Source organism: Phyllostomus discolor, chromosome 6, assembly GCF_004126475.2.
Source record: "Phyllostomus discolor isolate MPI-MPIP mPhyDis1 chromosome 6, mPhyDis1.pri.v3, whole genome shotgun sequence".
NCBI lineage: Eukaryota > Metazoa > Chordata > Mammalia > Chiroptera > Phyllostomidae > Phyllostomus > Phyllostomus discolor.
Genome location: NC_040908.2, coordinates 16,008,625 through 16,151,071, shown reverse-complemented (window position 1 = coordinate 16,151,071; position 142,447 = coordinate 16,008,625). Strand labels below are relative to the sequence as shown.

General features: G+C 52.9%; 1 protein-coding gene across 1 annotated transcript; it reads left to right on the top strand.

The window, feature by feature from the left end:
* The first annotated feature begins 34,610 nt into the window (after positions 1–34,610).
* On the top strand, positions 34,611–137,626 carry ALK (ALK receptor tyrosine kinase). Its single transcript, XM_036029953.1, has 23 exons — positions 34,611–34,741; positions 37,033–37,133; positions 53,485–53,654; positions 68,210–68,304; positions 68,472–68,600; positions 92,762–92,924; positions 102,462–102,612; positions 106,901–107,037; positions 107,644–107,858; positions 110,359–111,114; positions 111,790–111,888; positions 112,374–112,526; positions 113,516–113,620; positions 115,459–115,645; positions 116,343–116,433; positions 116,542–116,606; positions 117,947–118,076; positions 123,011–123,108; positions 126,685–126,777; positions 128,967–129,068; positions 132,434–132,568; positions 133,307–133,397; positions 135,688–137,626. Exons 1-23 carry the CDS (start codon positions 34,687–34,689, stop codon positions 136,378–136,380), a joined length of 4,014 nt encoding a protein of 1,337 aa, XP_035885846.1. The 5' UTR covers positions 34,611–34,686; the 3' UTR covers positions 136,381–137,626.
* Positions 137,627–142,447: the final 4,821 nt, after the last annotated feature.

Below are 142,447 nucleotides of genomic sequence, written 5' to 3'. Positions count from 1 at the left end.
CCCGCCCAGGGCTTGGCCAGTTGGCCGGGGGACTCTGCAACAAGTCAGTGGCCAGGGCAGATGCCAGGCCCCAGCACTGAGAACGCCAAGAAAGCAACTCTTTATGTCCTCCAAGGGGGTGTGAGAGCGTCACCCCTCTGGTCCTCTCTGTGAGGGATCGTTAACGCCTCTGGGTTTTCCCTTTTCTCTCTAAAATCGGGATTGTAAGGAGAAAGGCCGAAGAAGCAGATGAAGAGTTAGCACAGCGCTGCACGCACGGCTCCTGCTTCCACTGGGGCGCTGCTCTGTGCTGCTCTCTCCGGCCCAGCCGCCTCGGCCCCAGACCCGCCCCAGGGCCTGCAGCCGAGCCCTCCCCGACAACCAGCACTGCCTCAGTTTCAGCTCTGAAGACAGACATCTGATGGGCCCGTGTAGGCTTTTGAGCAAGGCCACGTAAATCCTGGGGCTTGGCCAGCCTGCGGAAGGACTGTTGTTCCACCATGGCCAGGGAGGGGTCACACAGCCTGGAGAGGACCGGCCACATAACGTGGGGCAGACTTCCTTAGACACCAGTGCAGGGAGCGGGCCACACTCGGCCTCTGAATCTCCTGCTTCCTGACACTGCTTTCTCGTCTTCTCATGGCCCTGCTCTCTCAGAAGTAAACTCTGAAAACTTGTGGCAGCCCATGAGACCACCCTGAAGGTCACACGGAAGGGGCAGGTGGCAGTGGGGGCGGGGGCAGGTGGGGTGTTGGAGCTGTGGGTGGAAGAGCTGCCTCAGTCTCCGAGCAAACGCCGTCCTCTGAACAGGCCCTGAGGGCCGTCCTCCGGCGAATGCTGCAGCATTCCCCAGTTCTCCCCCCACCTCCGAGTCTCATTCACCTGAGCAGGCAAAAAGAAGAAATTCTTGGTGGAGCTTTTGTGAAAAATTCAGTAGTGTTGGTATGTATTAGGTTGAATCATATGATGTAACTGCATCCACGAGTCCAAAAGGGCCACTTCCTAGCAGGAAGTGGTCAGCCCGTCACCCTACCAGGACCTCCTCCACCAGAAAATGCTACAGCCTCAACCCGCCACCCTCCGGTCACTCACAGCTCCACACTAGTGTGTCGTGGACAACACGCCTCTTCCTGGTGTGCAGACAGGAGCGGGGTTAACTCAGCACTTTGCAAATCCCCGGCCCTCTGCCCTCAAGACACGCAGCTTGCTGTTGGAGGAGCCAGACCGCCAGACCGAGACTTAGCAATGCAACAAAACCTCCACGTTCTCAGGTTGGAAAATTCCAGAGATCACTCTTCTGTTCAATTATGCATTTGTTTGGTTTTTTCTCTACCCTTGAAATTGGGGCAATGGCAAATATAATTACACAAAAAGTGAAACATGGGTGGTTGGTTGACAGGGATGAACATGTGTGTTCACACGTGTTGTGTGGTGCAGAGGTGGGCAGTGAAGGCAGCAGGATGGTATGTCCAGCACAGACACGTCACTCGTGCTCTGGCCTTTGCCTGGGGTGCCTTCCCTTCTGTCCTTGTCCAGTGGTCACTGCTGAAGTTCATGGCCCAACGCAGGCAGTACCTCCTTTGTGCAGCCTTCAGTGAGAATGAGTCAGCCCTCCCTTTAAACTTCCGTAAATCCCTCCCCAGTGTTCCCGTGAGTCTTAACCTCCACAGGAACATAAGATCCCCCCTAGGAACATGAGAATTAAAGTGTTTTTGACCTATCTTTAATAATTCTGCATATTAATTTTTTTAAAAGCTGTGATATAACTCAGCATTTCCCAATACCGTGGGGGTGAAAAAGTGCCCCCATCTTCAAATACATGTAATGAATGTTGGGTTTTCCAGTGTTGCCCAAATTTCTCTAGTGCAGGAAATGTAGTGCTGATGGCGCTAATGTGCAGTATAAATCTCCGAGAGGCAACTAGAATAAAACACATAGCCTTCCTATACTTATTGCCATGAAGTTACCTTTTTAATGAAGCACCAAAAACAGCCTCCGAACCAGTGTTTTCTGCCAAAAACAGTTCAGGGGACACCAATGTAGCAGAAGCTGCCTCAAGTCAGGTGTGGACAAGTCATAGTTTAGAGTTGGCTCCGTGACCTTGGACTTCTCTGGGCCTGGGTTTCTTCCCCTGTTCAACAAAGATAATAATACCTACTCATTCGGCTGGTGGAGGATGAAGTGACATCGAGCACATGCAGAGTGACTTACAAGGTGACTGGCACTGAGCAGGTTCTCAGTCCACGGTCACTGTTAGTTTCTTGGGACTCCTCTACCTCTGAGTTCACCCCAGAGCAGGTACTCCAGGGGGGCCCGTTGAGAAGCACAGCACCACGGAGAGGTCTGGAAGGCTTCTGATAGCCAAGAGAAACCCAGCCAGGCCAGACACTCAACTGGGTGCAGGGGTCTCCACAGGATCTTCACGTCTGCCCACCTCCTTAGCAGAACCAGAGATCATTGATGGACCGCTAACTTCTTCCTGGCTGCAACAAATGCCTGCTCGCCCCACTTAGCCACTCAGTCTGGGCCGTGATGAATCACTGCCGTGCAGCACACTGAGTAAAATAATAACTCACTCTCCTCTATGGCTTCTGGCTCGTTCCCTCAACCACGTCTGATGGACCTTCCGTGAAATGCCCTGAAGCTGTGCACCAGGACAGTTCTGACCCCGGCAACCCTGGAGGCAGACAGGACAGGAATTATTCATGCCTGTCTCAGATATGAAAAGCAAGACATGGAAAGAGTAAGCCAGGGGTCTGAGCCTTTGCCCTGAGATCAATAGTTGATCAGCCTCACCTGCTGGACACGAGCTTGCTGTTTCTCAATCGGCCTCCAGGGCTCTGGGGCCTGCCTCAGGTCCCACTTTGAGTGTGTGATGTTTCTGTCTCAGTGATTCCTCCCTTGTCCGAGCCAAACTGCCCAGCCAGGTCCCCCCTGAACAGCCCTGTCTAGTAGCCATGGTGACCGGGACCTTGCAGGCACTGGTTCCTTTTGTCCAGCTTGAAGCCTTCTCCCCCCAGGCCTCACCAGATACCCCAGGCTGCTCTCCACTGGCCATGGTATATTCCCAGGTGTTGAATGTTTGAGCCACATCTTCATCCCGCTCCCTAACCACCTGGCCAACCTACACACATCCTTCATGCCACCTGCAAGGTGTCCCTTAAAAGTTAAAAATAATGAAAAGAGAGACCACCGGCCAGGGCACAGACTGCCACTGATTTTCACACTGGAGGTTGAAAACAGCCCTGGTACTGTGGACCCCTGCTTCCAGGGCGTGAAGTTGTTCTGTGTCTAATGAACCTCTCTCTTCAGCTGCTGCCCCTACCATAGCTGATGCCGTGCCAGTTGCCTCCGCATAATGCACTGTGAGCTCCCCACTGTGACTCCTAATGGACTACTAAGTCAGTGTTGCCCTGTGGATCTCAGCCTATGACACAGCAATCACAAGCAAGCAGTTTGAAATGACTTTCTGGAGATGAGGCCACAAGCAAACAGAGGCCAAACCCGGGCCGGGACCTATTGTGAAGACATTAGCCAGAATGGGGTCAGGAATGAATGGACAGGCTGTGCTGCAGGCCAGAGAAACCACTGTTTCCTGGTAATTAGGACCCAGCGAGCCCCAAAGAAGAAAGCCGACTGCACTGTCCTCCCCAGGCCAGTAGAGACAGCAATCCTGCAACCCATTCCATCGGGGGCCATGAGGGTAGTGCAGCCAACATGCATCAGGCTGTACTCCGAGTCGGCACCCCCGGGAGCTTCGTGGACACTGGCTCATGTGCTCTTCACAAAGACCTGATGAAGGTACCGTTATTACTTCCATGACACACATGAGAAAATGAGTCTTGGTGAGGATGAGCTATGGCCCAAGCTTCCAAAGTGAGTATGTGGCAGAGCAGGGTCAAACACAGTCAGCCTGTCTTCAGAGCTCAGCTCAGGACCCACTGAGGAGTCCTAGTTGAATCTGGGCCCCTTTTATGGGGCACCTCAGCGAACGCTGTTCACAGGAAGAGAGCGCTGAACTAGGGGTCTGTCCTGACAGAGGGAGCTGTAAATAGAGGATAGCAGGCTGCCTTCAGATCTGCCTCCTTCCTTCTGTGTGATCTGGACAAGAGTGAATCTCATAGTGGCTTTGTAACTACCTTGCAGAATGATGACAAAGACCGAATCTCATAATAATGTCAAAGTGCTTCAGAAACCACGATTTGACCGTATGAGCCCTTAGTACTTTCTGTCGTATCCTACGGATACACAGTGTATGAAGAACCGTGGTCCTGCTACTAACCAGCTAACTGAAATGCCCCAACTGGCTTTGTGACTTGGTACCTCCGAGCTTCAGCTTTTCAACCATAGAGCGGCACTGCTGATACATGGCCACCTTCTCAACCAACTTCCTCTGACCTGATTGCCCAGGTTGTTGCAAAGCTGCATGTGCTGAGGCCCATGGGTGCCCTGAGGATGCACAGCATACCATGTGAATGGAAGGCACTTATTATGAAGGAGCTTGTGCTAAGATGCCCTCTCCAGAGCTGCCAGCACTTTGCAGACACAGTCTATTCATTTTCATAAGCAGACCCAGATGGACCACCTTAGGGGACCATCTGCCTGGGTAGAGGAGCCAAGCCAGCCTTGGAGAGACGGGGAGACTCTGGCTCACTGGGGTGAGAGTGAATTCTGTAACTGATGCTTTCAACACCCACCCAACCTGCTACAGACCATGCTGCCTCTGAGAGAAGAAAGAGACTCCTACACCCCCAAATTTCCCCTTGTCTGGAGGGATCAGTTCATCAGCCCACATAAGTTCATGAGAAAGTCTTCAAGGTAACACAGAAAATGCAGACAGCCTTGCAGCCAAATCCAAGGCACAGTCCTAGGACCAGCACCACCAGAATTTGCATAATTAGAAATATAGCCTTTGGCCAGGTAGCTCAGGTGGTTAGAGCATCACCTCAATATACAAGGTTGCAGGTTCAATCCCCAGTCAAGGTACAAAGAATCAACCAATGAATGCATGAATAAGTGGGACAACAAATCAATGTTTTTCTCTCTTTCTCTCTCTCTAAAATCAATTAAAAAAATTTTTAGAGAAGCATAATTTTGATGCATGCTAAAATTTGAGAACCACTTCTTTGGAGTAAACCCAGTTACATCCGTGCCTCGTGCAGGCACTCTGTGGAGGTAGAAGGTGAGCTTTATGGCAGCCCATTTTCCACATTTCCCAGGCAGTCACTAATCTTGGGGCTGGAGCCTGAAAGGCAGTGGAGTTGAACGTCCCCCCTGATTTTTCCCCTGCATTCCCCCTATTCTCCAAATTGTCTCTGTATCTTAGGAGTGAATAGGGCCATAAACCAGTTATTTTATCATTAATAATAGGTAAGTGGAGACACACTTCCCAAACTCTTTGCTTTGATTGAACCTGGACCTCAGTCTTTCTCTCTGCCCTCTAAGAAGGGTGCCAAGGTCTTAGCTGCAGGCACACCCAGCTCAGAGCACCAACCCTGTCCCCTTTTCCCCTGCCCACACACCCACACGCCCTAGTCCCATCCAAACCAACTGATTATCTGATTATCTTTAGTGGTTCTGTTCAGGATTTCTCCCAAGTGCTAATGGAAGTGCTCTCACCTCTCATGGCTAAGCAGAGAAGCCTGCTCTTGACAGGTAGCTCCAGGGTAACTAATACTTGGAGTGTGAGCAGAAGCAAGCAGGCGCACTTTCTGTTTAGCCTGGCCTCCCCCAGCACACTGGCGCATCTACTCGGGAACTGCAGGGGAAAAGACCATGCCATGTCTCATTTGTCTCTGCAGTCCCATATGGCCTGTGGAGGATGCTCTGCAGTAACTTTGCCTGGGGGCAACCTGCCCTGGGTCCGCCAGAGTGCTATCAGCAGAGCCTGGGTTGAAGGAGCACCGAGTTCAGGGGCTGCGCTGCAACCTTGTGGCTGACATTGCCTGCAGGGAGGTGGATCTGACGCAGGGTGCTGATCAGGGGAGCTTCACACAGGCCCGGGAGAGCAGGAGTTGCTAATAAGGAATGGTCAGCATTGGCTGGGGTGATAACCAACTGCCATCCCACTGTCTTCATCACGAGGCATCTCTGTGCCCATCAGGAGACAGGGGGCAAGAGAAAGCCCAGGATTTGGGTCCTGAGAGACAACTCTAGAACTAAACAATTGAGTGTCTTTGGTAAGTTACTACATCCTCAAGAGTTGCTTCCCATGTGGAATACGGAAGGAGCGAACCCAGGTCCAGGGCTGCTGTAAGACTCAAGTGAGCTGTTAGACACGAAGCGCCAAGTCACACAGGGCCGATTCCTCCTCTCTGCAGCTCGCCTTGGGACTCCACCCTTGGAGGGAAGGGTATGGGAATGTTAGAGTCCGAAAGTTTGGGGGAAATGGCCCCCAAAGGAGTTGCATGAGGGCTTGAAGAGTGGGTCCAAATGGAATGATCTGGCCACAGCAATCTGCAGAATTAGGCTTGTGCCCAGAAGCCGCTGGTGGCCACAGGCTACTCGGGGTGGCTTCTTAGAAATTTGTCATGAGCCCCTCCATGCAAAGACACTAACCTCAAACAGATGCCTCCCCATTATAACTCCCACCCTCCCCCTCCACGGCCTGGGCTCTGAGTTCAACAGGTGGCATGATCGAGAATGGAGGAGACACAAAGGAGTTGGTATCCCATGATTCCATTTTCCTAAAATACGAGTGAATCGAGAGTGGCAAGATGTGGACCAGTAGCTGCATGGGTCCAGAGAGCAGGGACGGCACAGTGCACGAGGAGTGTCTTGTGGCGATGTGCTGCAGGGCTTGATTACAGTGACGATTCCATGGGCGCAAGTCACTGTCATGCTGTCAGTCAGCAGGCTCTCCACCGGCACAGATGCCCACCTGGCAAGCCAGGACCAAACAGCGGGAAACTACCAGGGCTTCAGGGTCCTTGTCCTCAAGCAGGGTTGGAGGATCCTACCCTTAGAATATCCTAGAGGGTGTGCCGGGCTGGCACCCAGAAGATAGTGATTCTAGTCCCTCCCTACCCATTACCACATACCTGACCTTGAGCCAGCCAGCTTCCTCATGTACAAAACCAGGTGACAGTAACATGCCATAGGGCTGTTGTCAGGATCCAGTGAAATCGTGTAGGTTTTTGAGCTTCAAAAAACAGACAGTGCTGAGCAGGTGAAGGTCTTTTATTCTGAGTCACTCTGCAAAGGCACCACGTGAGGTCCGGGGGGCGAGTGTAGACCAAGTCAAGAAACGATCATCAGGGCAAGAAATGATAAGTGAGTCATCCCACCGGCTCTAACAGAGACCCGGGGAATGTGTTGCAGAGTGAATGACCTGGGGACTGCCTGGCCGAGTCAGCTGCCTCTGATTCCTTCATCTCCTCCCAGCTCAGACATTCTGACAGATGGACGCAGGAATTGCTTCCTAGTTCAGCGAGTGAAATGGACACGGTAAATAGTTTACAGTCACCCCTGAGCCAGTAAATCCCGGCTCTTCCGCACTGTGTTGTGCCTGGAACACATTAAACCTGGCACAAGACGAGACGTAAAATAGAGCAGAGTTTAGTTGGTTTGTTAATTTAGCCGTCAGTGGAAATCAGATGGGGAGACTCACCGTGGTGCAAAGTAGCAATGTGTGCCTCTGCGAAAAGTGCCGTCTAAACCGTCATTTAGAAGCCGCGCCAGGGCACTGCGGTGTCTCGAGGATGCGTTTCCCTGCAAGTGTCAACAGCTGGCAGTTCCGCTTGATAAGGTCCATCTCCCCATCCCTACCTGTGTCCTCCCTCGTATCGGCAGGAGGTTGTCAAGCAGGCGTGGGTCAGCATGTAAATGAGGGATGGGTTTCTAAAAATAAAGCAGAGACTCCACTCCGATGGGACCGTCCTTCACATCATTTTTTTCCCCTAAAAATGGATGGGATCCCTGCCCTGCTTGCCTCCTGGAGTGACTGTGAGACCGTAATGAGATAATGGACAGGAAAGTGCTTTGAGGAGTTTCGTGAATAGAAATGCAGGGTGAATAGGTGTCCTTCAAATGTAGGCATAGGTCCGGGAAGAGAGAGAAAGGGTTCTTCTTTTAGAGTAGCTACTTCGTTTTTTTTTCTGATTATGAAAGTTATGTATGCCCATTAGAAACCCCCTGAATTCAGAAAGGTAGAGAGAAGAAAACTTGAAACATTCATAATCCTCCAGCTCAAAGGTATCTTTGTTAACAATTCGGTATATTCCTTCTAGTTTTTCTTTCTGTGCACACAAATGGGTGTTGGTATGCTGTTCCAACAGTCTTAGATACAGGTCAGGGCAGGGGGTGGTTAGTTAATTTATCGTGAAAATTTTCTCATGTTAGTAAAAGTTCTTCAAAAACATCTCTGCGTGAGACAGATGTAGCAGCTTTTATCATTCCCCTCACTGGATTTCTCATTTCTTTGTTTTTATTTTTATGCTATTAAATCTACCATGAATATTGGGGGGGGGGGCTAAGTACCTGTATAACTCCCTGTTTCCTCAAGGACGTTTCCTAGCAGTAACATTTAGAGGTTTGAAAGACAGAACAAAATTTTTAAGGTTCTCAAGACCTCTGGCCAAATGTTCCTAGAAAAGTTCTATCAGTCCGCAGTCTCACCAGCAATATGTCAAAGTCTCTAACTCACTATATTTTTCCGATACTGAGTATTATGTTTAGATCTTTGCTAATCAGAAGCAGCCCGGTTTTGAAAATCCAGCCCTCAGCTGACTTCTGTGCTTCAGAGACGGCACCATAGAAGAGGGCTAAGGGGGTGGGCTGTCGTCCGACCATGACCATGCAGATGCAGGGGACTGTCTTGTCAGCAGTGGCCCCCTGAGCACAGTGTCAGAAAGAGCGCTCACTCCTCTATGAACACCCTGCATCTGCAACTGCCTTTATTCCCCTTTCGCTTCGGCCGCTAGGAAGCACAGAGGGACACTTAACCACGTTTTAGTTACCACATAGAAATCTAGTGGCACAGTTATACTAACATATTATCATTACACCCTGACTTATTTAGTCGTATCCTTTTAATATATGTAATTGCAGGTCACATCCAATCCTTTTTTTGAATGACTCAGAAATAGTTAACTTTTTTGTCTACTATCTTCAAAGGGTGGAACTTATTTTCATTGGAGAGTAGCTTCGCCATCACTAAAATGGACTTTATAAGAAGTTCAGGCGGTGCTCACCTTCATCTCCTTTCTGAAACTTAAACTCAGAGTGACGCATACAGAGGTCCCCAGCACCGGGGTCTTGGTGGTTAACTAGTTTCGTGCTCCTTCCCGCTCCCTCCCTCCCCGACCAGTGGCGGGGGCTGGAGCCCTGAGGGGGCGGGGTTGGGCACGACCATTTCGGGGCACAGGCTGCTTAGCGCTAAGGTGTTCTGTGTGTCAGCTCTTCCTGGGGGTATTTTCTTTGCTGGTCCTTTTGACATAAGACATCCCAGGCCAACAGATCATCGACACTGGAGGAGCTGGCCCTTGGCCAGAATCTGCAACAGGCAAGGAGGCTGCTCCTCCAGCATGCTGGCAGGGCTCCAGGGAGGTCCAGAAATGGCTCTGCTGCGGCTTCACGTTGCTGATCAGACTGCAGAGCTACCCGAGCCCCTCAGGCCTGAGCCAGCATCCACCCTCCCACCTGGCGCCTGCTCTCTCCCCTTTGCGGTGCCAAGCGCTTCAACAGAGAGGCATGGGGGGGGGGGGAACACAGAGCAGCCCCATATGTATCCAGTGTTCGCAGTTGCCCACCAAGGGGCAGGTCTGTACTGAGCAGATGAGGGCGACTCTCACTGTCTTGCAGAGCTCAGCTGACAGGGCAGGCCGGCGGCTGCCAATCTGAGCTCAGGGTGGGGCCTCCTGCCCCTTCTCCTCTTCGGTAAGATGGAGTCCCAGTAGAAACTGCAGAGGGAACTGTTACAAACCAGCCCCTCTCTGACTGCTTTCCTAAACTGTACTTATCTGTGTAATTACCCTGCAAAGGGAAAATGCATTCTTCCTCAGAAGAAGACACTGAGCCTCAGAAAGGCTGGGCCATCCAGGCTCACACAGATAGTAAGGGACCAAGCTGAGCTTGAACTCCATCTGCTACCTCCAGAGCCTCCTCTCCCTTCGCTCACTGTGCTCTGAGGGAGGCAGGAGCAGGTGGCTGTGGCTGGGAAGGCTGTGACCCACATAGAAAAGCCCCCCGCCGTGTCATCTCTACCACGGCACTCGCCACAAAGGGAGCAGGGCCAGAGCAGTGACATGGCTGCCTGCCTCTCTCCAGACACCGTGACACAGCCACACCAGTGACGACTGGCTTCACAAACTGTCGGCATGTGCTGCAGGTGGCGTGGAGGAAGAGGTGGACTGGAGGGGAGAAGGGGAGGGAAGAAGGCATTGCTCCATCCTCAGGCCAGCCTTGGCTTCACTAACAATTTACAACACATTAACCCTTTGTGGTGACTGCACCCGTGGAGCCATCTGCCCTCAGAGCCCCAAGGACCACCCTTGTGATGAGGAGTTGGTCGAGGGCAGTAGGGAGGAGCCTGTGATGGGGGAGCCGAGTTACTGGGGACCAGAGCCAGCTCTCTCTCCATACCGCACCCTCTGCAGCCAGCCTGCCAGCCCCTCCCACAGCCCTGCCTTCCCAGAATACCCCCTTCACCTCAGGACCATCCCGGACGTGCCACCTTGAGCCACAGTCGGAATCTTCTTGGTGCTCCCCAAGCCCACTTTGCAGCCCTGCTTCCTGGGCCTCCCTGACATCACAGCAGCTGCCCTGCAAGACCCTGGAGGCCCTGCAAGAGGGAGCCGTCTCGGTGGTCCAAGGCACTAGCCCTCGGCACAGTCCCATTGGCAGCAGCCTCCTCCTTTTGTCTGCCTCTGCAGGTGCTTCAGCCTCAGTGGCATCTTGTACTGCTTCTTCCATCATCCCTTGGTCCTATCCTATCGATTCTACCCTTGAAATAGCTCTCACCAGCCCCTTCCCTCGACCCCACAGCCCTGTGCCGACCCAGGCCTTGCTGGACTCCCGCAGTGGCCCTCTGGCCACCAACAGCTCTAGCTCCCTCCCCACCCCATGCCTTCCTCCACGCCCCTCTAGGATGCGGTCCTGGTCCTGTCTCCCGCTCTCGTCCTATGCCTTCTGAAAAGATTTTAGATGTTCTTTGTCATCCATGGGCCTGCAGTCCACAGTCCTCCCTGTTGCTTATTCCAGAGGCTCCTAAAATGGCCTTTTCCTCCCCGGTGTGTCCAGCATATTGATTAAGAGCATGGGCTTCGGAGTCAGGCAGACCAGTTCAAATCCTGGCTCTGCGGATCCTCTCTGACCTTGGGAATGACCTCTCTATCCTTGGGTCTCGGTCTCCTTCTCAGTGTGATGGAGACGACAACACCTGCTTCACCTGTTGCCACCTGGTCTAAATAAGGTAATGTCGATAAGGCCTGAGGTCGGAACTCTGCATGTGTCATTCGAGGCATTCGTGACCTGCTTCCTGCTTGTTTCACCAGCTTGCCCTCCAGCCCAGGTCCCCAGACAACCCGCTGTTCCCTGAGCCTTCCGTCCTCTCCCTGGGACTCCCCTGTCCTCGCTCCTTGTCGATTTTTGGAGCAATTCAAGTGTCACTTTTGCGCAAGAGCCTTCCTTTGTCCCACAGTCAGACAGCCCTCCCCTGTGTGCCTGTCATTCATACATGTTAGTCGTCTACTTCTAAATGGCAAATACTCCAGAGTGTGGCTGTTTAACACAACCGCTGCATGTTGTGGGGCTAGAGTCCAGTCAGGACTCAGCCAGGTCATTTTTTTTGTAGCATGTGACATTGACAGAGGCCGTGCAGTGGCATTCAGCTGACAGATCAAGTGGCGTGCAGGGTCCAGGTTGGCTTTGTGTACATGTCTGCTACATTAGCAAAGATGGTAGGAGGCTGGGCCCGGCTGGGACGGTCCCTGCACCACCTGCCCTTGACCTCTTCAGCATGATAGCCTTGGGTGAGTCAAACTTCTTGCATCGAACTTTCAGGCTCTAAAGCCGAATGTATCTATGAGGAGGGTGAAAGTCGCATAGCTTTTTATGCTCTAGCCTCAACAGTTGTATGGTGGCTTCCGGCACGTGCTGTTAGTCCAAGCTGTGGCAGGCCTGCCAGACCAAGGGGAGAAGACAGATCCCTCCCTCCCAGTAATTCTCTCCAGAGGATTGCTTAAAATGTTTTAGAGGTTTTAAAACTGTTACAACACAATCTATTTAGCACATTATTATTATTATTATTAGCCCACAGATCTGCCCCAACATACAGAATCGCCTCAGTGTAGACAATGGGCATGTAGACTATGTTTTCTTCATTGTCTGCCATTCACTGAACGCCCGCTCTGCACCAGCCACGGATACTTCCCTGCTGGTTTGGTTCCTAAACCTTGATACGACCCTGCAAGATAAATTCTGAAGTTCAGGGCAATCAAGTACTTGGTACAAGACCAATTGTTGGAGACAGAATTCAATTTCGGTCCATCTATCTCCAAAACCAATCCCCTTTCCTCAGGCTCACCAGATCACAAAGACCAGTGGCGACCCAGGACAGCCGCAGAACTGAAACCTTTCCGTCAGACCCGTTTAAAGCATGTCACGTTCCTCCTCCCGGGAGTCCCGTGGCGGAAGCCCTCCCCACTCTGGGCCTTCCCTGAACTGGGAGGAGGCGTGCACCGCCACCCCCGTGACCTGGCAGGCCCGCCCGAGACCCGTGGGCGCGAACAGCCCCACGGGCGTCCTCACAGACCTGCCCCATCAAGTCCCGTCTGTCTTCTCACCTATTTTCTCTAAAGGAAATTGTAAACTCTCTTCAGTGGCACTCCACTCTCAAGCACAGAGCACCTGGCAGAACTCCCCCGAGAGTTCGGGGAGTACTCATAAAAATGGAAATGGAGCCCTGCGTGCTGAGGGCCCTGCTGGGCCTGACGCAGCCCTCCGTGTGACGTGCCCCACATTTAATGGCAGAGCCGGGCTGAGAGGATTCTAGCTGAACTGGAGTCTCCCGTAGGCTTTCCAGTGTGTCCTCCATGTTTATCACTATCTCTATCACCAGACCCTCCTCCCCCGACCCTGGCACCCTCCTCCTCCAGGTGGAACTCCTCCCCGCTGTCCCCTGGTGTTAGCTGAGACCTTGACCCACGGCGGAGGGGGAGTAAAGGCCAACCCTGTCATTTCACAGACAGACAGACTGCAGGTGAGAGAGGGCCCATGCCTGATCCCACGCCACTCGGCTCATGCACAATGGTGTCAGGGCAGATGTGAGGCCCCTCGCTTCCAGCTGGTGCGTCCTGGCTGTGTCCACTGTCTCACACGGCAGCGTGTTCCACTGGAAGCCAAGCAGGAAGGGGGGGTGGGGTTAGAAGAGAGCATAAGAGAAGGACCTGAACTCCTCACAGGGCCACAGCCACAGACATGTCAGTGGGCCATGCTGTTGTCTTCTTGCCCTGCCATCTGAATAAGGACTTATTTTCAAGGCCAGTCCTCTTTATGTTTAATTGTGGTGAAACACATAAAACGTGAAAGTCACCATCTTATACCAGTTTTAAGAGTACAGTTCAGTTGTGTTATAAATATTTACAGTGTGCAACCAATTTCCAAGCTTTTTCATCTTGCAAGATTGAAACTCCTTATCCATTAAACAATGCCCCATTCCCCCCCTCCGCCTCGGCCCCGGAAACCAGCATCCGGCCATCTGGCTCTATGACTTCGACTGCTTCAGGCGCCTCCTATAAGTAGAGTCAGGAAGTGTCTATATCTGTGTGGCTGGTTTGGTTCACCAGCATAATGTCCTCGGGGTTCATTTATGCCATGGCATGTGGCAGAACGTCCTTCCTTTTTAAGGTTGCGTGACATTCTGTTGTCCAAGTAGACCGCATTCCGTTTATTCGTTCACCTGTCGATGGACATGGAGGTTTCCCTCCACCTTTTGGCTGTTGTGAATATTGCTGCTGTGAGCACGGGTCTGCAAATACCTCCGCGAAACCCTGCTTTCAACATTTGGAACACACACACACATACAGAAGTGAATTGCTGGATCATACAGTAATTCTATTTTTAATTTCTGAGCGACCCCCACAGTGTTTTTCACAGTGGCTGCACCATTTTACATTCCTGCCAACAGTGCACAGGGACTGCAGTCTGTTGGCTACGTCCCACTGGTACTTATTTCCTTTTTTAAAAAATGTATTGACTTGAGAGAGAGAGAGGAAAGTGGGGAGGGAAAGAGAGAGAGAAAGGGAAATATCGATTTGTTGTTCCACCTACTTACGCATTCATTGGCTGATTGTTTATATGTGCACTGACCAGGGATCGAACTCGCAACCTTGGTGTATTGGGATGATGCTCTAACCAACTGAACTATCTGGCCAGGACCTATTTTCCATTTTTTTTATAGTAGCCATTTTAAGTAACTTATCTCCTTGTATATTTAAGTTATGTTCATTCAAAGAATCAAATACAAGGTAATACACACACAAAGAAAATGGCTGGTACATAGTGGGTACCCACTGAATATTATTTCTTCTTCTTTTCACCCTTCCTCCCTGACTAGCATCCAGTGAGGTCTTTCCTTTTCACTTGGTCTCTACCAATTTCGTGGTTCTGAGAAGGTCAGACCCTGACAGGAGAGCCTTAGAAAAGAACTGGAGACATTCTTGACTCCTAGCCAAAGCAAGTGACCTTGATCTTTCCATGTGGAAGGGAGCCTCTGCCTCCTTTCCACATTTCTTTGTCTGTCAAACTCTGTCCGACTGAATAACATGGATGCTCTTCACACTTCCTCCGAGGAAACCCTGCCTCCTCCTGACTGACACTGGCTGCCAGCGCCCCATCCACTGGACACTGCTGGGAACGGGTCCCAGCCTCCCCCTTGGCTTTGGGTCTGCAGTGGGCAGTATTTTCTGACAATCTCCCTGCCTCCCACTGCCTACTGCAAGCTGGCCAGCACTCCTCTCCCCTGTGCACAGCAGGCTCCCAGCAGCCCGCCTCTGCTGCAGCTTCATTAACGCCCTGGTTAGCGCCCAGCGCATGACTGTACACCGTCCTCCCAAACGGTGCCGACAGCACTGAGCAAGGCCTTCAGAAACAGAGAAGGCCACAGTCACTGGGATGAGCCTCTCACATGGTTGGCTTCTTGTAGGAACAGATCCCAGCCTCGTACACTGCTGGCCATGGGGACTGGGCCTGCATGGGAGTCCTCTTCAGTGAGATGCCTTTTCTCTGAAATGCCGGTCCCAAATTGTGAATAAAACATAAATCCTGCTTCTGAACCCATTGCCCAAAACAATTTACGAAAGAGATACATTCACCTGTCTTCTCATCGGATCCTACCATATGCCAGGCACCGTACTGGGCACTGTAGTTTCAGCAGAGAAAACGCTGCTAGTGGGGGAGAGAGACTAGCAATGAAACCGATAAGGAAAGCGTACACTGCCCGAGAATAAGCAGCGAGGAGAGCCCACACAGCAGGGAGCAGAGACAGGAGTGTCCCTGTGTTGGGCGGAGGCCAGGAGAGACTTAGATGAGGTCACCAGGGAAAGCTGCCCTGGGAGGGTAACATCTTAGTAAAGAAAAGGAAGTGAGGCAGTGAGCCTTTTATGGCTTTGCTGAGAGTCTTTATGAATGTCAGGGGGTTCATTATAGAAATAAAATCTTAATCATTTGCTGGTACTCAGTGGTTCACAAAGTACTTTTCCATAACTATCTCCATTGGTCCAATAACCTCCAGGAGAGAGGGGATTTTTTGCCTGGCCCAGGAAACTAAGGATTCAGATACTCAGTTTCTGTCTTGTCCCCCTGTGCCTAGACCCTGTCTTAACACCTACCTGGTATATTATTCCCCTAAAAAATATTTTTTAAAGATTTTATTTATTTAATTTTCGGGATAGGGAAGGGAAGGAGAAAGAAAGGGAGAGAAACATCAATGTGTGGTTGCCTCGCACGAACCCCCTACTGGGGGCCTGGCCCGCAACCCAGGCATGTGCCCTGATTGGGAATCGAACCAGTGATCCCCTGGTTTGCAGGCCAGCACTCAATCCACTGAGCCACATCAGCAAGGTCCCTCAAAAACATTTTGTAGGGTCTTTGAGGGACAAGAACCCAGTGCAGAGTCCCAGCCAGCCTGCCTCCCAGCGCTCCACAATTCCCAACGCTGCCCACTTCCTTCCCCCAGCCTCCGTCACCAGCGTAGTGCACACAGGTTCGCTAGTGCTCCACCGCTGCCAGTCCATACCCCCCCTCTTGTTTACTCCTGGGGCCCCTAAGATGGACTTTCCTCCTGGTAAGCCCAGTACATTGATTAACAGTACGGGCTCCAAAGTCAGGTCGACATAAAATTTGGCCTCTAGGATTTGGGGAATGTCTTTATAAATCCTTGGGTCCCAGTTTCCTTCTCAATAAAATGAAGATAATAAAAACTTGTTTTATATAGTTGCTATAAGGTCTAAGTAAAATAATACATGGAGAGCCTTTAAAATAGTACTTAGCCCCGGCCGAGTGGCTCAGTTGGTTGGAATGCCATCCCAGACACCAAAAGGTGGTAGGACCGGGTACAATCCCTGGTCAGGGCACAGGCCTGGGTTGTGGTTTCAGTCCCCACTGGGGTGCGTATATAGGAGGCAACCGACCACTGTTTCTCTCCCACATTGATGTTTTTCTCTCTCTCTCTCCCTCTTCCTCTCTCTCTAATTTTTTTTTCAAAGTACCTAGGAGATTATAAGCACTCAATAAGTGGCGAGGGGTGGTCGTGGTTATCACAGGCCGACACCTACACCAGCGCCCCATGGCTCTCTCGTGTCTGCAGCGGGTAGCCAGACCTTCCCCCACGGCCACCATGGGTCCGGTGGTGGCAGGATGACCTCCCTATTTCAAGGGGCCAGATCTGCCTGGCACCCTCAGTGGACATGCCTCAAGAGGCCACTCCCCGTGATTAGTGCCCCCATCTCTACTCCTCCGGTCCAAAAGGCCCAGGCTCACCTTTGCTCTCTGTTCCAGTCAGCCACCCCCACTGCAAAATGGGTCGAGTCCCCCCGTGGTGTCCATGGTAGCAATAATTTGTCTGTGATTAGTATTAATTCTCTAAGGCATAATTGGAATTGTTTCTTGTTTACTGGAAAAAACAAGAGGAGAAAACAACCTATTTTGTGGGGAGCTGTGGTGCAGAATCATTAAATGTCACTGCTTTTCAGGGAGACTGATGGTAAGCTGTACAGAGAGGTCACTTACAATATTAAAATAAAACTATTATGATATTATTATAAAACTAATAATAATAATAAAACTATTATTATTACTATAAACATGTCTTTTCAGCAAAGCAATGAAGATAAACGTCGACTAGGGAATCCCTGGGGAAAGGACCATGCAGATAAAGGGGCTGTTGAGGGCACAAAGGAATCAGGAACTCTCTACTTCCTGTGGAGAGCTGAGCCACAGAAATGAAACATATCCCGCTTCCCTAGTAGTGGCCGAAGGGAATCCTAGTGGGTCTTCGTCAATGCATATGGAGGCCGACTCTGTCCAAGGAATTGGGATTTTGAAACAAATGCTACTGGTTCTGCCCTGTCAGCTGGCAGCCGTGGTCTCAGCCTAGTGCCATCCTCGAAGTCGCCCCTCTCCTGCCCTCACCTCCAGGACATCGGCCGTCCTGTCAGAGTCACCTCCAACCTGCGACTCACACCGCTCACTTCCCTCCATCTCCACCATCACCTGCCTAATGCAAGCTGCCTTCACCTCTTGCTGGTTGGTTACAGCAGCCTACAAACGAGTTTTTCCACTTCTCTGTGTTCTCCAATCCATTCTCCCTAAGTTGCTCCAAATGATCTTTTAAAAAACCAATCAAACTGTTTTCTGTCCTTGTCTAAACTCCTTAAGCAAAATCCACTCCCCTTACTGCAGCCTGCAAGGCTCCACTGATTGAGCCTCTGACCCCCCCACACCCCACCGCAGCCACCTTTCTCAGCCCTCATGTGACCCTCTGTGACCCTCTTGAGCCACACTGACCTTTGCTATGTTTCTAGGTCATACATGTATTTTCCCTCCCCCAGTGTAGTAGCTCCTGCTTCTCCAGATGGCAGACTTTTCGCATGGCAGACACTCTCTTATCCTCCAATATCAGCTCGAGTATCAGCTCCCCAGAGAGGAGGACTCGTGTGGCCCACCAATCAGACTAGGTCACCCATGTTACCCCCTGTTCACTCCCTTAACCTCGGTGCCAGGCTCTTCGCAGAAGTTCTGGACATACTCACGAAATAATACAAAGGTTGAATGGGACGGAGGGGAAGGGGAGGGGAGTGGAATTCCTATGGTATAAACTAGAAGAATTAGCAGTTTCCAGAATGCAAGGAAATTCTACCCCACCCCATTTTTCCGTGTAAACATGGTGATCTATTTTGCACTCCTTCACGACACATTCGTTAGTGCTCACTGTGTGCCAGACACTGTCCAGGAGATAAAATAAGTAAGATGGACCCACCTGCCTCAAGGAATTTAGAATTTCGTGGGAGAAGCTGGCAATGCAGACATATCCCACAGCAGGGGAGGTGAGTGCGCGGTTCAAGGTGTAGAGTGACTACCAGAGCACCCCGCAGGGGGTCAGTCACGTGTCTCTCTTAAAGGAAGAAGAATAAGCCATTGGGGAAAACGACATCTGAGTTTGGAGGAATTGTTCAGGTGGAGAAGATGATTCTAGACAAAGGAATCGGGTCACACAAAGGCTGTGGTGCTGGCCCCATGTTCCAGAAACTGCAAGTCACAGTGTTCAGCTAAACGTGCAAAGGAGCACAGCGCAGCTGGGAAAGCAGGCCGTGCCAGGGCCGCAAAGCCTCAGTCAGGGTGGGAGGCCGTGCAAACCAGCAAAGGCTTATGGCAGGATTAGCCTCAAAGCAGCTGGGTTCAGAGAGCTAACTCTGGTGGCGGGGCAACTCCAGAGGTAAATAGGCTGGAAAATTCATCATTGCAACCATTATTTTTCATAGCTGTTATTGTGTTGCAAATTAATTTGGGTTTGTTTCTATCATCGTTTTGCTGATAGGTCCTGGCCCTGTGAATGCTCACCTCTACCATGGGGTGTGAGGGATTCCCAAGGTGCTGTGCGTCCCCAAGATCTGGTCTGTCCAACCCCCTCACTGGTCCCTTTCACTGACCCCCATGGCCAGTTCTCCCAAAGGCCTTGGGATAGTCTATGAAATTTGCTCATAAGCACCCCACATAGTGTTTATTTATACAATTTCACTTGATCTTCACCAGAATCCTATGAATTAGATAGCATCCCTGAGATACAGAAGTGAGGAGTCCCGACAACTGTCGGAGTTCACCAGCTAGTAGGAGACGGAACTGGAGCCGAGTATTATTTTCTCTGTACCTCGGGGGTCTCATCAATATGAACTGAATGAAGCAATGGCGTGGGCTGCTGGAGGAATAGCAGAGATGGGTTCTCTGGTATTCTTGGGTTCTCTGGGCTCTGACCACCCTGGGCCCAGGAGGGAATTGTCTGGTAAGAGGGAGTGTGGCGCTGGATGGCTCAAGATCCTTCCAAGGGAAGAAGAAACTGAAGACCCACTTATTTCCCTAATACTAGAGGTCCTCAGACCTTGGTGGATCCCGTTGTCTCCCAGAGAACCAGCGGAACATGCCGGTTCTGGGGTTCCACCCCAGGTACTCTCACTATGTAGGTCTACACGGGGCCCAGGAGGCAGCAGGATCAGCAAGTTCCTGTGTGACTCCGCGATGAAGGGTCTGTGGACACACCACCAAAGCCTGGCTTTAGAGGTTCCACGAGCAAGGAAACTGAGGCCCCGAGAGAAGTGACTTGCTCGTGGCCCCAGAGGCCTTAGAGCAGAGCCAGGCCTCCAACCAGCTCTCTCCATTCCCAGCACAGCGCTTTCTCCCTCCGCCTACCGTCAGCCCTCCGTAGCTAGGCCCTCTCCTCAGCAATTTACATTTTGAGCAGGAGCCCAAGGAGCCAGTTCTTTAATGAGGCCGCGTCCAGGCTACAATTTATGAGGCTCAAAGCCCTCAGCAGGACTGCTCTCTGCCAGGCCTAATTTACACAGTTCGCAGGCCTTCCATTCACATCAGCACAGCGGTAACAGCTGCCGGCCTGCGCGAGCCATTTGGCTGCATCCTCCTCCTGTCAGCACCCTTCCTCCCGTCTCTGGGCTTGTCCACCCGTAGGTCCCCGATTCTCCTCATCCTGGGAAACCACAAGTTTCTACCGGTGGGAGCCCGGCCCAGCCCCACTCCAGACCTCCCCACCCTCCAGAAGCCAGGCTCCTCCTACACGCCCCAACCTGTTACCTTTAATTTGAGATTAAGGCCCCCTTCTCACTGAGGCAGCACTCCATTTCCCCCCTTTGATGAGTTCCATTGGTTAGGCAACAGCCAGCAGGTGGGAGACCGCCCAAAAGCTGATACAAATGTGCCTTTTTAAATGCCGCATAAATCACCTTAATTAAAAATTAATTAAGTGACCTAAAATTTGACATTCATTTAAAAATGAAATTTGAGGAAGGAGAGTTGTGTAGACTTGGGAGCATCGAATCTCCAAGCCGTGATTGAGGGAGGGGCGTACGTGGGCTTTCGGCTTTGAATGCACAATTCGGGAGAAGAAGTCCTTCTCGGGGCGGCGCGTGAGCCCTGCAAGCCGCTCCTGGGTTGGAACAGTGATCCACGTAACCTGGCCTGGGTTGCACGTGTCTCAGATGCAAATGTGAACTAAGATCTAGTGCACTGGAGAGGAGACAAGCGGGCAAACGAGTGTGACGTGCTGTTTCAGGAGGCATGTTCCAGGACGCAAACGACAGATGACTGAAACAGGAAAAGCTAACGCGAGGCAATTGAAGGAAGCTGGCTGGGTGAGCGGCTTAGTAAAGGTCCCTGGGAGGGAAGAAGGCTTCAGGGGAAAGGCACTCAATGGTCAGTATGAAAAAAGAGGGCACTAACTATATCAAATCAACCTTAGAAACGCACAGCTGCCAATGACCATTGCCCAGAGCTCCAGAATCCAGACATTGCCAATGGATGGTGGTCTTAAAGTGCGGATCTCAGACTTCAGTGAGGCTCCACCCTCACCGAACCAAGGCCGGTGGAGACCGGCGGAGGTCAAAGACGCACCTAAGATGCAGAGGTGCTCAAGGGCAGACCTCCCCACCCTCCAAGGATGTGGTTCTCCACCAGATGCCCATGGGGATCACTCGGGTAGCTTTTAAAACCACAAAGGCCATAGGCCTTCTCTGTCTACTGATTTCATTGGCCCAGCGGGGGCCCGAAGATCAACAACATTTCTAAATCCCCGAGTGACCCCCATGGGCCATCAGGATGCTGCTCCAGAAGGTGATCTAATCCGAGTCACGGGCGAGGAACTCACCTGGGTTCATCCCCTGTGGTTATCTGCTGTGGGACCACAAGCAAAGCACCTGGCAAGTAACTGGTTGCATTTTGTAGGGCCTTACTGTTTAAAAAACATTTGTCCGAACATGATTTAGTCTCTCGAATCTTTGATCTCCTGATGAATCAAACGGAAATAACAGTAAGTATTCTGCAAGTTTTTTTAATGAGGTTCAAACAAGGAAGGATTAGGAAAGCACACTGTAAACTTCAAGTGCTGGACAAAGGTAAGGAAAGATGGTAATTTACTGCTCCCGGTGACTCACATCATTATTCTGGGAAGACCTGCTGTTTCAAAGATAAATAAATGCCCACGAAGAAGGCCCTTACTAACAAAAGATCCCCAGGCACAACTCTCCCAAAGCAGCTTGGTCTCAGACCTCCCCAAGCTTTCCTTTGTGATCAGGGCATTTGGTATAACAATGGTTACCAAGAGTCACTGGCACCCGTGGGTGGAGAGCATCCGGAAGTGCCAGCAGGAGGCTCTGCTGCTCCCAAGGCCGGCTAGGACCACCCAGGGCCTGAGGCACCGTACTCCATAAGCCAGAACAATCATTTCACAGCCACAGAGAGGATGCCGTTTCAGAAACTCGGGCCCTTGATTAAAACCATTCCCCAATAGTACTTCCTTCCTTGGAATTTATGGGCCCCATAAAAAGAGAACCTGAGAAGACAGAGTGGTTGTTTCTGTTGCGCCTCATTAGTCTGGAGTTGGGGCCGGCAGCAGAGATCGGAGGACCAGGCATGCGTCCGGTTGGATCTCTCACAAGCACAGCTCCCCGTGTGCATGTGCGGAGGGAGCGATGCCAGAGAGCCTGGCCGCCTCCAGCCTGGGGACGGAGGTGGGAGGAGTCGGTGGAAGGGCTGAAGGAGATGGCTGTGCTTTACCCGAGAGAAGAGAGGTTTGGGGGATAAGCTCTGGGACATCCGGAGGGTCAAAGCAGCGCTACCCTCCCACTACCAGAGCCCCCTTTGTCAAGGTCTGGGGTGAAGGGCAGGGACGCCAACTTCCTGCCCTGGTGTACTCACAGCCTCCACTCCTGAGGACACACACCCCTGGCCTGAGGTGGGGGACCTCGCAGGCAGACACAGTACCAAGGGCCGAGAATGAGATGTCATGAATGCGCGTTTTCACCGATCCCTCAGCAAGCCACATAGCCACACTAAGCCTCTGCATTCTCAACTATAACACAGGTACAATAAAACCCTCCCCAAGTCATACATAGAATTAATTCAATCCCCACACACTGGGATGGGGAGATCTCCATACATGATACCGCTACGGACTGATGAGGACGAGACTGGGCACCGCCCTTCCAGCCACCTGCAGTTTGGTGAGGGAGACAGCACACAAACAGCTGGTTACAACACGAGGCAGAGTGTCCGCCGCGTTCAGTGCAAGATGTAGGAGTCCCAGTGAAAGGGCAGTTCGTGGAGGGCAGAGGGGGCAGTCCACAGGAATGTCATCGTGCAAGATGTAGGAGTCCCAGTGAAAGGGCAGTTCGTGGAGGGCAGAGGGGGCAGTCCACAGGAATGTCATCGATGACGGGGTGAAGTCAAGCCCCCACTACTGAGAAATGGGATCATGGTGGACGATGTTCCCAAATGAAGGCGAACCCCCATACCACCGATCCCATGTAGCACAAACTCTCAACGCATAAACGAAAAAAAAAGAAGAAATCACCAAGGAAAACATAGATATGTTTGGATTACATGCAAACTTAAAACGTGTCCTGTGTATCAGGATACATTATAAACAGGATGAAAATACATATAAAATGCTGGGAGAAATGTCAAATACATAATAAATAGTTTCACGGCCGTATTCTTAATCTCATACAATTCTATATGAAAACAAGAAGAACCTAATAGATAAATGGGCAGATGGAAGTGGGCAATGTAAAAGTAAAATAAAGCTCACGACACGTGAAAAAAAATATTCAGCCTCACTAACTACCGAGAACACACAAAATAAAACAGCAGGTAAATACCTTTAGTTAAAAATGAAAATCACGGTAATATTCGGGGTCGGCCGGGATTCGGTACGAGGGGCACGCATGTCTGAACACAGCTGGTGAGACTGCAAATTGGATTAGCTTCTAGAAAACAATTTGGCAGTATCTATTAAGGGCCTTTAAAATGTTTACACCCTTTGATTCAGTAATTCCACTTCTGGGAATCTATCCTGTGAAAGTAATCTGAAAGGCAAGCAAAGGTTTATGTTCGAAGAGACTCTTTGAAGAGTTGTGTAAACGATCTAGCAATGCAGCCGTTGAGTAACGTTTAAGTGAATGATGGTACGCGTCACGAAGTACCGTGGCCATTAACAGGCATTCTGCTGGAGAATTTTTGAGTCTTTGGAAAAGCTTGTGGTATTATTTAATCCTTTTAAGGCATGTACACATAGGGTGCAACTATACCTTCTCTGAAAGAATAGGCCAGAAAAACTTGGGAGATGTGGAAAATGACGGCCTCGGGCTAGCGAGACTCTAGGCCTTTTCCCTGTTCACTTGCACCTGCTGCCACACTGCACACAGCAGGCACGTGTTGTCGGAGTGGAGGGAAGTCAAAGAAACCGTGAGACATATGCAGAGAATGACAGGTCACCGATGTGTGAAACACGCGTGTGCTCATGAAAACGCGCAGTGAGAAACAAGGTCTGATGGTAAGGTGGGAGTAAACACGGCGCTGCTTGCTTGTGCTCCATTGAATGAGGAAGGCTTCACAGGTGATTGATTGATTGATTGATTGATTGATGGACTAACTTACATTTTCTTCATTAGGGCTGGGAGCAAGGGTAATAAGTTCCTACCTGTATGTAATGTTCCAATATAAGACATAAGAAAAAATATTTTGAAAGCTGAAAATCACCAAACAAAGGTGAAGAATTTTTCTTGTGATTCTAAATACCTTTGCCTAAAAAGAGGGGCAGAGAGGACAGGCAGTGTCACCGAGCAGGCGGGGCCCACCAGCCTGGGGTGGACTCACCAGTCTGGTCCTCACAACGGCCCCCAGCTGGAGGCCACCTGCCTGCCACTGCCCCTCACACTCACTTAATTGGCCACTTCCCCCAACAAGTGCAGACAAAACAGAGTTGCTAATGCTGGTGGTTTTAGTTTAGTGAGCAGGCAGGGTAAGTGCTGGCGCCGTGTGGGGCAGGTAGCAGGTACACTGTATATGATGCCAGGTACCGTTGCCATGAGCTTGATTCCTGCAACAAAGCCCACAGCCCTCCCTTCAGGGAGGACGCCCCCTGCAGGGGGAAGGCTGCACCTTCCAGCCACCAACAGGGGGGTCTCAGAAGTATTCCATTTCCTGGCTCCCAAGGGAATGTGGCTGACAAGTGGTGTGTTTCCCTGCACTTGGAATTTGGGGAGATCTGGAGAAACCATTGGCTTAGGCTGCCTTGAGGCACAGGGACAGGTAAGGGTGGCATTTGTCCTTCTGCATGAGGAAGAAAGGGGAAGAGACGACCATTCTAGGGAACCACAGAGATCTAGTTACAAAACATGTTAAGGAGCTGAGAAGCTGATCCACAGCTATGCTGGGCTGCAGATGACCAGGGCTGCCGCTGACATAGTCTCCGATTGCAGCTGGGGTCAGGTTTAGATGGTGCGTTGGTTTCCCATGGCTGCTGTAACAAACTTTCTCAGACTCCGTGGCTTAAAACAACACAGATTTATTCTCTGGGAGATCTGGAGGGCAGACGTCTGAAAGCACTTCCAGTGGGCTGCAGTCGTGACAGCAGAGCTGGCTGCTGCCGGACACCCTGTGAGATCATTCCTTGCCTTGCCTTCTCCGGCGTTAGGGGCTGCCCGCATTTCTCGGCCCGTGACTCCAAACTCTGGCTGCCATCACCCCACCTCCTCGTTCTTACTCTAACTTTCCTGCTGCTGTCTTTATAAGAACCTTGTGGTTACACCTGGATAATCCAGAATAATCTCCCCATCTCAAAGCCCTTGACTTAAGCCCCTTTTACCACATCAAGTACCATATGTGCCGGTTTGGGGGATTGGGATGCTGGTCTTTGGGTGGGTCTGTTATTCAGCCAGCCACAGGCAGGTGACCTAATGTGCAGGCACTTTGTGAACACTTCTAGGGGCCAGGTAGTGGCCAGGGCCAGGGTTGGGGACGGGGGACACATAGAGGCTCCAACAACTTGGTGAGAAGGTGGGAACGTGCACTGGAGCTGGCTCAGGAGCCAGGCTGCACGGAACCAACGCCAGAGGAGCCTGGAGCACCGAGTTCATGGGGAGAGACAGACAGGGGAGATGTGGAAGGAAATTTGGGCCCAGATCACAAAGGACCTTGAAGAGCAGGTTTAAAAACTTAGATGTGCCCCGGCTGGTGTAGCTCAGTGGATTGAGCGCAGGCTACGAACCAAGTGTCGCAGGTTCGAATCCCAGTCAGGGCACGTGCCTGGGTTACAGGCCATGGCCCCCAGCAACCACACATTGATGTTTCTCTCTCTTCCTCTTTTTCTCCCTCCCTTCCCTCTCTAAAAATAAATAAATAAAATCTTTAAAAAAAACAAAACTTAGATGTGATTCCCTGAGAGAAGCAGCACCTGTCTTTCCCATGTCCAGGAGTTAACGAAATGCCCGACCAGGCTGACAAGGCCCGGTGTCCATCCGCCCACAGCTGACAAATTGAGCCTTGTCTGGACGAGCCAGGCAGAGAGGGCCCAAGGCCACCCCCAGCGCTCCCCTCCCAGGAGATGGAGAGAGCAGCTTTGCGGTCTGACCCATGGGCCCGAATCCCATTTACCAGCTCCAGGGCCTTAGGCAAGTCACTTAAGCCACTGACTCAGTTTCCCACTTAGGAACTGAGCACTGTTCAGATTTGCCATGCGTCTTTACAAAGCCAGGCATGTGGGGGGTACAGAGGCACCCTAGAAGGAAACAGGCTGGACTCGATGACAGTTCTGGTTCATTCTCGATGGATGGGGTGGGGGTGGGGTGACTGTTGAGGCAGCGGCTGCCGTGGGGACAGACCTAGACAAGAAGGCAGAGTGCAAGGCGGCCAGACGTGGGGCGGGCCCTTCCTGCTCATCTCCCCAGGGGTCAGAGGCTCCCCACCCCACACCCACCAAGAGCTGGGTGACAGGAGGTACCACCAGAAGCACCAGCCAGGCCCTTGCTGGGTGGTCCCAGGCAAAGTGCCCATTCAGTAGGGCATGCTGGGCCAGGCCAGCCTTCTCTTCCCTGATGGCTGGCTCTCTGGGGCCACAGTTTAATTACTTATCATAATGCATTGTCCTTGATACGGTAACAAATCACTGCTAACATGTTCCTTATAAACTGCCCCTTCTCCCTTCCTCCACTGGATCAGATGATTTACCTAGAACTTCAGAACTGGAACGGGCCTTAGAAATGTGGCCAAAGCCCTTCCTTCTGCCCATGGAGATGCTGGGGCAGACAGGAGGGGCGTGGTCAGCACCACAGTCAGTCCAGGAGGAGCCGTCTGGGGCCTGGGCCCTCACCACACTGTCCTCCGTGTTCCACAGCACAGAGGGCCGCGTGTCGTTAGAATCACTCCAATGGTGGGACCTAGGGTCAAGAACATGGAAGACATACTTTGGACCAGATACTCCCCTGAATATCCCAAATTTGACCTTGAAGGTAGGGCTGTGTGTGTGCAGATGAGGCACTACCTGCAAGCTGTCTACCTGCACCCTGAAGCCGTGGGTTGGAGGACCCCAGACTGTTGCAGGGGCATGGCCCAAACCTCAGCTGCTCTACTGCCCCCCGTCACTAGGAAATGAATTCCCCAGGGGGCTGCGGGGGTGCCAGGGCTTTGACTCCCTCTCAGCCTCCTGGTGCTGGCCCTGGGTGTGGCCAGATTGAGAGGCCCGTGTCTCAGTCAGACCACTGGGAGGCGAATGGCAGGGCCACACACACTGACCAGGGCTATGTGTCTCTGTGTGCTCTCCAGGAACACCCCCGGGCTCCAAGATGGCCTTGCAGAGCTCTTTCACTTGCTGGAACGGGACAGTGCTCCAGCTCGGGCAGGCCTGCGACTTCCACCGGGACTGTGCCCAGGGAGAAGATGAGGCCCAGCTGTGCAGTGAGTAACGGGGCAGTCCCTGCCCACCTCACCCCAGCCCATGCTCTAGCCCTCTTCTGCCCCCACCCCCCTTGCACTCGAACTTGGACAACCTTCCTTCTGTCCAGTGCCATTTGTGTCTCTTCTTAGTGGCCACTTTCAAAAGCTACACAGTCTTCCAGAGACAGAGCTCTGATCTGTGGCCCAGAAACAGCGTAGAGGTTAGGAACCAGACAAGACCTTATAAGTTATGCTTTCAACATCCTTATGCACAGAAGCAAATGTCCAGGCCAAGCACAGCTCCGTAACATGACATTATCGTCCTTCCTTGCCCGGACGTCCCTCACTTTCCAATCCTTATCTCACCACCCACCTGCCTCTCTCATCCCCCCAGGCTCCCGTGTACCCCAGCCCCAGTGTATCAGGCCGCCCCTCTTCTCCCTCATGCCTCCACGGCTGTGTTTGTGTTCTGTCCCTTGCCCAGCATGCCCTGGGCCTTCTCAAGTCACATCTGCTCCTTCTGGGAACCCCCCCGGCCGTCCTCAACAAGTACAGGTGGTTCTTCCTTCTCTGTACCTCTTGCTCTTCTATCCACCACTTTTCAAAGCTTTTTTTGAGATAGAGTTCTTGTACCATGTAATTCACCCACTTAAAGAGCGCAAGCCCATGTTTTTAAGCACAGTCGCAGGGCTGTGCAACCATCACCATGATCCAGTTTCAGCACATTTTCACCACTCTGCAAGGAAACCCCTAAAAATCTCTCCCTACTTTCCTCCAACCCTGCCCCCTCCTCCTGTAGCACCAAAGCAACCACTGATCTACCTTCTCTTTCCACGGGTTTGCCTATTCTGGGCATTCATAGAAATGCAATCTGACAATACGTGGTCTTTTGTGATCAACTTCTTTCATGTAGCATATTTTCAAGGGCCACCCATGTTTCAGTTTGTATCGGTCCTACAGATATTTTTATTGCCAAATAATATCTCATTGTAGAGATATACCACATTTTGTTTATCCTTTTTTCAGTTGGTGGGCATTTGGGTTGTTTCCATTTTTGGCCTATTATGAATAATGTTGCTGTGAACATTTGTGTACAAATTTTTGTGTGGATAGATGTTTTTATTCCTCTTGGGTATATGCCTAGGAGTCGAATTGCTAGGTCATATAATAACTCTATATTTAATAGTCTGAGGAACTGCTCAGCTGTTTTCCACAGTGGCTACACCATCTTACATTCCGACCAGTAATATACAATGGTTCTAAATTTTCCACATCCTTGCCAACATTTATTATTATCTGCCTTCTATTCTAGCCATCTGAGCAGGTGTACATGCATTACTTTTCATGAGGGTGGTTTCCATGTTTCCCTCCCTCTCTGAAGGCAGGTTGGGTCTGGTACTCTTCCCTGTCTGAAAACTCAAGTGATTCCTGGCACGACTAACTCTTGTTGATAGAAAGTTGGGCTCCATAAAGGAAAACAAACTGCTGAGGTCTCACTGTTAGTTAGCAGCAGAATTAGACTCCCGGCCCAGTGCTCACTCCACTTCAACACAGTGTCCTCAGTAGTTATTCGGCTAGGAGTAAAACTACAGGTTTTTACATTTCCTCCAGGGAAACCACAAACACGGAACACAGGAAACTTGAGATAGAAAACATGCTAGATCCTGGAGCACAGCTTCATACCACAGCACCTTCCCTCAAAGCGCTGAAAATCCAGGGTGGGGGCAGGAAGGGGGACGACGGAACCGTGGGTGGGGAAGACGCAGCAGGTGTGTGCCTGGGAGCTGAGGTGCCCAGGCCCAGCAGCACACGCCTCACCCCTGAGGTACCAGCCCCGCGACGCTGGCCGGCGACACAGCTATGGAAAGCTACCAGTGCTTCCCAGGTCATCCGGAGGACAGATTGTCCCTTGGGGGGAAACGGTTTTATTTATTCTCTTTTAAATGAAGCAATAAAGAAATCCATTTTTTCAACTTGAAAAATGACCTTTTATGCCAAACTTCCAGGCAAGTTTTCCAGTAGTCATGGCATTTTGCTTGTTTTGGTAAAACTCAGTAAAGAGTTGCAGGTAAGCGCTTTGCTTATCCCTCCAGTTTGGCCTCTGGCCTTTCTCACAGAGCCCTCGCTCTGCCCGTGGACCAAGTAAAGCCCGCCCGCCGCCACGGCTGCCCCAGGCAGAGACCTAGGTGTGTCTCTCCATCACTGGTCTCTGCGGTATTTCCAGCAGTGCCTCCGAGCTGTGTGAGCTGTGCTCTTGCCTTTTTTAAGTTGTTTGATATCCACTTCCCAGCAGGGACACAGCTCAGGCAGGGCATGCCCCGATTTACAATTGAGAAAATGAAAAGCACAGAGAAGGTAATTAGTTTGTTCCGGTCACCCAGCATGTTGGAAACAGAGCCAGGATGAGAGCATCGAGCCTAAGGGGTCTGGCCCATTACTCTGCATTCAGGGCATTGCCCTCCGTTCTGGGACCTGCCACCGTCTCCTTTCCGGGACCAACTCCAAGGCCGAGGGCAGCCTGGCTCTGGTCTGGAGGGCAGGTGCTTGGGGCCCGCTGGCCTTTGCAGCCACACTTGAACAGCTGCTCCAGCCAGCTGTCAAAATGACAGCTCCACACTGGATAACACCACCACCAGGCTCTTGGCTACAAAAATCGGTTGCTAGGGAGAGAAGTTCCATTTCAAAGGAGGGTTTCTCAATCTTTTTGCCACTCTGATCTGCGCAGTACACTTAGAAAATATCCTTTTTCTCATTTGTGTGCCCCATTCTCTCCGGGATGCTTGCTGCTCCTCCCTTCACATTGACCAATGTTGATTCTGGAAACCATCTCCACGGAGAGAGCAACGGCAACAATAGTAATACTGGCTAACACTCATCGAGCATTTACTATGTACTGCAGCTGCTCCAAACACTTTTCATGTATTAACATATTTCACGCTCACAACAATCCTATGCGATGCTATTAAACCCGTCTTGGAGATGAGAAACCTGAAGTCTATGGTGAGGAACCTGAGCTTAGCCAGTGGCTGAGCTGTGACTCAGACTCAGTCTGACTCTAAAGCCCACCCTCTGAACCACGACAAACCAGACCTTTTGGTTCTGTGAGGTTCCAGCAGTTGGCTGTGAAGAGCACAGCCCTAGCTACATATCCAGCCAGGAAAAAGGGACCAAGAAAAATCTCCAGGAAGGTGCAGAGTTCTGCCACCACCTTCCTGGGAAAGGGGGAGGGTAGGATCATCCACCCCCACCTCCGGGCCTCAATTCCTCACCTGCAATAGGAGTTGGAACATGATGCCCGCTTATGTGTCAGTGTCCATACACACAAAGACAATGCCCTTGACCTTACCTGGTCCTTCCCAGGTAGACTGGGTCCTATTAGAATGCTCTCTATGAGCAGATGTTCACCTGTTGGGGATGCCCGGGTCTTCTCAGGTACCCCCAGGAGGATCACCAATCTTGGTTCGGAGTAGTCAGCCAAGCAGGTTGTATCCCATCAACTCTCAGTCTCAAGTCCACATTCTCCCCACAGGGAATTCCCCACAGGTACCGGAGCTTCACTCACATGACCAGGTGCAACCCTCAGCAACATTTCTGTCTGAGATAAGTGGGAGACCTAAACGGAGGCAGGAGCGTTGCCCTTGCCCTTCTCCCTCCAACCACGAACATGTCCATTCCCACCCCATGCTCCAAACCCCATAAGCCATCCTCCTTCCCTCTTTCCAGTTAAACTTTGCAGTCCAGGCGAGACATCCGGGATGCTATAACCCATCGCAGGATGTCCGCCCGGTTCCCCGTGTTTTGAGCAGCAGCCTCCACAGCGCGTGTCTGCCCACCCAGGAAAGGGCGAGGGTTGCCCCTCATCCCCTGATGGGTATCTGCACGCGGCTCACTTCCCCTCCACGTGCTCAGTAATCTCATGTTTGCGGCTGGGGAGGGGGGGGTACTCTTCCTGCCAGGCAAAAAGAGGTTTTTTTTTATGTCTCTTTATTATAAAATAAAACATGTTGGTTGTAAAATATTTGAAAAACCTAGAGAAGTACACAGGAGAAAATAACTATCGCCCATAATCCTCCCTCTCAGACATTCAGAGATAACCATAACATTTTGATGTATTTCTCTGAACGTTTCTTCCCATGACTGTATTTTCAAGGAAATGTATAACACGTATTTATCAAAAATGTTAACCGAGTTGTCACACAGGAAGGGAAAGACGTGGTGTCGTTTGGCCCGGAGTTTGTACTTGGCAGTTCCTGCATCTGTTGCCGAGGTCCCGTCTCTGTGACCCCACAAATCTGTCTCTCTTAGAGTGGAATCAGGTGTCATAACTGCCGAACGCTGCGGATTGATTGACCCACACACAGCCCGATTTGGCCCTCAAGCCGGCGAAACATCTGGCTGCAGCCCAGGAGGAGGGTCAGGCAGAGCAGGGCTTCGCAGACGCCGGGGACCACGTGGAGGTGGTTAAACATGCAGATGCCGACCCTGGGGATGGGGTCAGGTGGCGGACTCGAGGTCCCACACCTCTAACGGTTCCACAGGCACTGGGGGCTCCACAGGTGTGGCTGGTCCCTGGACCCCATTTTGCATGGCAAGGGGTTAGAGGCTGAGCTCACTCGCATTCCATGGAGCCCCCGCAGTGTGCCGAGCACAGCACAGGTGCTGGGGGCCAATGCTAGAAGAAAGGGATGGTGGAGGAGGAGCTGCATTTGGCCCAACCCTGGGTGCCGACGCTGTGCTCGGCAGTCCCCAAACCCGGCCTGAGCCACCGAGGGCCTTCATCCTGATGCCCACGCCCGCCAGCGTCCCTGGGAGCAGCTTCTGGCAGAGCACACGCCCCTCGTGCTTGCAGCAGTAGAAGCCCTCTCACCACCCCCTCCCCCTCCCCTTCCGGGTTGTAATTATCACACTTACTGTCCATTGGCCCATTGTGCCCAACTCCTGACCAAAAAGCTGCTTCCATTCCCAGCTTACCCTGCGTCCTTTGCCAGGCTTGAGCGGGATGGGCTTCCAGAAGGCAGAGAATGCCAAAGGCTTTCCCCCTTCCTGGCCAGGTGGAAGGTGGGGCAGAGCTACCATGGGCTTTCCGAAAGGCAGCGGAGGGGCTGTCTCTGCCTCCAGGGCAGTGGTGGCGGCTGTTTTAGCGTGTGCCCCGCCCCAGGTGTGAAGGACAATTGATAAGGCCACCACCACTCTGTATTTTCTCCACTCTGTCTGGCTTCAAAATGTGTCCACGCTCTCCCTTGTACTTTGTCCTCGAAACAGCCCTGTGAGATTGACACTAGACTTACCCCATTCTACACATGAGGGAGCAGAGGCTCTGAGGGAGGAAGTGACCTGCCTAAGGTCACACAGCAGGAAGTGGTGGGGCTGGGACCAGAGCCTGGTGTCGGATTCCAGCAGTGGAGGCACCTGTGAGTCAAGATCTCTGCCTCACCTCCTGACCCGGTGAGGGGAGAGCGGTATGCCCTGCAGGCCCCAGCTCAGCCCCGCCTCCTCCTTCCGCCAGGGGCCCCTCACCCGCTAGACTCTTCCACTGTAGCTCCTGGTAACACACGCCTCTAAAGGATGCTTCATGGAAGGTCACCAGTTAGTTTTTGCAAAAGAAGTGGAATGTGGGATCCCTTGAGGGGGGCATAAAAAATAAAACAGAAAGATCTCCTTAGCTTTTGGATTTTTAATCAGAGGAACATGCAGGGCTTGGGGGAAAATGATTTCTTCAGGGGGGTATAAATGGGAAGAGATGTTCAAAGTCACTGACAGCCTGTGTTAATTTATAATCTGCCTCCGTGTGAAATGCACAGAGAATCAGGGGGAAATGAGTAATAATTCACCAAGGTGCTGTCACAGCCAGGAAGCATCAGGGCCCTCTTTGTTAGCCTGCCGCTGCCAAGAAGGCTGAGACGGAGGAAGGACTCAGAGCAGCGGGTCCAGCGAGAGAGCACCTTCCCTCCGGCGCAGGACACAGGCTGGCCGCTTCTCCCCGGCCTGGCCTGGGGCTGCTGCGCACTGTCCCAGTAGCTGCAATGGCGCACCCCGGGCCCAGTGCTCTCCCAGCGGCCAGTCTCCGAGGAAGCTGCGGAACATAAGCTATCTCTAACCCTCTCCCCTTTCCTCCTCCCTCTGTGGGCTGCAGGGAAATAGATGGCCTATAAAGCTGACTGTGGCCTCTTCAATGGGACCTGAGGTCAGTCTGATGCAGAGAGAAGGGTAATGGGGCCCTTTACGCTGAGCCAACAGATGATATAAAGAGGCCCCAGTGACTGGGATTGCTGGGTCAGGATAGGCGAGGTTATGCTGCAGTAATAAACCATGTGGTGCTTCGGGGGGCTTAACGGAGCATTTACAGGCCCTGCCCACTGAGGGTTGGGGGCCCCTGCTCCACAGGACCTCTCAGGGGTGCAGGCCGGCAGGGGCTCCGTCATCAGATGGCAGTGTCCCCAGGAACAAGAACTCTCCTTGGCCCCTTCAGCAGGGGAAGGGGGGAACTAAAGATTTGCACACGGGCTTTTCTCAGCCTCAGCCCAGAAGAGACACACGTCACTCCCGCTCACATTTCCTTGGCCAGAACAGCTCCTGGGGCTTCCCTCAACTGCAAGGGGGTTGGGAAATCAAGGTCAAGTGAAAAGAAAGTGCTGAACCCGTGTGTCTCTGTGGAGAGGGGTGATTTGAGGGACCCTAACCAAAGTCCTGGCCAACACTACCACGGCTACTGGTATGTTCTGGACATTGGGTTGACCATTCGAAACAAAGTTCAGGGAGTTCCATGTTGGCTTCTCCTGAAGTCAGGTTCATTGTGGAGCCGTGTGAAGAACACAGCATTTAGAAATAGAAGAGCTGGTTTCAAGTCCCAGCCGGGTTCTCTAATGGCTATATGACCTTGGTCAGGTTGCTTAACACCTCTGAGCATCTGCGGTGTCCGATCTACAACTGGGTTAACGATACCTGTTGCTGTGGTGTCGTTAATGTTACTATTTTTTCTGAAGATTAGAACATTGTAAATGTGCGCATTGTAAAGGTGCGCAGGTTAGGGACGGGGCCTCTCTTCATTATGACCAGTATCACTAGATACCCAGGGCCTGGCTGGGGGGCTGTTATTAGTGAGAACAATGTGGTCACACCTGGCCTATTATACTTGACTTTGGCATATTTTGCATTTGGCTTGCCTGGAAATGACTGTGTCCCTGTGCTCTCCCTGCAGGTAGACTCCCTGCTGGTTTTTACTGCAGTTTCGAGGATGGCTTCTGTGGCTGGTCCCAAGGCACACTCTCGCCCCACATGCCCCGGTGGCAGGTCAGGACCCTAAAGGAGGCCCCGCTCCAGGACCAGCAAGGTACTGCCCCTCCCTTCCCTCCCCCAGGTGCCCACCTGGCCAGAGGACAGATGTGACGCTCTGCCCCAGGGCAACTGGATCTTGCCCCACCCTGCGGGGCCAGCCCAAGTGGCTGTCCTGAGCTTGCCCTGGGTGCCCCCACGTGGTTCCCTCTTCAGTCTTCCTGGGCTCTGGAATGATTAGATCCGTCCCAGGTAGATGTCACCTTTTGTAACTTAAAGTGAGAACCTTGGTGAAGGATTAGCTGAAAGATGGGAATAAAGCATCAATAATAATAATCCATTCATTCAACAAGTGTTTTTTGAGACCCACTATGTGTCGGGCCCATTACCCGCTGAGAGGTAAGGAAAATGGTAGTCCTCTCTATGGATGGCAAGGCTGAGGCACAGGAAGGCCTGTGTCCTTGGCCCCGGGGCGATGCCCTGGGAACCGTGCCCCCCATCTGGTCCGTTCCCTGCAGCCTGGCCTCCTCAGCCACACCCCCACACTCACATCCAGCTTACACTGGCAACTCCCAGCCCCCCATGCCACAGCCCCTCCTCCCGAGACCCAAGCTTAATTGCCAGAAGGGCAGAGGGCCTTCACGCACCCACGAGATGGCCACTCACACCTAGCTGAGCTGGCTTCACACTTGGAGACACTGGGCGGCATTGGATGACAGCAGGCCCGTGAGGCCAGCACAGCTCTGAGAGTCGGGCCGCTACAGACGCTCGATCATCCAGGCTCAGGCCCCACCTTGTGCTGTGCCCAGCGGTGAGGCCTAGGCAGCCCCTGAGGCTTTCCTCTCTGCAGGACAGGCTGGAGGGCAGGCCTCGCTCCCTCCGTCCTCTCTGCAGGACAGGCTGGAGGGCAGGCCTCGCTCCCTCCGTCCTCCCCTGCATTTGCTTGTTCTGTGTGGAGCCAGAGACCCTCATGTAAGAATCCCTCTATTTCCAAGGGATCGTGCATCCTATGGATTCCTTTAAGAATTAGTAATTATTGTTATAAAAGCGTGAGAGCAGACAACACACAGGGCAACCACTGAAAACCCCAGAGCCTGTAGAGTCCTGTCCTTGGTGCTCAGGGCCAGCTGTGCCCGAGTGAGCTCTGCAGCGACCCTCCCCTGATGCGGAGGCCCGAGGGCACCCGCCCCTCCTCCCAGCTCCCCAGGCATGCTGCATTGTCCTCTGCACCCCGTCCGCAGGATCAGAGACAGAGGTGGAGCCCAGACGGGACCTGATCCCTGGGGCACTGTGCACGTTGATAGTCCCCTGACAGTGCCCGTACCAAATGAATGTTCAGCACTTGCTGAGCACCTCGAAAGCCTCCCCCAGTAGTAATCCATCCCATTGACTGCTCTGATCACAGACCAATTTTCCTTTTGTCGAGATACGCTCTACCTTTCTGTAAATTCTACTCACTGCTTATGATTTCTGCCTCCTGGAGGCAAACCACAGCCTGTCACACACAAGCCGCCCTTCACGACCATTGTGGCCCAGATACCATGTGCGGTCCTTCCTCTCCCCAGCCACATAGCCCCATCAACTCGATTCTTCCTGAACGGTGGGCACCATGCTTGCTGAGATGTCTGGCCGTCCTGGCTCCTCTGATCCAGACCCACCTAAACGTGACACTTGGCCGTAACTCAGTCATAGACTTTGCTGAGAGGCAGGGGGGAGTAGAGATGGATGGCAACAGTCCTGCTGGGGCTCTCTGGGTGCCTGAGAAGGTGTGAGCTCACCCTGGCCCCGGCCTGCAGAGCCCTGCCCATCTACAGAATGCCCTGCGGTTCCTGGGGGCTGGCAGATGCTGCTTCCACCGCCATGTGGGGTTGGAGCTCACCTTCTCCCAGGTTTCCGGGCAGCCTAGTGCTTGGGAGACTCGAGGAGTGAGTCTTCCTGGTCAGGGCCTGTGGCACAGGAGGACCTGGGCTCCAGAAGGGGGAGAAGAGAGTGAAAGTCATAGAGACCATCGTGGGGCAAAGCACTGGCATGACTAGAAATGGGGAGCAGTGGGGCTGGGGGTGGAGGAGTCCAGGGTGCTTGGGGCTGCTCCTGGCCTAGGGGCTGAAGCCCGTGACCTTGAGACATCAGGGATGCAGTAGCTCAGACATATGATACTAGGATATCACAGGCCCCTTGGAATGAAGACCTTTGCATAGCCAAGTTTTGCTGACAGTGGCCACGACCCCCACAATGCTCTGAGGCTAGAGAAGATGTTCCCGTTAACCCTGCCCTTATTAGCTCTGCACCCTTGGGGCCCTTGGCTATACGGCGATAGTGTGTTCTTGACTCTTTTCCTCTCTGCCCCAGACCACGCCTTGTTGCTCAACACCAGTGGGGTCCCCACGGCTGCAAGCGCCACAGTGACCAGCCCGACGTTTCCCGCGCCGATGAAGAACTCTCCGTGTGAGGTAAGTCTCAGCGCCCCTCTGGCTCCCTGACCCTTCCTCCACCCTCCCCCCTGCACTTCCCCACGAGCAAAGCAGCCAAGAGGGTCAGGCTGCTTGTCTCCTGGAGGTGGGGCAGCAGGACCGTTTCACCCTCTTCTGGGCAGAGAGCACCTGCCGACACGGTGAAGTCCCATGTGCAGAGGATCTTCCCTTGAACAGCCACACTCAGCAACACTGAGCTTTTGCAGTTGGGCCTTGATTTAAGCAAACTCAGAAAGTGTGATACTTCCAAGCCACCACGGGAGGAGGGGAACAGTGATTTGCAAAAGACTTCCTACAGAATCTTTTTTAAAAAATAACAGTCTGTTGTTATACCATTCAAATTGTATAGAGCATCAAAAATTTGATTTACACAGATTTCACTAAGACATCAGTGGCCTCGGGGAGACACCTCCAGAGTCACTTACCCACATGGTTCCTGTGGCTGTTACCTCCTTAGGGTGCAGATGGAGGGAAGGGCACCGTGTTCCCGAGCATAAGGGCATACGTATTCTGTAGGGACTGAGAAATGTGCTTGGACCCAGCATGGCCCCGTGATTAAGCTCATGGAGTCTGGAACCAGCTGAGTCCGAGCCAGGTTCCACCCCCGATGGGCAGTGCAATTTGCTTGAGCAGCTAATAACCCCTCGGGGCCTCAGTTTCCTCATCTGGAAAGTGGAGGCAATAGGAGTGCCAACCCCAAGGAAATGAGAATTAAATAGGTTAATGCGTATAGAGGGCTTATCACAGCTTCTGGCACAAATTAAGCACCACGAGAGTTAGCCAACAGTGCCTGGCACCTGGTATAAAACGTGAAAGCAGAATGGGGGAGCAGAAAGGGGACTTGAGCCCAAAATCAGACTCTCCGCTCTGGGAGCCTGCCCTCCCCCCGCCTCACCCCGCCCCAGCACCGCATCAAGCCCTTGCTCATGGTAGAAAGCCAGTCCTGAGTGTTGATTTGGCCGGTCCTGTCTTTCTGGAAACTCGGGAGAAACGCCTTGCTGGCTCGGTTCAGGAATAGCCATATGGCCTCGGAGCCCTTTGTTTCCCTCTAAGAGGTGGACTCTGTGCAACTGATGAGACCGGCTTCTCCTCTGCTGGCTGGCAGGAGCCCCAGGTCACTGCAGGCGCCCCAGGTCACGGGGTCCCTCACAGGCCGCCTCCCTGCTGAGGCGCGGGCACACCCAAGCCTTCCAGGCTTTCTGTGGAATAAAATCCACGCACATAAAACAAATGTGAATAGAAAAGATGTTATTGGTGAAATTTTTTAATCGGAAGAATGGTCCAATTAAATCGAGGCTGAACAACCGGGGGCTGAACATCTGCCCTGTCTTTCTCACCCTCTTCTCGCTCGGGTTCTCTGCCCAGACGGCACGCACCTCTGTGAGCCACCTCGCCCCTTGGTGGAAGAGGGCAGGGCGCAAAGAAATGGGCTCATTACATTAGCTTGTGTTTGAGAAACCATGCTCTCTGATGCACATGGTGGGATCGCTCAACGCTGATATTGCTCGGGCGCCTCCGGGCAGACACCTGGAAAGGAAGGCTTCTTAAGAGGAAATCTGAATGAGGAGAGATGGTGGTCCCACCTGGGAGGTGAGGGGGACCCTTACAAGCATTTGATCTTCAAGTGTACCCTTCCCCGGATTTACTAGAGCCTGGTTTTAGAAAAGGAAATGTCAAGGTAAAAAGGATACTTGTTTCTAGCACTTCGTCATTTCTCGAATAACATTTGGGTTGATCGATAGCTTAAACAGGTGTTTTTGTTTTACCGGCCTGTTTCGTTTTCCCCGCAGCCGCACTGGCTGGCTCTGCTCCTTCCTGCCCTTTTGCAGAACTCCGCCAGGCAGGAGCAGTGCGGGGGAAGCAGCGAGACGGTTCCGCTCTCGGGCTCCCAGACATTCATCCCGCGCTGATGGGGCTTTGAATTCACAGCGTTGGGGGAAGTGTTTCCATCAGAAAAATAAATAACCAAAATAGAAATATGCATTTCCAGCGTTGTGCGCCTTGACATTTATTTCCTCCAAATCCTAAATGCAGAAGGCAGGAAGTTCATTTTCTCCTCCTGGGTTGGCTGAATGTCAGCGACAGGGAAATGGATGTTGCATCGCTGTGGGACACTGTGTGCGGTGAACTCGGGGCCTTCAGGCCCTCGAGGCTCTGCAGGGGCCCCAGTTGGCTGTGTGTGGGGCCCAAGTGGGGGGACGCGGATGCTCGGCTGAGCCACGGGTGGTCCCCAGGGAGGGTCAGGTCCACAGGGGCCGGCAGCTAGCCAAGCTGAGTTCGGGGCTGAACCCACCACCGAGCTCCTTCTCCAACCCTTCTCCAGACCTGGTCTGTGGGACCCCCGGGGAGTTGAAGCAATTACAGAATGTCACAGAATGCTTTCTCAGGAAACCCCGGCCACCCGTTGATTCCGTAGGGGAACCGGTGTCACCTTCAGTGCATTTGCATGAAAATCTAGACACGAGCTAACTAGTAGGTCTATGTGTCTCAGTTGCAGTCACGTGTGAAATTAATAAATGCAGACTCCTGGGCCCCACCCTGGACCTCCTGAATGACCTCCCTGAGCGGAGCCCAGAATCTGCATTTCCAAACCCCACCCTCAGGGATTTGGATGGACACTCAAACTTGAGAGTAATTGACCAAGGCGTTCTTGCCAATCTTAACCAAAATTTATCCTCAGCCCATGCTGAGAGTTTCCCTCCAGTACCTGTGGCCCCAAACGGTGCCGTGTAGTTTGCCTTTTAGAAGGATGAGTCAGAGGAAGAATTAGGAATGACAAGGTAGGGGACAGAGGTGATCCAGACAGAAGGGGCTGGGAGAGCACCCATCAGAGCCCACAGGGAGCACATCAGGTGTTCACCGATGGGGGAGACACAGCCTGGGTGCACCTTTGTGCCAGCTAGCTTCCAGGGCCTTCCAGAAGCATGCTGGCTCTGACCTCCTCCTCCCAACGCCTGCAGCCCCCACAGCTGGCCACCTCTCGACCTGCTGGCCACAGTGCAGGCCCGGCCACCTCCACCGCTCTGTGCAGTCACACCTGGGGCATGCATATTGAAAGACCTCTGCCTAGCCCAGCCACAGACAAGGGCGCTCTGTGGGGTTTGGGCCCCCCACCCCATTCCTCACTATCTATTCTCCGTGGGGAACTGGGGAGTCACTCACAATATATTCAGATTTTTTTTATTTTTTATTTTTATTTAGCTGAGCTCCGGTTAAATAATTAAAGTTGCCACCAGGGAGGGGAGTCTTGCGGTGGCTTTTCTGTGTCGCTCGCTGTCAGACCCGCGTGCTCGTGCTGCCTTGGCTGGGAGGCTCGCTTGGATGTGTCTAGTGTCGCAGCTGCCGGGAATAAAGAGGACGGGAGAGTGGCAGGACCCGTCTCCGCCCCGCCCCCTGCCTTTCACACACCCTAGAAGCCTGAATGTCTCAACAAGCCCCATGTGGTTTGAGATTCTATTTTATTTGAACAGCCTCCCTGTGACTGGAATATTTTAAACCATGTTCTCAGAACAGAACAAGGCCTGGGGGGAAGAAACTGGGCTCCCCTCATCCTCCTTCCCCCTCCAAAACATGAAAGCAGTTTTCCTTCCATGAGCTGCAGGAATGAAAGGGACCCAGGAAGTGTGGGATGAGACCCACTCGATTGGTGGTGGGACCACCACCAATCGAGGGCAGGCAATCTGGCAATCGAGGGCAGGTCAGCTCCCAGCTGCTGGTTATCTGACCTTACCAGAGTGGCAGCCACCTGTATCCTCTCTCTACACATGTGCATGCACGGGCACGCACACACACACACACACATTCACACTGGGACCCTGGAACGTGGCCAGGCCTTTCTGCCCCTGATACGAGCTTTGACAGCCTCTCGGGGCAGAAGGGGACCAGCGGGCTCCTCCAGGGCAGCGTGGACTATCTGGCCTGCCGGGAGGGAGGCCTCCACTCAGCACCATTGCAACCAGCAAGTGTGGCCCAGAGGGAGGTGGGAGAGGAGGCGGCATCTGGCCTGGCCCTCTGCCGTCTGATAAGCCTGTGGGAGGGGGCCTGCCTGCGGTCGTGCACAGCTGGCCGGCAGTGCAGCCCGTGTCCCTGAGGCTCAATAGCATCTCCCCTTTCCCTGGGAGACCTCCTGTGCATGGGACAGCAGCAGGAAAAGAGGGGACAGCAGACAACGGAGAGGAAGACCAGACTGAAGTCACTAAAGCAGGGAGGGAGTCTGGGAAATGACCCGGAGCCAGACATCAGGTGCCCCCAGTTTCAAGAGCCTGGAGGAGGTGCTCTGCACCGGCTGCTTTTCTCTGGAGCCCAAAGACCTCCCCACCTCGTGTGGCTCACTCTGCCCCCACCCCCGACTTCCTGTGTCACCCCAACCTGGTGCTGGGTGTGGAACTCCAGGGGGTGCCTCAGCTCACCCCTGCGGTGATGCAAACAGTTATCTCAGAAGGGCCTGGGGCTGGGCCTGAGAACGTGCCTCTGCGCATCAGAGCAGAAGGGGGCAGAGCCCAGAAACGGTTCCTGAGGCGTCTTCTAAAGGGCTTTCCCAAAGGCCCACTGAATAAGAGATTTGGGGCCCCCCTTTCAGAATCCAGTAACCATCTCACACACCTGTAATAACATGACTGCTATAAGAAGGCCCTATATACAGCCCTGGCTGGTGTGGCTCAGTGGATTGAGCACCGGCCTGTGAACCAAAGGGTCACCGGTTCGATTCCCAATCAGGGCGTCTGCCTAGGTTGTGGGCCAGGTCCCCAGTAGAGGGTGCATGAGAGGCAACCACACATTGATGATTCTCACCCTCTCTTTCTCCTTCCCTTCCCCCTCTCTCTAAAAATAAATAAAATCTTAAAAAAGAAAAAGAATGCCCTATATGCATCCAATCCATCAAAGATTACAGAGACTATCCAACTCCCCACAGTCACCCCGTGAGGCGACCAAAATCCTCCCCGGTCTACTGAGAACGAACAAGCCTCAGAGGCCCAGGAGATGCTCCAAGGTCACAGGCTCAGACGTGCAGAAACCAGGACTCAACCCCCAGGCCCCTGACTTCAAAGGTAGCTCAGTGGCTTTCTCTGGGGGGTCAGAGGGCACCACCCTCGGGATGAGAAGGGCGGCCACCACAGGGCCTGGACCAGAGAGGCAGCGTGGGAGGTGGCTGGCGGGAGCGGGCACGCGGTCGCCCGGCAGGAGGGCGAGAAAGGGAAGGGCACAGAGGCTCCCCAGTTAGGCAGTGAGTTCTTATTTTAAACCCACCAAGTGGCCAGCCGTGCCAGCGAGACCACGGGACTCTGGGGTCTCTTCAGAGTCTTATTCAGCAGAGAAGTTAAGAAGGCTTATTTTCGATAGAACAGGTCCTGGTCTCCAGGTTACTTAGGGATCGCTTGACTGCATTACATTAAAAAGCAACCTCAAAGTCTGACCCAGGGCCCTCAAATTCCCTAACTCTTTGTACCCCTAGGAGAAAAAAACCTTCCCTCCGTGAAGGAGAGAACCCTTCCTAACTGTTAAGCCAACTTAGGGAGCATTTTAAAACTGTTGATCCCTTATTGTGTGGCCTGCCTTTCACTGTGCTAAGCATTTCACTTGCTTTATCTCATTACCGAAACAGACCTGGGAGAGATTGTTACCCTCACTTCCTGATGCAGAACCTGTGGCTTACAGAACGCAAATGACTTGCCCAAGGTCACCTTGCTAGTAAGAGGCAGAGCCACGATTCAGACCAGGTGTGTCCAACTCCTAAGTCAAATCTGCACACACTCAAAGGTCACTGAGCTTGAGTTAGGTCACCTGAGTTTGCACCCCACCTCTGCCACTGTGAACCGTAGGACCTCACGCAAGTCACTTCCTCCAACAGGGGCTAAAAGCACCTGTTTTACTGGCGGGGATCCAGCAAAAATGTGAAAACTCTGTGCTCTACAGTACTTCTTGAGCGCTAGTGGTGACAACTACTACCACCCCTCTTCTCACTTTGCACAGGCATGAAGAAATGGCCGCAAACAGTCAGACACTGTCTGTGTCCTTTCTTCTCCTCTGGGTCGATTAGCAACACGCAGGAGGGTTGGGAGTGTTATTTTGCACAGTTCCTGGCATTAGCACCAGGAGGATGTGCCCCAAGGATTTATTTAATCAAAACTTAGTTTTAATGAATTAATTGGGCAGCCTCTCAGTTACGGGCATGACCCTGGTCCGGGATAAGAACTAACAAGGAGACTCCCCACTGACTGTCGAGGATTCAACAAGTGTGGCCCTCCCAAGGTTTCTGAGCCCAGAGAATTCCTACCTCAGGACCAGAGCTTTGAAGCCGCTGGGTCCTGGCACCCCGTCACCTCTCGCTGTGATGCGGTTGACGCCACCAGGACACATGCTAATGGGCTAAAGTAATCAACAGCAATTTTAATTGCAGTTGGACATAATTAATTCAAAACCTTTGAGCCATTCAAAATTAATACCTCTGCCATTACATGATGAGACAAATGAAGAATTACTGTCAAGGCGTGGGTGTGAGTAAAACCCTCCTGGGCGCTCGGCAGAGACTTGGGTCCCTTCAAAACCCACATGCTAAGGTGGGCCCTCGGGGCTCCCACTGGTGACAGGTACAACATACGCAGGCGGCCGGCCCAGACATGAAAGCTGAGAATGTCCCCAGCTGTCAAAGAATAAACACTCCCTGGGTGCCTGTGTCCCTGCAGACACTCACGTGCCTGGAGTCCCTTCTCTCCCCAGTGGCTGTCTGTGACATATGCAGGAGTTGCATTGCATGGAGTTGATCCTGTTCCCCAGCCAAAGGGTTCCAAAGCCATTGCACAGCATCTGCCCCGTCACACACACGGAGAAACTGAGGCACGGAGGAGGCTGCTAGCCCAAGCTCACACCACTACAATGTAACTCGAAGGAAGGAAGCATCATTTTCTTCCCGTGAGACTGGAAAGGTAGTTTTCTGGGGAACCTGCAGGATAAAGCACTGGGCTAAAATGTTTAATCCAGTATTCTGCACCCTGCCCTGTGGTTTCTGTGAGCTATTTGTCCCTACCCTGGTGTTCCCTGCCCGTTCTCTCCAGTACCGGAGAAAGGAGCTAACGTTGAGCACAAGTATTTGCCAGGCTGGGCACAGGGCTCACCTACTCTTGTCAACGTCTCTCGGTAACTCTGAAGGAGAGTAAGCTGGCCCCATTCTACAAAGGAACACTGAGGCCCCGAGGTGTTATATCCGACATAAAGACAGAACCGCTCTTTCTGATTCCAAAGCCCACGCTCTGTCCTCAGCACGACCCCACCCCATCCCCATCCTGAGGCTGCCCCCAGCCCTCGGTCCATCCAGGGGAGAGACCCCGATCCCCCGCGAAGTGGGCAGAAAGACCGCCCTCCCTCTTCCCGTTCCCCAACCACGTCGGAACCCTCGTCCCTCGCTGCTTTTTTAATACAGTGTTTATTGTTTTTTCTGATTACAAAAGTGTTCCATGTTTATTATGGAGCATTAGGAAAATGCAGGAAGAAATGAAGAAGAAAATTGAAATCGCCCACAGTCTCAGTCCCCAAAGATAACCCCTGTTACCACGTCATGACATTTCCTTCCAGACAGATATATGTAGATTTGCACAGAGCGACAGATGAATAGTGTATCCATTTAGGATCACACCCCACACGATTATGTTTTTCTATATCAATATTGTTCTTTATAAGCATGCTTTTTAACAGCTGTAGGCCCTAAATTTATTGTATTATTTTTGTTCTAGTTGTCAAAAGTAATAGATGTCCATTGTAAAAAATTTCAAAAAGACCAAAAAGGGAAAAAAATACCTGTAACTCCATAACCTCACCAGCCAGCAATCCCACGGTTATTATTTTTATACAAAACCGTGATGTTCTCTTGCTGGGTTTTTACGGAGGGGGCATGTGGATGTCCCCGCTGGGTGTCCTCTGTCTCCGGTGTGACGCCTCAGAAAGACAGAGGCCTGGGGCGCCGTCGTTTTCAGAAAGGATCTGAATCTTTTGTCTCCTACCTGGCCAGGAATCCGGCAATTCTTAAGCCTCCATAATTGCAAGTATTTGCCAGCTTATTTGATTTGCCTTTTATCAAAAATCTGCATCTGGCCTGCTTTCTTGCTGTGTGGGGTTGATTTTTCATTAGGCTATTTATAGCTAGAGCGGCGGTGTTCGTTATTTCCAGGTGAATCAGGAGACGGTGTACAAAAACAACGGTTTTACGGTGAGTCAGTCAATACTCTCCAAGTTAGTGAGAGGCCATGTTGAACTCAGAGAACTTTTAAAAAATGGCAAGTCCACACCTGTGGCACCTTAGCTCGGGAAGGATTCTTAACCTTCATTCAGAGCTTGGCAGTCCCTGGTGATGACCCTTGGCAGTCCCGGGTGCTGACCCCAGTCCTGGTTGTTTGGCAGCGACTGGATGTGGGGAAAACCGGAACTGCCCACCGTCCGTCTCAAGCAAGCACGTCTTGGAGTGTCTCTGTGTGTCTGGAAACCTGTCTTTGGTCGAAGTGAAGGACACAGTGGAGCATCTACCCTCGGTTCCGTCTCCTCTGCGGGAATTCACGCAGCCCGCCAGAAACGCGAGGAGAGACAGCGCCTCCCCCGCATGGCGTTTCCTACATTTGGGGTGCATGCAGAATGGACATTATTTGATATCTTTGATTCTCTTTTGTCCAACTGCAGCCTAAATTCCCCGCTGATATTTTTTACGGGCTCAAGAGATTGTCGTGAAGTTGCCACGAGGTATGCATAGCAACCACGGGGCATGTCTGACATAAAATTGCAGTGATTACCTCTGGGGGAGGAAGGGCCAAGAGAGAAATAATAGCATCGGGCCCAGCCACAGTGCTGCTTCTGCTCTACATTCAGAACTTTAATTAATAAAATGACAAACACTGGTGGCACGTAACTGGAGCGTCTGTCAGGCCCCAGTGAGAGGGAGAGGCAAGGCCCCTGGGCCAGGGCTGCTGGGGCCAGCGGGAGAGCTGCCATGGGTGCGCCCCTGCCGGCGCCTCTTCCCACTGGTCTCGTGTGCTGCCTGCGCGGAAAGGGGTTTATTAGCCCAAGCTGTCATTCGTGACCTACATGTGTCAGGGCATGTCTAGCAGGGTTAAAAATTTTATTGTTACAGGCCCCAACAAGTGTTATTTCTCGAAAACATTATTTAGGATTTACATAAGATTTCCCATATTTGTGTGAATACTCTTCCCGTATTTGTGTAATACACACACAGGCGCACACACACACACACACACACACAGGACTATGAACTGTTTGGCAGAGACAGTGGTTATAAATGGTTTAACACCCACGATCTCCCTGGGTCTCCCTAGGGGAAGGTGTCTCTGGGAGAAGCCCTCGTTAACAGGTCACGAGGGCAGGCCTGCGGCCCTGCAGTTCTGACAGGCTCCCCGGTCACGCCAGCACAGTGGGTCCGCAGGCCGCACTCCGAGCAACAGGATCTGGAAAACCTCCACGACGCACCCCAAAGATTTAAGTGCGAACTGCTGCAATGTGTTACGTGTCCACAGCAGGATGGACTCGGTAGAAGGAGCGTAGGACATAGTGTGGCATCCAGGCCTGCAGCGTGCGAACTTAGTGACCGTGGGTGGCTGAGTTCACCTGTCTAAGCTCTGATTCCACATCTGGAAGACGAGTGTGAATACCTACGCTCGTGGCGAACATGAGGCGGGACAGCATGCGTGGGAGTACTGAGCACAGCTGTCTAGTTGCCCATAAACACTTCAGTTACTTTATCCGATAGGCCGCCCAGATAGAAGTGAGTCTTACTGAGATCAAATTCCAGGAGTGTGTTTGCCCACTCTGGTCACCCAAACAGTGACCCTCCAGGTCCAGCCAGGTCCACCTGGCGAGGGCACCCACACGCAGTGCTGTCCGGGGACTCCTGACCCTGGGAAAATGGAAGCCTCTGACAGGGACCTGAGCCAGGCTCTGCTCCGGGAGCCACGGAGAGGTGCTCTATTCATTCAGATACAAGTAATCAGTGAGAGATGTCCCGTAGGAATGGGTATCAGTCAGTCCTCCGGTTTTTCTAATGGAGAAATTGGCAAGGGCCACACACAGGAGGTCCAGGAGGACCCTCCTGGTCCCATCTGCACTCCCGGGTCGTCCCCGCTCACCCCCAGCCCAGGGGTCTCTTGTTCTCCAGGCTGCTCTCGTCCTTCACCCAGGGGCCGTGTGGCAGCCACATAAAGGCCTCCGGATGGGGGCCGTGTCCTCCCTGCTGCAGGAAAACCACTCCTCCTGCACCTTGGCTGTGGTGGACGCATTTTAAGCCACACTTTTAGTCATTAAGAATTGTGTCTTACTCAAGTCCGGGGTGAGATGGGCCCCTTGCTGAGAAGGCCAAGCTCCCTCCTGCTCTAAGTAGCCTGTCTCCCCAGTGGTCACAGCTCTGGCTGCACTTTAGAATCTCCCGGAGAGACGTGAAAAACTGCTGTTGCCAAGGCCAATTAAATCCAAATCTCTGGGAGCCCAGACCTGGGGATGCTAACTTGCAGCCCAGGCTGGAAACCACCAGTGTAACCATTTCATGCAACCTGTGAGCTCTGCTGCCACATTGTTCACCACGCTCAGTCTTTAGAGCCACATTCTGAGCAAGCAGGGGAGGTCTCACAAATTCATTTATAAGAAAATAGAGGCTCAGATAAGGTGAGTGGTTGGCTTAAAGTCACGCAGTTAATTCCCTTTGGTCCTGGAGCCTAAACTCCAAGTTATCCCATAGCCAACAGACAAGAAAACAGGGATAGTCAGGTGAACCACCAGAGAAAGGATGTTGATACTTCCGGTGCAAGGGGAGTTGCTTCCGGTGCGTTCTAGAAAGGAAGCATGGCACCAGAGGCTGCTGCCTCCCAGCTTCTCTGCAGATTCTGATGTAGTGGGTCTGGGGCCGGGCTGGGGACTCTTACGAGTGTCCAGGTGACACTGATGACACCAGCCTGAAGACCAGACTCTGAGCGGCAGAGCACTGGCTGAGCCGTAGCGGCGGACTCCGGAGTCACCGAGGATGACTGCAGGGGAGAGGTGGGCCACGCGAAGGCCTGCATGCAAGCTTGAGAGGGAATCCCATCTGCCTGGATGCATCCCCTTGCCACACACCCAGTGGGTGAAAAAAGAAAGACCAAGAAAAAACTTTGCTGGCCGCTCGCTGGCTGCCACTGTGAGACCTTCCCCCAAACCTTTCGCATCTGTTTCTAGAGCGAGACGTTGCTGAATCTCAAACAATGCACTCCTCGTCTTCAGTCTGGCTGTAGGTACGTTTCCTGCTATCAACGTAGGTGAGAGTATTATAAAAAGAAATGAAACTCAAATGTTTAATTTTCCAATTTCTCCATAGCACTGAACAGTTGGGTCAAGTGGCCGTCTGGACCCAAGTCCTGACTGTGTGTCAAGTGTCGTGACTCTCTATGTCTTATGTCCTCACTTTCGAGTGGCTTTTGGTGCTTCTCCTTCTGCTACACTCATTTAAATTCAGACGCCCTGGCTAGCAGCTAAGCATCCTGGGGCGGGGGGTGACACTCGGAACACACGCACAGAACAGCTCTTCAGTGAACGCTCATCGAATGGAGGCACGACCGTCTCCCACAAGCACTGTCACCAAGAGGGATCCCATCAGGCCTCCTCAAAAGCTGACGAAGCCATTCTTCCCACCACTGTTCCCCCAGTGGACCGGCCTAAAATATGCAGTGCGGGAAGATGGAGAAAGTTCAGTGAGCCGGTCCATGTCCCCCGTGCTGATGTGACGGGGCCGCATCTCACCAGCAGGCTCATGGTGCCAGCAGGCTCTGCCTCAACCTGAAAAGACTCCTGAGAGCAGCAGAGAACTGGGTGGTGTTGACTGTCGCCAGTCGGCTGCGAAGTGGGTGGAAACTCTCCCCTTTCCTGGAGCCTGGCCCCTGGGATGCAGGACAGCTCCACAGAGCTTCACGGGATGGAAAGTCGGCTCCCGGCCCTGAGGGGGCGCCTGGTACAGACAGGAGGGTCTTCCGGTGAGTGTGCACACATGTGCATACCCAGTCTACCATGGAGAGCTCTTGCACGTGCCCTCACTTGACAGCCACTGCGAACTCAAGATGAGGAAGGCAGCCCCTGCCTTGAAGGAGCTTGCGGTCCGGGGGACGGAGGGCACAGAGGGGAGACAAGGACGCAGAGCTGGGCCCTGAGATGGTCCCAGTGGCCTCAGTTATAAGATTTCAGAGGAGACGGACATAATGTCTGAGATGGGCGATGATAAAAGGCTCCCTGGAAAGAAAGCAGGTTCAATCTCTTTGAGGTGGACAGAAGAGCAGCAGAAATGGAAGAATTAAAAGCAAGAATCAGAAAAATGCAGGGTGGTTACAGAGCTGACCGGGGGCTGGAGGGGGGGTCTAGGAAGCAACATTCGTTGCACCCCCCCGTGTGGACGGCTGGGCGAAGGCGGGCAGAGCCCGCTGCCTCTCCGGTCGCTCTAAGGTGGTACACTTGGTTCTTCAGTCACTTCAAAACACACAGCACAGGCTTACCTAGAACCCCAAACGCCCAGCCGGTCTACATTTCAAACTTTCTCTCAAGTCGGGGCTCCTTCCCTCCCCCTTCCCCGCCCCCACCACACTCACTGCAGATGGAAAGCCTGAAACCCGGGGAAGAGTGGCCATGGGTCCCTCCCCTTCTTCGCCCGGCTCTCTCCTCCCCTGCGCCTTGCTAACCTCTGGCCTTTCAAGGCCTTAAGCACAGGGCGGGAGAAGAGGCTCGGGGAGCAGCAGAGTTCTTACTTACCCGGGACTGTTGTGGTCAATGTAGCTGGCACCGGTATGCTCTGAGTGTGACAAATGCAGGGGACACTCTGTGCTTTCTTTGGAGACCTGCCTTTGTCCTCACCCGCCCCATGATGGCTGGGAACGTTTGGCCCTGACTAGGACATATATACCTCCAGTCCAGGTGGTCACTTACTCCTTCCTCTGCCCTTGGGCATCCCGAGATACCTGCAGCTTCTTTCTGCTGAGTGCTGTCCACCCCTCCGGGCAGCCCTCTCAGACAAGATCTAAAATGAGTGAAACGACTCACAGGCGCCCCCTGTCTGTGGCTCACTCTGGGCTCACTCTGGGCAGCGCTCCTGCATGTGTTTGCCCCTGCAGACTCTGGCAGGGCAGGCCCCCAGTGCTGCCGCTTCTCCTCCACTCTGCCAGCAGAGCAGCTGCCCTGCCCCTCGTTGGTACTTTGGTTTTTCCAGGCAGGAGCCAGGCGCTAGCGCGCTGTGCTCCCCAGACCGCAGGGGTGGCTCTCAGTTGCTCCCTGCGCTGTCACCAAAACCCCTCTCTCTTGCCTCGGGATGCAGAGGGACCCTTCTCCGGGGAAGGGTGAGGTGAGGCCTATGTACCAAAAGCACATTCCTGACAGTCAGCCACCAGCTTTTCATGTCCAAAGTATGGATGAGGGATTGAGGGTTATGTGACCTGTTTGCACCCACCTGTCTTCAACGTTCTGTACCACCACGCTCTCAGACCTCCTTTGAAACGTAGGGTCTAGTGCTTCAGCCAAAATTCCTTTTTTACCTTCTGTTACGTTATTTGTTACCTAAGCATCAGGCAAACACTGTAAGGGAGATAAACCTATTCCCACCTTAGAGACTGGAGAACTGAGCTTCAAAATGGCGATGTGGTGAGGACTCGTTTCGAATCCCGAGCTCTCTGACGCTACAGTGCTTGGACCATTCTAGAATGGAGGACACATGTGGCTCAGCATAAATCCTCACTAAATATTTATTAAATGAATAAAAAGTTGACTTGCTTAGCTTATGGAGGAATGGGAGTGCCTTGATCGTAGTTGATAGGGAGCGAGAAACCACTGAGGAATCACAGACGGTGATGATGATGGGGAAGATGTGAGGGACACCCACGCGAAGTTGGAAGGGAGGAAGGGTGGAGAGAGAAGGGTGCTTCAGGAGGCTGTGGCAGAGTTCACAGGGCAAGGTGTCAAGGACACGGTGAGTGTTCCCTCGTGGGAGTGGCGAGGATGAAAACTGAGGAGAGGCTGGGTGACAAGGAAGGAGAAGCAGCAGGCACGCACCAGCTACCCCAGGTGTAACATCTGAGTGGAGGTGCAGAACCAGGTTGCATACCAGAGGAGCTACAGGGATCGAATGAAGGACAGCTCTCCAGGACGGGTGAAAGCTTATCTTATCTGTAGACAGAGAAGCAAGAAGACAGAGACTCTGAAGGGGTGGGAGAAAGGAGGAGAAAGAACCTAGGGAACAAGGACTAGGGGGAGGTGAACCGATATGGGTTCGCGCAGAAGAAAACAAAGGACCCACCTTCCTCTAAGACAGGAAAGGAAGAGACACACAGGAAGAAGAGGCTGAAGGAGATGACACCTGGAAGAGGGAATGTCATCAGTAAAGCGGGAATCCGAATAATGAATTGGGAGTTGAGGACCAAGAGGGGACAGCACCTGTGTTTGAGCAGGAGTTGCAACGCCCATGGTGCTACCTGTGTTTAGGAATCAGCTGTGGGAACCAACGGTGGGTGACTAAATACCACCAACCATCCAGGGCATTGAAGTTCAACAGACTGATTTCACAGAAGCCCAAATTAGCAATATTCTGTGGCCAAGAAGCAAAAGGAGAGAAAGCATGTGGCAAGCATTATCTCCAGCTGGGCACAGCAGGGCATGGGCTGAGGGCTGAGAGGGTTTAGTTTGCAAGGTTAGGATTAAAATTTCCAGTCATTAAGTCCAGATTGCACCAGAAAGCCAAGTGGGGCCAGAAAAAAAATGAACAGTTTTGCTAAATGATGCTGAGAGGTCTCCGTGGAGACAACAATTTGCCACCTGCATTTGGAAAAATGGGAAAGGTGTGCGTGAGGAGGTGAAGGTCAGGCTTACCTGACTCGGGGTCTCAGAAGTGGAACAGCGCTCGGGCACCCCAGTGCCAGTTTGGCCTGGCTGGTGAAGGGGTCGTATGCAACATAACGGGAAGTCTTTGGCTGAAGTGCCTCGTGGTAAGTAGTCTTTCTGGTCAAACCACAAGACAACCATGAGCTCAGGGACTGGGAGACAGAGTATTAGTATCAGCACTTTACAAAAAAAAATGTCTTCAAACAACAAGAATCAGAAAAAAGGGGGGCACTATAGCTGATGAGAATTCCAGCTTGAATAGGACATATTTGCTTCACTTTCCATAACAGCCACTTTTTTCTCGTAGGGTCTGAAGAGGACTGTTTTGGGCAGTGCTTGCTGTAGTTGTCCTACCTTCTAAACGTTGTTTATAGATTGTTTCTATCACACATACAGCCTCTACCCCTTTAAACACAAAGATCAGAGACCTTGTTTATGGTGTGCACTGCCTGTGGGCATGACTGTGCGTAAACCGTCTGGGCCCTGGCCGGTGCGGCTCAGGGCCCTCAGTGCGGCCTGTGAATGGAAAAGTCGCCGGCTCAATCCGCTGTCAGGGTTGCGGGCTGGGTCCTCGGTTGGGGGCATGCCTCATACATTGATGTTTCTCTCCCTCTCTTTCTCCCTCCCCTCTCCTCTCTCTGGAAATAAATAAATAAACAGGAATCTTTTTAAAATGCAACCTCTTTTCCTGTAAACACCAAGATCAGAGACCTTGTTTACAGTGTGCGCCACCTCGGGGCATGCCTGTGCTTCGACTCTCTTAGAAATATCGTCTGCATTTCCCTTTCACGTGCCTGAGGACCGATGCCCCAGGAGCCTTTAATGAATACACACTGACTACACGGTTGTGGCTTTCTTCTGGCAAAGCGGGCATTCTCAGTCTGAAAGACAACCATATTGAAGGGTCTTCACGTACACACTTTTGGCTCACCTTTGCCTGCAGTGGCCACGGGCATCAAGTCACGGGGTCTTTAGTTAGCTAACACATGACGCGGTTCCCTTTGAACAACATGGTTAGCCTCTTTGGGGAAGAAACTTTAAAAGTCTGATACTCACATCACTAGAAGAAACCGAGTCACAAAATCACTTGCCCAAAGTCACGAGTAAATCGGGGCCACAGACCAGAAGAATGTGCAGGTCCTCTCCAGAAAGTTCATTTCATGCCCCCGTTGGTCTCGATGTCACCTCAGAGGCAGAATCCCATGAAATTTAGCATGATGACATCAACCCAACCCACATTCCAAAACTGCCCCTTGGTTGCCCCCGCCCAGCCCGCTGAACCTGACATTAAGCCCTTTGGGAGACAGGAGGCAAGATCAGCGACCAGGCATCCAGCCCTCCTCGCTGGGCAGACCTTTCGACCCCGTCTCCAGCAAGATCTCTGGGGCTGAGAACTTCCGAAAGGGGGCCTGAGGTTTCATTCCAACATCACGTCCTCTGGCTCTTCTCTCCCCTGCAGCTCCGAATGGCCTGGCTCATCCGTGGCGCCTTGCGGGGAAACGTCTCCCTGGTGCTGGTGGAGAACAAAACCGGGAGTGAGCAGAGCAGGGTGGTCTGGCACGTGGCCGCCGCCGAAGGCTTGAGCCTGTGGCAGTGGACAGTGCTGCCTCTCCTCGACGTCGCCGACAGGTGGGCCTCCCCCGTCCCCACTGCCCCCTTCTCCTCTACCAGCCAGACCGCAGAAGGGAGCCGCGTCTTCCCTTCCCCGTCCTCTCTACCCAGGACACACACACACGTACGGGCACACGTATGTACACGTGCGTGTGCACACACACACGAACACCTGCACACTGTCTGCAGGCTCACAGAGAGGACCACGGGATGTCGGTGCTCACGAGCATTCTCCTCCCCCGCCTCTGGCCTGGCCTGCCTGCCTGCCTCCAACATCGGTAGGAAGAAGTAAAATGAAGCAACTCATGCCGCTCCCAAGTGATAATCGGGCTTTCCATGTACACAGCATTTCCTCTTATTAATGGGTTTTCCTTACTTTTCCATTTGACTACTTATTCCTTAACTAACAAAACCTGCCGTGCAGGTGTGACAGACCTTGTCCTGCTCCCCACTCTTGCCCCTCTTACGGGGGAAGGAACTGAGAACTGCAGGGGTGCAGCACCCTCGGGCTGGCCCCAGAGTGAGGACTGGCGTGCAGGTCGGTCGGAGTCTGGTGTTCTGTGGGGTCTGGTCCCCGAGGTGGGTGACACGTTCTTCAGTAAACACAGGAGTGCTTCCGCTGAGGCCTTGCTTCCTGATCAGAGTCTATCACTAATGACCTTTTTGACCTTGAACTTCTCCCAGCCTTAGTTTTTTCATCTTTAAACTGCGAGGGTTAGACCAGAGGATCATTAAGTCCACGCGGCTCTGAAATGGAGCAGTAACCCCAGAGCTCAGCGGCCACTTGTCTCCCTGGGATGGCACCAGGCTGCCACCTGCAGCTGGCCTGGGGCAAGCAGCACCTGAGTAAAGATGGCCCGGCACAGCCGCTCTTGTGACACTCGGAATGTTGTAGTGAACCTAGGGGTGGGGCTGATCTGTCCCACACCCGAAAGAGGCAGGCTGTTATTTCCGTAAAGGGGACAGCTGAACGGACCTGGAAACATAAAAGCCATCTTTAGCAGGCTAAATAGCAAACCCTACAGTCTATCCAGAGCAGCCTCTGCGTTAGACTCCGGAAATACATTTAAATTGCATCCTGGTGGGTCCACCTTCAAAACATGAGAGGAGAGGGCTCGAGGCGAAGCAGAGGATGATTTCAGTGGGTACAGAGCTTCGTAAATAGAAAGCTGGGTCTCAGGTTCTGCACCCAAACTTCGCAGTCTGTTATTTCCAGAGCTCCTAAGTCAGGCTCTGCTGTCAGAGGAAGAAAGCACGGCCCTCACTCCGAGCACCAGCTCCCCGCTCCTTCGATGTCCATGGGTTAAAGATCACAGCCTTCGGACATGCCAGGGCTCAGTGGGCCCGGAACAAATGGATTTAATTAGAGCGAGGGAAGGGGCAGTGCGGGCACTCCCCACCGCCCGATAGTCTCCTGTCCTGCAGGACCGCCGGGGCTGTGCGCCGGGGCAGGAGATCAGGAGGGCGATGCCAGAGCCCTCCCTGCTGGGAGATGCTAAATTAATTCAGATGAATCAAAGGGGTTTTTTCTCCTCAACCCAGCAGTAACCACTCCAGGGGATTTCACAACAAGTAAGACATTGACTCCGTGCGCTCCCCTACACCGGAGTTTGGTAGGAAGGAGGCTTTGTTCTCGGCCTCCCCGCTCCTTGTTCAGGGCTGTTTACCACGCTGACATTTCCAATATTGATGAGAGCGAACTCTCCGGCGGGGATTCAGACAAAGGCCAGCTTGGTCTGAGGATGCCTTGAGACCTGACAAGTGCAAACTCACAGACCATGCGAGTGCCCCCATTCCCGGGGAGCCTGCGCACCACGAACATGCTCTGCTGTGGGGAGCTGCACCCCCCCCCACACACACACACTCCCAGCCCAGAGCTGGAGACGACAGGGGAAGCATCAAGGCCCAGAGGCAAATGGAACTGCAGGGGGAAGAGGCCAGGGGCCCTCCCTCGCTACAATCCAGCTAGACTATAGATGTGACTGGCCCACCAAATGAAGAAAAGCACTGTGGGTAAAAGAGCAGGGGCTTTAGAGTCAGAGAACCCCAGGTTTAAAAACTGGCTCAGCCACTTAGTAGTCGTGTGACCTCAGCCAATTACCGAGCCTCTCTTAGCCTCAGTGTTTACATCTATAAAATGAGTATAACACCATAGGATGATTATAACATCGTAGGATTATTATAAGACTAAATAAATGACTATAAAGGCATCCATCCATATATAGAAGATCTCAATGAATTTTATTTCCCATGACCTCTGTTCTCATCCCTAGCTTATGTAACTTCAGATGATTTACTGAATAAGATAGCACAAATCACAACCACTAATCTTCCAAGTCAAGCCATGTTCTGTAAAAGAGCAATCATAGCATCTACCTCTTAGGGGCCTGGGGAAAGAAAGTGCTTGGGGAACTGCCTGGCCCCCAGTAAGTGCTCAGTCAGTAATTCATCCTCATCCTCATCTCCCCACCTAATGCCTCAGAAGAGGCTGGGACGACCAATTTTGCAATAATAACCCGTGACCCAGCCCTACGATGGAATGAGGGTTCTCACGAGTTTGCTGTCATCAGTTCTCTGTAGGTTCCCCATAATGGTAAGTCTCTGATGGAGGAAAACCAAGAGGCACAGTCTTCCCACTTTCTTCCAGGGAGCGTGAGCTACAGCTGCCCTATTTGCCAGAAAATGAAAATGGGAGGAGGGAGAAGGTAAAGGAAGGACATAAAAAAGGGAACGAGAAAGAGAATATAGATAAAAGACCAAGAAAGACCAGCAGCCCCCTTCCTCCTGACCCTGAGGCAGGTGTCCGCACCTTGCACCAGCTGTCCACATCCCGAGACGCTTCCTGAGGCAGGTCCTGGCTTAGTTCATCAGCACCCAACTCCTGGACAGCTCCCCAGCCGGGGACCTGGAAGAGGCAAGACCTTCCTTCAGTCCCTGTGCTGTCTTCCAATCAGCTCTGCTGCCAGGCGCCCCGACTGCCTCACCTCAGCCAGTTTGTTAAAGCAACTTGACCAGGGCTCACACGTTGGCTCTAAAGGGCTCCCAGACCCCAGACGCTGGACATGACATGAAACTAGCTGAGGCCATCATCCCTTCGCCTCGGTGTGGCCGTGACCTCCAGCTTGTCTCCTTGCCCCCATTTTGTTCCGCACCCATTACTTTATGAAATGTAAGTCTACACGTTTTCCTGTCCTACAAATCCTTCCATGGCTTCCCGTGGTTTTAGGGTGCCTTTCAAACTCCTCTAGAGGGTTCCTTACTTGGGCCCACGTGTTATCTGTCCCACACTGACGTCACCACCCCACTTTTACACCATTCTTCCTCTGGTATTCTACCTGGTAACCTCACTGCTCTTCTTTCAGCTCAGCTGCACCATCTTCAGTTCTTGCTTCCGGGCTCTGGTACCTGCCTTTCCCTTTACCTACAGTGTTCTTCTTGTACCTTCCACCGTCCCGGCTACCATTCTTCCTTCGCCCTTCAAAGAAGCCTTCCTAGACCATATAGTAAACCTACAATATATTCTCATGGCCTTATAATAACTTGTCATATTTTATTATCTGGTTTTTTCAATATCTGAGTATATACCAATAAGGGAGAAATCAGGCCTGTCTTCTGTATCGCTGTTTCCTGAACATTGATACCACGAAGTATGCCTAATATGTGTTCACAGAATGAATTGAGGCAAATTGCATATACTTCCAAATTCTAGGTGAATGAGCAGAATTTCCCCATCAAAACCCTTCTACCATTCCTCCCCTGTTCACCCTGTGTCTAACAAAACACACGGTGAGAATGAATACTACCGCAAAGCATGCTGCATATCAACACCACACCAGTGTCCCCTTGGATGAACCCCGTCCCCCCAAATCGCATCTGTTACTCTTGGGATGACAAGTGCCCCCTAGAGACTTGCCTGGTACCTGTGCTTTCTAGCTCTCTGGTCACTGTCCTGTCAGAGTCTCTTTCCATGAGAGACTTTGGTCCTAATCGTGTGCCCGGTCCTTGTGGGCAGGCAGCTTAGAGCTGAGCGCTTGAGAGCAGAGAGCTGTACCCAGACCGCTGCCGCCACGCCGCGGCCCTCCCACGAAGACTCCGACTCTGCCGCTGCCGCAGCTGCGTGAGGGCTGAGGACAGACGGACACGGGTCCACAGCACGGTATTTCTTCCGTCCACGTACACACAGCGATAGAAGCAATAGAAATAATGTCATAGTCTGTCCTCACTGTGAGATGATATTAACTGTACGGCTACACTATACGGGGTGACAAGAAACATCCCCAAGAGCAGTGCCCAAGATGCTTGAGCAGTGGCAACGTCCCTGTAATACAGATGCGTGCCCTCAAGGTCCTTTCGAAGGGCAGCGCCCATCCAAATATTGGCGTGAGGTGTGCTCACACGCCCTCTCACGGCTCCACACCCTCCCCCCCCCGACTAGTTTTCTTCGTTTTCTCCCCACTCTGTCATCTCCCCCTCCACACACACACACACACACACACACACACTCCGTTGCCGCTCTTTCTGTTGGAATTCATTCTTTCCTTGTCTCAAAATGGGAGAAAGGCACGTTCTCTCCCTTTATTGTAAGTGTCAGTCTGTTGCAGAGACATACTCCACGTTTTGCTCTTGATCATCGTATATCTTACTAAATGAAACACAATGTTCCCACACCACTCTAAACTTTGACATGCTTAAGGAGCAGAAGCAGATGCTAAGTTTGACTCATTACGAGATGGATTTGGAAGCACCAGGGATCAAATCATGTCCCACAAATCACTGCCGTCGTGCAGCCAAAGACAAAGCGCGGAACCCGTCACGTGTGTGCAGGCTGCTCCCCAGCGCTGTCATTATGGAGGCTTTTAGCTGTGCACTCTACACCGCATCTAACGAGAAAAAATGTCCCCTCTGGAGATATTTAGATTTCCTGTTCCATTTGCATCCCTTGCCCTAAACGACAAGTGGTATGTTTCACAAATGCATCTTTCAAATGGGGTCGGTGAAACGCAAAATTATGTCTGCGTGTCCTTAGACCACAAACTCCGCAGAGCCCAGACTTTTCTCCTGTTCCATTCTTGCTGCTCGCCCACAGCATCCCCCGCTTTCTCTGGGCACTGTCCATAACAATGCTCTCCCTTTGTGGGGCCTCTTTCTGTGATGAGAATGGCATTAGAGGGGTGTTTTCATCGCGACATATTCTAACCTGAGCAGAGAAATAGTAAATCCCAGCGAATGGAAATCCAGATGTTTCCAATGAACCTTAGTCTGCAGGTCTAGACACACCTCTGAAAAAGTTGTGTTTAATTCACATTTTTGTAGGTTGCATTGCAGCTTTCTTGTAGGGCCACAGGAAGAATCCTAAATAGCGATGATTAGATTTGTTGATTGCTTACTGCGAGCCCCAGTTACTGTAGCAAGTAGTCAACACGCATTATCTCATTTCATCCTTAAAACTGCCCCCTCGGAATAGATACTATAATTAATCCCTTTTTTTCATAAGGGGAATCTGAGATCTAAAGAGGTGGAATAATATTTCCTCACCCCTTAGGCTACTCTGCTTTCTATGGATGCACTGAGGAAACGAATGCCTAGTAGAAAACTTGACAAATGGCAGCCATTGTGGCTAACAAAACATTTTGGTTTGGGATTATCTGGGGCCACCCGGCTTACAGGGAGGGGGAGGGGAAGATCCTGAGGCTCCCTCCCCCAGGGCGGTGCTGCCCCTCCCGAGGTGAGTCTGATAGCCCTCAGCCCACACCTGTGCAGGCAGCACCCAGACCTCCCGGGGTCTTCCTCACAGTGGGAGATGAGGACAAAAGGGGCTGTGCCCCTGACTGGCTGTGGCCGCTGGCTGGTGTCCCTTCCTGGAGCTGCAGGAGCCTCGGGCCCCAGCAGGGCCACCGTCATCAGGCAGTTCTTTGAGACCACGGGCTCCTTCTGCAGCCGCTTGCTGAGTTGGTGAGTCTTGCGTTCTGGGCCACGTAGGCAGAGACCCGGACTCAGTATATTACACACGGGCCCAGGAACATGTACATTTTCCAAGCTCCCTCGGTGATTTTGCTGTTTGACCACATTTGGAAGTCACTGGCATAAAATGTCAAATCCAGCTGTCTTGTAGACAAGACAGGGCCTTAAGTAACTGGAGAAGTATTAGCTGTCATGTTGTCAGCAACCTCACATTAAGCCCCCAACAAGTGCAGACGATGAAGAGGGGAGTATGACCCAGCCTCTTGCTGGGCCGCGGGGCCGGCTCGCTGAGGGGCTGCAGAGCACGCGCAGTGAGAGGCAGGCAGGCACACAGAGACGCTGTGCAGGGCCCCACAGCGCATGGCCAGTGTGCAGATGGCACAGCGACCCCCGTGTGTCAGGGGAGCTGTCATGAAGAAAACGGGATCATTATAAGGTGGAACTCAAGGAAAATCTGGGTCTTTGGAAGATGCAGAAGGCACAGGGCTTTCCAAAGGAGGCTGTCAGAGCGAGCAGAGGCTCAGCAATAGGGGTATCTTGTGCAGGTTCAACTAGGTCTTGTCCAAGAGTCCTGAGCAGTCTCCTCAAGAGAGGGCGCATGCGCGTGTTGGGCCAAGTGTCTCGGATGCCGGGCTGTGGGGAATAGAGGGCCACTGAGCACAGAGATCAGCTGGAGGATCAGAAACCAGAGCAGGGACACTGTTGGAGGCTCTGGGGAGGGACTAAACATGACATGATTCAGCCTCAAAATGGAGCTCAGAAAGGGGAGGAGGAGCTGGGGGAGAAGAGGTCCCTTTTGCTGCTGCCTTTGAGTGGCACCATCGGCCAGGACAGCCTTGACTTGGCCCTCTGAGAGCGGGGGGGGGGGGGGGGGGGGGAGCACTGTGCCTGGTGCCCAGCGGCGCAATGTGCAACAAGGCGTGGATGTGTCCAAATCAAACACTCCCAGCTCCGGAAAGATCTGGCCTTGTTTCTTTCCCAGAAAATACCCCAGATCATTGGAGCAGGGAGCAGATTAGCAATTCTGAGCTTTAAATTCTATTTCTAACACTGATTGACTGCGACGTGTGGGACAAGTTGTTGCTTTTGATTGCTAAGTTTTTACAATCAAGAGTGCAAAGGACTGAGACAGATCCAGCCTGTGAGCCCGGTTTCTGGTTAAGAGGCAGCTGCTCCAAATGGCACTAAGTGAACCCCTTTAGAATAAAGGGGTGTTCAGATCTGCTTGAGACGTTCTTGGGAATGCCCACAGCTCAGTTTGCAAGTCAACAGGTGCATGTATTTTTCATAACTCTGAGTGCCTCTGAAAATGCAGCGCTATGTTCTCAGACCCTCCTCTCCCCAGGCACGAGGTTTAGAATTTAAGGCATAACCGGGCTGCTGATACGGGAAGCAAAGTAGAGCCCAACTGTCTAGGTGCTGTTCTCCGAGAACCTCACTGGCGCTCCTGGCTTTCTTCCTCACCTCCGCGCAGAGAACTCCCAGTCACCGTTTCCACCTGAGTCTCCCACTCAGGTTTCCAGGGGCCTGATCGTCATCCGTCCCACCCCTTGAACACAACCCCCACCACCGCCCCTGCCCCTGCCCCTGCCCCTGCGTGGCTACTCTGTCCATGGCACCGGCATTCTCCCGGGCATTCTGTTCTTCGGAGTCTCTCTTGACTTCTTCTCTCTCACGGCCCAGAGTCAATGGTTTCCACGTCATGCAGATTTCAGCTCTATGAGGGAAGAACTAGAAAGTGCTTTAGAAATCCCCTAGACAGTGAATAATATGAAGTGCAAATCTGTCCAAATTCCTCAAGGTCAAGATCCATGTGTCATGGATCTCTGTCCACACTTGCGGCTGCAGACACGGTGCCTGGCTCATAGTAAATGCTCAAGTAATCTTCGCACAGAGGCAGAGAGGGAGGCACGTAACTTACAATACTCCCTGGAGAAACACAGATATTTTATAAAATGTAACATAGACAATGGAACAATGACCTGGAATTTCCCATGTTAAAAAAAAAAAAAACAAGGATGTCCACTGTGAAAATACCCACGTGACAGATTTTCTGAAACTGAGGTGGCGCTGACCCAGTTTCAGTGACTTGCTCCGGGTCCCACCAAGTATACAGCCTGGTCTTCATGCTCCCGCTGAGACTCCACCTCCACCCGACAGAGCAGGCTGTTAATTCACCCACATACACGATCAGGGGAGGAAAGACCTCTTTTCCTGGGTCTTTTTCCCGTGGGAAGTGCCGCCGGCTCCAGCACCAGCTCAGCCCTCCAAGCCGCCTGCCAGCGCAGCGCAGACGGCGGTGGAAGACACCAGTGTTGGGGACATCTGTCTCTGAGGAGGGCAGAGCAGACATCCCAGTCTCTCCTACAAGAAGGGCTGCAGGCACTTTCTAGCTCTGGACAGCCCTCCGGGTCCCCAGTTGCTCCAAGGGGCTAATTGCACTTCGCCAGTGTTATGGAGCACACAAGAGACCAAACTAGATGGAAGACTTTGGATAATTCTGCAAGGGACAGTGAACGGAGTTGCCTGGGGTGTGAGTGGCCTGGGGTCCTGTCTCGCCTCTGCTACTGTCTCAGGCGAGACAGATGATGCTCCCAAGAGGTTCCCGCTCTTTCCTCTCCTGCCGGCCTTCTGGACCTCCTCTTGCCTCAGTGACTCCTACAGGAACACCCTTTCCCCACCTCCAAGTCCATCACCCCTCTTTCCTCAGGGCAGCTTCCAGCCTGAGGGGCGGGTGTTTCTGTGCACAGGCACCAGCCCTGCTGGGCCAGGGCAGGTGCGGGAGCCGGATGTCCTCGGTCTCAGCCTCCGGAGGACACACAGCCGACGCCTGGCAGCCAGGGACTGAGAACGTGGGAGAGTCTCAGCGGTTCCTCGTGTCTGCTCGGCCCGACTGGAAATTCATGTTCTCCCCTCTTCCACCGCAAAGGTGGAAGTCGTTGTGAGGTCATTCCTGAGTCGCTGAAAAATCCCGGTGGCCCTCGGCCACCCCAGAGCCACTCCGGATTGACGTTCTCTCGCTGCTCTTAGTGTCACTGAGCCCAAAGGGGAAACCAAGTCAAGAGACGGTAAAGTACTTCTGAGAGCGGGGAGAGAGTGCTCCTAGCGGCGGAGCCTGGCCTTGAGTGTGCAGCCGTCCCCACTGCCCGGCCCAGGAGCCAGAGATTCCCAGGGTCAGGGCGCACGTGTCCCGCCCTGGCCGTGTCCACCCCAGTCGGCGCTGGTCTCGGGAACCCAGAGCTGGCCATCGGCCCCTCCTCTCCAACCGGTAACCGAAGTCAATTACGCAGATAATAGGATGGACTCGGCAGGCTCTTTCCCCACACACATTATTCTAATAGAAATGCATGCTGCGACCCAAGCTTTGTGACAGACCATTTTGGAAGACTTTTGCTGAGCAAATCAACTGTGCAGCGAGAAATTGGAGGAGGTGGTTTTCCTCAGCAGAGTCTGCCGGCTCCATCCTGAGCAGCCAGAGCGCAGACGAGCCCCAGCTGCGAGAAGGGGTGCGGAGCCCCCCTCCTTCCGAGCCCACTGAGTGGCTGACGGGGGAGTCAGAGACATGGTGTCCATCCGTCAAGTGCCTGCCACCCACCCCAGCCGCTGCCTCACTCTCTCCCCAAATCGGTCCTGTTCCCTCAGTCTGCACGCAGGCACACACCTTTTCGTCAGCGACTTAGAATCGTTAAGTGAACTTAATTGGGTTTGTCAATCCCTAAGGCTGGCAGAGTGGCAAATAAGGCATTGCACTCACTGCCTATTGACAGCCTGTAGCCTGGGTGAGACTGAGCAGTTTTTTTGAGCTGTGTGTGAACAGCATCAGCACTTTCTCTGCACAGAGCTGCCCAGTGAGTGCGTCTGGGAGAAACCCCATTCCAAGGCCGGGCCTCTAAGCCCGGCCCACTGTCCAAATGGCCCTCTCCCAGAATCCTCCAGGGCCAACTTTCAACAGGCCTCTTTGTAAATGTGAGCAACACGGAGTCAGAGGGTGCATTCTTTGCTAAAAGCCAGGCTTCAGACAAGATCTCTAGCAGGATCTGTTTTAACAGCAAGCTCCAACCCCCGGCGGCTGGATAAAAGAGGAAAAGCCAAAACAACCTGTTCAATTAAATGTGTCTTTAGAGAAACCAGAAGAGATGAGCAGGTGTGAACTATAGAGGGACAGGCCGGGAAGCCTCCGGGGCGAAGGGCTGGACCGAGGCGGGCTCCGCTGCCATGGTCTTCGATAGCACAGATCAGTGCGGGAGCTGGAGGGGCCCCAGAGAGCCGGCTCTTCCCTCCCCCTTGACCAGGCTGCCCACAGAGAGGGAGGGCAAGGCTCCTGTAGCCCTGGGGGCTCCGCTGTCTTTCCCCACCCAGAGCGATGGCTCTGGGGTAGGGGCAGCAGAGTGACCTCTGTATGCCTTAGAACCACCTGACCCCTGCGATCCTGAATGGACCTGGCTTTCCCTCAGACCCAGAGCACCTTACCTGGTGCATGCTAGAACTTTCCCTCCAGCCCAGAGCACTCCACCCAGGACCTACCAGAACCTTCCCTTGGTCTCAGAGTGGTCCACTGGGTGTGTGCCAGAACGTTGCCTCGGACCCGAGCACTCCACCTGGTACGTGCTAGAACTTCCTCTTAGTCCCAGAGTGGCCCACCTGGCACGTGCTGGAACTCGAGACCTGAGGCCATGGCTGACTCTGGGGAGTAACTGGGTCTCTGCACTTGGGTGGGCAGGGCGGGGAGGAGTCAACAGGAAAGAGTGGTTGGGCCAGAAAGACCCTGAGTGCCCTGAGGCAGTCTCCACCCATGCCCCCACCCCCCGTCTCCAGCAGGGAGAGGGTGGGCAGACCAAGGAACAACTGTTCTTCACCTAAGGTTCAGATATAGGCATGCAACCCGCTGCCATCCAGAGTAAGGAAATCTGAATCCGTCTTGCCCCAGTGGCCACCTCCTGGCCAGTGCCCCCACAGATTGGTTCTGCTGTCCCCTTCCTGCCCCATTGCCTACCACCCCCAGACCCTACTCCCACACTGCCTCTGCCTCACCCCTGCCCCTCCCACAGCCTTTGTCCCACCTGTCCCTTCCCTGCAGCATCTGGAGTCGGAGCACTGGGGGGAGGTTGGGGAGGGTTGGCTCCCTGGGTAGGCAGAGGCGGCAGCATCTCGTGTTTACTCCTGATTTGACATCTGACTGAGTCTTCCCTGATTGTTACGAGCGTTCCAGACTCAAAATATGTGCAATTCCCAGTGTCAATCAAACCCCGTTAAACAGCAGCTGCCACTGCCAGGGCCTCACAAAGCACTTCGGGAACTCTTCTGTTCAGAAACCCTTCCAACCCCGGCTTGCATCCTGCCACCCATGCTGAGCGTCCCAGTGGCTGCTTGAGAATGTTGCAGCTCTGATCTCCCAATAATAAAGAAGGTAGGAGGGGAGATGCACAGTTTCTCTGGGAGGCCCATTTAGGGGAAAACGGGTATTTTTCTCCCCTTCCCCCTGTGTATAAGTTACTGGCCCAGGCACCCCAAGCCCACAGCAGTGGTAGCCCCGTGATGCAGCTCAGCACTGATTTCCGAGACCAGCATGGCCCGCCAGCCTATGGGTGTCAGATTAGGAGGTGACACATTGGAGACTCAGAGGGGTGGGCTGCAGGCACCCTACCCACTGCTGTGTGGGGACGCCAGGCAGCTCTGCCTTCCTGATGCCTCCTCCTGCAGAGAGCACGCTTCTCTCCAGTCACCACCCCAGAAGCCTGGGAGCAACATCTCCCCGGCCCGGGCTGCTGCTGTAAAGAGAACAAGTGAGCAGTAGTAGGACCCTCACTGGCCGCCGGGGAGTCCCAGGCCTGGCTATGTGCAGAGGCACCTAGGCTCAGCCGGGAGCTCGTCCGTGGAGATATGGGCAACCGGAGCTGTAACTTTGCCAAGACTCGGAGAAACCCACTGAAGGCATGTGAGACGCAGGTGCCTCTCACCATCTCTACCCCCTCCACACACCGCACACTCCAGCCGGAGGGGCCCGTCTGCTCTGCCACACCCCTCACCCCAGTTCCTCCACAGGAGATGCCTGATCCTCCCTGCTCCCCCTCCCCACGGGCACACCTCGGAGTCCTGTTTGCTTTTCAGCACCAGTTTCAGAACCACCTCCCCATCTCCTCGGCCTGGTGCAATGCCCCCTTCCTCTGAGTCTCAGAGCGTTTCAGACACATCACCCGTGTGGCACTCGCCTTCTCCCTTACTCTGCGCTGACGTATGTCGACCCCCTTCATCTCTCCACTGGACAGAAAGCAGCTTGGACACAGAGTCCCTGTCGGATTTGTCTTAGAATCCCCCACAGGCCTTCAAAAGGGCCCAGCACAAGATGGGTGCGTTTGAAATGAAAACCTGTTTGCTAGGCGCTCATCAAGGTCATAAAGAAAGATGCTCTCAGAGGCTCGTGCCCACGTGCCGCAAGCTGGCTGCACAAGATGGGCGGGCTCTGTGCTGTCCCTCCCTCTCATGCCCGGGTGCCCCGAGCAGGGTTTGGGCATTTTCCACTGGGCTTATTCCAATCCGTGCCCGGCCAACCACCAGCCCTCCTTGCTGGCCTCTCCTGACCAGGCCGGGGGGTGGGAGGGATGCAGAACGCAGGGCCCGACATGGGGAATGTGGCCGGGCAGGGCACCAGGGGGCTTGGCCATGGGTACGGCAGATTCGGGCATCCCCTCTTGAGAGCCGAACCACACGTGGGCCCCCTAATTGTCACTTGCAGACAAGAAGGATTAGTTGTGAAGGACCAGATTCACAAGTCGGGTGAAGGCACAGATGGGCTTACTATGTAGTTCAGTTAAGAATAACCCGTCACGAACTTACTATTCAGACAAAAGTTTGCTCTTGGCTTCAAGTGTGCTCCCCACGGGAGGCAGTCCTTGTTCTCTGGCTGGGAGTAGCCAAGCCAGCGGCCGGCTGGTCTGCACGCTGATCAGAGGCCGTCTGCTCACGGGCACGGCGGGGCTTCCAGCCCAGCCAGCAGCTCGATCCTCGACTGTAAAGCACAAACCCTGAGTGCTCCTGCGTGCTGCTTCCCCGGGGGCCTTTCCTCCCTCCGGTAATGTCTGTGTCCCGTGTTGCCTCCACCCCACGGTCTCCACACTGTCAGTCTCCCATTCCCACCAACACTTGGTTTTCTGCTCCTGCTGTTTACCCCAGCGGCCGACACTTTGTGCTCTCTCTCTCTCCCCTTCTTCCTGACAGCTGCATTGAGCTGTAACTTACATACCTAGTTATTCACCTGATCTAGCTGCACCCATCAGTGACTTCCAGCAAATGTCCCGAGTTGTACGGAGAGCACCACAGTCCAGTTTTAGACGAGTTCCGTCATCCCAAGAAGGACGCTTATTGGCTTACAGTCAACACTGCCCCACGCCCAGCCGTGGGCAACCATCAGTCCGCTCCCTGTCTCTGTGCTATGGGTCTGCCTCTCCCACACACTTCATGTCAACGCAGTCATTTGTGCGAATGGAACCATGAGGTCTTGAACTCACTGTCTGGCTTCTCTAACTCAGTGTGATGTTATTGAGGTCCAGCCATTCTACAGCCTGTGCTCCGGTCCATTCTTGTATATCGGAGAGCAGCATTCCATGGCATGGCCACCCCACGCGGGGTTTACTCAGTCACCAGTGGAGGCACAGGCTCCCTCTCTTGATGGCTGACACCCACACCAGAGACGGCGCCCTCTCCTGCAGGGCGTTCTGCGCTGACTTCTGAAAGGGGAAAAGGTGTCCAAGTCCTCGGGACACTCTCCCTCCACAGCAGGTGGACTGGCTGACCGCCTTCCCGGGGGAGGGCTCCCTGGGAGACAAAGGAACCGATGAAGGTGTTTCCTGTTTGTCCCCCTCCGGCACCTCCCCTGCCACCGTCCCAGGGCTGACCCTGTGAGGCTGTGAGATGGGTGGAGAGTGGTGAGATCTCAGAGGTTTACTGTAAATACAGACGGCCCACTGAGTGTTGATTACAAACCCCACCCTCCCCAAGGCAGCTCACAGTCAGCTCCTTTAACATGTAATGACTAGTTAGTGGGGCACTATACAGACCAACCCCAGTCAGAACTGATGCTGGACACCACGTCCTTGACTGGGCCCACCGCTGTGTGAGTGATTGGCCTTCTGCTTGCTGGAGGATGGGGAGATCCAGGGGTGCCAGGGGAGGAGCCAGGCTGCCTGAAGCCCCAGGCCAGAGACTCTGAAGGGACAGTGGCTCTTTATCAGTTGGTACAGAAGCACTTCAGTATACAATAATAACTCCAACTCCACTGGGGAGTACCAGCTGAATGTCCAGCCCACCCATTTCCACCCACCCTGCACACCCAGGAAGCGAAAGGTCTCCCCAGAGTTTCCAGGAGTCCCAGACCCAAGCCCCAGACTCCACATGAGGCTAACATATGGAACGACCCCTCGGGGAGGGCAGTGCTTTGTGCCGGAGAAGGAGGGGCAGTGCTGACCGCTCCCCTCGGACAGCCGCTCTGAGGCTGGGCAAGGCTGATGAAAACTCATGGCGAGCAGGCTTCAGCATCGTCTGCTGCGTGCTGAACCCTAAGACACAATGACAACCCAGGGTGTTCCTCACGCACGCTCCTCTTAACGCACGTACAGGTTCTGGCTGCAGTTTGTCGCTTGGTGGGGGCAAGGATCCAGAGCCACCGTGGCTTTCAACAACATCTCCATCAGCCTGGACTGCTACCTCACCAGTGAGTGCACCCTGGCCCTGGCCCCCGCCTTCCTGCCCAGACCACCCCGGGCCTCACTGTCCCTCCTTTACCTCAGCCCTCTTTCTCCCACCTTCCCCTGGGACATACCCGTCTCTCTCCCTAAAGAGCCCCCCTTAACTCAGCCACCGGGGTCTTCTCTGTTCTAGTCAGTGGGGAGGACAAGATGCTGCAGAATACAGCGCCCAAGTCAAGGAACCTGTTTGAGAGAAACCCGAACAAGGAGACGAAACTCTGGGAAAACACACCGAGGGAGACCCCCATCTTTGACCCTACAGGTAAGGGTTCAACTTACAAATTTCAGCAAAGCAAATTTTTTTTCAAAAGACAGAAAAAAGATATGTGTTTTGATTGGGGTGGGGAGCTAAGTTTAAAGAGTAAAATGTCAGCCTTCAGAAGGAACGTTGTCCGTACTCTAGCTCCGGGGCTCCAGGAGGAAGCCGTTTGGTTCTCTTATGACCTGGGCAATGGAGCTCCTGGCAGTTGTGCAAAGGGCCTCTCTCCCCCGTGCCTGGGGGACACCCAGGCCCCAACACACAGGAGAACCAAGCTGGTCTCCTCCCAAGCTGGTCCCTGAAGCCACTGTCCATTGCTGAGCAAAGCAAGCCTCCTGTCAGACTTTTCTCCTCATAAGGGCTGTTGGGCCCAAGACCAAGGTCATCTGTCACACAAAGGCAGGCCAGCCCATCATGGCTGACGGCCCCAAAGCGTCAGGTTCAACACACTTCCCCCAAGCTTGGCTCCCCTCCAAAGCCGCTTGACGCAGCAGCCCCCAGGCTGCAGGGCTTCTCGTGGGGACTCTGCCCCTTTAAACACGGGCCTCTGCAGCCCCTGGCACACCCTTCTGCAGGGGTGCGGCCGCTCAGCCACCCTTTGTTCCCGGAGGAACTCTCCTGGAATCAGTCTCATACCCGGTCTGACGTTCCTCAGCAGTTAGTAGCTCCGTGAGCCTGGCCCCGGAGAAGCTGATGAAGGTTGCTGGGCTCAACACCAGCAGACAAGGGGCTCCGCCTAGTGGGGGGTCGGCCTGGGAGCCTGAGGCTTCTTCCGACCGGAGTGACCTGGAGAAGCAGGTGTGCGGCGCACGCTTCACCCACACTTTTCCCTATGAAAGAGAATTCTTTACTGAAATAACAATAGAGAAATGATAAATCTCCGATTTCTACGTGTAAATGTGAAATCTTCACTCAATGCAAAATACCAACAAAAAGTAGACGTTTATACCTTTGCGCCCAACTCATCGGCCCTCTGTGCACTGAGTAAACAGTAGCTTCTGTCTGCGTTGGAAGACACCCTTCCCTCTCTGTCCTCTGAAAGCCGCACCAGGACTAACTGTGCTGCCCTGACCCCGGCCTGATCTCATGGCCGCCTAAGCGGGGGGGAGGAGTGCGTGGCCTTTCCCTCCGCCTCTCCCCTCCCCTCCCTTCACCTTTCACTAGGACCCCAAAATACCTTTTCGCGTTTCCACAGGAAGGGGAACTTGGCCTCCTGAGCGCCGACCTCTGTTTCCCGACCCTGCCTCGTGGTTCACCGTTCATGAACACGTCGCACACGGGGCAGGCAGCCCACTGTTAACCCTTCAGCAGCCTTCCCTCCCCACCTCCCCATCCCACCGAGCTGCCTCCATTACTTCCTGGCCCTCTGTCAACCACTGCCTCCTGCGATAAGTTCAGGACATGCGAAGCAAACATCACGGCAAGCTGCCGCCCCTCCTCACCCCCAGCACTGATTACATAGCAGGGGCTCCAGATACACTTATTGACTGACTGGTAGGCACTTAATGCTCGAGCTCAGTTCTCCAGCGCCGGCCGCTGGCCCCCCTGCAGCCAGCATTTAGGACCCAGCCATCCACCCTGCCTGACTCTCGGGTTTGTTGCCGTATAGCTCCCGCTGTCCTAAAAGGCTGATCGATGAGGGCCTGCCCAATGGCCACTCAGACTAATGAAATCATGCAGCGACTCAAAAGCGGTGGTGCGCCCCGACCACCTGCAGATCAAATGAGAAGCGAGTGGCTGCCTGAGAGGCTGGAGATGACGACGGCTGGAGTACACCTGCCTCTGCTGCGTGGCCCCAGCCTCGGAGCAGGAGTGGTGGGCGAGCGGCCTTGGGCCGGCGCTCTGTCTCCAGGCCCCCTTCTGGGGTAACTCCACCTCCAAGGGGAGAGGACACTGGGCCTTAGCAGGCTCCTCGGGAAGCCTTTAGAGAACCAAATAAAAAGCCAGTGCTTTCCCGGGACCCACTGCCACCTCGGGGAGCAGCTCAGCTGAGGGAGAAGCTGAGGCAGGCTCCCAACCCCTCGTCCCCTGCTGTGTTTCACTAGCAGGAGGCATCTCTCCCCCCGCCGGCCAGATCTCCCAGTCCCACCTTGCTGAGACCCTGGCAGTGGGGGGTGCGGGTGCCCCTGTCTGCATCGGGAGGATTTGTGGGGAAGAGGGGAGCAGGGCCTTCTTTCCCCGCCACCCACAAGACAAGGTCCACCGGGCCCTCTGAATCAGCTCTTGGCCAGGACTCAGCCTCATGGTCAGGGAGGGTTGAGGTTCACTCTCGCCAGCTTGAATCTAGACCCACCCACGGTTCTTGCACACTTCCTGTGAGGGCAGTCCAGCACTCAGCTGGGCTGAGCAGAACAAGATCCAGGTCAGGAGTTCGAAGGACTCACAGACCAGACAAGGAGAGTATAGGTAGACAGATGATTGAGGCCAAGCTACGTGCCTACAAGGAGAGAAGTGTAGGGAGAGGAGGGGTCCTGGAGGAGGAGGGGTCCTGGAGGAGGAGGGGTCCGGCAGGCTCAGTGGGAGGCTGAGGTCAGGGCCACACCCACTCAGAACTAATCACCAGAGGAAACACTGCTGTGGTGGCACCGCCCACAGCCGAGCACAGCGGGGACAAGACGGGCCCACACTCACTGTTCTGGAGCTTGCAGCCCAGGGGAGCCAGGTGGCCTGGGACCCGGCAGATCACAGCCTGCAGCTGGAAGCTGAACCCAAACTCAGTGGTCCTCCCCGGGAGCTCCCCTGGAGAGGCTGGGAAGGCTGGGGCCCAGGAGGGAAAGGAAAGGGGAGGAGTAATTGGTGAGCCTGCCTGGCCCAGGACGAGGGCGTTCCCCAGGTCAGCCCCTCCCCTCCTCACTGTGGCCCAGGGGCAGCTGCTGCTGTTAGCACTGCAGGGGTGAGGAAGGTGATGGAGAAAAATGCAGGTGCCCACAGCTGGCAAGGCAGGGCACCGGCCTGTGGCCCTGACGTCCACATTGTTTCAGCCAGCCAAGCTTCTTCCAAGCATCCAGGTCTCCGATCAGAGATCATCAGCAAAAAAGGAAAAGAGCAGGTAGCTCGTCCCAGCTGAGAGCCCCTGCCCGACCAGTTAACAAATCAATTGTCAGAGGAGACGAGCTAATAAGATTTTCTTCCCAAAGTTCAGTGCCGTCCATTCCTGCTGGGCTGGAACGCGGGCGGCTGGTGGCATTTCCGCTCTCCTCTTGGCAGGAGCTGGAGCAGCTCCTGGAAAGGCAAAGGCGGTTTCGGAAGACAGTCACTCAGGAAGCTTCCAAGTTTCCCTGAACACTCCTCACTTCTTCCAAGCCAGTCCTCCCCGCTCCCACGCTCCCAGGAGGGCCCGACACCTGGGTCACTCACCCCTAGCCCCTGGGGCAGAGCTGAGCAGCCAGGCAGGGGAGAGCCCGGCCAGGTACCTCCCCAAGTGTTCTCGGAAGCCTGAGTCACTTTAGCTAATCAGAAAGAAACTGAGAGAGAAAATGGGGCAAGTATTAAGTCTGAGAAAATTACATTTGTCAGCTTTGCACATACAATTACACTAACCAAATGGCTGGGATAATGCAATCACAGAGCTCCAGAGCTAGCGCGCTCTCCTCTCCCCGCCCCCCACCCTCTCTCTCTAATGAACATTAGGGGTGAGGAGGCGTGAACAGGCTCCGCCATCCTGCTTCTCTCTAAAAGCCCAGGTTATGACAGGCAGGACCCCCAAGGGCTGGTGACCCCGCCTCAGCTTCCTGACCCCTCTCTTCTTCTCCTACCAGCTCGCAGGCTGTGTAGGGAGAGTGGAAAGGAATCAATTCAGTTCAATTGAGGACCAGCCTAAACCCTGGGCCCAGCCTGCAGGTAACCCTGACCCATGGAGTCCTGGCATCACACCACAGTCTGGGCCCCGAGGCCGCCGATGAGACTTGGTTTACCATTTTCCGAGTACACCTCTCTTACCAAATGGGCCGTGTGGGCAGGGGAAGTGGTCATTAAAAATGTGTAGGGTCATGAAAAGAGCACTGGACCAGGAGCCAGAGCCCCTGGGCATGGCCCTGGCTGGCCTGCTCCAGCAAGCTGTGACCCTGGGTGGTCCCACCTCTGCACGCCTTCCCTCCCCGTGTCTGATGCCTGGACATGTCAGCCCACACGCAGTCCACAGAGCTCGTGTAAGAGGGGCTCACAGACACACAGACAACGGTGGAAACTGGTGTTTTCAAAAGTCGGGGTTTGAAGCAGACGGTCTCCAGGTCCCTCCCCGCCCCCAGCTCCCTGGGTCTGGGGGTGAAGGGGTGCGGCATGAGGGAGCCCAAGCTGCGTGTGGCCCAGCTCCCTAATTAACCCATGGCACTGCTAATGCACCCAGGAGGAAGAGTGACAGACTGTCCATTCCCACGTAACGCCCCTGTGGTTCAAGAACAGATGCCAATTCCGATGAGGAAGTTTTATGTGTTTCATATAAATTGATTGGGTCTATTTCTGCTAAATGCGTTATCCATTCACCGCAGAACAACTATTAGAGTTAATAGAATTTGTAGCTAGAGCCATTACGTCCCAAGCACGCCCTTCGGGGGGTGACGGCTTTGCTGGAGGGCAGGCTGTGCCGGACCAGCCCGCCTCGCCCAGAACCTGTCCTCTCTCTCACTCACCAGGGGTCTTCGTTTCTGTCAGAGCCCTCTGCCCTCAGGCCCCGCGGCCCCAGCCACGCTCGCTTCAGCAGCATCGCCTAACAGTAAAGATTTACCCAGCTCCAGAGTAAATAAATGTATTCCAACCCAACTTCAAAAACCCTGTCATCTTATACCTGTTGGCACTGCAGGCAGCCTGGTGCCAGGTCTGGGCAGCAAGGAGGCCGGGATTCCTGCTGTAGCCATAGGGCTTGGCCAGTTGTGGAGGCAGAAGGCCCCAGGCGATGGAAGCCCAGGAAACCAGTAACAGTAGGAGGGCCGGGAAGCCCCACCCACTCTGGGGAGACGCTCAGAGTGGGCTCCTGGGTTGGTTGCCTCATTAACAGCTTTCCCCCCTGGAAATGCTGGGCGACAGAACCCTGGACTTCAGGGGTGCCGCAGCGAGCAGGTCAGCCACCAGTAACCAGGCGTTTCTCCTGTGTGCCCTCATACCATCTGCTCTGGTCACCTGGCTGGGGAAAGGGGACCCTCAGGTGCTGCTCATCAAAAACGCAGATTCCTGGGCTCCAAGGGGCTGTGGGATCGGGATGTCTGAGAACAGGAGGTCAGACTCTGCATTTGTAATGAACACTCAAGGAAAGCACGATCTGAAACAATGTTTTAGGCGTGCCAGAGGGCAGCCCAACTTTCTCAACACAGAGAAGGAGCCTGGGCCGTGGGGAGGCGAGGAGTGGGCTCAGGGCCACGGGCATCCCTGTGAGAGGGTTCATCTGTCAGACAGCCGAGGCCTCGCTCCCTGCTGTCTGCTCTTCCCGCGGCACTGGTAAGCCCTGGCCGCTGCACAGGGCTGTGTGCCGGCCACTGCGGCGGGCTCTCCCGTATGCAGCACGTGTGTTCGTGCTGCACTGTGATGCCCCTTTCACAGACGAGGTAACTGAGGCCCACAGGGGTTAAGTAACTTTGCCCCAAGTTATACAGCTAATGTGAAAGGCTAAAGAATGGGGCTTTTAATCGCATAAAAAAAATAAAGTTTTCTAACACAGGTAACATTTGGAAGGGCACAGTTGTGATGAAGACATTTTAAAGGAGTCCCACTGTTGAAAAGGCCTTCCAGAGGAATCTCTCACCTCTGAGAAACCTTGTTTCTGACGTCGGGTTTTGCTTAAACACAGCACACCTGCCTCTTCCCCAATTTTCAGAACAGCGCCCCAGGCACGCGGTGCCCCCGCACACATGTCAGAGAGCCGCCCACTGCAGCGGACCGCGGCCCTCTGGCCGCCCAGCCTTCACGGGGCACGCGGACGGCACTCCGTCGGCCCCCACTCAGCTGGGGGTGGCCGCTCTGAGAGTCAGGCGGGCCTGGGGCGCCCTGGATGCAGCCCCTGGCACCGGTCAGGGCGCTGGCATTTCCCTGCTCAGCTGGCCCACTGTTCAACCACGTGCTTCCCGTCCTCCTCATTTTACTCATTTCAGATTCTCATCTATTTACAGCAAACAAAGTAGTGATGACACACGAGGCACCAGCCCTAATGAGGCTCGTGGGCCCCCAGTCACTGCGGCAGGTCTGGCTCCGTCCCAATCAGGATGTCACTCTTCATCTGGGTGCATCTCCCTCCCCAAACACGACTCCACTCCGGGCGGAGAGGTGGCGTGCAGCTAATTCGTGACTCATGATCCCCATTACCGACGTCAAGGAGTCCCTTCCAGCGCGAGCAGCTCTGCACGCTGGAGAGCCAGTCCACATACCCCCAAGGGGTGGCCAGCACCGGGGCTCGGGGGGCTGCTGGGCACCGAGGGAGAGAAGGCACTTCCCCAGGGACCCGATGATGGCAATGGGTTAGAATTGAAGGCTCCCCGGGCAGAGTGCCTGCCTGCAACAGAGAGCCCCAGGGAGCGCTCCCTGTGTGCCGGCTGCCCCCTTTCATCTGTACACGGCCCACAGCTACTCCGCATGTTCGGTGTATCTCGTTCGATCTGTCCAGGCTCCCCCAGGCTCCCTGAGGATGACATCATTATCAGGAAGCAATGTGGCACGGCCTTTAAGTGCACAGATGACCTTTGTTCAAGTCCCAGCTGTGCCCCTCACTTCAAGCCACTGCCGTCTCCTTCCTGTGCCTGTGTTCTCCCACCTTGAAACACGGTGCTGACGTTCTCAGTGTTTGCACCCGCAGGCTTGGTGGAAGGGTCATGTGAGTGGATTCGGGTCTTACCTGAGCCATAGCTCTTCCCCCCACTCTAGAGTTGAGGAAACGGAGTCAGAAAGGCTCTGGGGCTCGCCCAGCAGCACATTGCAGAGCCAGGGTCCAGACTCAGGGTCCAGACTCAGCCCAGCACACTCCAGAGCCACCCCCCCCACGCACCCCACGCTCCCGGGAACAATCCCAAATGCCGCCCAGATGCTGGCCCCGCTGTGGGAGAAACTCCTGCTGCATCCCCACTGACCCATTTCCTCTGCCCGTTCAGGAGATTTGACTCCGTGCTCAGTGCAGAAAATATCGTTGCTTTCTAGCCAATGTTTTGACAATTCCCTGAATCCGAATGCTAAAAAAGAGAAAAGTCACGTCAAGCCGAGTTCATTTGAACCAGCATGGGCCGAGTGCCTGCTCTGGGCCAAGCCCTGTGCTGGTGCCACTCTTGAATGCTCTGCCACCCTGAGCTGGGGTCACGTGAGCCCGGCGCGAAGCCATGTCACCCCAGCACAAGACAGACTGGGGGTCCCTTTCTGATTTCCCATCACGCACACCTGGAATTAGCACAGGATCCCTGCCCCACGGCTCTGACTACATCTCGCCCGCCCGGGAGGGTGAGAAGGTCTTCATCCATGATGGGTACTTTGCAAATTACACTGATCACCCCTTTTTTTAAGAACTCCAGTGACCTTTGAGAAAGCCAGGAATCAATAGTGTTACTTTAGAAATGCCCAACCCTGGACCCCCACTGGAGAAATAGCACAGCATTACGCAGCTCTGACAGACTCCAAGTCAACTCACGAGTCTCTGGCCCAACATGGTAGACTAGCAGTTGGAATTACGGCAAACCGAAGACAAAATGCCTCAGCACCATGCCACGGCTCCTCTTAGTGGCGGAGAAAACTCATTCTGTCTCTCTCCCCCGGCTGGCCTGAGAAAACAAGCTGTTTTTTCCCATTTGCTTCGGTGAAAGGTCACATAAGTGGGAGCCAATAAATGGTCCAAGAACTCTCGTCTCAGCGCGCCTTGATTAGGGTCATTTAGCTCCAAGACTAGCAGAACACTAAAGGCCCCTCCATCAGTGCAAGTGCATTAGGCACTTATTACTTGGGGAGTTCACTTTTAATTATCGTCTCTCTCCCAGACTTGCTGGTTCCGCCTGCAAAACAACCCTGCGTCCCCTCGGAGCCCATTCAGCTCCGTGCTTGTTGCAGCAAAGCTTCAGTGGTCCTGGACAGTTAGATGTTACTCTGTTCAGATTCATCTGGGCTTGGAGCTGGTCAGAGGAACTAGGAGGAGAAAGACTGCAATCCTAACTCTAGATCACAAAAGGGGATTCCTCCCATTTGGCTCCTCCAGGGTGAAGAGGAAAAGCAACAGGAGGTGGAATTACCATAGCCATCACCGAGTCAGGGAGGAAGGGGGCGCCAGGGAGGACCTCAGCCCACCCTGTGCCCTCCACACTGGGTGCTGACACAAAAGATAAGAAGGCCAAAGAAAGTACTGGCTGCGAGCAGGCGCTTTGGAGAGACGGGATCGTTATCTATTGCTTCGTAACCAATTACTATAATGTAACAGCTTAAAATAACATGCATTTGTTATATTAGTTTCTGTGGGTCAGGAAACCAACAGCAGCTCAGCTGGGTCCACTGCTTCTTAATTTCCCATAAGGTTACAATCAGGGGGCTAGCCAGGGCTAGGGACTCATCTGGAAGTTGGAATAGGGAAGGAGTCATCATTCCGAGCTCACATGGCTATTGGCAGCTCCTGGTGCAGGGAGAGGAAAAAAGTATAGGGAAGTATATACAGGGCTGGGCACAAGTAGGTTAATAATAAGTAGTAGTAGTACATTAATTAATTAATTAATTACTAATACAAGAATAAACTGTGCTTCGTGTACTCACAACTATAAACCTATTTTTCCCACCCCTGTGTGGCGGGACTGCCAACGAGACGAAAGTTACAATTTTATGTAACAAAACCGCAACAATACATTGGCTGTATTCTGTTAGTTAGAAGCAACCCCACAGGCTTGCTCATACTAAAAGGAAGGGGATTATGCAAGGATGTGACGACCAGGAGGTAGAGATTTGCGGGGACCACCTTAGAGCCCGCAGACACAAATATTCACAAAGCACCTACCTACTGAGTCCCCGGTAACAGCAAGATGCTAAGTGCATCACCGAAGAATCCCAGAAACCAAGGCCGTAGCTGTGCGACTTCCGGAGAATCGAGCCCTCTAGGCCCGGGTTCCCCTGGTCCGTGAAGCAGGGGTAATGACTGGACCTGCCACGGCTCCTTCTCAGAGCCCGCTGTCGGGTGAGCCAATGAGGTCACTTCTAACAGGCTCTGAGAGGTACAAAGGAATGTACTAATCTCAAGTGTTCAGTGATATTGTTACTAAGGTTGTTATTAAAACGGGCCGATTCACTCATCCTTCATATGCTGCCCGCTCTGAGTTTTCAGGGTGTTCATATTTCTCCCCCTCCCTGAGCTGCGAGCTGGGCACTCATGTTGGTACGTGTGTGTGTGCTCTGGGGATGTTCCCTCCAGATCTGTGCCAAAGTCTCAAGGAAATTCCAGTTTCTGGCCTCTTAAACCTGGCCACGTTCACAAAAAAAAAGGTAGGGGGACAGGTATTTTGCATTTTGGGTTCTCCTGTTTAATCAGTTCTCCCAACCCAGCTGATTGTCAGTTTGCCGGCGAAGCCCTCCAGCTCCTCTTGGGGGAAATGAACAAGGCGTGGGGGGCGAGGATTGTCCGAAAGACCCACTCATCGGCATAAATTGAAAGAGACATTTTAGTCTTCTAAAGCTTGTCAAGGTCTCAGTCACAATGGGGACTCCAGAACTTTTTCCAGGAAGTGTTTCAAGCAAATCCCAGGTGACTGTGTCCGGGAGGGTTGATTTGGTTTTTGTAGTGAATACTGACAGTTACTTCAAAATAATGTGAGAGCAAATCTTATTTAATTATTAGTAAGTCATAATCAAATAAGTTTATTTAATTAGCTTTGACTTATATTATTTATAATACATAAGTGGGCGCCATTTATTATTTATACAATTAAATAATTATATGTAATTATTATTTATTAAGTACTGACAGACTGAATGATCCTCTTCCGGGATCAAGGTTAACAAGCAAGGAAAATAAGCCGTACCTCAAGCTTGTCCGGTCACCTAACTAAGCATCAGAAACACTCCCCGGCCTCGAGTAGCTCCTTGGAGAAGAGAACCACTTCTTTTCCCTCCAGCAGCTTTATGACTGGGACCCCACGAACTAGTCCACGAATTAGTCTCTCCACTGGATGGCTGCACTCCATCCACCCTCGGGGCAGTGGAGTGTCCACACCACTAAGGAGTAGGACTGGAGCGCGTTCTTACAGATTGCAGGGCTCCCTGGACCTCAGCAACATGGGTGGGGGTTCACAAATATGCGTGTGTGCTAGTGTGTGTGTGAATGAGTATGCGGAGGCGTGTGCTGGCCCCTAGAGCACCTCCCTTCCTTCTGCTGTGCAGTCCTGGGTCAGAGACAAAACGCCTCTCAGCAAACCTCCGTCCATGCCACCAGAACTCCTCTGGGTCACTCCGCCCTGCATAGCCTCCTCCTAATACAGGAGCTGCAGAGGGCCACGGGTGTTTCCACTGACCACAGGCGGTACTGCCAGCACGTGTGAGTTCCCCTTCCGACCACTCATGTGGATGTGGGGGCTGGTGCCTGGCCCACTTTCTTCTTTCTCTTTGGTTTTGTTTTTGGTGTTTGTTTACCAAGGCTTTATCGTTCACCTTCAGATCTGTGACCAGCACTGTTTTGGGTCCTGGAGAAAAGGCGGTGAACAAAGCCAGCTAAGCCCTGCTCCTGTAGCGCGTACACACTGACTGGGGAGACATACAATAGGCAGGCGTACAGAGGAGATGGTCTCAGATAGTGATGTAAGGAAATAAACAAGTTAAGGACACGGAGACGACAGTGGGAGACAGAGCATGTGTACTAGAAGGAGGAGAGTGTTAAGGGAGAAAACTTCACATTCCTTCGAGAGTGCACCAGGATAACACAATCTGCTGTTAATATTAAGATCCTACTTTTCACTCCTGGGCTGCTGTGGCCTGGGGAAACTTCCAAGGCCCCCCATGACATAACTGTAATTCTCATAAATTCTAATGGCCTTGACCATGAAGTGTGTGGAGACACAGCAGAGGGCCAGTGGAGAAAGGGAAGCAGCCTGGGCGGAGCAGGCAGGGCTGGGGAAGTGACCCAGGCCTGGCTCTCCACCAGGGATGACAGGCTGCAGGCCACATGCCATGTCTCAAGCAGCCAGGGGAGCCCGGCCCCAGTCCAGGCTGGTGGTGTTGTTTGAGGGGCAGCAGTGGGAGTCTGCTCAGTGGAGTTCTCATGCAAGGAGGTGGGAGATCTGGGTTCTCGGAGGCTCCATTCCCACTGAAGACTGACCCAGCCACTTCCGGGAGCCCAAAGAAGGGTCCAGCCCCGTAACTGCTGATGTTAGTTCGGCAGCCTCATCTGTGACCACTCGCACTCGTTCAATGCCTGACGATGTGGAGACTCGTATCTCTGTGATCTTCTTGTCTTTTCTTATCCCTGTGGCCTCATGGCCACTGCATCTCCAGCCACGACGCTGCACTGCAGGCAGGAATAGGGGAGAAGTCTCTCTCCCCTTCTTTTACATAGCCTCTAGTCTTATAGACGTTGCCTTCTCTTCCTTTCCTTTCTGCCCTTGACATTTGGATTTCCCGCTTTTGCACGTGTCCCATTCTCCAGTTTATCTCAAGGGGCCTGGGATCCAGACCCAGGGGCCATTGGTTCTTCCTAGCTCCAAACCACTGGGCCGCTCGGGCTGCCTGCCCCTCCTTCGGCCCGTCTGCCTGAGGTGTTGTGGTCACGAAGGGCTTGTCAGGGTTTTGCCCTTTGCGACTTAGAGCCACAGTAAGCAAGAACGACTACGAACGAAGCAGTGAGAGGCCCTGGCCTCCCGCAGTGTGACCTCCCTCTCAGGAGCCAGAGGACCTACCATGGGAGGCAGCATCACCCCCATAGGCAACATCAGACCCAGGCTTCCTCCCCCCAGTCTGGGGACAAGGGCAGATAAGGGCAGAAATCAATGACTCTTCAGGCCTGAGGGTGGCAAAGCTCGGATTCGAACCACCGCCTCTTCCCACTTAAGCCTCAAAACCAAATCCATTAGGTGCAGCCACCAGATGGGCGAGTCCCCAGCCCCCACACAATATCAAATGCTCGTTAACACAGCTCTGGCCGGAAGCCAACAGAGGGGGTGGGGTGGGGGGGAGGATATCACCAAATTAGCCCCGAGGCGTCCCTTAACTTAATTTTTACTGTTCTACTTTCAGGAGAGTGTGTTTCTTTGTGACCTTTCTCTTCCCTCCTGTGTCTCTGACTTTCCCTCGGGGAGCGGCAGGAGACTGAGCACGCACCAGAGCAGCCAACCGAGCAGCCGCTGCAGGAGCCATTAAAACACCCTCAGGTTCCCCTGTCGGAGACGTTTAGGGTAACTCAGCTCTGAAGGCAGCTTTTATCTCCGCAGCTCTGACCTGTGGCCCCGCTGAGGGCGAGCTGGCTCGCCAGGCGGCTCCTGTCCGTGAAGCAGTGTCTGCCTCCCTGCAGAGAGGGGCCTCTGGGCTCTCTCCCCTGGGGGACCGCCGCATTTTCAGGCGTCCTGTCCAGAGCAGCTTTGTGAGAGCAGAGGAGACAAAGACGTGAAAGCGAAAGAGAAGTCACACGTATGAACACAGCCGGTACAAAGGACAGGGCTGCTGTTATAGTTATTGATGTTACCACCTGCTAACTTCTCATACATTGAAAAAAAAGAGATAGAGACATGGCCAGAAAGCTTAGCACAAATGAATGAGGCATGTGGGGGCTGGGGGGTGTGCTTGAGCACATGCATGTACATGCAAACAAGTGCAGACACAGAAACAGACTAGAGAGACATGGAAAAGTCATCCACAGAAAGGGGTGTTGCAGAACGAGTGAGTGACCTGCCCCACCTCGGCCTCGGGCGTGCTCTGTGGTCACAGGTCCCTGGTTTATCTTCTCCATCCTGTGACAGAACAGTGGTAATTCTTCCCCCTCTCCTACCGGCTGACCCACCGCGGTTTTAGAAAGCCACACTCACAGCAGGATGAAGGCGCTACCTAAATGCACTGTAAGTAAACACACTGAATCGAAGGCCTAAGGATTCCCAGCCCTGTTTGTTCCCAACCATAGCAGTGTCCTTTTTGTTGTTTAGAAAGAATAGTCAATCCCTTTAAGATACAAATCTAAAGAGGGTTTCTATGTATGTATTTTTTAAACATCAATGTGTGGTTACCTCTCATGTGGCCCCCACTGGGGACCTGGCCCGCAACCCAGGCATGTGCCCTGACTGGGAATCGAACCTGCGACACTTTGGTTCGCAGCCCGTGCTCAATCCACTGAGCTACACCAGCCAGGCCTATATTTTTAAAAAAGATTTATTTATCTTTGGAGAGAGGGGAAGGGAGGGAGAAAGAGAAGGAAACATCACTGTGTGGTTACCTGTTGCACACTCCCTACTGGGGACCTGGCCCGCAACCCAGGCACGTGCCCTGACTGGGAATCAAACTGGCGACCCTTTGGCTCGCAGTCTGGCGCTCAGTCCACTGAGCCACACCAGCCAGGGCAGTAACATCCTTTTATCTGAGATTATACTTCCCCTATCTCCCACCATCCACCAGATATGTTCCAAAATATAAATACATTCCAAAACTATAAAATAAAGGTTTCTTGCATCTAGCTGTCCCTCAGCCTGATAATAAGAGGGCCACGCCCTCACCCTGCATTGGGTACAAAACAGGGTCAGCCCAGGAGGACATGCTGAAGCGCTAAGGACACATACCTGAAAATAGAGAGAGAAGAAAGTCGGTATAAAATATTTATGTCTGGGCCTTTTAGTGAAGTATTGAATAGCCCCAAAGAACTGGTTAATTCTGGGTAACACTTTCAAGAAAAAGTTAAGTTGTACTTAGTGGGTACATTTTTAAACAAAGGGCAGAACGTGACGTAACAGCAGGTTCTGGGCCACGGCCATCGGAGATGTCAATGAGGTGAAATCTGAAAACCCTTCAGCCCCAGGAATAGAAAGGTTAGGGCCTGACCAGATAGATGGCAGGAAGGGGGTAATCACAGCAAATGGCCTCAAGCGATTCTTTTTTTTTATTTTATTTTAATTGTTGTTGCAGTACAATTTTCTGTCTTTTACTCCCATCCCAACCCACCGACCCAGCCCTCCCCGCCTCCCTCCCATTTCCACCCACCCCTAGTTTTTATCCGTGTGTCCTTTATAATCGTTCCTGTAAACCCTTCCCCTTTTCCCCTGAAATTCGGCTGAAATTCCCTCCCCTCTCCCCTCTGAACTCTGTCAGTCTGTTCTTTATTTCAGTGTCTTTGGTTATATTTTGCTTGTTTCTTTGTTTTGTTGTTTAGGTTCCTGTTAAAGGTGAGATCATATGGTATTTGTCTTTCACTGCCTGGCTTGTTTCGCTTAGCATAATGGTTTCTAGCTCCATCCAAGCTGTTGCAAAAGGTAGGAGCTCCTTCTTTCTTTCTGCTGCATAGAATTCCATTGTGTAAATGTACCATAGTTTTTTGATCCATTCATTTACTGATGGGCATCTAGGTTGCTTCCAGCACCTATTATAAATTGTGTTGCTATTGGGGTGCCTAGGTTCTTTTGGATTGGTGTTTCAGGGTTCTTAGGATATAATCCTAGCAGTGGAATTGCTGGGTCAAAAGGCATATCCATTTTTAGTTTTTTAGAAAATTCCATACTGTTTTCCATAGTGGTTGTACCAGTCTACAATCCCACCCACAGTGTACTAGGGTCCCCTTTTCTGCACAACCTCTCCAACACTTGTTTGTTGCTTTGTTTATGATGGCCATTCTGACTGATGTAAAGTGGTATCTCATTGTAGTTTTAATTTGCATCTCTCTGATAGCTAGCGATATTGAGCATCTTTTCATGTTCCTGGATCCTCTTTATGTCCTCCTTGGAGAAGTGTCTGTTCAAGCCCTTTGCCCATTTTTTAATTGGGTTGCTTGTCTTCTTAGAGTGGAGTCGTGTCAGTTCTTTATATATTTTGGAGATTAAACCCTTGTCTGAGGTATCATTGATAAATATGTTTTCCCATACAGTTGGTTCTCTTTTTATTTGAATACTGTTTTCTTTAGCTGTGCAGAAGCTTTTTATTTTGATGAGATCCCATTTGTTTATTCTTTCCTTTATGTCCCTCGCTCTGGGGGACGTATCAGTAAAAATGTTGCCGCGTGAAATATCTGAGATTTTCCTGCCTATGTTTTCCTCTAGGACTTTAATGGTGACATGGCTTATATTTAAATCTTTTATCCACCTTGAATTTATTTTTGTGTATGGTGTAAGCTAGTGCTTGAGTTTCATTTTTTTGTTGCACGTAGCTGTCCAGTTTTCCCAACACCATTTGTTGAAGAAACTGTTTCTACTCCATTTTATGTTGCTGCCCCCTTTGTCAAATATTAACTGACCGTAAAGACTTGGGCTTATTTCTAGGCTCTCTGTTATGTTCCTTTGGTCCATGTGCCTGTTTTTATGCCAGTACCAGGCTGTTTTGATTACAGTGGCCTTGTAATACAGTTTGGTATCAGGTATTGTGATCCCTCCTACTTTTTCTTTCTCAAAACTGCAGCAGCTATTCGGGGTCGTTTATGGTTCCATATAAATTTTTGAAGTGTTTGTTCTATGTCTGTGAAGTATGCCATTGGTACTTTAATAGGTATTGCATTGAATCTGTACATTGCTTTGGGTAGTATGGACATTTTGATGATGTTAATTCTTCCAATCCATGAACATGGTATATGTTTCCATTTGTTTGTGTCTTCCTTAATTTCTTTCTTCAGTGTTGTGTAGTTTTCTTTATACAGGTCTTTTACTTCCTTGGTTCGATTTATTCCTAGGTATTTTATTTTTCTTTTTGCTATGTCAAATGGGATTTTTTTCCTGATTTCTGTTTCCGCTGTTTCATTGTTGGTATACAAAAATGCCTTTGATTTCTGGATATTGACTTTGTATCCCACAGTTTTGCCAAATTCATTTATTAGGTCAAGCAGTTTTTTTGGTGGAGTCTATAGTATTTTCTATGTACACTATCATGTCATCTGCAAACAGTGACAGTTTTGTTTCCTCCTTTCTGATTTGGATGCCTTTTATTTCCTTTTCTTGTCTGATTGCTGTGGCTAAAACTGCCAGTACTATATTGAATAGAAGTGGTGAAAGTGGACAACCTTGTCTTGTTCCTGATCTTAGTTGAAAATATTTTAGTTTTTGCCCATTGAGTCTGATGTTGGCTGTAGGTCTCTCATATATGGCCTTTATTATGTTGAGGAATACTCCCTCTATTCCCACTTTGCTGAGTGTTTTTATCAAAAATAGGTGCTGTGCCTTATCAAATACTTTTTCCACATCTATTGATATGATCATGTGATCTTTGTCTTTGCTTTTGTTTATGTGATGTATTACATTTACTGATTTGCAAATATTGAACCATCCTTGCATCCCTGGGATGAATCCCACTTGGTCATGGTGTATGATCTTTTTAATATATTGTTGGATGCAGTTTGCCAATATTTTGTTGAGGATTTTAGCGTGTATGTTCATCAGTGATATTGGCCTGAAGTTTTCTTTCTTTGTTGTGTCTTTATCTGGTTTTGGGATTAGGATGATGCTAGCTTCATAAAAAGAGGATTGGAAGTCTTCCATCATTCTGGATTTTTTGGAATAGTCTGTGAAGGTTAGGGATTAGCTCTTCCTTAAATGCTTTGTAGAATTCACTGGTGAAACCATCTGGACCCGGACTTTTGTGTGTCAGCGGTTTGTTTATTACTGCTTCAATTTCATCTGCTGTTATTGGTCTGTTCAGGCTTTCTGCTTTTTTATTGAGTTTTGGGAGATTATATTTTTCTAGAAATTTGTTCGTTTCACCTAGGTTTTCAAATTTCTTGGCATACAGTTCTTCATAGTAATTTCTTACAATCCTTTGTATTTCTGTGGTGTCAGTTGTAATCTTTCCTCTGTCATTTCTGATTGTGTTTATTTGGGTCCTCTCTCTGTTTTGCTTGATGATCCTGCTTAAAGGCTTGTCAATTTTGTTTATCTTTTCAAATAACCATCTCCTGGATTCATTGATCCTTAGAATTGTGCTTTTAGTCTCTATGTCATTTGATTCTGCTCTGATCTTGGTTATTTCCTTTCTTCTGCTTGCTTTGGGCTGTCTTTGTTGTTGTTCCTCAAGTTCTTGTAGATGTAGGGTTAGGTTGTTTGTTTGAAATGTTTCTCTCTTTTTTAGGTAGGCCTGTATCGCTATGAACTTCCCTCTCAGGACTGCCTTTGCTGTGTCCCATAAATTTTGGGTTGTTGTGAGTTCATTTTCATTTGTTTCCAGAAACTTTTTGATTTCTTCCCTTATTTCATTCTTGACCCATTCATGGTTTAATAGCATGCTATTCAATCTCCATGATTTTGAGTGTTTTAGGTTTCTTCCCTTGGGGTTGGTTTCTAGTTTCAGTCCCTTGTGGTCAGAGAAAATGTTTGGTATAATTTCAATTTTCTTAAATTGTTGAGGCTTATTTTGTGTCCTATCATGTGGTCTATCTTTGAAAATGTTCCATGTGCATTTGAAAAGAATGTGTATTTTGCTTCTTTGGGATGAAGGGCTCTCTCTCTCTCTCTCTCTCTATATATATATATATATATATATCAGTTAAGTCCATTTCCTCTAGGGCATTATTCAATGCCACAATATCTTTGTTGATATTTTGTTTGGAAGATCTGTCCATTTTTGATAGTGGGGTGTTAAAATCCCCTACTATAATTGTGTTGCTGTCAATATCCTTCTTAAAGTCCTCTAAGATTTTCTTTATGTATTTGGGTGCTCCTATGTTGGGTGCATATATATTTACAATGTTTATTTCTTCTTGGTGGATTCTTCCCTTGAGTATTATGAAGTGACCTTCTGGGTCTCTTTTTATGGCCCTTTTTTGGAAGTCTGTTTTGTCTGATATGAGTATTGCTACCCCGGCTTTATTCCCTCTCCATTTGCTTGGAAAATTTGTTTCCAGCCCTTCACTTTCAGCCTGTGTAGATCTTTTGTCCTGAGGTGGGTCTCTTGTAGGCAACATATGGGTGGGTCATGCTTTCTTATCCATTCAGCTATTCTATGTCTTTTGATTGGAGCATTTAATCCATTTACATTTAAGGTTATTATTGATAGGTACTTATTCATTGCCATTTTCGTACCTATGTTCCCTTCTCTCTCCCTCTCTCCCTCTCTCTCTCTCTCTCTCTCTCTCTTTTCCTTCTTTTCCTTAAAGCAGGCCCTTTAGCATCTCTTGCAGCACTGGTTTGGTGGAGGTGTATTCTTTTAAATTTCTTTTGTCTGGAAAGCTTCTTATTTGGCCTTCTATCTTGATTGAGAGCGTTGCTGGGTAAAGTAGCCTTGGTTGCAGACCTCTGGTTCTCATTACTTGGAATATTTCTTGGCAAATGGCCTCAAGTGATTCTCACATTAAAATTTTTTCAAGGATCCTGCGAATCTGGCAGTAATGGCAGTAACATCATAGTTGTTTTTACCTCTCTGAATCCTTAGAAAAAATCAGAGCAACCACATATCAAAACTGAGAACCAACGGATATATGTAACAAAATTATTTTATAACGTATGCCCCTCCAACCCCAAAATACAAGTGGGTGAGGACAAAGCAGAAACAGCCGTGAGATCTGCAGCATCAACACCTGAACAAGAGAAAGAGGAAGTAAGCAGCAGAAACATCAGAAAGCAAGCTACCATATTTAAAACACTATATATATTTTTAAAAAGAAGAATAGAGGGAGTTCTGTGAAGTTAGAAAATCTCCTGAACCCCAAAAGTTCTAAAAAACTAACTTTACATAAAAATGTATAACAGAGCAGCATCAAGGTCTCATCACACACAGAATTACAATAAGAATTTTGAAAGAACATAGAGGACAGAATAACACTTGTACAGAAAAAATGAAGGCATCCCCAAAAGGCAGATCAAAAGAATAACCTTCTATTTCAAAATGAATTAAATGATCATAAAACAATGATACGAGACATGAAAAATAGTGTGTCAGTATTACAAAAGATGAGAAATTAGGTGGCAGAACTCAGAAAATAATGTAAAATAAAAGGAAAAAAATAATTCAGAGATTAAAATTAAGTTAGAAGGAATGAAAGAACAAATAAACACAAATTATTGCCTTACAAGAAATAGAAGGTGAAAATAGAATTTTTTAAAATAAAAATGATGACATACATCAAAGCTAGGCAAGGAAGATCCAACATACAGCTAACAGGAGTGCCTGAAGGTGAAAACCTAAGAGGTGGAGCAAAACAGATACTTATAGCTATAATTCAAAAAAAGTTCTTATTGAAACTAGTTATTAAAAGGATACTCTGTATCTGAGAATATTGACCCAGAATGAACAATATCAAAGAATATTCTAATAAAATCACCAAACCTTTAAAGAAAAAATACTTTAGGCACCTAAAAAAAATAAGTGATTTATTAGACAATAAAATTTAGAGTTATCATCAGAGTTTTTTTATAATAATTCTTTATGCCAGAAGAAAATAGAGTAGCACATGTAATATACTCAAAGATAAAAATATTATTAAAAAATCAAGAATTCAAAGAGTATTGCTCCCATGAATCCTTCCTAAAGAATCTACTTGAAAACAGCTTTCAGATGACCAGAATGACTAGAGATAAATTGTACGACTGATGTGGACACTGACCACACAGCACTTACAGAAGGAAGACTGTGGACTAAAGAGGAAGGAGCGCAGTGTGTAATGGGAAGAGGCCCAAAGAGTGCGATGGTGCAGGTGGAGCACAGCTCCAAGGAACTGTAGGAGAATAGAGAGGATATAAATGGATATGTGTATATATGTACAAATTTATACTAATTTGATGGTATAGAATCATATATGTATATATAAATTTAACATATTTCAGGTTTTATATATGAACTTATCATTTAAAAGTATATAAGCATATATGTGTATATGTATAAATTTAACAGATTTCAGGTTTTATATTGATGATGGTATTTATTGTAGGAATATTTTTACTCTGATACTATTGTAGTATAATGAAGAATAAGGTCAATGAGTAATTATTCTAATTCTGTTAGAATATCCCTGAGAACCAAGATTCTCAGTGTGGGAAAAGAAACACAGATTGATATAGAAGAGGTTAAGTCTAAAACTCTGCAGCCCTGCATATGAATTTGAAGTACCAATGGGAGGTAAGGAGGTACTTTGTCGTGTCTACACGTGTGTACACATACATACATGCATATGTATGTCCTAGCTCTGCCCACTGAAGAAGCCTAAACCAGTCACCAGCCCAGCAGTTATAAGGGTACACAGCCTTAAGACTATGTAATCAAAATGCCTTTTCCCAAAGAAAAAGGCCTTAGAGAAAATGGCTGGGCCCAGGCCTAGGGAAGGCATGTTTCGTCCCAGCAGAGAGCAAGGCAGCAAAAGAACTCAGGAAGCGTACTGCTGACCAAAAACATGATTAATTAGAACTCAAAAGTATATTTCAAGTCAAGGATTAATATCATATACAGACAACTAATTGGCCAACTTCAGAGGATGATAGAGGAACAATGTATTACCTTGAAAACTATAAATAAGGAGAAAGAACTGAGTATTTATCCTGCTTTTCATAAATGGGTAACCAAATAGTAAATGAGAAGAAGCAGCTCTTTATAAATGTATTCCAACTAATAAATAAGAGTTTGAGTACCATTGTTTTGCAACTCCCAGTAAATAGATGGACCTAGGCATTAAGCTTCAACAGCTGCCAACATCCAAAAGAGAAAGCAACAGTCAGGCATTGATCACACAGGTAGGAAGGGTCACTGGCCCATTGTTTAAAGAGTTGAGACAGATGATAGAAATGTTTTAACCGCACAATAGCTACAGTATATGCATTATTTTCATTTCACCCTAGTAAAGAGAACAATTTATTAATTGTCATGATGTATTCAAAAAGGGTTACTTTTTCTAGTTTACAATAAAGCCTGGTGTTGTGTACATTACGGATGACAAGTGATTACACTTACTTGGATCTGGGTCATGACCGTATTTAATGGGGTCTATGGCGGCCAACAGAATGAGCCCACATGCTGCGGGTCCCTTGAGGTTCAGCTCAGTCCGCAGATGGGGTGAATTTCAGTTCCCAGGGTCAGAATCAAAACACTTCAAAAGATGCACGTGAGCCATTGGCTGCTCCTCTGTGTTGCAACCACCTAGGCCTTCGGCATGGGGCAGACACTCATTATTGTAATTCATAGCCACGATTTAGAACTTACTTTCCTTTGCAGAGCGCTTTCTTTGCATCTAGTTGAGCAGATGAGATGGCTCAGCAACAGTGATAAAGCCGGCACCATCACCGCCTAGCCTATGTGCTTTTAGCATTGTGCTGCACGTGACTAACCGATTTGTTTCTTCTCGGAGGGCTCTGCAATATACCGAAAACGAAACCCAGTGCTCCATAAATTTTCCTCTACTCAAATGTCTATAACCAATTAGTATTTTAATGCTTGTGGGTTCTTTGTACAATTTAGATGTGAATGAAAATTAAACTAGACTTCCAGTGTGGGGGATAAGTAAGAATAACATAAAGAAGTTTTTTTTCTTTCATAAATGAGTTTTAACACAATCTTGTTTTGTTTTGTTTTGTTTTTTTAAAGTAAGAGAAGACGAAAGAGCCAGCCTTCCTCCCTCCCCTGCCCCCAGTCCAGGCTCCTCCTTGGGGTCCACTTTATCCTCTCTGAGCCATTTTATCCTTGTTCTGAGCACCGTGCTCAGGCTGTCCCATGACACCGACGACAAGTCTAAGTGACAGGCATGGGCATCCCCATGCGTTTGTATCAGGAAACCGAGTCTCAGAGAACCCACGCAATTCACCCTGACCTTGCAGTTCATCCCGAGCAAAATTCAGGATTGAGAAAACGTGGCCCATCTGGGCCCAAAGCCCATGCCCCTCTTCCTGCTTCACCAGATGCTCCCCCTGGCCAAGGAGCAGAAGCCCAGTGTCTCTGGGAATATCTTAGAACTTTCGGAACCATGTTAAGCAGGCCGAAGTTATTATATATAATATCACACTTGCCGGATCCAGTGTAATATATATGTGTGTGTACATATGTGTGTGTGTGTGTGTGTGTGTGTGTGTGTACAAATTCCTTAGTTACTAGGACTGAATTAACTAAATGAGCCACCATGCATCTGCCCAGACTGATGAGGTGGAGGCTGTCGTTAAGCCTGGGCTGTTTGCTGTAGGCACAGACGGGGCCTGCGGGATTGTCTTCGAGAGGCTAGAGATCACGGGAGGAGGCGATTTTTCTACTCCTTTTCTGAGCTCTCCTTTTTCTCTAGCCCTGTCCTCTTCCCCAGCTCACTGAGTTTAAATTCCTAAGTCCAGCTGGCTCAGGACCCACCATACCCACAGGCGCTGCTCTGGCCGCAGTTCCCGTTGTTGGCAACAGCACGGTGTAGGCAGGACTCACTGACACAACTCACACTGTTAGAGTTTTGAACTGCACAATGACCTTTCACAGCCTTGCTTCCTTTAACCCTAATGCCAATCGAGGTCCCATGACCTGTAAGTGATGAGATGACCCAAACCCAGGTGTTCTTGCTGCTTTCAAAACCTGCGTCCTTTCCATTCCATCCACCCCAGCCCACCCCCTCACCCCTGCACAGCCCACTCCTAGGATTTGGGCAAGACGCACTTCTGCTAAAATGCCTTCACTGAAGAGTTAGAACTTTGAATGAAAAGCTTACCCCTTTACACTACAAATACATCGGAAAAACAGCATTCAGCCATGCATACCAAAGACGAATGGATCATCCCTTTCTTGCCCTAGACACAACCTCCAGAAGTTGACATCTTCCCCTGAAAAAAGTGAAGCTGAGGAAAGCACGGTGGTGCACTCCGTGTCCAGGAGCTGTGTGCACCGCAGCGCCAGTGAGAACTGCGGCCTCCTGACCTCGGGGTCGGGGCAGGGTCACGAAAGCCCACATAGCTGGCCTGGTTTTCAGATCGTCAAGGTTGCCCAGTGTAATCTTAGGCTGATTGCTTATCATTAGTAGCCCAAATTAACCTTTCATTTTTGCATCATTAAATCACTTGAAAGTTTTCCAAAATTTTCCCTTCGACGTTTTACTGAACAAAGCTCTATATGCCCAAATTAATCTTTCCATAATTTTCTATAGGTAGAATTTGACTTAATCTCTTTAAAGGGAAGTAATTTCTTTCATCTTATAATGAGATTTTTGTATTTGAAGTGAAAGCCATTTATCAAGAATACAGGGATTTTTTTTAAGTTTTTATAGGTTATTAAAAAGGTTAGCCTTCCAGCCAACGTGAAACCTCACAACCCCCCAGGTGCAGCCGGGCTCCGAGAGGGATGGTGTGAGAGGAAGTGGCCCAGAGGTGGCGGAGGGGCGGGTGTGCTAAGGGTTCCGGAGGCCGTCTGAGATAACCACCCAGAAGGTCATCTAAGGGCGTGGGGTGCTCCAGGTGAGGATGGAGCCCCCGGCAGTTGGGGGGGGCTTGGAAAAGGAGAGCTCACCCCGAAGACAGTGCGACCAGCTTCCCCACCTCTCTACACTGCTCCATCGAGAGCCCCAAAGCTGCTTTCACTGAGTTTCTAGATCTGAAGGTTGATATTAGCCGGGAGCACAAGTCTTCCGGACCCCACCACTGCCCTGGAGGGTCGTGGAGCTGGCTCTGAGTCTGGTTTACTCTTCTGATCTTCTCCAAGCTATGAGGGTCCTATCCTAAAAGGCCAGATCTTTGGGAACAGGTTAGATGCAGTCACCACAGCACGGGGCCTGTGGTTTGCCCAGCACTGCCCTGGATGTGATGAGAAACCAGGAAAGGACCCAGCCCGGCCTGCACCTGCCTCACCTGAGACGGACCTTCTCCCCCTCCTCGCACCTGCACTGTATTTTGTCATTGCCCTATACTGTAGCTGACTGCATCCTGTTTAGTCCCCCTTCATACTCGATGAGCTTCTCAGTGCCAGGGTCCAAGTCTGCCCCACCTGTGTCTCTCACCTGCCCCAGGGCCTGGCGCGCAGTCCATCCTCGGTAGCAGTTTCCGGGTTGAAGGACTGGGCGGCAGCGTCTCTTGCCCCGATCTCGGGGCCAGCGCCGAGTGTCAGGGTCAGGGAGCAGACAGCTCGGAGGCAGCCCGCGGCACAGGGAGGGCCAGGCCCCGTGAGTGATCGTCTTCCCTCTTGTGCCGCAGTTCACTGGCTGTTCACCACCTGCGGGGCCAGTGGGCCCCACGGCCCCACGCAGGCCCAGTGCAACAACGCCTACCGGAACACCAACCTGAGCGTGGTGGTGGGCAGCGAGGGCCCACTGAAGGGCATCCAGACCTGGAAGGTGCCAGCCACCGACACCTACAGGTGCGTATGGGGCCGGGGGCAGGGGGGGCCGAGGGGCGGATCTGCCCTCCTGAAGAGGACTGGGGTCCTGCGTATGGGTGCATGTCCCTGGGGTGCCTGGGTGGCACGCCAAGGTTCAGAGGCCACAGCCCCTGGCCCATGTCAGGGTGTAAGGACTGGAAATGGGGAGATTTGAGAGAATGGAAGACAGCAGCAAAGGGAGATGCGTCCTCGACTCTCAAGGAGCCCACTGACTCTTTGTGGAGGTGATGTACATGCATGAGCCAGCTTTAGAACATTTGTAATTTTATTATTAATCATTGTGATTACAGTGGGCTACTCATTGAATATTACTCCACGTTGCTCAGTGAGGCAGTGCGTGTCAAAATGTGTGTGAAGCCAAAGTGTGACGTACGTGAAAGACAGGGCTCTTAACCCCGAGCCTCCTCTCCCGGGAGGTCACTGTTCTCAAGGAAAGGGACTGTCCTCGAACTCTCGTCCCGTGTCCAGCCCCAAGCCTCGGTCCTCCACCAGGGCAGAGCCAGGGCTGACAGGAGGCCCAGCTCCCCTAGGTCACTCTGAGGTCACGGCCAAGGCACAGCTAATGGCAGAGCTGAGGCCCATGGCTCTCATCACGGGTAGACCTCAGAGTGACCGCAGGTGAAAGCCCAGGTTGCTGCGCCCACTCTTGGAGCGTCGGGTTTCGCAGGTTTGGAGTGGGGCCCGGGAGCGAGGATTTCTGACAAGTCCCCGGGTGATGCTGATGCAGCCCTGGAAAACCACTGAGTAAGGTCAGACCCCCGGCCACGCTCCTCACACGGCTCTGTGCCGAGGGCAGAGACAGTGCTGCAGTCCTCACTTCACAAATGAGGAAACTGAGGCTCAGAGAGTCAGGAGCCTCCCACAGTTCAGAAACCTCCTGCAGCCCCAGAATTTCTGAGGCTCAGCTGCACTGCGGCTCCTCCCACCCCTCAGCCAGGCTATTTGAACAGGAGTCATCCTGACCATGCCCTTCCTGGGGCAAAGGCCCCCCAGAGGCTGAATGCAGTGGGAAGCAAGCTCCCCTCCCCTCTGCAGCCGCCAATCCCTGGTGCACCCTCAGCCCTTGGGAGGAAAGGAGGCTTCTCCGGTGCCCAGTTTTCTGTGGCGGCCCCACCCTTGGGGCCTCAGAGTGTAAGCGTTTCAGGGAGAGCCCTAAGTGCTTTTTAAATGACATCCTGGGCCAAATGCAATGACAAGGGTTGGCTGCCATCAGCGCCGCCTTTGGGTCCCACACGTTCCCAGTAAATGGCCAAGGACACGCAGCCGCCACTGACCCCAGCACCACGAGCTGGCCAGGCCTCTCCTTCCTGCCTGGCTGAATTTCTGTGGGTCATCCACTGTCCCAGAGTAGGAGGAAGGACTCCGGGAGGGAAGGGGGTGAATATTTGTTGATGATCCCCTGGGTATTCCTCCTCCTCTGAGTAATGAGGTCGTGTCATTATTGATGTTCCCTTAAGCACAGTCAGAGGCAGCATAGCTAGGAAGGCTGGCCGGGTGGACACACAGTAGTTGCCGACTTGTCTGCTTCCGAGCACGTTTTTCCGACTTCCTCAGAGGCACTCCATGTTTTGAAAGATTTTGCCTCCCAGACAAACTGCACTATTAAATAAAAATTAATTCACTTTCCCATTTGCTGTTAATTGGAGCTCCATCTGAGCCAGGTTTCCGACCTGCATGAATTGCCACGGCGTCACCACGCTGTGCCGACGTCAGCCGGCCTTGGAGGATGTTCCCACCCTCCCTTTGGAACGCTGAGCCTGGCCCGCTGCCCCTGCACCACCCAGTGAACACTCACTGGGGACAAACCCAAGGAGCCGTGTTTCTGTTGAAGCAGGACGCTGTGGCGTGTCCAGATTGGTAAAGGGGACACTGAACTGGCCTGCCTGCGACAGCACCATGTCAACGTGGAAGAATCCAAACCAAAAAGCAATGGGTTTGGGTTCTCATGGAACCTTTGTTTCTGAACCAGTGAGAGGCTCTTACAGACACAGCCATCCGTCAGTGCCCCAGGAGAGCCGTCCCAGGATGCCCTGGGGGTGCCCACAGCGGAGGGTGCTCCAGTCCCTTATGTGAAATGTCACAGCATTTGCATATGAACTACACACGTCCTCCGGTATAACTTAAATCATCTCTGCATTGCTTCCAATACCCAATATAATGAGCATGCAAATAGTTGTCCTATTGTATTGTCTCAGGAATGATGACAAGAAAAAAATATGTGCGTGCTCAGTACAGACGCAACCAGTCATAGGCCTAACTGCATACGAGCAGTCGCATCACCAGAAGGCAATGATTTTTCAAATGGTTTTGGTCTTCGGTTGGTGGGATTTGCATATGTAGAACCCACGTGATACGGAGAGTCAACTATTTCCGATCTTCACTGCATCCTTGACCCTGGATAAGGCTCTGGGCTTGGATGTCGGTGTCTATTGTCCACCTGACTCAGTATTCCAAGCAGCAAAAGTTGAATGGTTTGCTTTTCAGACCACATCGAAATGTCCCCACGTCAGAATATCCATGTTGAGAAGGCAGGGGCCCTTTCTCTGGAAGACAGTGTTTTTATGTTAACTAATCTTTATTTAATAAGTGCAGTTCGTCTGGCAAAATAAATACAGGACAATCAGAGGACGTGAGGAAAAGGTTCTTGGAAGCAAAGGGCTGGAAGCACCGCCGTGCAATCCATCTACTCCTGGAAGTGTGGGCGCTCCGCTAGCGCCGCCTGCCTGCTGCCTGGGCCAGGCCTGGCGGGATCGTTGCTCCAGCTGCCTTCCCTACCTGCTGAGCAAGGGGGCGAGGGAAGGGCACAGATGCCTGTCGGGCCCCTGCTGTACTCAGAGGGGAGGCCACCACTGCTGGGGCTTTCTCAGGGACGCATACAGGGACGCATATGCGCCCCTCACCCCACTCTCGACTGCCCATTCATCCTGGGCCCCCTCCCACTCTCTGCTGCGCAGCACACCACGAAGGGAGAGGCCCAGACGGGGGAGAGGGGTGGGAGTCAGGGGCAGCACCCAAACCCCTGTCCCTCCCCAGCCTCCACTTCCTTGCCCTTCCCCTGGATCTGCCACTTCCTCTGTCACAGCAGCAGGGGTGCCACAGTCCGCTCCCCCTGGGAACCCAGGTTCTGGCGTGCAGACCTGCTTTGCACATCTCAGTGGACTGTATTAAACACACTGCGTGCAGGATATAAAGATGAACAAGATGCCCCCCTGCCCTAGAGGAGCCCCAGCCCGTGTTGGGGGGTGGGGGGTGGATGTAGCATTTCCGAGTGCTGTGGAGAGTACCGCTGTGGAGGTTTGCATGGAGCACCGCAGTCAGAGGCTGGGGGAGGGCTGGGGGCGCGCTGAGGGTGGGCTGGGGGCAGGAGTGGCTTCCACAAGGACAGAGACACCTGCGTTAAGTGTGGAAGGTGGTGAGAGCTGTCCACAAGGTGGAGGGGAGGGCCTCCTGGTGGGGGCAGTGCCCGGGGCAAGGCAAGGCCTGCCAGCTGAGACACCTGGCCCTGGGGCTGGAGCCTCTCCTGGCAAGTGCCTTTAGCGCCCTCTGGTGACGGCACGGGTGGCAGTGAGGGAAACAAGCCTGCAGGCAGGGAGAGCAGGGAGAGGCTGAGGGCCCCCCAGGCAGGAGCTAGAAAGGGCTACACACCAGGGCAGGGGAAATGTGGAGGACGGAGAGCTCAGGGCGCAGGGCCAAGATGTGTTGGGGAAATGGAACCAGTGCAACTGGAGGGCGGGGGAGGGGGCAGTGCCGGGGGGCAGTGCCAGGGTGACAGCCATGCTGGGGGCTGAGGAAGCCAAGACAATGAGTGACTGATTCCATCTCAAGGAGCTCGATTAAGGTAATGGCAAGAAAAGCACCTGATTAAGGGACATTTCTGGGTGCGGTCCAGTGTGGCTGAAGCAGCTCATGACAAAAGCATTGATAATGGGGCGTGTGCCGGGGTGGGTGAGATCCTCGGCCTCACCGTGTAATGGAGACGGTGCCGGCAGAGCCCTGCTCCGGGACCACTGAGACTCCGTGTGGTTCTGTGCGTGGCATCCCCACGCAGAGGCGGTCTGCACCAGTAGGTGCCGGCCAGCCCTCTCTCACTCTGCCCGGCTTCTCCTCTCCCCCACCCCCTCTTCCTACAGCCCACCCGCCTTCCTTTCCTTCTTCCTCCCTTCCTACCTCCCCAGGGTTCAGCACCCCTCCCAGCCCTCGGTCCTCCCCACCTCACCGCACGCACGCACACACAGTGCCTACAAAACATTTGTCAAGCACGGTCCACAGCCCCTGACGGCAGTTCTCTCACAGCCCACTTGTTCCTCAGGCTAATGTACAAGAGGCCCCTGATCCCAGCCAGAGCCAACAATCCTGCCAGCTGACCTGGCCACAGCTGTTCCTGTCGCTCTCCATCACTGAGACCCATTTCCTCACCTGGCTTCAGGGACCACAAACAGCCGTGGGGCTCCTACTGTGTGCAGGGCGAGCTCCCACTGTGTGCAGGGCACTGAGTAGGTGCTATGGGACTTAGAGAGACAACTGAAACTCTGGCGCTTCACAGTCCGTGGAAAGACCACAGGGTGGAAAAGTTAAATAACAGCCCACAATGTCAGTCCAGCCCCAGACGATTATAGAAGAGAGCCACAAGTCACGATTAGTTGTCAGAGTGGCGGTGCAGTTAGCCATCGCCATGGAGGGCACAGAGCAGCAAAAGTCGGGAGTGGGGATGGTGCACAGATCGATGGGCTGCAGGCAGAAAGGAGTTTGGGTCTGATTTCGCCACGTCCATCATATGACCTTGACAGTATGCGTTCCCCTCTCTACAGTGGCCCATCTGCAGAGGGAGGGGCCACTGAGACCTCTTCCAGCTCTGACATTCCCAGGCGCCTCGGGCTGCCCAGTCAGGCGGGGTGCCAGGAAGAAGTGCACCCTTGCACACGGGTGCAACCTAGAACAGAGCTTGGATAGCAAGTAGGTGCCTTGACAACTGGCCCTCCCTGCTGACCCCAAAGGTGCCTCCTAATGGCTCAAATGACCTGTCTGGGTAACCCCACTCTCCATCTGAGCAGGAACTTCCCACTGACCCGGCCCCGACACACTCACACTCTCCTGTGCACACAGTAGCCCCGTAGGCCAGCATAGGCGGGGCAGGCCTTTCTGTTCTGACTTCACGAAGGGGGAAGCAAGCCTCTGAGGAGGGGAAGGGACTCACCCAAGGTCCCGCTGGGAATTCAAAGCAGAGCCCAGCGTGGTGCTTCCTGCTTCTCCAAGCAGGGCCCACTCACTCCTTGCCCCCGCCGCACCCCCAGTTTCCCCTTGAGGTGGGACGCCCACTCGGCCACCTGGCGGCACACCAGCTGTGCCCTCCTCTTCTCAGGATCCAGCACGCAGCCACTATGATTTGCTGCTAATTCTTTATTTAAGAAAGATTCACAACTCAATAACAGCACGTAACAATAGCTCGCAGTCAATAATACCAAACGCAAACCCAATAAACATCCACGTTGACCAGGGGCCCTGGGCGTAGACGAGGGAAAGCAAACAAACAAAACTACGGCGCCAGCGCACTGACAACAGCGTCTTGTAATTTCCAGTAGCTTGGAATGACTGCGAGTCATACTCCCCACTTGAGTGGCAGGCAAATTAATTTGTCACTCGTCAGCTGTCAAAACTAAATTGTTTACAAGGGATGGGAGAGAGCTTCAGAGATTCCTCTGGGGTCTTCGGACGTGCCAAGGCTGGCCCGTGTCCCACTGGCTTGTCTACAGAGGTGCAGCCGGGGGGGACACTGAGCAGCCTTGACCCCAGGCTCCCTCGGCCACACCCTGCTCTGCCTATTGCTCTCTAGGAATCGGGGGTCACTGACCCTCCTGCCTCCCAGAAGTCACTCCCTGGAGAGGAGTGGCCAGGCTCAGCCACAGGGGTGTCCCAGTGTCCCAACAGAAGCTGCTGTTTGTTACTCATTGGCTACTTTTCGGGCACTGAATGAGGTCCCTTGCAGGCATTGTCACATTTAACTCTCACACCAGTGCTTCGAGGTAGTTATTAATATCTCCCTTACATCGATGAGGAAACTGGAGCTCAGAGAGGGTGAGTAACCTACCCAAAGTCACACAGCTAGTAACCCTGGCAGAGCCAGGGCGGGGGAGGGAAGCAAGGTGCCTTGGACACAACATTTAAGGAGGCGTTGGCTCCCAGAGGGTCACTTGAGTGCAGGGTCGGCGCCCGGCGGTGAGGGTGCCTGTCTTGCCCCACCTCGGTCTTGGCCCTGAGCAACAGGAACATCCAGGTCTGTCTGCATTCCGGTCCGTGCCGTTTTCACCAGGATACCTCCTGCTCCAGAGACCAGCCTTGCAGCAGCAGCTAGAAGCTTCCAAAGGAGTGAAGCTCAGGGGTGGGGTTTCAGCCCTCAGAGGGCTGGCGAGGGAGGCACTGCTTCCCAAGGCCACAACAGTTAGTCCGGACAGGGAGTTGTCTGCTCCCCGGGACTTTAAGCGGGTCCATAACCCAGGTAAACACTGTGGGGCTGAGGCCATCAGACGAGAAAGTAAAATCTGGCCGTCGGCTCCCGGTCATCAGGTTCTCTGCCTGCTTTGGGCTCTGCAGCGCTGACCACAGCCAAAAGTCCTGCCCTGCCCTTGGCGTCGGTGTGCAGTCTTTTCAGACACACTACTCATCCCCACGAGGGCAGGAGCCCTTGCCCTTCCTTTTCTCCTTGGGAGGGAAAGCTGAGGCTCAGAGAGGTTAACCAAGTTGCCCCAAGTGACACAGCCAGCAGAGCAGAGCTCACGGCTCTTTCTGTCCCATCTCATCGCCAAGAACTCAGTCCAGACCCAGGTGAGGCAGCTTTTGAACTTGCTGGGAGATGGCAGAAAAAAAAAAAAAAGATGGCTTAGTGAGCGGGGAAAGTGACAGGAACAAACAACTTATAAAATATAATAATTTGGCTAAATTTAAACACGTGAAAGATTTCAGATTGATTCATAATGCATGCAGATTGATGCAAATGACTATGTAAATGATGCAGAAAATGATGAGGAGTGTACAGCTTACCTCTCAGCCGTAAGCAGGAGTGGGCAGGACCAGGGCTCCGTCTCAGGCAGCATTTTCCACGCAGACCACCCCTTCGGGGCGAATGAAACACTTCCCCGTGCGACAGGACGGAGCCCCAGGACAGAGGCAGGCCGCCCGCACTGCTCATCTCTCAGCTCTGCAGAGCGTCTCTGGACCCCACCCCCACCCCCACCCCCACCAGCAGCACCACCCCCAGCACCTGCCCCGGCCCCTGCCCCGGGCTTCCCTTCTCTGAGCTAAACAGTGCTCTGTGCTTGCCTTCCACTAAAAAGCCTTCCTTTCCCCTCAGTTTGTTAATTGTCCTTATCACCTTCTCCCTTGTTCCTAATGGGTCGAAAGCGAGGGTTTGTCTTCTCACACCGCCCTGGCCACGCATGGAGAAGCCTCATGGCAGCGCATCAGGAAGGAAATGGCCTCCGTGACGGGAGACGTGGGGGTGTGGACCGGGCTTCACCAGGTGTGTGGCCTCAGATGGGTTACTTCATCCCTCTGAGCCTCGGTGCCCTCATCTGTCAGATGAGGTTACTAACAGCTACTGTTCGTGGCTGTTGGAGGGGGACACACGTATCTACTCCTGGGACGCACAGGCCCTGGCCCCTCCCACTCTCTGCAGCCCCGAAGCCCCGCCCCCACCACCCACAGCCTCCTGCTGCAGTCACGTGTTCCTGCCTCTTCACCTCCATTCACACAGGCCTGACTCCTACGCTCCAGTCCTACCTGGGAGTCCTACCTGCCCGTCACCCCCACCCCACACACCCTGCAACCAGCCGAGACCTCGGTGCCTGCCTCGAGCGTCGGTCTCCCTCCTGGGCCCTGAGCACCGGACGGCCCTGATTTTGTGCAGAATTCCCCCTTTCTCTACGTTTTCACCCCTTTGTCGTCTTTTGATGTTGACCCCACTGGCCTGTGAAAAGTAAGATATGGCTCCCACTTGATCAGGGAAGAGGTTGGGATTCTGGGAGGGTACACGGCTAGGAAGTGGCCCGTTCTAGCGAGGGGACCCCAGCACCCTTGGCTCCCTCCTCCTTGTCCCCGCAGTGTAGCCACCCCGATGGTGAGGTCTCTCCTTTCCTAACTATGATCACGTCCCCATTTTCTTTGCAAGCCCCTGACGGTCTAGAGCCGGTCTCAGGTCCTCTTGTGCCCAGGACGCCATGCCACGCTGGCTCACGGCAGGCCCCAGGCAGTGCCTGGCCACAGCTAGGGCGGCGGGCACCAGGCTCTCTTCCACGCTTCGTGGAGACCCCGGCCACACCGGCCACCAGTCAGCCCCCCAGGCGTGTCTCTGCAGAACAGGCCTGAGCTCCGCCTTAGGGAGCCCCCAGGAGGTGCCTCACACTCGTGGAACATGGGGAATTTCCTGGAATCCTATCAGGAGAAGCCACTGTGTTTCCACGTGAGCAGAACCGCCTCGCCTCGCCTCTCCTCCTGGAGGCTTTTCCTAAAGGACCCCTCATCTGAGAAGCTCGGACACGAAAACCTCCGGGCCCCGCCCCCCGCAGCCGGTCTCCGGGGAGGCATTTGTACCTGCTATGCTAGCTGCCTGTACGACACGCCCCTCTTGGCTCACCAGCTGAGCCATTTCTTCCCCGTCCTTGCTCGACTGTACCTCGGCAAGCCAGGAGGCAGTGGAAATAGTCCCACATCCCCACACTGTTTTTCTTTCTATCAGGATCGGCTGTTTGTGGTCTGCACGCAGCTCACTCCAGAAGGGGGCACTGGGGGGTGGAGAGAAACAGTCTGTGCTCGCCAACAGTGCTGTCCTCCGGCATTGCACGTGGGGCCTTCCTGTGTCTAGACCCCCGTGGGGAGACTTTGAAACTGTCTGCAAAGTCCTCCCTGCTAATCCCCCCAATAATAATGATAGGAATGATGATAATAATGATAACAATAATAGGAATACCTTTGAGTGCTTATTATGTGCCAGGCACAATTCTAAGACTGCACGTCTCAATTCCTTTAGTCCTGGCAACACGCAGGGGCTAGAAGGTGGATTCTCTTATCCCCATTGTACGGGTGTGGAGCAGGGATGCTAAGTTACTTGTCGAAGGTCACGTGGGCCCTTTGATTCTGGACAGAGACATGAATCCATAATGGGGAGATCCCAAGTGTTCAGATCCCTCACTCAGTGCCCTACATTAGCGCAGACTTACCCTGTCCACCCCTTTCTCTCTTTCCGCCTGCCCTTCCCCTCCCCCCCCCCACTCTTTCTTCACCCTGGACCAGTTCTTTACCTTCCAGGCTCTGCCAGCGAGGCGGTTCCCTGCCCCTCTCCAGACTCGGCTGTCCTCTCCTGACCGTGGGAAGAGGGGCCTTCCTCGCTGACCTTGGGGCCTGATGCGGGGGGAACCCTGGGGACCCACGTGGGGAAGCACTGGCCCACTGGCAGCTGCCGGGCTGGCGGGAAGGGAGTCAACCCGCATCCGGTGGCTGAAGCCCCTGTGCTCTGTCCCATCGCAGCATCTCCAGCTACGGAGCCGCCGGCGGGAAAGGCGGGAGGAACTCCATGACACGGTCCCACGGCGTGTCCGTGCTGGGCATCTTCAACCTGGAGAAGGGCGACACGCTGTACATCCTGGTGGGACAGCAGGGGGAAGACGCCTGCCCCAGCGTAAGTGCCCAGAGCGGGGGAGTCTCCTCCCTGTCCACCCAGCACCCTGGAAGGCCCCGCAGAGGGCACCAATGCCCATCACGCTCCTCTGGAGCTCACGTTCAAAGACGGCAGGACTCCCCCGTGTCCTGCCTGCAAGTGCCCCTCGCTCTCCAGGACCATCTGGGTGCAGGAGAAGCCGGTGGTGTGGCTGCCAGGGTTTCACAGCCCCATAGGAACCGAGGCTGAGGCACAGGTTTCACAACTTCTTAGCAGAAGTGTGAGTTGAAGCTACTTCCTGGACTTTCTCGCTAGGGCACCATTGTCTTTGTATTAGTACAGACAAATACGAGCTTACCCATTTATTTTAAATGCAGTTTTCTTTTTTTTAAGATTTTATTTATTTATTTTTAGAGAGGGAAGGGAGGGAGAAAGAGAGAGAGAGAGAAACATCAATGTGCGGTTGCTGGGGGCCATGGCCTGCAACCCAGGCATGTGCCCTGACTGGGAATCGAACTTTGGTTCGCAGCCCATGCTCAATCCACTGAGCTATGCCAGCCAGGAGCTTACCCATTTCTTGTTCAGCTCTTCGGCACCTCTCTGTCCATGGCTGCATAGAAAACGTTCTGAAAGGTACAGACAGCAGCAGTTGTTTCTGGTGAGGGCACTGCAGTTGAGGGTGCTTTATCAATCAGTAAGGTCTGACACGGCCGGAAAAGGAATGCACTTGTATATTATTTATTATTCATGTGATTACAACTGTAAAGACTGTAAAGCACAGATCAGGGCTGGAAGACCATGCAATCCACTTGTCCCATTTTTGCAGACGAGAAAATGGAGGCCACAGAGGCGAAGGGACTTGTTCAGAGTCACTCATGACACAGCACAGAGTAGGGACTCGGGCTCCTGCTTGTGCCGGGGCCTCGGTTTTTATAGCCTTTTCTTCTTCTCCACCTGCAGCCCACCACCCAACAAGCCAGTCTGCCCTTCTCTGCAGCCACAGAGGCAGCCAGTCATTCTGATTTCCGCCCCTCCCTCCGGGGGTCCAGCTGCCACAAGAGGGGGAGCTCCAGCAGCAGGAGCCAAGAGAGCTGGTGGTGGTCTGACGTTACCAGGGGGATGAGAAGTGAGGACTAACCAAGCGGCAGCCGTGCAAACTCCCAGCACCCAGCTGTCTGCCTCTTGCCACGTTCAGGACAGGCAGGCCCTGGTAATGCTGGCTGTCCCAGCTGGAGCTCAGCACCCTGCAGGGCGTGTCTCCCTTGGGGCCAAACCCCGCCCTCACCTGAAGCACAGCGTCCACCTGGGGATAGCCTTGGGGGACAGGCTATCAGTGAGATAGCAAGGGCCACTGGAAAAGCAATTCAATTCCACAAAATAAACCCAGGGCTTCTAAGCACTACACACTGGGCTGGAAGCAGGGCACAGCCTCCCTGGCCTCTGCTGTGTTCAGGGGTTAGAACAAGGCCACAGGAGCAGGCTTCGCAGGTACAACCTTGTGAATGAGAAATGGCTGGACTCCCACTTTTATTTAGCAACTATAATCAGGACTTTTCAACCTGATATAATATATTAAGCCATTAAATCGCAGGCTGCTGTAATTTCCACAGGTATTTATCGAGTACTAATGTAATTCTTTCATCTAAGCAGAAAGATTGCATTGACTTTTGCTAGGAACTTTTACTTGATTAGATTGTAATCAGTTATGTCTTTTCACAGGACCACATCCTTTTTTAAAAAAAAAAATTCAATTATAATCTACTTGTTCCTCTAGGTTGCTGTACTTTATCATTTCATTAATCAACCTCGTTGCTCTCAAACTTGGATGCAAGAGTTCAGAAGTCAATTCTCAGTCAGGGACAGAGGGTGGCCCCCTCTGCTGGTCAGACCAGGCATAACATGGGCTTGGGGCAAGGAGTTGGGCTTCCCTGTTGCTCCCCACCTCCAACCCCCAGGAGTCACTGGGAGAAGGAGAAAAAAAGACTGTTTACAAGCACTACCTCAATCTCGAATTTCCCAAAATGGTATCTAGAGGAGGAGCTCTAGAAGATGAAGAGGACTCGAAGAATCTCCCTCCCCCATCCTCCTACCCCCCTTTCAGTTTAAAGGAGACACCCTGGCGGGGGCTGCAGGGGGTGAGCAGAGGTCTGAGCTCTAGTTACACACAGGCCGTTGTCCAGCCCAAGGGCTGCAGTCTCCAGCCCCCTGCAGATGCTGTTCACAGGGAGGGGCTTCCCCAGGGCAGAGCCCCCAGCGCTGGTGGCGGAGGAGAGGAAGGCAGGGAGCAGGGCTCGAGGGGATGGGCCGCCCTGGCACCACTGGTTTGGAGTGGGCACCCCCTGATCTACGAGGGGGAGGCGGGTCCAGAGAGGTGAGGGGCCTGGGCCCGTGCAGCTCAGCAAATCACTGGCAGAGCCTGTCCAAGAGCCAGATGGGGTGTACTCTGTGCTCTACTCCGTCCAGCTGACAGCCCACATTTCTGTCCCCCGGCCCCGGGCTCGGGCCAGCACGCTTCCTGCACCTCACGCCCCCTCAGACAGCAGTGAGCAGGGCTCCCTTCCAGCAGTGCCCCCCACCCCCCCCGCCGCACCCCATCCCCCCAGCCCCATCGGCACTGCACATACACAGGAGAAGTGTCGGCTTTCCACAGTAACGATCCACAGCCTTCCACCCACACCAAATCCGCTCTAAAAAATATCAAATTAGTTCCATCATTAAATCCAAAATGCCGTAAAACAAATTGCATCTCAGCTATTTATCTGGAAATCTCTTCAGTGCTCATTGCCGGCACCCCCAAGCGCCCGAGCATGAGGAGTGGCTAAAGATGAATTGCCACGCCCACCGGCTGGTTACTCAGCAGCATTCCGCGGAAATTCGGTGTTTTATTGGCCTTTTTTCTATTAAGTAAAAGAAAAGTCATCTTCCTCCGAGGTCGGGTCGACGTTTGCAGGAGTTCATCTTAGCTGCTGCGGCAGATACCAGGACGGCTGCTCTGGAAGCACCACCCCCGTTATTCAGGGGTGCCGGGATCTGTGTCACAGGCATTCGCACACCCTGCAGGGACTCCCAGGGGCCTGGGCTCACGCCAGCACGTGTGCGGGCTCAGACGTGAGTCCAAGTGAAACAATAGCCGTTCATTCAGTCCCTGACACGGGCAAGACACTCTCCTAGACACCGTCCTCTGCCACCCACAACCTGTGGCGTCTTCCTTTGTTCCCATTCCACACGAGTGGGTCAGAGGGGTCGAGCGCCCCCTCCCCAGCTGTTTGAGGGTGTCCCGCTGATCCCAGGGCTCACGCCATTCTCAATGGCAGGCATAGTGAGCTCTATTCAGGGCCATGCCGGGGGGTTCTGGAGGCAAGAAATGGGACATGAGCTGGGAGAAATGAGTTGCCCAAAAAGGAGAAACGACTTAGGGGAAGACAAGCTGGGAACACAGCCCCAGTCTGGCCTCCCACCGGAGTTCCTCCTTCCGCGAGACGTTGGAACCGCAGCTTCCCTAAACACCTGGGCGGCCCCCACTGCCCAGAGAGTGATGTCCAGCTCCTTCTGGGATCGTCCCCAAGGCCCCTGCCACTGTCCCATTTAATGCCCCCCACCCACCCCCACTCACACCCCCCGCCAGGCCCATCTCCCCACTCAGGCCCCTCTTCAGGGCCAGAGGACCCTTGCAGCCCTCCTGAACCACCCCTCTGTCCTAAGATGGACTTTTCTGAGGCAAAAAGACTCCTTGGCTTTTCCCCAAGTACCCCACTCCCCTTCTGGGTTCATGCTGCTCCCCTCCCCCACCCGGGTGCCCTGACTTTCTCTCCTTCCCTGTGTGTAAAAGTCCCTCTGTCAGATGCAGTACTCAACATGGGGACTACAGTCAAATGTCATAACAACCTGCATGGTGACAGATGGTTACTAGACCTAACATGGTGGTCCCTTCCTAAGGTAAATGTCCAGTCACTATGCTGAACACCTGAAACTAATATAATGTACTTTAAGTTTTCTTTAAATCTCCTTATTCTTCAAAGCCCACCTAAATGCGACCTCCTGCAGGCAGTCTTCCCTGATCACCAGTTGGCAACAAGGGCTCACTCTCCCTCCCCCAACCTCCCATGCATTTTCTAACGAAGCTATTCTCACGGTCCTTCTCTAATCCTGCCCAGAGTGATAGTTATCTGGGCACATTTTTTGGTCCCTTCAACTCAACTGTAAGCTATTTGAGAGCTAGGCCCTATCTTTAAACATAGAAGATCTCTGCATGCTGGGAAGTAGAGAAACTTGGGCACAAACCTGAGGTGGGTTTTTTTTGTTTCTACAGACAAACCAAATAATCCAGAAAGTCTGCATTGGAGAGAACAACGTGATCGAAGAAGAAATCCGAGTGAACAGGAGCGTGCACGAGTGGGCAGGAGGGGGTGGAGGAGGGGGCGGAGCCACCTACGTATTCCAGGTGAGGTGGACTCTGCCGGCTCCCCAAGGCAGAGACTTCTGAGTGTCATGGGGTGGAGCCTCAGGATAGATGAGGAAACGCAGGCCCAGAGGGATGCAGGGTTCCCTATCCGTCCAAGAAAGGGCAGGCTCTTCTCCTGCTGCACTACGAGCCCGAGTCACCACGCACGCCTTTGCCCTCCCTGTTGCGAGGAGAACTTGTCTGGCGTTGTTGCAGCCAGACCCAAAGCTAAGGGCAGAGGCTTCCTGCCAGGTCCTCCCACAGGGACAGTGACGCTAAGGGCTTAACTCTGAGGTTGGGTGGGCGGTGTCCGAGCCAGCGACCCTGAGAGTGGAGAGGAAGGAGAGAGCAAAGGGGCCTGCTCTGCCCCGGCACCCAAACCTCTGAGGCCGCTCGGTGAAGCGTCAGGAAAGGGGCCGTGTAGCAGCCTGTAAGACTGAGCCCGTGGTTTTCCTCTCTGATGGAGCCCCGACGGTAGCAGGAGCTGGGGGTGGGGGAGGCGGTGGAGCGTAAGCTGTTGGGCTGTCGTAGCGCGAGGTCAGAGCCCTCGGACCAGCAAGACGTCACCCACTGCCCAGCAAACACTCGGACACTTTAAACATTTAAACCAGGGCGCTGGGGGCCCTGGAGTGGAAGCCCAGCTCGGTGTGCCAACCTCTGAACGTCTGTCTCTCCGGGCAGATGAAGGACGGTGTGCCGGTGCCCCTGATCATTGCGGCTGGCGGTGGCGGCAGGGCCTACGGGGCCAAGACGGACACGTTCCACCCCGAGAGACTAGAGAATAACTCCTCGGTTCTGGGACTCAACGGCTACTCCGGAGCCGCAGGTACAGCGGTGCGAGCCCGCGCACTCCCAGAACATTCTCCTGGACCCGGCCAGCACCTGCTCAGCCAGGGCCCTCCTGCGGGCATCTTAGGCGCCAGAACCTGAGAGGCTGGGGGCTCTGAGACAGGTCCCGGCACCAAGGGAGGGGGGGCAGGCAGCATCCTTGGGCCGCAGAGCCCACCTTGCTGACAGCAGGGTTGAACTTTGGGGAGGTCACTGAGAAAATGAGACGGACCCCAAGCATGCAGATGGCCGGCCAGCCCTCCCTGGGTTTCACCGAATGCACCTGGAGGTGAGGAGATGGGAGACCTCTGGGCGGAGCCAGGCCCTCCAGAACCCCAGGGCTCTGCCTCCTGGCCCCGGGGGCCCAGCTCACGCAGCGCCTCACTGGAGGAGCTCCGTCTGGAAAACGGCCTGGCTGGTTAGTGACAAACGAGGGCAGGCACCCGGGGGCGTGCATTCTCCGATCCTCCAAAATCAGCCGTCCCTAAAGAGAAAAGTCATTTGGTCTTTGTAATTTTCCCACAATCGGCGTGCGGGAGGGTTTTTGAAGGCATCTATCATTGGAGATTAATTAAAGCAAACACTCAGACTTCCTCTTTAATCAAGAGATGACTGGGGATAGAAGAAAGTAGGGTTGTCACTGGGTGGACAGTGAAGAATTACCCCCAGCAAGATTTATGGTGCTCCGTGCAGAGGTACCGATTTAATAAATTAAAAAACACTTCCACATCTATTATACGTGTGCTCTTCAAAGCAATCCTGCAGGGCTCTCCAGAAAGATGCTACTATTCCCGTTTTACGAGGGTCAGCGGGCTCACAGAAAGTTAGTAGGTGTTTTTTTTTCTCAACATGGTCAAACTGTTTCATACTCCATCCATTTAAGAAAAAAAAAAAGTTGATTTATTTTTATGCCCATTATTTTCTTCCCCACACATTTGCCTGGAGGCTGCCAGGTGGAGTCAGGGGCAGAAATGATGCAAGGGCAGGCGGGGGGGGGGGGGGGGGGGGGAAGAGGGGGGGCAGGGGAGGCGGCAGACAGGTGTCAGGCCCAGCTCACCCTGACGTGCTCACCGGGCTCGTGGCTCTGCCCGGCCCATGCCCAGAATTCACTGCAGATCCCCCAGGGAGCAGGGGCCTTCCCTCTGCCACCTGACCCCAACAGCCACCCGCTGGCTGGCAGGAGGCAGACCAGCCCTTGAAACCTAAGCACCCCTCTACCTTCCAAAGGTGACAAAGGGACCCCACGACTTGCCTGGGTGTCTTGATTGGCTCTGTGTGTCCCCATGCTAGACCCACGCTCGCTCCTGCCCTGGGTTTCGTTGTCTGAAAACTGGTGCCCTCTTTGTAGCACAACGGTCATCTCTCTCCACACCCCACACCTTCCACCCCACACGCCCACCCCCCCAGCCTCCCTCTGCAGCCCCCTCTGGGTCCAAAAGAGTCTCCCAGATTCACTAATCTTTATGGTTCCGGCAGACCCGCAAACTGCTGTTTCTCCAGGCCCCCCACCCATCACCTGCTGGGGCCGGAAGGGCTCTGGGGCCTTTGGGGGTGGGCTGCCGGTTGCAATGTCACGTGAGACAGCACTGGGGGAGAGAAGGCCCCGGAATCTCTGGAGCCAGCAGGAAAGACTTCTGGGGTCAGCCTGTGGCCTTCCACCTCCATGCTGTCCATAGCACATCCTTGGCAAGAATTCGGAGCCGCCCCAGGCCTTGGGCAGCACAGCTCCGGTGGCTGCCGTTGCCACCAGGGCACCTGGGAGCAGGCAGGCAGGACTCGGCCCAAGCTTCGGAGGGTGGGGCTGTCTGCAGCGTGTGCCCTGCCTGCAAATGCCCCGTGAGCCCTGCGCTCGGCGGTCTGGTTGATGAAGCCTTTCACTCACTCACTGCCTCCTCTGACCCACACACACATCGACCCTCTGAGGCGAGTCTCCATCCCCGAGTCCCAGGCTCAGGAGGAGGAAGTCCTCGCCCGGGAAACAGTAAAGCCCGTTGGGTATCTGGTGCCTAGCCCAGGATTCCTGCAAGGGGCGTCTCTGCAGCGGCCTCGGCAGGGCTGTGGCGGTCGGCTGCTCAGGTTCTGGTGGGTCCTGGCGCTTGCTGAGATGGGAAGCAGCTGAGGGAGTGAAGGCCCAGCACTTCGGGAGCTGGGGGACATGAAGGGAAGGCAGAGGAACAAGCTGAGTCATCCTGCTGCTGCCTGCCCCCCACGGACCCCGTTCCCGGCCAGGCGCTCTCGGGGCTCTCGAGCCAGAGGCTTGACGGGAAGCAGCTACGACCCACCGGGACACTGGGCCGTAGCCAGGGCGGGTCTCTCTGGGACCAAGGCCACACTCCTGGTCTTCCAGCTACGGACCGCAGCTCCCCGGCCCCACTGAAGACGGGGCCCCCGGACCCCCTCAAAGCACACCGTGTCCAGCTGCCTTTGCCAGGTCCCCCGGCCAACCTGACCTAGCCAGCAGCCTCACTAGAGTTTCCTCTGTCTCCCCCTCCCTGCAGGTGGTGGAGGTGGCTGGAATGATAACACTTCCTTGCTCTGGTCTGGAAAGTCTTTGCTGGAGGGTGCCACCGGAGGACATTCCTGCCCCCAGGCCATGAAGAAGTGGGGGTGGGAGACCAGAGGGGGTTTCGGAGGGGGTGGAGGGGGGTGCTCCTCAGGTGGAGGAGGCGGAGGATATATAGGTAAAGATGATTTGTGTTCAAGGTGTCGCTCCCCTCCCCTCTTAGTCCTAGGCACCTCCCCTCCCCGTCCTCGCCTGCCCTCCCCTGGCCGCCCCCGCCCCCGTGTGGACTGTGATGTGACCGTGCACGCCTTCCGCCCAGCCCGGGGACCAGCCGGAGGCAGGGTGTTCGCTCGAGGGCCAGCATCCTGCCTCCAGGCTTCACCAGCAACAGCATCAAGATCCCGCGTGGTTCTTGATCGCCCCGGAGTCGATGACACAGGGGCTTGGGCTTCTCAGACTGTTCTCCGAGCTGCCCCTAAGGTGTGCTGGCTCGAGAACCTCAGAGGCCAGGCCTCTCAGCCACGTGCTTCCCTTGGGATGGCCTGGCCCACGTCCCTGCCAAGCCAGCTCCCTAAGGGCCTGGTGTGTGGCTTCCAGCCTCCAGGACTCCTCCCCTTCCTTTCCCTGCCCCAGCCCACCAGCTTCAGAACGCCACTCACCATGCTGATGGGCGCTGCTCCCGAGGGCAACCACAGGCAGCCCAGCCCAGCCCAGCCCAGCCCTTCAGCAAGCATCTGGTCCCTGGCCTCTGGCCCCGGGTCTCCTCCAAGCTAGAGCAGAGCACAGGAGCATTCTGAAGCTGAGAGGCGGGGGAATGGTGGCTCCACTGTCCCCACAGACTAGGACACGATGCATGCACACACTGTGATGTTCTGTCTGTGTTTTGCTTAACGCTGTGAAAGGTGCTTGCATTAACCAGATGCTCTTCTTTTCCAAGCCTTGGGTGGGTGGGCGGAGTCCGAGGGGGGAGCCCAGAGATAACCCAGCCCCAGCTGAATGGAGGGACAGGAGCCTAAAGGCACAGGGGCCCTTCCCCCATGTCCCAGCCCCTACCCTATGGCACTGGAGCAGCTCCTCAATGCCACTGCCCTGGCCAGTCCCAGAAGAGGCACCAGGGGGCTAACCAGCCTGGGGAGACTAGAACTTTTCCAGGTCTCGTTCACATGCACTGCTTCCCACGGGGCCCCAGTGGAGTGGGGAACCCCCGTGGGAGCTGGCCTGGACCTGGAGAGGAAAGTGGCCCCACACCCAGCATCTACGAGCCAAGCCCCACGTGCAGCCCCTGTGCCCTGAGCCTCCCTTCCCTCCCCATCGCCCCGCCCTCCCAGGCGCCCCACTGGCCCCACTGCATGACCCGCTGATGCGCACGTGTGTTGAGACTGGGCACCCACCCCTCTGCGTTAAACTCTTCTCTGGTTTGCCACAGGCGGCAACGCAGCCTCGAACAATGACCCTGAGATGGACGGGGAGGACGGGGTGTCCTTCATCAGTCCCCTGGGCATCCTGTACACCCCGGCTTTGAAAGGTACCCTCTGCTGCGTGCAGAACCGACTTCCTTAGGCCAGGTCTTCCACTCAGCTACCACCTCAGTACTGCCGACATGAGTGGCAGTACAAAGGCACGACTGTGGGTCACTGGCAGGCCAGGTTGCCGGGCACTCGGTTTTCTGGGAGTCCGGAGGTGTGGTCTGATGTGGACAGAGGCAGAAGACCGACCACCAGGCAGGCCAGTGCTAGAACATGCAGCAGTAACAGGGGCTGAACCGACTTAAGGGCCAGGCGTGCAGGCCCTCCTACCCACCTCCACCGATGCACCCACACCCCCGAACTCCACCCCCCGGAGGCACCGGGGACGTGCCCGCTCACAGCTATGCTGCAGCGGCTGTGGGACGTGGGAATGGGGACCAGAGAACCCACACTGACCGGCTGGAGATAGGCACGGGGGCTGGGTGGGGGGCGGGGCGGCCTCCCCGGGCTCCGCCCAAGGCTCACCCTCCGTCTTTGCTGACAGTGATGGAAGGCCACGGGGAAGTGAACATTAAGCATTACCTGAACTGCAGCCACTGTGAGGTGGACGAGTGCCACGTGGACCCCGAGAGCCACAAGGTCATCTGCTTCTGTGAGCACGGGACGGTGCTGGCTGAGGACGGTGTGTCTTGCATTGGTAAGGGGGTGGGGGTGGGGGCCCAGAGATGGAGCCACCGCTGGTCTCCATGGTTCTGGAGACGTGGAATGCATCTCTGTAAACTCCATGACTGCCCCCGCGCCCCATCGTCCGCCCCGGCGCAGATGCTCTGACGACTGGGCAGAGAGGCCTGAGTGTGAGGGGCGGGCCGCGGCTCCCCAAGGAGTCTGGAGTCATGTAGCCCCACCCCTGACCCAGGGTGTGAACCCTTACGCCCCCACCCAGGGGCCATTCCGCCTCCACAGGGACACCCCGAGTTCCCGGGACTCAGACACTTGTAAGGCATGTGCTTCTTCTAGACAGTCCCTTCCGGCTCCCACTCCACGGGTCCCCATGGGCAACAGCCTGTCAAGGATGTCCTCCTCCTGCACGTCTTCTGCAGGTTAAACGACCCTTGAATTCCCATCCTTCACGGGGGACACAGCTTAATGTCTCCTCTCCATACCGGTGCCCCACGCCTGCAGGTGTTGCCAATGTCCCTCCTGAAATGCGGTGTCTGGACCAGGCATGATTCGGCCGTGTGGTCGATGCCACTGTGGCGCCTGGGAGCCCCCTCCCGGGGCCACAGGAGGTAACTCAGCCTCAGAGTGTCCCTGAGGGGCACCCTCTGTTGCTGGGTCAGACCAAGCTCATCGCTGCCTGCAGCCCCTGAATCTCCTCCGCAGCCACTGCTGACTCACCTTTTACCCTCAGCCTGTTGTCATGCTGTGGGCATTTTGGATTAATGCCCAGAATTGTGTATCTAGGCCCGTTCCGTGCCTCCTTCACCGGAAGTCACTCTGAGGGCTGTAACACCAGGATGAACCTGCTCTATGCCCCGGGTCCTCTGAAAAGAAGGGCAGACGATGTTTCTAGGCATGAGAGGGGCAGGCGGCCTTCGTCCCGGCCAGGGAGGGCCTTTCTGACTCGGGTCGGGTCCAAGGAGAGTCAGCACGGTCACTGGTGTCTCGGGGGGACCTGTCTTCCAGTGTCGCCCACCCCAGAGCCCCACCTGCCGCTCTCGCTGGTCCTCTCCATTGTGACCTCGGCACTCGTGGCCGCCCTCGTCCTGGCGTTCTCTGGCATCATGATCGGTGAGTGTGCTGCAGCCGCGGGCCTTCCCGGGGGAGGGGGGCAGGAAGGCCGATGTGGCAGAGCAGGGCAGCACCGCGGGCTCTGCCGTGGACCCCGAGGTGTCCCTCCATGTGGGTGGTGGCTGGGGCAGCCCAGGCCCCCAGCACAGCTGCGGGTCCCCAGAGCCCCTGATCCTGAACCTCAGCCCCATAAATAATTTCCTGGCTGCCCTCGGGGAGGCGGCGGGGGCGGGGAGCACTCTGCAGAGGTGGGCGCCATAGCTCAAGCTCAGCCCCGGCCCCAGACTTCACTTCCAGCGCCCACCAGACACTGGCTTCAGCAGGCACTTCTCCTAGTGGGGCCCGTTCCCTTTGGGACGCCTCCAGCACCACAACCGGACCCCGCTCCCCACCCCCACCCCCACCCGCACCCCACACCCTCCTCCCCAGACAAGCAGAGAATGCAAAGTTGGTTTGAGTGTTTCCTGTGAGGCCTGTGAGCCCAGGTGAGCTGGTCAGGAGGTCTAGGAGGGCTCACATTGTGTGACAGGCTTCTCCTTCTGGAAACGCCCAGGGCAGGCGGGCAGGGAGGTGAAGGAAGGCAGAGGGAAAGGCTCCAGGCTCGGGGGAGAGGAGCCCCGGGGGTGGCCAAGAAGACGGCAGCACGTGTAACTCCCACAGGTGCATCCTTCAAAGGGACAGGATGATAGGAGCAGACACGTTTTACACACTCGCTACGTGCCAGGCGGTTTACACGTGTTAGTTCCCCGAGGAGGGGGTGCAAATGAACGCACAGCAGCTGACTCACTTGCCCGGCCGGAGGGGGAGAGGCTGGGCTCCAAAGGCAGGACTCGCCCCGGGAATCCCAGTTTCCGGCTGCCTCCCCCGGAGTGTGCCTACTGAGTGCTCTCCCAGGTATCATAGCCGAGATAATGGTCCCTTGCAATGGTAGAGCTCTTCAGAACTTTTCAAAACCATCTCATGTCGGTGAATTTATCCGATTGAGACAACCCTAGGCCATGGGGACTGGGGGGCTTAGGGGACAGGGCAGGAGTTACTTTTCCTGCTTACGGAGGAGGCTGGGGCCGAAGGGGTCACATGACCGGGTCAGTGTCACTCAGTGTCACTCAGCCTGTAAGTAACAAGGGTGCAGTTAGAGCGCAGGTCCTCAGGTGCCAGTTTAGATACCAGCTGAGGGCCCTGTCCGCTCTGGCAGTTTTCCAACTATGGGAAGTGGAGCGAGCGAGCGCTGCTCTCAGATCCGCCGCCGTGCTGCCCCCGCCCCCCACAGAGGCCTGGCACCGCAGAGACACCCAGGCAGGCCTGGTGCTGGAGACCTGGGTGCCTCTGAGGGCCAGCTCGGCTGCAGAACGTCCCAAGAGCCCCGCTGAACAGTCTTTCGACTGCATGGCCTTTGGGGGTCTTTGCTCAGCCCTCACCTTCCTGCACTGAGAACCAGACTTTCAACACAGCCTGATGGTTGACCCAGTCTCCCCCCTCCGGCTCCCTCCCCGCTTCCCCTCAGAGCCATTTTCCATAGTCGTGTCTCGGATCTGCTTCTCAGAGGACCCAAACTAATGTGTCTCTACCCCTGCATGACACGGTAAAACCTTTTCCATTTATATGATTTTAATCTTTACATTTACTTTAAATAATCTTTTGATTAAAAGTACTCTTTCACATGTATAATCATTTCATTAGCACTAGTAAGTGTGGTGGGAGGTTTTCGATCTCAGAGGAGGGGATGGAGATCCAGGAAGGCTTCCTGGAGGCGGTGGCCTGTGCTGGGCTTCAGAGGCCAGGCTGCCTGGTGCAGACCACACTGAGGCTGACCTCTCCACCCATCTGCCCATCTGCAGTGTACCGCCGGAAGCACCAGGAGCTGCAAGCAATGCAGATGGAGCTGCAGAGCCCCGAGTACAAGCTGAGCAAGCTCCGCACCTCGACCATCATGACGGACTACAACCCCAACTACTGCTTTGCCGGCAAGACCTCCTCCATCAGCGACCTGAAGGAGGTGCCTCGGAAAAACATCACCCTCCTTCGGTGAGTGCCCTGCCATCCTCCAGGGGAGGGGGTGTCCCGGGGGCCTGGACGTCATCCCAGCACCACAGACTCCTCTAGCTACAGGAGACCAGCCCAGCCCCACCCCACCCAGAGGGAGATAGGTTCGTGTTCAAGGCCATTTGGGGGGTATCTAACTGCTTAGCAGCCTGTGTGCTCGTGGGGTTTGCACGATGGGAGGACGACTAGTTGGGAGGAACCAGGACTCTCCCTCCTCAAAACCCACACAAGTGCCCCCTCCCTGAGCCGTCCTGGCTCCCCCCTCCTTCTGATGGAGCAAAGCGCCCCCCTCCGAGCCCCCAGAGCATCCCGTGCATGTCTGCCCCTCACTGAGAGCACCCTGCCGAGGTGTCTGCAGCGGACTGTCCCTGCCGCCCCGGGGAGTGCACGCCTCCAGGCCGAGGGCCAGGCCTTGGCCTCCCCTGTGTCCCTGGCCCATGTCAGAGACTCAAGTCTTCCCCAAGGGAAGTTCAGCCATCGTCACGAATCCCGAGCTGGCACACCTCTCGCCAGTTTTCAGATAATCCATGGAGGTCGGGATTGAGCGGCGAAGCCGGGTTGAGGGTGTGACTCCTGGGCTCGAGCCCCCAGCCCCTCATGGGCAGCCACTCGGTGTCCATGACCCTTTCTCGCAGCCGGCCTGCCTCTGCCTCATCACGCTCTCTTCTCTCTTGCGCAGGGGTCTGGGCCATGGTGCGTTTGGGGAGGTGTATGAAGGTCAGGTGTCTGGGATGCCCAGTGACCCGAGCCCCCTGCAAGTGGCTGTGAAGGTAAGAGGGGCTCCCTTGAGGACCTGACCGGGGCCAGCAGCCTGCAGGCCGTGCGCCGGCAGGCAGCGCTCACCGCACCTGCTCACAGCCGTCTCCCCTCTGTGCCAGACGCTGCCTGAGGTGTGCTCCGAGCAGGACGAGCTGGATTTCCTCATGGAGGCCCTGATCATCAGGTAGTCCACAGAGACGCCCCCGCCCCACCCCAGAGCTGCTGCTGCTGCTGACAGATGTCACCAGTGTGCCTCTCCTCTCCGGCTGGCGCTCCCCCAGACCCTTAGCCTGCCTTACCAGGGTGGAGCAGCCCCCCCGTGGTATCTCAGAAAAAAATCTCTGGACCCAATCCTTCAGTTGGTGCCCCTCTGCCTTCAACCAGCACCCCTGTGCCATCCGTTCGTTCTCTCTCCCTGCTTCGTAAGCACAGAGCGGGCTGGTGTTTGAAGTGGAGGATACAATCTCCCTCCAGGCGACTCTCCTTCCAGGCCTTTCACCAGCCCCCGCCCCCGCTCCTCGCGCCCCTAACATGAGGGGAGGCTGCCCCACCTCGGCCCATGCACTAGGCCTGGATTCCTTCCACCTGTGGCTCTGGGGCCCCTAACTGGAACCTCAGTGTCCAGGGCTCTGACTGTAGATCACTTTAAGGAAGATGCAGGGGTTTGACCTTGAGATCTGGCTGGGGTCATGGCCTCCTGTGGCACTGGGGAGCCCCACACATCCCGACAGGGTGGGGCAGCCCGGAGTCTCCCCTTGGTGGAGGCGGCAGAGGGAAGGCAGCGGGGCAGTGTGCGGTGTGCCCGTGGCATCCAGGGCCATGGGGGGACAAGCAGCAGGCTCTGCACCTTGCTTGGAAAATAACTTCTCTTCTGATTGTGCATGTAATTCATGATTATTGAATGAAACTTGGAAAGTAGAAGATTACATGAAAAAGGCACAAATTGCTCTATCTCACTACTGGGCAAAACCATCATATTCCAACTCGGCATGTGTGGAGATTCCCAGACCCACTGCCCTGGGCATCCTAGCAGGACCACATTAACAGGAAAACCCAAATCCCCAGGCCTCCAGGAGGAAGCCATAGTGGGATTGATATGCCCCTCTTTCTTCTCAGTCTCTTTCACACAACACCTCCTGGCGGGTCCTCCAGCTTCCGCCTTGGGGAACTCAGACGTGCAACCCAGCGGGCAGTCCACGCACCGGTCTCCGTGAACGATGCTAGGTGCTCTCCTGTCTCCCACCCACTTCCTCACCCAGGTGTCTGTGCAGGGTCCTCCCTCCTCCAGCCAAATACTCACCTGCAGACTGAGCTCCTGCCAGGCCTGCCCGCTGGTTCTTCCACCCGCTCAGTGACGAGACAGTTCTCAGCCGAGGTTCAGCTTGGGACCCCTGCTACCAACATCTGCAGAACGCATCTCCCTAACGTGTCTGCCGAAAACATAAAGTTGTATCCTGCTTTCCCCACTTACGATTTTCCCAGACTCAGCTCAGTTACATTTGCTTCCTCCCCTGTGCTCTGCAGCAAATTCAATCACCAGAACATCGTGCGCTGTATCGGAGTGAGCCTTCAAGCCCTGCCCCGGTTTATCCTGCTGGAGCTCATGGCAGGAGGGGACCTCAAGTCGTTCCTCCGGGAGACCCGCCCCCGCCCGGTGAGTGAGAACTGGTCTCTCCCCGGTGCTTGTGCCGAGGAATGAGTGGGGTGGGAGGAGCAAGCATGGGCAGCCTGGGGAGCAGCGGGGGCGAGGCGCAGGGAGTCAGCCCCTGGGCCCGGATCTGGGGGGATGACCAGGAAAGAATGCACGAAATGTGGACAACGGCCCTGGCAGCTCATGCAAGGCTTGTGCGACGGGTTCTCCAGCCTGAGCCCATTTTTATGGCTGGCTGACCATGGAAATCCAAACTAGAGACAAGCACAGAGAGGGACGTTTATGCCAAGCAGGTCACTTACCCAGACAGCTGACGTGGGGCAGGTGCATCTGTATCCACTTGTTCTGACCCCACTGTTACTTCTCAAATGGTGACGTTGCACCTCATAGTTTTACTATCCAAATAAAGTGCTGACGTGTTTCAGAAGCTGCTGCATGAGTGTTATAGCTGGAGGGCTGGAGCTGGGGACAGTGGAGAGACCTGCGTAGATCCAGGAATGCCATGCCCCTGCCCTGCCCAGCCATTCGACAACCACATGGCTTAGAGCAGACTGCCCAGTCCAGCCTCAGCGTCTGCAGCGTGAAGTCCAAGGGCTGGATGGGAACATTGTGGACATGGTTCTCAATTATAGAATTCAGCACACTGGGCAGACCCAGAACCCAGCCACCCACTCTTGCTACTGCCGGGCTCTTCAGGAGGCCCCGGGAGCCAGGGACCGGAGCAGAGCCCGGAGTCTGGACACGGCTTCCCAGGGTTGCCGCTGGGCTGTGAGGGCCTCAGAGAAGGCGTGCACCCTCCCCACCCCCAGGAAAACAGAGGGGGGCTGAGACACCTGCTGCAGAAAGCCCAGAGCTGAACGCCCTGCTCTCGGGCACTCCAAGTGGCAGCAGAAACCTTGAAAGGTCACACCTGTCCCAATCCCCACCTCCGGCCAGGCTCCACTTAGAATATCGTAGTCTGGGTGACCTATCTTGACATTTAAGAATCCCATCTGACTCCTTGAAACGATGGGTGTGTGTGTGTGTGTGTGTGTGTGTACTCCTGAGCATGCCTGGCAGGGGGATGTGGGGAAAGAAAGACACACCCACTTTGCTACAGTCCTCGTTGTTCATGTCCAAGCCACGGCATGAACAGCGCAGATCTCTCACGGAGGAGGAGACTGTGGCTCAGAGACAGTAAAGGACTTGCCGGGGCCACACAGGACATGGAAGAGCTGGGTAGAGCTGGGACCCAGAACTCGGGGCTTATGACTCCTGACACAGTGCTTCTTCCAACCCACTGTGCCCTTTTCCCAATGTCCCTCTTGGGGACGCCACAGACGGCCACAGTGAGGCTGGGTCATTAAGAGCCAGCACTGCGTCTCCACCTGGGTCCGAGCGCCAACTCAGTGGCTTCCCCACCAGCACCCACCAAGGCAGAGGCTTCGGCACGTGTGCCCTGAGACCCGGCAGAGGCCAGACGGTGGGCACTCGGCAGACGCTTTGGGAAGAGGCGTGGCTCTGGTCTTCCCACTGGGCGTTCCTGGGGCTGGAGGAGAAGGAGGATCGCACAGGCACAGGAGAGACCTGGGATCTGTACAGGGGGCCTGGGAACCGCCACTCGGCCAGCCCAAGCTCCTTGGTGGCTGGGGCGGGGCAGCAGTGAGGAGTGGGGCTCCTCTCTCTGTTGGCGATGAGAGATGATTTGAATATTGTTCCAAGACACAAACTACCAGGAAGGAGAGGCAATTCACTCATACCTCCCACCCTGCAGTGCACCCGCCATGGGAGGCTCAGGGTGGGAGCCTGCTGCTGAGCGCTGGCCCCTGACAACAGGCCCCACCCCCGAGACGCCCACCATGGTGGGGTGGCCGACTCTCCTGGGACAGCCCCTTCCAAGGGTCAGGATTCCACCCACCAAATCTGCTCTTAACCTTTGACCTGGCTCTCCTTGCCACCTATGCCCCCAAGTCTCACAGCACCTGCCATCCTTCTTCTCACCACCCCCCACACACACCTCCCCAGCCCAGACGAGCTGGTCCTTCCTGAGATACCTGCACGGGGTGATTTAAAAGGTCCGCCCTGCAGAGGGAGCCCACGCAGGTGCGTCCGTGGCAGCAGGGCCCAGAGGGTTAGAGAACTGGGCATCCTGCGTGGACTCTGAGCACCACAGAACCCAGCGTAGTCAGGTGGGGTCCGGTCGTCCACAGAACGTGACTGGAGTCAGCAGAGGGGGCTCATCTCAGTGAATCCCACCTGTGCTGCCGGAGGAGGGGCAGCTGATGGATACCGGGGCTGGGGAAATAATGGGGTATGGGATAGGCAGTTGGTCCTCCAGGCTGTGGAACTCACTGAATTCAAAGGACCAAATTCCACCTGGCTCATTTGTTTGAACCCCCTGGGCTCTTAGGGCCTACATGATGACCTACTGTGTGCTGCCTCTCATCTGAGCACTCAGAGGCAGACAAGGTCTCCGTCCTCCCTTCCCACCCTCCCCGGAGCTCAGAGGTCCCATGGACGTGCAGGATGCAAGCACCCCGAGGTTGTCTGGGAGGCCCTGGCTTCAGACAGCAAATGTACAGACATGAGTGGCCGGCAGATTACAGGTGCATGGGACAGAAAACCCGCCCAGGCTAACCACGTTGGTCATGGCAATGACATTCGTGGGTAACTAACTCATGAAAACATCACCTGGTCCCGGGACTCCACCTTCTCTAGAAGGCAGATCCTTTTAAATTTCAAAAACAATGTTTTTGCAGACTGTCTTTACTCCACAAATGTTTGCTGAGGGTTTACCATATGCCGGATATGGGCTAATCACTGTCTTTTAGTACCTGCTGGGTCCATCGATAATGACAAAAGCCATTAGGGAGTCAGGGATCTCTTCACTCACGGTGGCAGTTGTCACCCCCCCACAGTGTCCATCTGTGCGTGGAACATGGTGACATCGTGGGGAATGGCTCTGGCACGTGCTCAGTGCATTTGGGAGGCTCTTTGGAGCCCAGAAACCACCGTGTACAGGAGGGAAGCTCCGATCTGGCCTGGCGCTCAGGTCTGGGTCTTGGGCTCCGGTCCCGTAACCCCAGTGCTGGCTCCAGCTGCGCGAAGAGGCCTCGGGCGCCCGAGAAAAGTCGGCCACTTGAGGAGCCAGGAAGACGGGGGCCACTGGCATCAACTTCTCATCACTTTTCAAATGGCTTTTTGCCACTTTTCATACGTTGCGTTCCCTGCCTGCATCTGCTTCTCCCTCCATCTCCCCTCTCACTCTTCGACGCATCGATTTTAAGTATGTCTGTTGCTGTTCTGTTTTCCGCTTGGTGCAACGGGTCCTGCCCCACGTCCTGTGGTTCCTCCTCTCCAAATGGCTCAGGAGATGCTCCTTCAGGAAGGACAGGCTCTCGATATCATTCTGGTTTTTATTAGTAGCAGGGATGTCAAACTCGTTCACTGGGGGCCACATCAGCCTGCCGGTTGCCTTCAAAGGGCTGAATGTAATTTTAGGACTGTGGGAATGTAACTACTCCTTAACAGTAAGCGAGAGCTCGGTGCAGCTGCCGGGTAGAAACAAGGTGCTGGCCGGATCCGGCCCACGGGCCTTGCATTTGCCACCTGTGACATGTGGCACCCTTTGGAGCACCCTTTGGGGACAGCCCCTCGGCAGCTGTGACCAAAGAAATCAACCCACTTCACTGGCCCTGTTTTCTCACCTGTAAAGTGGGAGACCGGTCTGAACGCTGCCCCCGAAAGGGACACCAGCGCTTGCGGAGCCCACACTCACACACCCGCTCACGAGGATTCCGTGGCCAGACCCCAGAGCCGTGGCAGGCCCCTCATTGGTCCTCCGTGTGTGTTGCCGTGTAGCGAAGACCCTGGGAATTCCTCTGACAGAGAACTGGTTTAGCCCAGGCATTCCCACTCCTCTTTGGTTGAGTCCCACCCAAGAGCCCACTTTGAGAAACAGCAGACGAGATCCTCTCTGTGAGTGCTGGACAGGGTACACCCATCACCTCCACGGCCTGGGGAAGGGCCACCACACTCTGGAGCAGACTCAGGGGGAAAGCCCTGATCGGAAAGCCCTGGATGCATACAAACAGCATTGAGCACGCTGGCTGTGCTCCCTGACCACACACACACACACACACTCACTCACACTCACACACCCCTCACCGGTGGGTCACTTCTCTCCCTTGGGTGGCCAACTACCTGCTTCTGTGCTGAGTGATTAGCAGAGCAGTTAATTTGCTCTGAGCAGCCACACACGGGGAGCCCAGATAAACCTGGCCCGCAGGTTAATGCCTGGGAAGACCCAGTCCCTGCGGCATGCCAGGCTCACAGAGCATTTGAGACATCAAAGGCACTGCCGTCCTGAGTGATGGGGGGACAGAGACACGTAGGGGAAGCCAGGAGTTTGGTCAGAACAGAAAGCATCTTCCTGAAGAAAAAAAAGATGTTTCCAATACGAGAGCAACATGGATGAATGTTTTCCTCAGAAATATATTTACTTTCCTTTTTCCCAGGACATGGGGACAGTCTCCCTCTCGGTACCTGATATTTCTGACTGAACAAGGCCCCTGGTGAAACCCGGCACTCTCCCCTGCAGCTGCCACACCGCAGCCCCGCCCATGACTGCAGGGTCCTGTAGGGAGCTGTCCCACTATGTCCTGTGTGTCCCCCTAGCAGTCTGGCGAGGCCAAGTGCCATGCTACTGTCGCAGATGCAGACACTGTGGCTTGTAGAGTGACACAGCTATTAGCCCCAGGTCACACAGCCAGTGAGGGACATGCAGGAGTGAAGGCCAGGCTTAAAACTGCCCAGTGATTTTTTAACGCACAGCCAGCCAGGACCCCAGGGGGACAGCCAGTCCAGTCTTGGCCCCCTTGCGAGCACTTGAAGCTGGTGTTTTGAATCTTCTCTCCCCGACAGCTTCTCACCAGTGGGTCATTTCTGTGTCACCACAGAACCAGCCCTCCTCCCTGGCCATGCTGGACCTTCTGCACGTGGCTCGGGACATTGCCTGTGGCTGCCAGTACTTAGAGGAAAACCACTTCATCCACCGGTGAGTCACGTGCCCTGCCCACCCCCGCCCCCACCTTTAGCTCGCTTCCTTCCACGTCTCAGGGGCCCCACCTCCCCCTGTGGAGCTCAGTCGTGGGTCCCCTCCAGTGAGGGTTCAGCCTCGTCTGTACAAAGACTGCTTACTGTCTCAGGGCTTCACTCGCCCCCTATGGAAAGTGGGAGCCATAAACTCCCACTCAGCGCTGAGGGCCTTGACGAGCTAGCTGTTCTTGACTTCCTGTGGGGCCCCCGCCTGCGTCTGGCAGCGAATCCTCCAAGTCCCGTGGCACTGTCACGTTCTTCTTCTTAGGAAACTGAGCTCCTTGCGGGAAGTTAAAAGAGTTCGTGTCTTCACTACAGGTGCTCAAAGGCAAGGACCTGTTTCATTGATCTTCATATCCCTGGCACATAGTGAGGCACAAGAAATGTTTGCTGAATACATTAATTTTTTTCTAAAACACCCTGCAATGAGCATAACGATTATTTGATTTACTTCTACCCTTCATTTCCTCTGCGGCACCCGACCCCCGTGCTCCGGTGGCGTCTGCACTGTAGTCGCCACCGGTCACGCAGGGCTCTTTGCACACGGGTGCGGGGCTCTCGCAGTGTCTCCCGCAGCTGGCAGCTCCGCTCAGAACAGTCAGATGCACCGTTGGGCTCTCGGCAAAGCTCTTCCAATGAGTTCCCTCTGGTTCAGGGACTCACAGCCTGGCGAGTTAACGATCATTTGTAAACTTGCATCTTCAGAGAGGATGAGGCGTGTTCCTAACCATTAGGACACGCATGTGCAAAGCAGAAAACAAGACGCTACATGAGGTCACACACGGAAAAGCCATAAGCAGACCAGGAGCTATGCTTTCCCCTAATGAAAATGGGGAAATTAAAAATCAAGGAGTACACTCACCTGGGTGCCCAAAGGCATTCCCAAAACAAGGCAGCGACCTCTCAGGCTGGCTTATCTGTTTACCGTCTCCTCACCATTCAGCCCTCAGTCCTTCCTCGAGTCTAAGCCTCTCCTGGTGGGAATAACAGGAGCAGAGCAGGAGCTGGGGCCCAGCCTGCATGTTCTCACCCAAAGCTACACCCTCCGCTCCGAATCACGGCCAGCGCTGCCACTGCTATTCTCGCCCTCCCTGTTGTGCCCAGAACTTTCCACGCATCTCAGCTCTGCGCTTTACTGGCACTCGGATCTGACAAGGTTGTGCTCTTGGTGGAATTCATCCTTGGTTATAGCCACCTTTGCCCGTGCGTCTATGTCCTTTAGGTCTGGACTCATCGAGAGAAACCTGTGCAGTCAGTCACCTTGGCAGCTTCCGATGTCTCCCTTTGCTCCTCCCCGAGATCCCTCCTGCTTTTTCCTCTCCTCCCTGGGCTAGGCCCCGAGCGTACAGATTCTGCGGCTGACAGATCATATCCCTCTTTCCTCTGATGTTGTCAGATCTGCCTCCCTAGAGCCATGATACCTTGGACCACGTCCAGTGCTCTGTTATTAGAGATGATAAGATAGCAGGATCACATTCTCTCAAGATTTCTATCACTTCCGTGTCTATAAATAGTCACTGAAGGTCAGAATTTGATCCCAGAGAAATAGTTTGCTGCTGCTTTTATCTTTTTCGAGAAATGAAATTGTCAAAGATAAATCAAGAATGTATCAGATAATCTGCTTTATAAGCAAAAGGCAACTTCCAGCAGAAATTGACCGTCTCCATCCCAGCTTTTCTCCCAGGGTGACTGGCATTTGGAAAGCATCTTTTGCATCTTCTAACTGGCCAGGAGGTCTGTGGCCAGCTCCCACGGGAAAGTGCCACCTCACCTGTAATTCTCCCTCCCTGACCCAGTGTCTGCCGCGTGGCTCTCGGGCTCCCAGCAGGTGCACCTCCTGAATCCAGAGCAGAACGCCCCCACCAGGTCTACACACTCCCATTTTTTCTACTAGGTCTGTTTCCTTTGGTTATGGTTTATTACCATTTCAAGAATTATATGTCATTCTACCAACTCTTGGTGTGCTCTATGATACTCTATCTACTTTCTTGCCATTGAATTGAAGATGACTTTTCTAAGCGACCTTTCCATGCACAGCCACGTCAACACCTAGCTGGAGCCGTAGGTGTTGTCCTCGGTCCACCGTGCTGTGTTTCTCTTCAGAAGTAATGGCTGTCTAGTCCGCTATTTTTCTTCTGTTTGATGTCGCACCTGTTATGCGTCTATAGTTTTACTAGGGCACTTTATGCACCATTGCTCCTCAAAATTCAACAGAAACCCCTGGACATGGTCAATGGCATCAACAACAACCATCTCCCTCCCTGGCCCCTTGTTCCGGTATCCTACGCCATCACCTTCAATCTAGGTCCTACTTTTCAAATACTATCCAGTTGTTTATTTTCCATGTCTTTCTTGACCAAAGAGCCAGACCTTCACGAAACCAGTCAAAAATATGAAAACACCACCTGTGGCCCCGAGTACTACTACCTTTTTTTCTGTCCTGAACTTTGATATTATTGGGGACCATTCCAGACTTCTGGCTGCACCCTGCATTCCCACATGCATGTCCAGAACGGGTGGGCAGGCAGGCAGGCAGGGAGCAGGAGTGGCTGAGTCTTGGACAGCTTCTGCCCAGGCCTTGCAGGCAGGTTGCAGGCAGGTTGTAGGCAGACAGGCCATCAGAGTGGGACAATGGAGACGACATGACGGTAACTGTATAACTGGACAGAGGCCATTCTTCAGCCACTCAGCTGTGAGGCCGACAGCTTAGCAAAGGCTCTAGATAAAATCATGGCTGCAAGCCATAATGGCTTCTTAAAAAAGAAAACTATAGCCCTGACTGGTATAGCCCAGTGGGTCGGGTGTCATCCCACACACTGAAAGATCACCAGTTCGATTCCCGGTCAGGGCACATGCCTGGGTTGTGGGTCAGGTCCCCAGTTGGGGGCACGTGGGAGAGGCAGCCGATCAATGTCTCTCTCACATTTCCATGTTTCTCTCTCTCCCTTTCTCTCTCCCATACCTTCTCTCTAAAAATAAACAAATAAAATGTTTAAAGAAGAAAAGTATAAACATTTGGGAATACTTTACCCTACTTGAACTTGATATAAGGGAAGCCATGCTACACCAAGCAGCAGTCTGCACCAACAATAGCCTCAGGACAAATGGCATTTCTTACGTTCCTGTGTTATCTGCTTTTAGCTTAATTTGTTTAATGAAATGAAGATAATAATAGCCTCCTCTACCCCATAGGGTTGTTGTGAGAATTAGATATGCAGCACTTAGAACAATACTTAGCACATAGTAAAAGGCCAATAAATTCTAGTTTCTATTATAGTTATTTTCATGTTATTATCCTATTAAACATTTTCAATCATCTCCCTAATCATTTCCTATTGCCCTGTTAGTTCTGAGGCCCAGAACTGGCACAGCTATTCCTTTGCTACCGCAGTGTAATGTAGTGAAGGAAATGCAGAGAAGATGGAACTATTTGAACTTCAGATTAGAGGTGAAAATCCGGGTGAGAAATGCATTTATTTTCCCAGGGACAAAATAAGGAAATAGATTTTTCTCTCTCTTTTTTTTTCCTTCCCAGGGACATCGCTGCCAGGAACTGCCTCTTAACCTGCCCCGGCCCTGGAAGAGTGGCCAAGATCGGAGACTTCGGGATGGCCCGAGACATCTACAGGTGAGCCAAGACGGCCATGGGCTCTCACAGTCCGTCCCCTCCAGAGAGCGGGACGTGGCTGCCTGTGCCCTGAATCATCCACCTCGGGCACCTTGTCAACTTGCCACCTAACACTTTACTAAGCTCCTTTTCAGGGTATGGGAAGCCTTCAGTAGTGCCCACGCCGGACAAGTCTAAATCTAGGAGCTCACTGCCTGCCGTGCGTAACTGACACCAAGTTCTTAATTAGGCCGTCTCTCTGGTTCCAGCGCTCTTACCCTAATCCACGCTGAGACACGGAATAACTTGGATACTCGATACAGAGAACGTTTCTAAGTAAACTGAACGGCCTTAGCTTCCCCCACGCCAGGCAAGAGCACCCAGAGCCGACAGGTGCAGGGCCCAGTTCACTGGCCGTCGTTACTAGGAGACTCAGAAGTACAGCCCCAAAGCCTGTAGGTACTTAGCCCGGCTTTATTTCTTTTTCTCTGTAATACTCTGAAGGCTACATATAGGGAGTAAAATAGCCTCAGCTGGTATGGCTCGGTGGATTGAGACCTAGCCTGTGAACCAAAGGGTCACTGGTTTGATTCCCAGCCGGGGCACATGCCTGGATTGTGGGCCAGGTCCCCAGTAGGGGGCGTGCAAGAGGCAACCACACATTGATGTTTCTCTCCCTCTGTTTCCCTATCTCTAAAAGCAAATAAATAAAATAGTTTTTAAAAAATACTTCTATTGCACTTTGCCTCACATTACCCCATCTAATTATTTACAACAGTCACTTACTCCCTGAGTCAAGCAGCTCACTCACAGTCCCAGATCACACCTTCCCCAATCCAGGGACAGAGAGAGATGGTCACATAGAGCCCTCACTATTCCAAGAGCAAGGGAGACCCCCCGAAGGCCTCTGTCAGAACTGGCACCCACCTCCAGCGAGAGGATGCTGGCGCCATCCTGAACCCACAGGGGAGCAGCACCTGGAAGACGACGAGTTAGGGGTGACCCTGACCGAGGTCGCCTACCACTGGTCTTCACCATGGTACCTTCTTTTACCGCCCAAAGTCTCAGCGTCCTTCCCCACCTCCCTCAGGGAGCCCCGGGAGTGGCTGCGGCTGACAACACGAATGCTGCAGCGTGACTTAGCCAGCCCTTGCTCCCCGCCCTAGCCTCTGACAGCTCCCCAACTCCAGGCTTCACCGCCCCAACCTCCCTGCAGCGCCCCCTGCTGCCACATGCGCTGTGAGATTTCCACAGTCAGGAACGGGCCTCCAGGAGAGCTTCTCTACCCCTCAGCCCCTTGGCCCCCCAAAGCACTTCTGAGCCCCGCCCGAGGCAGGAACCGATTCTTCCTCTGTGTCCGGAGCTTCCTGCCTACTGACCTCACTACATGCGGTGTCCTGTACTGCAGTTGTTCGTACGCCTGTTTCTGCCACTAAACTGTATGTGCTCAGAACACGTTTATGTGCTCGCCACATGGCAGAGTACCTGATGCATTCTGAATACTCGGTTCATGTTTGCTGAAGTAGCTGATGAATGTGTGCAGCTGGTGGGGCAGCTGCCTTCCGCAGCACACCCTGGCCAGGGGACACAGGTCTGGAGGCGGAGCTGGTGTCAAAGGTGTGGGAGGCGATGCATTCGAGTTTGTCAGTGAGCTGCACTCGTGACATCACGTGAGGTGACAAAGCTCACACATGAACACAGGCCTCTGAAGCCCGCTCTGCCCCTTGTAGGGCTGTGCTGCCACCTGGAGCATTTGTTGGGCTTCAGTGTTGCACCAAGTGCTCTCTGAGGCTGGGAAGGAGCCCAAGTGAGTAAGACACCAACCTTGTTCTCAGTGCTCCCACTTTGGGCCTCGCATTGCCGCGGATCATCGGGAACAGGCTGCATTTACAAGGCTGGAGTAATATTACTCCTGGAGCGTTCTCATAAATGAAACCCAACGGGGAAATCCAAGCATCCCCCAGTGGGGACCTCAGTCATTGCACAGGTCTTTCCTTTCCCGTCTCCAGTGGGCACCTCTGCCTCTGACTCTGGGACACAACGTCCTTAACCAAATGACCCCTGTCCCCTTGCTCCCCTCCTGAACCACTGAACCCTCGTTAGTGTCAGTCCTTCAATGGGTGGCCCTGTTGCCACTTTCTCAGGCTGCCTGGGGCTTCTGCTCTGAGCCTTCTCCAAAACCAAGTTCCCTTCCCTCTCCTCCCCCACAGAGCGAGCTACTACCGGAAGGGGGGCTGTGCCATGCTGCCCGTGAAGTGGATGCCGCCAGAGGCCTTCATGGAAGGAATATTTACATCCAAGACAGATACCTGGTGAGTCTCTCTGCTGCCCTCCTCCAGGTGCCCCCCGGGGCCTTAAGGGGGTGACCCCACCCTCTCAGCAGGGAGGCCCTGGTCAGGGGAAGGGTCAGAGAGGCTTCAACAAGCTTGCAGCACCGTGGTGGCTCTCAAAGGCGGGCCGATTCCGAATCCTCAGGAAGGCTCCTTAAGACAGACTACTGGACCCCACCCAGGGGTTAAGATGCAGGCTGAGAATCTGCATTTCTTACAAGCTCCCAGGTGAGGCTGATATGCGGCTAGGGGACACCCACCCACTGGGAGCCATGCGTGATTTCTTTTCTCTTCTTTCTTCTTCTTCTTTTTTTTTTTTGTACATAACAAAGTTGGATTTATTCCAGCAGCGCAACATTAAGATTAGAAGATTGAGCATTGAGATTCTTCTCCGCTTTAACAGAATAAAGGAGGAAAAGGGGGGGAAGCACTTCAGGGCTGCTGGCGATGGGGCGAGACCCGTTCTACAGCGGAAACTCAGTTTGGGAAACACTGTCTGTGCCTTAGCTCCCCAGAATTTACTCGCCCAGCGTGACTGCAGCGTATGCCCCCTGACCGGCATCCCCCATCCCCCCCGCACCCCCGCACCCCCGCCCTGCTCATGTCACTACACAGATAAGTGAGCTTGCGCAGTACTGCGCATGCGGAGTCTGGCGGATTTCACTTAGCTTGACGCCCGCCAGGTTCATCCGCGTTATCAGAAAAGGCAGGATTTCCTTCTCTTGAAGGTTGAAAATACCCATTTATATATAATATATATGGATGAATTTTAAAAGGTGGTATGTGTGGTTACATATACATACACATATATTGAATATATGTATGTATTAGTATATATTAATCTACACAGCTAGTTATTAATTTTAATAATTATACTAATAAAAATATATACACACATCACCTTTTTTAAAAAAAAGATTTTATTTATTTTATTTTTAGAGAGAGGGGATGGGAGGGAGAAAGAGAGGGAGAGAAACATCAAAGTGTGGTTGCCTCTCGCGCACCCCCTACTGGGGACCTGGACTTGTGCCCTGACTAGGAATCAAACCAGCAACCCTTTGGTTCACAGGCCTGCACTCAATCCACTGAGCCACACCAGCCAGGGCTACATCATCTTTTCTTTGCCCATTCACCCACTGACGGAAGTTAGGCTGTTTCCGTGTCTCAGCTGCTGTGAATAACACCGCAGTGAACAGAGAATGCAGCCATCTCTTTGAAACACTAATTCGTTTTCTTGGATAATTACCCGGAAGGGGTGCTGCTAGGTCATAAGGTAGTTCTAGCTTTCCCTTTGGCTCATCCTAACCCTGCGCGTATCAAAGTGAGGCCCGTGATCCGCAGCATCAGCCTCACCTGGGAACGTGTTAGAAACACAGTCTGAGCCCCCGCCCTGCGGAGGAAGCAGGCTAATGAAACAGAAACTCTACAGATAAGCCCAGCACCGGTGGTTTTAACGAGCCCTCCAGGTGATTCCTACGTGCACCCTCGTGAGAGCACCACCACCTGCCCTCTGCAGGCGCGCGGAGGAATTGAGGTGATTAAGTCTGTTCTAAACACAGGCCTAGCCTGCGACCCAGCGATCCCAGCGCCAAGCGTCTAGTTAGAGTGGATGGCGCACGCGACGTGGCGCGGAGGCTGCTGCGCACCACAGTTCAGAGCAGAGGAAAAGCTAACGCAGCCTAGCTACCCCTCAAGTAGGGAAGAAAACATAAACAAACTGTGGTTTACTCACTCGTATATCACGGGAAACAATTCGGAGGTATAAAGGAACACACTCCACCCACAAATATCAACAAGGATTAATCTGAAAAACTGTATTTAGTGGGGGCGGGGGGGGGGGAGCAAGTTCCAAAAAGGAGCAGGATGTCATTTTATGCAATACACATTTCACAATACACAAATCAAGTCTATAATATAGAAACTTCATTGTTTATTCTTTCACACGTGGTAAAAAAGAAAAAAAACGGGAAGGATGCGTGCTACCTGCAGCGGAGGGAAGAGCGGAGGGTGAGGCTCGCCTGTATCGATTTTATTTCTTCAAAAAGAGGAGGACTGACCCAACGAAGGCAGAGTGTTAACATCTAGTTACACGGATATCTATCGCTTTTCCTTTTTAAATGTCAGATAGTTTTATAAAATGCTTTACAAACAGATACATCACATAACTTTAGATACTAATAAGGGCTATGGAGGCAAAAAAAAAAAAAAAAAAAAGCGGAGGATGAAGTGTGTGCGCGGTTGGGGCCCGGAGGAGGGAAGCCGCCCAGTGTGGGCACAGGGGAGGGCTCTGTGGAGGAGGGGCCACGCCAGCCCCCCAGGACAGCAAGGCTCGCTGGGCAGATCTGCGAGAAGGGTTCTCCAGGCTGAGCATGCGGGACGAAAACAAGTCTTCAGGGCTGGGGCCAGCCAGCACAGGGGCAGAGGGAGGGAGACAGACGGCAGGGGCAGGCAGAGGCCTTAGGGCCCAGGTGAGGGAGTGTGGGTTTCGTTCTGAGCGCAGTGGATGCCACTGAAGGGCCGGAAGCAACAGTGTAACATGACCTTTAAAAAAAAAAGTCACTTGCTGCCACGGGAAACGGAATGGAGTAGGACAGGTGAAGAGGGGAAGGCAAAAGGAAAACACCGCACATTCCTGTGTAAGAGAAGAGAGGGAGGGGCCAGGCCCAGCCATCTCCGTGGAGGCCATTGAAAGCGCTTAGATTAAGCCCTGCCTTGGGAGTAGTTAGCTAGCAGACTGCGGAAAGCTGGCTGTGGGAGGGGCGGGAAAAACGGGGATGGAGGCAATGCCTAAGCCGGCAGTTTGGCCAGCACCTGGCCGGTGGTGCCACGGGGCTGCACAGGGGGAGCGGGAGCGGTCTGGGCGCCAAGAGAGAGCGCTCAGCGCTGCTGCCTGATGCGGGCGCGCTTGGGCCTCGCCTGCTGACCCCGCCAGAGCGACTGGCTGAGAAGTCAAAGGGACACCTTGAGCATCCCGAGTTTTTCGGTGTCAGTATTCTTTTGATCTCGTCACTTCGTTAGAATTACCCTAGAATTTACTGGGATATTCTATCCTTAAATTCAGGGAATTTATCCTAAACAAACTGTCCTTTTAAAAAATGCACAAAGATGTTCATCACGGTATTTTAAATATTTTAAAAATTGAAAATGATGTGAACATGATAGAACAAAATATGGCAAAACTGCTCAGTGGACTGTTTTATAGCCATTAAAATTTCACATCTGTGTCAGTGTGTGTCTGTGCATGCCTGTGTGTGTATGTGTATGTCCATAGACGTCTCTGTGTGTGACCGTGTGTGTGCACACATGTGTGTCTTGCACCCACACCCCACCTCCTGTCCTGTGCACAGGTCCTTTGGAGTGCTGCTGTGGGAAATATTCTCTCTTGGATACATGCCGTACCCTAGCAAAAGCAACCAGGAAGTTCTGGAGTTCGTCACCAGCGGAGGACGGATGGACCCACCTAAGAACTGCCCTGGGCCTGTGTACGACTCTTTCGGGAACATTTGTAGAAGTTACTAAGCACAGTTCTCCTTTTCCAAAAACAAATCTGCAGCCACCTATGCATTTTTAAGATGAAAGGGCAGATGGCTGACCTCACTGAACGTGCCCCAAGATAGGAGTGGGCCCGTGACTCCAAAGAGAAGGGTTAGCCTCCCAAAGCAATGTCACACCCAGAAAGGTATCCTCTGTCTGCCTCTGAGCTATGGACTCACCAAGCTCACACTCCTCGTGTGTCCTGGCTGCCACCCCTCCGGCCCAGCACCGTGGTACTGGAGTGCCCTAAGCACAGGGCAGGGCAAACGTAGTGGTTCACCTACCCACAACTGTGGACCTACCTCTGCCCCGCCCTGTGTTTCCATTCCCTGCACTTTCTGTTGTCCTCCCTCACCTGCTCCCCAGAGGAAGGTGAGTGATAAGATCAGAATGGTCCTCTCCAGAGGTGGCTTTAGTTCAGGAATGGAATGGGAGAAGCCATGGTTAATGGGCCCAGCAAGGGCTGTGTTGATGAGCTTCCGTATGGCACCTTTCCTACCTGGCACGATCCCTTAGCCCATCAGCAGAGGGCAGCAGATGCCAAACACACAGGACCTAGAGGAGTGGCCACCCTCCAAGAGAGCGCCACCCATTCCATCCCAGTTAGAAAAGTGCTGGGAGGAAAAAAATGGATTTTCCACCCTTGTTTCTCCTGATTTTAATGAATGTGCTCATTTCTCTTTTAGATACAGGATAATGACCCAGTGCTGGCAACATCAGCCTGAAGACAGGCCCCACTTCGCCATCATTTTGGAGAGGATCGAATACTGCACTCAGGTACCAACATTTCCCCCTGGGTCAGCATTGACATGGAAAAGTATTAAAGATGGAAAACACAAAATGTGAAATAAAAGTTAAACCAGCTAGAAAGTGTGAGTTATGATCAGGGGAATGAATGTTAATTATCTATAAAGTAAAATGATTGGTTTCTCAGTTTGCACGTTTGATAATAAATACTCGTAACTGCCACTTCCTCCACCGGCACGTGACACAGTGGCAGGCACTCAGTAATAGTAGGGAATCGGGTCCATTCACAAGTATAACTAAATCCCTCCTGGGCACCTAATGTTTTATGAAACAAAGCTGGAGCTTCAAAGAAGTATGGGAAACTCCTGCCCTTGAATAGTTTCTAGCCTGGCTCATTAAATAATTAACAGCGTATAATTGTTAAATTGTACGTCCAACAGCATATGTTAGCGGGATCAAAGGAAGGGAGGGTCAGAGTGGTCTGGGGAAAACTTACCATCATCAACAGCATTAGTGCAGCATCTGTAATACATGAGCCACTGCCCTCCAGTTTCATTCAATCCTCATTGGAGTCCATGAAGTACCCCCACTTTCCAGATGAGGAGGGGAGGCTCCCAGCACTCGCACTGGCCCAGGACAGACCCCTCTTCTCCCCCATTTCCAGCGGACAACTAGTCCTCCTGCCTCCTCTGTACCTACACCCATCTCACCGCCTGCCCCCCAGGGTCAGTGGAGGTGACCTCCTTCCCGCCCTTGAAGGCGAACCCTCCACCCCACCCACACCGCCAGCTGCTCCTCAGGCTTTCATTTCGCAGTTACCTCCACTGTATCTGCTTTCTCTCTCTCTCTCTCTCTCTCTCTCTCTCTCTCTCTCTCTCGGTGCTCCTTCTGCCAGGATACGTACTGTGAGAGTCAGTCAACCAGTCTCTCCCTAAATCCCCCCATCGGAGTTGTGACAAAAGACATTTCCATTTTCAAGATAGGACAGTCATTTCCTAGCCCCATGAATCCATCCTCCAGGTGCACTGAGTAGGTGAGCCGGCATTTATCTGGATGGACTTCATTTATCCAGGTATTGGGGGTTCTTTCAGAAACCCTGATATTCAGTGGTAGTTTAGGTTTTTACGTTGTAATACTAATGGAATATACCACTTAAATACAGGGTTGGGCAAAAGTAGTTTTACAGCCGTGGGTACACAAAACAGTTCGTTCTTCTATCGTTATGTATTGATTACTGTATTGGTTTCCATACAAACAACTATAAACCCGCTTTTGCCCACCTTGTAGATACACTTTGGAGTAATTTTCCTCCAACGTACATACCATCCCTCTCAAAACCAGGCGGTTCTGTCGGAGCACATTTGGAATCACTCACTATGGCCATTAGTGACTAGCAGGGAAGGAACTGAAATAGAAAAGAGAATCAGAAGATAGTTATTTTTTATTCCTAAACTCCTTCCTGATGAATACTTTTCAGTTAGACTGCAGTCATGGTTTTCCCAATTTGCATAAAATAGTGAAGAACTCAACTTCCCCAAGTTTATATTTCCTTCCACAAATTCTCCTCACACCTCTGGCCACTGCCCTTGCTCTTCTGCATTACAAGCTATGGCTGGGACATGCGTCTGGCACAAAGCTGGGCGTGGGAGTGGCTTTCCTCATGGTGCCCCAGCGTCTCCGGGCTTCACAAAGGGCCTCATCAAACCCAGGCGAGTCGCAGAACCGCAGCACTGAGACAGCTGACGTGCAGTGAAGTGATGGTGCGACGTAGAAACAGTTCTAATCTCGCATAACCCATCCAAATATGAAAACCAGGAGGTAACAAGGAAGAGACCAACACGGCACAGATGTCTCTCTCCTCCCCTCCCTTCCCAGCCCCTGGTCCCCATCACACACACGCATACCTGGGGTGAAACACGTCGAGTTTCATTTTAGTTGGAAAGATTTTATTGGGAATAGACTGGAATAATTTTTCAGGTCTAATTTGTAGGGGGTTTTTTTTAAGTCCACTAATCTGCAAGGTTTGCCCAGTAGTGGTCGCTGCAGAGCCTTTCCTGCACCCACCGCTGCCCCAGGCGGTTTAGTGCTTCCCAGCACCCGGCACACACTTGTCACAGAGTGTCTCCTCAAGATCTTCAAGGATAAGGTGACTTCCCATTGGTTTCTTATTACGAAGTGCTCATAAATTAATGTACACCCATGAACATGGGACGTTTCCTCATCTGTAAAGTTTGGATGAGATCGTCACCTGGGTATCTTCCCAACCCAACATTTTGCATCTGTGATTGAGCTTTAATCCGTTCCTTTCTCCTACCTGTAGGATCCAGATGTGATCAACACCGCCCTGCCCATAGAATATGGCCCACTCGTGGAAGAAGAGGAGAAAGTGCCCATGAGGCCCAAAGACCCCGAGGGAATCCCTCCTCTCCTCGTGGCTCCTCCCCCAGCTAAAGGGGAGGATGGGCAGGAGCCCGCCGCCCCACCGCCTCTGCCTTCCACGTCCACACGCAAAGCCGAGAAGAAGCCCACAGCGGCAGAAGCCTCCGTTCGAGTCACTCGGGGGCCGGCTCCGGGAGGGGGACACGTGAACATGGCATTCTCGCAGTCCAACGCGCCGCCGGAGCTGCACAGAGTCCAGAGATCCAGAAACAAGCCGACCAGCCTGTGGAACCCAACCTACGGCTCGTGGTTTGCAGAGAAGCCTGCGAAGAAGAACCACGCTCCCGCAACGAAAGACGAGCCCGCGAGGGGGCACCCGGGACAACAGGGCAGCCACGTGGCGCCCCCACAGGCTGCGGCTGTGGCCGGCAGGGGCCCGGCTGCCGCCCTGCTCCTGGAGCCCTCCTCGCTGAGCGCAGGCTTGAAGGACGTGCCCCTGTTCAGGCTGCGCCACTTCCCCTGTGGAAACGTCAACTACGGCTACCAGCAGCAGGGCTGGCCCCTGGAGGCCGCCGCTGCCCCTGGAGCCAGTCACCATGGGGACGCGGTTCTCAAGAACCCACCTGGGCCCTGAGCCCACGAGCACTCGCGCACTCGTTTCTTTTTCTTGGGAACCCTGAGCCCACTGCGGGGGCACAGGCCATGAATAGCTCCTCCCCAAACCAGACACCAAATGTCACTTTTCATTTTGTGCCAACTTGTTTTGAAGTGCCACATAAAAAAAAAGAAAAGTTGTATTCTCAAAATGTTTTCCAAAGGTTTTGAGCATGGGTTCACCCTATTCTTTCAAAAGAAGAAAGTACCGTCGAGACGAGTGAGAAACGCAAGGCCGGGATTTGGCTGTGCGGGGTTGGCGTCCCTGCCAGCCTGCACGCCACCTGCAGGCTGTGTGCGCGCCCCGCTCCCACGCAGTCAGAATCAGCTGCTCGCGTGTCTCACACGTGGAGTCACGGGCGCTTCCTTGCCTGACCCACGTGGACCTGGACCACGTGAGGGGAGAGGGAGCGGAAAGAGAGGAGTCATCCGTAAGGAATCGGCACGGGAAGAGACGTCCTTTACTCGGAAAACTCATAGAACTGAAACGTCACGCGTTAGATGACATTTAGACGCTTACGGTTGTGCCCATCCACCGACGATCGTAGAAATGTGAATAGTGACAGTAGCATAGAGATACGTGTGTGTCATCTAAATGAAGCCCAGACATGCGAGGTGCTTTGAGTGTGATAAAGCCCCAGCACGGACCCAGAGGTTCTAAAGCATCCTATTAATATATACCTCATGCCTTAAGAAAACTCCCCGTCCAAAAGTGAACATCTGAGTGTGAGGTTTCCTAGTGGATTGAAAACTGAAGATTTAAATTCATTGGTGATTTTAAAACTTTCCACTAATTAAAATAAGCCGATCATTTAAGAATAGAAATTTGAAGCGGCAGCGACATATCGAAGCATAGAAACATACCCCTTTGTGGGCATAATGTCAGCCCATCTTAGGCCAAAACCTTCTCACAATTTCAGTCATGAAAGCCAACAGACCAAAGTCTCTCCTTGCAGCGACAGGGGGTCCCTGGAGCAGCAGGCCCTGGGTGGTCCTGCAGAGGGTGCTCCTGCCTGCCCTTCCTCCCAGCGTTTGCCGTCTGTCTGCCCCTAACCACATGAGCCCAGCACACATGGAGCAGAACACACGTTTGCTGGAATATACAGGACACAAGTTGTGCTGCTATCGAGTACAGATTAAAACCAAGAATTTTTCCTCTGGGGGGCAATGAGTAAAGGAACTAAGGGACATTTGGAATGCTGAGGTCGACCGTGACATGTTCTGAACTTGGCTTTCACAGATGAAATTTATTTCCACAAAAACAAATTGGGGATCAATTAAACTTGACGTGTGCACTTTGTGCGATGATGCTTTACTTCACCAGTAAGTTTTCACGCTTCATTCTTTCTTTCCGCTTTACCTCCATTCTCTCGCCCTGCTAGTAGCTGTGCCAAAGCGTCGCTTCGGGAGGAAAGTATTTATTACTTGCCGGACTCTAAGCATTCCCAAGCAAAAGGACTGTATGTATATATACCTTTCCCCGACCTCCTCAGTCTCACCAAAACCCAAAGCTTCACTGTGGATCTGGGAGCCATTCTACTCCAGACAACACAAGACAGTGTCCACGCCTCCTGTGCGGATGCCCCGCCCACGGCGGAGGTCCGCACTCTGCAGACGCCCTGGACCACGCCTCCTCACCTGCTTCACGTAACAGACTCATCTCCAAATAAGCGTATCAGGAACGTTTTGGCTCATGCCAGGCACAAAAGTAAACAGTCTAATTATATAAACATTAGTCTCATTCACGAACCACCTGAAGAGGCCCAAGGACCACACTTTGAGAAACATTCTCCTAAAGGACGATGACAGATGTCAAAAACGGAGGTGGATTTCATTTCATATTTGTAACACCAGTGACCGATTAAACAGGGAGCATGCGACATAGTTCAATAGCTGACTCTTTATTGTTATTAATCTGGGGCAGGGGGGACCTTATCCCTTTCTCTTCCTAAAAACTAGAAATAATCACATTTCAGGTTGTGCCTTACCACAATTTCTGTGTCAAGTTCAAAAGACAGTCAAGTCTGAAAAGCCTGTGTACACAGATAAGCAAACAACTCCACACAGCGATACAATGCCCTCGAGATGTGTCATGCACCTTGCTGTGGCCTTGGTGTCGCAGGGCGCTCAGCTGGGCCACTGTCCACTCACTGCTGCTACACCGCACCGTGGCTTCTCCCCGTAACTACGAAAGTTCCGCCTGGAATGTGAACAGGCACAGGTGAAGTGTGCAGAGACCGTGTTCATTAGACCATAAGCTAGCATAATTATGTCTCCTCCACGTTTGAAGCCTGTCAAATTACAAAGAAGCCCGTCAAAAGTTGACAGCCCTTCCTTTGGGACAATGGCAGTTTGCGAGGAAGCACCAGTTTATTAAATGTTGTGCCTCAAAATTAGACCAAATCAAACCAGCGGGAGTAAACTTTATTTATTTTTTTTGAAGAGTACAATCTACTCAGCAGTCAAAGGACTGGATTCTCCTCCCCCAGACAGGGTGGGTCCTGGCTTTCCCCAGGTCACTGGGCCTGCCTGGACCTCCGTGTGTCTCCTACACAAAACAAGGACAGTCACCCCCTTTCTCACTGGCCTGGCGGGGTGTGTGGGGGGGTACTATAAACCGCTGAAAGCACAAGCATCCCCTCCACAGCTCTCAAATTCCTAATTTGGGGTGGGCGTGGGGAGAATTGCAAAAACCAGAGTGTCTGTGCAGCTCCCCAGACCCTTGACCACCACAGCTCAGTGGGGGCTCCTGTCCCAGCCCCTCCCCCATCCCTGGCTCACGGGTGACTTCATCTGTCACTTGTTTAACGGTGGTAGCAAGAACCCTACTAGAACCAAGTCATTTTTGGTCAAAGGATGGATGTAAAACTTAGAATTAAGTGTTATAAATAAGCATCACAGAAAGGAAGATGTTCAATCAATCTCAGTAATCCTTTTTTCTTCTTTGAGTTTCTGGCTTCTCCATATAATACTCAGTAAACCCTACAGTGGTGAGGTATTAAGTAACTGCTGATGATTTTCATTCCATTAGGGCATTCTAAGTGATCAGGCCATTTCAACAGATTCTCTCCAGTACTAGCAGGACTAAAATTCATGAGCTGTGTAGACCTAAAACAGATGCACATGAATTTAGACTACTGTGAATAACAGGCTCCCATGACAAGATTCGTAAAATTGTCTGGAGTGCCTTGTCAACCTGTCTTTAGCTGGGGAGTCTTTCAATGGGTCCCCACAGAACATACAATTTGACTTTGCTAATTTCATTGCAGCAGATGGCTCCCCGGGCCGGGGGAACATAGAAAACAAAAACCAGCATTCCTGCAGTTCTCCACTAAAAACCCTAAAATGAGAGATAATTGCTGAGAACAAATAGTAAGGCTTCTCTGTTAAAATTCTACTTTAATTTGGTATCCTGAGTAGGGGTGTTTAATGTCTAACACTGCGCACGTACAAAGCTATTTTTAGCTCTCACTTAACGACTTTGAAACACTGGAAGAGCTCAGAGTGAGGATAGACTATTACCTACAACTGAGAGGAGGGAGGAACAGGAACCAAAACCACCAAACCCAAGTGGTGACCTTCCCTTCTTCAGGGCTGAGCAAAGGTAAAACAAGCATGTGACCCTCACCTGTAAAGATGGCACCACCAGCTCACCTCAGACACACTGCAAGGGCCAAGGTATGTTTCCAGGGCCCTCCCACATCCCTTTTTCCGACCTCTCTGCCTGACACACTCTCAAGCACTCTCCCTTCTCCATCGATCTAGGCTGACCTCCCGCCTCCCAAAAGAGCAATAATGCCATTGCTAACATCGACAGGAGCCTGTCAGCCAGTAGGAGTTGAAAGACCGACTTATTAAAGGAACTCTCACTAAGCCTTAGCAGCGGACGTATTAGCGCTCCTTCGAATATTTACATTTTAAGAGCGCTCACTTCCCAATACCGATGAAGAGCAGACTGATACAGCGTCAGACGAGTATACTGTTCTGGATGGCTTAGCCCTCATCAATCACTAGAGAAACAGCAAGCAGACTGGGCAGGACCCGGGGACGAGGCTGTGACTCTCCACCCACAGGGTGGGACCGGAGTAGATTTACTCAGGTTGCTTGAACTCTTCCCCTCACTCTCACAACTGTGGGCAGTTTGGTCTCAAAGGCCCTTCCACCCCTGAAGTCTGAGGCTCTGTAAGACTTCTCCGTGTAAGGTAAATTCCCGCCACCCGGGACGGGTGTGGGCGCACAGGTGTGCGTGTGTGTCCTTTTTCTTGACCTTGACTCTGAATTCATTTACAGCCAAAGCCAATTAATTCAGTGCACAGCCCAGGGAGCCAAATTATATTTAATCTTTACATGGGAGTAGACCAGAAAGAAGTTCAGTATCAGCTTGCTGTTTATTTTTTGTATTCAAAGGCCTCTTAAACAAACCATAAAATCACGACCATAGCAATGAAGTTAATTGGGATGGGTTCCCGGAAGAATCAAAGCTGACAAGACTATGAGAATCACAACCACTTATTTCCCTTTTGTTTCATTTGCTACAAGTGCGGCCTTATTAGCAAAGCAAAATTATAAAACTTACCTTTTGCACGTTATCCTTCACCACCTCTAATATTTGATGAGAGACCTGATGCACTTTGTCAGTTGTCAGCTTGCACCTCCCATCCCAAAGTGAAGCACCAAAGCCCAGAATAAGGCTCGCGGGGGAGACCGGGAGGCGTGCAGAGCCCCGCCTCCCCGAGCAGGTGTCCAGGTGCGGTTACGGTGAGGAATTCACTAGGCATCCTCTCTCCCAGCTACCACAGCATCGAATAGAACCCCTCTTTTCAGATTTATAGACACCCGCTGCTGTTGAATGGCAACGTTTAGAAACCTGCTGTGAATTCTATAGCTTTATAGTGGATTTACAATCCGACAAAGACGGCCTGTTCAGATAACCCACCGAAAGGGAAAACTGGAGATTGCAGGCAAGCTGTCTGTCTACATTTTAGTGCATCTAAAGGTCAAGGGAAAAAAACCATTTAAATCTTTCCACATTATTTCAAAGTAATATTTATAGAGTACTTCCCAGGTCTCAGAAGAAATAAAGTAATATAAAAGGCAGCAATTCTTTTCTCCTCGTGTGTGCACAGGAAGCAGCTGGTGATGTTTTGTAAGATAAGGAACCGAAGCAGAGCCCGCCTCTCCTGGGCCACCCACCGGGGAGTGTGCACAAGGCCTCGGGGAACCTCATGCTGTTTCTGACGTCCCTGAGCCTTTCTCCATCAAGGAAAAGACCGTTTGACAAAATTACTTTTCAACTAGTATGTATAATCTATTGGAATTATTATTATTAGAAACCATCTTTATTGGCAAGCTCAATAAACAGGACTTGAATTTTTCACCTTACGCTTTTCCTCCGTTGTCTACAATGCAAAACCCACGTTCCCCTGCTATCAAAACGGGGCTTGTTATGACCATTAAAATTCGTTGTAAAATCCATTCTAGGATGTTTTTCCCCCAAAACAGTGGATAGTAACACCCATCCTTCATAGCAAGAACCATCGGAGACAGCCAGTGCCATGAACACTTGACCAAGATATAAGCTGAATCCAGAAGGCACTTTAAGAAAGAGTAATAATAAAAAGAACAGCCTGAGTCTGTGTGTGTAATTTCAACATGATTTATTTCCATGTCGGTCTATTTTGATTTGTCGTGTGAAAAATAATTAGTCTTCAAGAAGGTGCATCTACTTCAAGCAAAGCCATGACAGGCTCAATTAGGCTGAAGCTGAAAGAACTTAACCTCTGCGAGTTTGACACATGTCAGGGACACAGCATCTGGCTCTTTAAACTTCCTACTCTTCAGAGATGCTTCAAATTTAAATTCAAGACAGTGCAAGTAGATTTCTGAGACTCTCTATTTAATTTGATTCATGCAATTCAAACAACCCTAAGTACGCACTCCTGAAAACGCGTTCCCCTGGATGAAGCAGCTTACGAGGTATACGCACGTGTCAATACTTAAACACCTGTAGTAGCAACACCCTTGTATGTCTGAGCTCATTTAGGGTT

Excerpts from the sequence above, each read along its gene's own strand:
- ALK (XM_036029953.1), top strand. The coding sequence starts at position 34,687 with ATGCCCCGGTGGCAGGTCAGGACCCTAAAGGAGGCCCCGCTCCAGGAC. Across the intron at positions 126,778-128,966 it reads ATGGCCCGAGACATCTACAG|AGCGAGCTACTACCGGAAGG; the intron begins GTGAGCCAAGAC and ends CCTCCCCCACAG. Across the intron at positions 129,069-132,433 it reads ACATCCAAGACAGATACCTG|GTCCTTTGGAGTGCTGCTGT; the intron begins GTGAGTCTCTCT and ends TCCTGTGCACAG.